The following is a 144,179-nucleotide window of genomic DNA, read 5'->3' as shown; positions in this document are numbered from 1 at the left end:
ATTTTGCAATCTGTGTCATAAATTTAGAAAACTTGGCATAACCTGCACTGTTTCAAAATTAAGTACTTTTAACTCATTATATTTTCCAGTTAAGAGAAACTAAGCCATGTCTCCTGAATAAGCAGTGTAGAAAATGGATTGTAGCTTTGAGACATCTGATCTCAGCACAGCTAGCAATCTCAGGTTGGGATGAGTTGCACCTTAGAAACACTCATCTGTTTCTATACAAAGAGCCTAGATGACTAGCTTTCATTAACTACCAATTTTTAGACTAATGAAATCATGTGAGGTTGATCCTATCCCAAAAGATAAATGTGAACATTTTGGTTACCACCGATTGAATGACTCAGTTTGAATGACTCAGGTCTAACGTCACATCTTATTTTGCGGGGCTGAACACGGAGAGTAATGAAGTGTAAGAACCATCGTTCCACCTTTGCCCATATAGCCACTAGGATACACATCTTCTTAAGATACTTACTCTCAAATCCCATTTGAGTCCCTCCTGATAGTCTTAGCACCACAGGAGTCATTTAGCCCTGTGTCAAAGGGGCATTTTGATTTAACTAGAGATACAGGAAGATAAAACATAATTACTTCTTCCTGTTTAAAAAAAAAGATGTCCCAGAAATGATTTGAATAGAGTGGAAGAATAGGTGGTTTTGAAGAATCAAATACATTTGACTGAATTAATTGCTGATATGAAAAGTTCTGATTTAATCAATCAAGCAAAATGAAATCACTTTGAAAGTCAAATACTGTATTCAGAAATCAAGACATTCATTTATATACAAGCCACAAAATAAAGACAAAAGGCAAGTGGATCTGTGGGCATCCATCTTGATCATCACTTCAGTTTTCTTCTGTGTCTTTCAAATGATAAGGAGTTTCCATTTCTTCTGGGCTAAGACTTACATAAATGTCAGCTTTGCAGATCAGGACAGTAAAAATAAAACAGTAAGTCGGAATGCAAAGGAGGAATTCATTTGGTCTTCACAGCACTTTTATGACTGTCTGGAATAATGCTTTTCAAAATTATTTTCATTTCTCTTTCATTTTGGAAGTATTCATTCCTTACTGGCTTTTTCTTCTGGAAGAGTAGGTAAACTATTGACTTCAATAAGATCTATAGAGATTTGGCCGTCAATTTCATTAGATTTTCATTCTTTGGTGGTTTTCTTTTTGCACCAGGGCAATATTAATTTCTCACATTCTTAAATAAGGTCTACTTAAATCCACAAGCCAATGCAGTCTGTGAGAAAATAGTCACTGGATTTGACTGATTTGGTAGGTGTCTTAATATTCTAGTCCCACAGAGGGAAAAACGTATGCAAAACTGCTCTGTTCTTTCTCCAGTACTAGAAAACTCCACCTGGAGCTATTTTCTTCCAGGTGGTTGTTTTCTCCATGAGTCAAATCCAATGCTACAGCCATATCTATAACATCACTCTGGAGGTTCCCAAAGATTTCTGTGCTTCTTGCCAGCAGACCAAAGATGAAGTTTGACTCCACAATTTCAAATGTATCACTATCCCCAACAATATGAGTGCACCAATGCAGAGCAAAACCAATGTGTTTGTTTTATTCACTGTAGAGAGAGAAAGATATTCACAGAAAATGAAGATGCTCTAATACAGAACCGTTTAACGTAGGCTTGGAGAGGGCAAGGAGTCATCTGGTCCACTCCCTTGCTCCTCCCCAGTGCAGAAGGTGGTTTTCGTGAGCCTCGATGGGCATGAAATTATATCCATTTCCAAGGGAAATGTTGAAAGAGCCCATTCTGTGGTTATTCTAATCTTTCTTTATTCCTCTCTTAATTTAAACTGATTGAATTCATAGCTTTACCAAAAAAAAAAAAAAAAAAAAAAAAGTGAGAGGAAATAAAAAGCCTCCCCAAAATTTAAATCTTCTGTTCAGCCAAGTGTCCCAGTGGACTGACATTTTCTTACAAGTCACATACCTTGTTTAGCCCAAGTAACTCACAGGTGACACACTGCCAGATCTCTCCTCTTCCAAGGCTCATTAACTGACATAGGTGTCTTAATACAGGCTTGCGTTCGCTCTAATAAGGGCATAAGCAGAAAAAGCAATTTCAGAGCTCAGGCTGTGCTTGCTATCTAAAGGTCAGCTATATCTGGTTCATTGAATGGATTCCTTCATTTTCTGAGGAGAATGAACTTTTCTAGACCTTGTCTGCTTGCAGCAAGTGAAGGGAAAGATGGAGCATGTTGTGCTTGGAAGTAACCAGAAGATTAGTATGGGCTATTTTCAGAAATGTGTTTCTGAAAAGGTGGGCATGCCTTAGAGTTCCTGGTATTCAATCCAATTTCTTTGAAAAGTCCATGGGGAGGCCTATGTTAACTTCAGTAGGTTCTGAATTATGCCTCATTTCCCCACAGAATTGTGATGGAGGATCCAAAATGACTGCTGATGGATTTTATACATACTTCTTGCCATCTGCATAAATAAATGCCGGATTTCTACACACATACATAGATGTAAAATATTCCTAGGTAAGGTCCTCTAATGCACTATTTAGTAGTATAAGACATGTAAAGTACATTTCCAGACACATAAAGAGGTAATAAAACTTTCTTTCAAAAATTACAAGGTACCTGGTTATGTAAACAGATTATGATGGAGTAATGTGAGCAGAAAGGAAGAGAAGGAGGAACTAAGAGTGTTTCACATAAAGAGGATGGGAAATCTAAGTAGGTGTCTTGGAGCGAGATACGGGATAAAGTGCTAGCAGGAGCCCATCTTTGACCCAACAGCCAGAGAGGAATCAATGAACCAGATATAGCTGACCTTTAGATAGCAAGCACAGCCTTATAGAGAGGTCCTAGAGAGGAGTAGCTGAACCCCTCTTTTCCAAGAAAGGAAGAAATAGGATTTTCACTTTGGATTTTTCAAGTGAAAAAAAATATTTCATTTTATTTTCATTTCATTGCCTCCTCTTGGAGTTGATTTTCTTCCTTCTACCTCAAAAACAAGCAAAAAAAGGAGTCATCCAAATTAATGGATGAGTTTTACCATGAACAACACAAGGCTGTGAACTCAGAGGAAAAAGTAAATTTCACAAATTTTTGCAGCCTGATGAATGCCAGATACTGTTGACTAAAAGAAAGTGAGATGTAAGAAAGTTGCTGCTGGGAGGGAGGTTTTACCGGCATTCTGTCCTCACTGAATTCTCAGTGTTGGAAAATGATGAGCTCCTGTGTCAATGGAGACACAAGGGGATTAATTTGGTCTTTCTTGTTGCTTTATAATGTCAAATACAGTGGATGTTACATGATACAGTCTAAAGTATGCAGTTTTATTGAGATTCATACAATTACCTGCTGCCTCACACAGCCTGCACACACAAGGCTGGTCCGGTGTGCACTTGCATAGGAGGACCTCTGCTTCCTTCTTCCACAAGCTCATGTGTCAGGGGCAGTATGCTGAACCCTCGTGGAGAGAGGATCTTCATCTCTTTCCAGCCTCATTTATACTGATCCATTGCGGTGAGATGGCTCGTTTTGGCCGAGGTACTGTGGCTGCCCTCCTAAGACCTATCCCAGGCCTCAGCAGAGACAGGGTACTGAGGGGCCAAGAGTCACATTAAATGCAGCTATGGTGGATTGAACCTCTGGATCCTGTGTGGCCTTTGGCTCAGTGTAGAGGAGGCTGTCTTAAAAGTCAGCTTTCCTAATCTAAACTAGATCAAGAAACCCAAACCAGGGAAATATTGCTATATTATTCTATGGAAACTATTTGAATATGAGTGAGAGAACCACCGTACAAACATCCATCTAGCACATTTCTTCCAGGAGCCAGTGGCTGATGCTTAGAAAATAATGTCTCAGGGAAACAGCAGGGGATACTTCCCTCAGTATTGCACTTCCAGCCTCCAGAAATGAGCATTTGGGGGACTTGCAGTGAGAAGCTGGAACTGAACTTTCATGTTAAGTGGCTTCCGCTTTATCGGTCCCATTACAAATTCCTTCTGACCTTTCTTTGAATACTTTCATATATTTTGTGTCCATAAAACCCTAAGGCAAAGCGCTCACAGCTTGATTTGCTATAGTGTGAATAAATGCTTTCTTTGGCTCATTTGAAAATGCTATCGGATACAATTACAAAGGAAAACTCTACATATTTGAAATTAGGTGAGATGAATCCCACAGAAAAGGTAGAATAAGAGATAATAGACATAGGCAGACTGGTTGGGACATGCCAGACAACAATAAAACAGTACCAACCAGCAGGTAAAGCAACAGTCCCATGAGATGCGTATTGTAATCTACGGCAAATGTGCTGTAGCAAAGGAGCAGTTTAAGGAGGGCGCTGAAGGAGAAAAGTGAGTTAGCTCTAGAGTTGATGATCAATTCTCCAACCCTGGGGAACGTAGCACAGGAGAAAACATAAATGTGCTGCCAGTGATGGAGACCAGAATGGTAGTCCTGTGGAAGGTGGAAGTCCAGCTCTCCACATGGGACTGAGGCGGAGAGAGACTTGGGTGCAGATAGGGTCCTTCCTTGAAACCAATTATTAACTTAATTTTGGCCCCTTTTCTACCACACAAGGGCTTGAGAAATAGATTTTAACTTTGTTCCCTACACCTTGTGTGTTCTCCAAAAGCACCAAAGCCCTGCTATAGTTATTGATTCAACTCCTTAGCAGTTGCTGGTTATGCAAGGTTAGATGTGTAAGCAGACATTGGTAACCAACACAAAAGCTGACAGACACCTAACAGCCCTGTGCACAGGCATGCATCTGGCAGTCACTACACACATGCCCTAATCTGGAATACAGGTCCTCCTGGGGACTACCACAAGCCGACACAGCCCCTTTGATTCTAAGTTTATAAATGTGAATATATTTTGTCCAGGTGAATGGACACCTGGTGGATGTATCATCAGTCCACCCTCCTCAGGGGCTAAATGGAAGATTTTCTTTTTCAGTCGTCCCACATGTCAAGCTAGTTACGCTTTATATTTGTGTGTATCAGCATAACCGGTAGGTTTAGTTTGCTTTTGTACGGTCCTTGCCACCCACCGATTCTTCACATCTTTACATGAACCGTCATTGGATGAAAAAAATCATACATCATTCTGGGAGCAGCGTTAAAGTCCTTCTGGCTAAGGACCTTAACCATGAGGTACCTTATAGCCCCTGTATTTTGGTTTCCTGGTCACAAAGCAACCATCATCTACAGGCCATTTGCTGATATGCTAAGTCATTTTTACCATCTACCTTATGTACCACAAATATATGGGCCTGTAAGTTTTTCTGCAAAGATGGCAATACAAGGTCAAATGTTATGGATCCTTCCAGCTCCTGCTCATTAATGGAAGAATTATAAGAGGCACTATCTGGGCTCATCTAGTCTGTTAATTTCTAAGTAGAATTCCACATTGAAAGGATGGTTATTGGTGTTTTAAAATAGTGGCATTTTAATAGCCTACATTTTAACAAATGTCCTTTGTAGACTTACTGAATTGCTGCTCCTAAGATGGCTGGATAACATAAGAGAAAGCTTGGACCTGTCTCACACTAAGGACGTGTACGCAGCAGAGGAGGTGCTCAGTCGTGTGTTGCTGATTCCTCCTGGGCTTCGTCAGCACAACAGTCACAGGGGAAATACGCGGTGATTCTGAGAAAGTCGAGATGCATGTCTTTTTGTGAGAAAGAAAAAACGAAGATCATTTCTTTCTTTTTCTCAGAAATAATCACTCCAAAGATATGTCTGGGAAGATCCTATGTGGAGATGATTAAACCCAATCAAAGCCTATTTTGGTGAGCGATATTAGAGGAATATGTAAATGGATGCTCATGAAAATGATATAGTTTCTTGTTTGGGGGAAAAATTGAAGATGCAACTTTTTCCTAACACTAGATGAGTCTATCTTTTTTATAGTGTCGCCAATCCTCATTTCCTTGTGTTTTTTACTGCCTAGTGTTTTTCATCTCACATAATTGATAAAGCTTTTAGAGATCTGCTTTGTATTCTTGTGTTACTCCTGTTATATGCAAAATTCTGCAGAGATTTTTAGAAAGCTTGTCCCTCTCCAGATATGGCTATCTTGCATGAAACGATCACTTTATATGATTTCACTGCCTGATGGGGCTGTTACACCAGGATTCATCATCCCACTTTGATGAAATGAAAGGAGTTGCATTAGAACATTCTTTTATCCTGCTGCTATATCTTCTTGAGAAAATTGTGTGTATAACCCCAGTCAGGTCCATACACACATCAGTAGAACTGGTCATTTCCCTTATGTGTGTTTTCTTCTTTATGATAATGTAACTCTCTCTCTCTCTCTTTTTTTTTTTTTTTAATAGAGCATTATTGAAAATAAGCATTAACCGAAGGATTCCCAGTATATCCAAACTAAGTTTACAACATTGCAGTTGTAGGTATCTTATGTGATCAAGGCTGAGTGCTAGAGTATCCTCCAGAGCAGGCTTCTTTCTCTGGCAGAAAGAAGTACCACTTTCTTTCTCTGGAAGAAGAAAGTATCACTATTCTGTAGTACTGCAATAACAGCAGTGCCTGGAGTTATGTTCTGTGCTCAGGATCCCCTCTATGTGTGTACGTGCTCCTATGTACACGCGGTCATACCCTCCGAACAGCAGCACATGTGGGCCTGCACTTTGTGCCAGCAGATCTTTGCAATACCAGACTTGAGAATTAAGTGGGGACAATCTCAGCTATCATAAGCATCATCAGTCATGATCCCGTCAAAATATGGCTTTGGATTAAAGTTTAGGAGTTTACAGGCACAAAGTTACAGTTACTATATGAAAACTCACTTTCTGTTTTTCCTTCAAGTGATAGTTCACATATGTGAACACATATTAATTTTACAGAACTAGCAACCCGTTATTGCCTGCCTGGGTGTGGGAAGAAAGATTCTACTTAAAGAGTGATTATATAGCAAGCTTATCAAATTTAATATGTGGTCTAGACACTTTTATGAGTAGGAAACGGGACATAAACGAATTACTAAAAGTCCAGATTATAGCCTTTTGGATTTCAGGTATTTATCTGTCATCAAAATAAGCAGAAAAGGCTACCTGAGCCCTGGGGGAACTAACATATGCTAGAACATCTTTTCTAACGAAATGATAAAAAGCAAGGTGGAACTAATGTGACAAGGTTTAGGCAGCTGCCTTAGGATCAGATAAAATTGTACCCCTGAACAGATGCATTATGTCAGCTCCAAGAGAGGCCTGGTAGGCCTCATAGGTAGGCACCTATGTTTGTGGACATTTGTATTTAGTCACCTCAACCCAGCCACAAGCCTTAAGGCACCTAGCAAGCTGAGTGGGCAACCTCTGGGGATGTCCCTGCAGGATGTCCCTGCAGGATGTTCCAGAGAAATATGATGTGATATCCAACACAATATCATTCAGAAGCAGTGAAAGGTCTTTGTGCCCAAATGCTTACAGTCATGAAATGGAAGCAGCGCTGCTGTATTTTGCTGTTAGCTAGTTCACAAGAGCAGAGCCACTAGTGCCGAAGCTGTCTGTGCCACATGGACCTTCCCAACATCTGATGCAGAAGGAGCTGTCAATGCTTATTTGATTTTCTTGGCCAACCTGAAGGTGGAGATTTCTCCTGGAATACAGAGTGAAAGACATCTCTTACTGGAGAAACTGGATCCGCTTTGAGCACTGGGGGGATCCTTCCTTGCATTCCTATGGCTAAGAGAAGACGATCTGCCTGCAACCTTGACCAGGGAGCCCTGAGCAAGCAGTGAGGGGCAAGGACTTTCGACCTGTAAACTTACTGGAACCAATGCTCACCCTTTCCCACACGCTGATTAATGCAGGGAGCATTTTCCCCTGTGGACACACATGTCATTTCACTTAGATGCATTAACAGAACTTAATTAACTATCTCAAGCTAATAAAAAAAGAAAAAAAATTTTAAACTAAAGTGAAAATTTCAGCTGTGATGAGTCCCCAAGCAAACACAAGTGGTGTCAGACTGAGTCTCCCTGGAATGCTAGAAGCACTTCAAAAGTCAGTGAAAATTTATGCTGTGGACTCACTCAGGTTGATAGAACATATCACAATGAGACTTACGGTGTGCATGTTCTCAGAGCCTTTAATTTAGAGGAATTCTGCACTGGTCATATGGCTTATTCCAACAACATGCTGCAATCAAGGATGAAAGATAGGCCTGAGCAGATTATGGGTGTGTAGAAAGGTGTTATTGACAGCAAAATTTGCCTTATATGCTCTGAGTTGGAGTCTAAGTAAGACCTGAAAAAATTCTGTGGTGGGATGACTTGGGGAAGTTGCAGAGATCCTCTCGTTTTCCTTGGCATATTTTTGTGCTGTTGAAGAAATTATTTTCTAAGGCTGATTTTCCACCTACACAGGAGGTTCCTAAAAGCTGAGTCACTGGTGAGAAAAATGCTTGATTACATTTTGTTTCTTAGTATATAATCTCAACTTTATACGTGAAATCACATTCAGCCAGGAAGTCCTTCGCATTTGAGAATGTGTCCCACTAATAGCACGCAGTTTTCCCTGAGCACTTGAGACCTCCAGGCAGCTTTGAGAGTGAGGTCAGATCCTTCTCCAGCGATATATTTCAAATAGAAGCTTTGGTCCATTTGCCAGCTGTCAAGGGTTTACAACAAGGCTATTTGAAGCTAACAGGCCAGTCTGAGCGCACTGATGGTCCCTTAGCCCTGGGAAGCCTTTGAAGGATGCAATACAGCAATGGACGGGGAGACAGAAATCTCAGCAGCACCAATAACCTTGTAATGACTCTCAGTTGATAAACGGAGTGCAGTTTCCAGGGCTGGCAACCAGCTCTGGTTCTGAATGAAGGGCTAGGAAACAGTCCCAGTCTGATCTCCTTACCATGCCTTTCAGAGGAGCACTGTGCAGGTGCGTGGGCTACGTGATCGTCTTGCTTCTGTGGCCATTAAAATACTTCTCCTCACTGAGTGTATAGCAATTACATCCAAGCCTACAGTGGATTTTTTTGGAAATGCCTTCAGAGAGATGTATTATCTTAAATCCAATTAATTAGGATCCCTCTCCTGGAGACAGAATAATTTTTTTAGTGACAAAGACATGTATAACTGTTATATAGTAGTTGATTCTTGGCCAACTTGACAAAAGTAGCTTAAAGAGGCTGCCTTTAGCACAGCCCTTGGTAGGCAGAGCCGGAGTCAGCGATCTTGGCTTTGTGGTGATGTTATCTCAAGTGCTTGCAGCGAGGTTGTGCCTGATTTAGGGCGGGGGAGTGGTACCTGAGATATGCCTATACAAAGTCATGCCTTTTTGCTGACTGAAGAAGAACATTTCATGGAAATGCTTTCAGGTTATGGCTCTGATATTCAATAAAGCCTGGCTCAATAATACAAGTTTCAGAATACCAAATGATGCCAATAATTACAAACCTACTTGAAGCCTTGCTTTAGCTGATCATTTGTGTAAATACAACAATCATTATTCAAATATCCTTTTAATCTGACAAAAGCACTGTGCCTCCCAGGGAATATTCTTATTCCTAAATAGTGTATACAACATCTCTCAATCCCTAGTTTAAAGGTTTTCTATTTTACATAATGTAAATAAGTAATCACTGAACTTGTTATACCATGGTTTTAGTTGGACAGGCAGTGATAACAAGGAAAAGGCCAGAATCTTGTCATAGAGGTTACTTTAACTTTTTGTCAAATTAAATAAAACAGATTAAAAAACAGTGTATTGTATGCAGTGGATGTACTTTCTTGCTTATGAACTCACTGGCCAAGTCTTTAGCCGCAAGATAAGGCTAATTCTGCAACATGCTTGATGATTTGTTAGTCTCCAGATCCCAGCCTCTCTTTTTACTGGCTTTTGCCTCTGGTTTAAATATTATTAACATCCAGTTAGTAATATTTAAAAGTCTTGTCATAGATGAATGACAAGAATGCTGGTATAGTTCTACAGGCTTTATAGCTGATTTACCTTGGATAAAATAAGAATAACAGTAGAATTTTAAATGATTCAGCAGCCTCTTAAATATTTTTGAGCTAGAATTATTCAGTTTAACTAAGTCCTTCATTTCTTTCTATTTACTGCTATATGGATACCTGAATTACTGCCTTCTATTGCACCAGAAGAGGGATCATAAAATAATTGATAGTACTAATCGCTCTTCTGAATAATCCGTCAGCAGTAATCCACTATTGACAAAAATGAGAGACTGAGCTTGCTTTAGAGACAGCCCTTTAGGAATACTGTTATGTGGTCTATTTTATGTCTGATCTACAGAGATCACCTAATAATTGCAATCTGATCTGAGGTCACCGTAAGACACAGAATTTAGATGACATGCAAATAAGCCATATGCCTCCCTTTTCTTGCTTTTTGGAGGGTCTATGTTCCCTCTGAATCCGTACAGGAACTTTTCTCTTGCCACCACTTCTGCTCAGATTCTGCCTATTAAGTCCACTCTGAATATAACGATACAGTGAAATAAACAAGATTTTAAAATTACCTGATACAATGAGGTTATCTTCCACGACTCAGCATGCCATGCACACATGTTCTTATCCTCTCTAAACACCTTTCACCTGAAAGGTTTTAAGGACAGCATTATAGATCCGCTGAGATTAATGCTGGGGAAAACAGTGTTCTTTGACCATTTCCTTCTTTCTCTTCTGTGGCATATGCCTCAGAAATACAGAAAACAGAGTGGCTGGACCTGCTTGATCCCACCTCTGCCTTTTGCAAAGCATTAAAGCCTGGGATGGTCACACCAGGCTAATTATTAAGGTGACTTTTGTTATTAGCATTTGAGACTCCTGAGGTTTCCCTGCTGCTCTGTTCAGCTAGAATATGTGAATCCATTCAGAAACATGAAAACAGTCTTCAAATACACATCAGGTTGCTGTGAGAAAGAAGGGAATAGCCCCCCATTTATATCCCATGATGGAGAGGATAAGAAGTACATCGAAGCAGGTACAGATTGGAGAGCAGGAAACACTTTCTATGAAAGCATCAAATAACTGGTATAGACTCAAGGTTGCAAGTGTCTCCACCAGTAGATGTCTTTAAGTAAGTTACACAAGCACATGGAGAATCATCTTACCTGCCTGCTTTGAAGATGAGATCCCTTCCAACACTCCAATTTGCTTTGTAAGAATCTGTCTCTCATCGCTGTAATTTTACCCAGTTATAACTGTTTGGGCTAAAATCTCTCAGCCTGGGGGATCTCCCTGGGCCTGAGTTTTAGGGAAAATTTTCAGTTTCCATCACTCCTCTTTTTTTTCTGTTGCTTGTTGACTTGGACTGGAAGGACTTGAGCTTTGGAAAACTGCAATCTTTACAGTCATTGATCATCCAATCCCAAGTGGAACAACTAATAAAAAAAAAAAGAAAAGAAAAAAGCAACTCAATCCATTCATACCTAATAGAGATATTTACATTTTGTGCTTATTAAGCAGGAAGACTCTAGATTGAGGGAAACAACCTGAGCCCCTCACAGCTCTTGAAACAAGCGATATTCAATCAACAGTTGGAGAGATTCTTTGTATTCATAGAATTGGTAAGGTTGGAAGGGACCTCTGGAGATCATCTAGTCCAACCTCCAAACAAAGGGCCCATATGGGGATTGAACCCACGAGCTTGGCATTATTAGCACCACCCTCTAACCAGCTGAGCTAAAACTAACCCCAAATTGCTACTTTTTGTTGGATATGGAAGTCACATAAGATGCCTTTAATGTTTCACTTGAAACTTCTTTTCCCTCTAAAATGAGTGAAGAAGTGAGACAAATGTGACTCCCTCTCTAAGGATTAAAGTAGGACCTCTCTCAATTGATTATTTCTGCTACCTTTAAATGCCCTCCTTGAATTTGGAAACTGAGGTGACACACAAGTCTTTGGCGTCCATTTGATGTCAGTCTGCCAGTGTCACTGGATCAGCTACTCCTGTTGCTGTAGTGCAGTACAAAGCTCCCACATCTTCATCTCTGCCCTGCTGATGCTTTTGGAAGAGACACCATTCAGATCCTATTAGTCCTTCTAAACAGGGTCTGCTCTCTGCTGCCATTCATGGGACCAGCATCCAGCTTCTGGGTTAGTTTCATGATAAAACAGGCTCTACTTCAGTCAAACACTTATTTGCAGCACAGTTTAATTCCACAGCTAGTTAGCTTTAATAATAGTAGTTAGTAGATGGTAATAGTGCACTTCATCTCTGAAGCCTCTGCATTGATTTTCCTGCTGATTACTTGAAGAACAGCAATGCCCTGAAATCCAAGTAGGAGTAGAAAAAACTTCTGTATAAGAACAATTATGAAAATGAGGCAATGGCATCATCATTAGTAGAAAAATAAATGGATATCTCTTTTTATCCAAAAGTGATTGATGGATAAAAGCTTTGGTGTTTGAAGGATGATGATATTTTCACTTGGGCAACTATAGAGGTGAGATAAATCCTCCTTTCTTCACAGTTATCTGAGATAGGTCATTGACTGGCATGAGGCAAGATAGTCTGTGTGAGGAAAAGGAGATACCTACTGGGGCAATCATGCTGGGTCTGGACCTTGATTTCAGCAGGATCACATCAGAGAAAACCAGCTCTGAGGTATGAAAGGCCCAGGGCTTTTTTATTTTATTTATTTATTTTTGTAGACTGTCTTGCACAAAACTTTCCTTTCCTTCAAACAAGGAAGACAGGTGTTAAGAGAGCAAGTATAGAGAGAAGGGTGGCTAGAGCTGGAAGCTGTTCCTCAGAAGTGGCCTGAAAGGAACTTTTGTGTGGGAGCTTGCACCAGGAAAAAACACCTTGTATGTGGGCCTTTGAAGCTTTGGAGGAGGCATGCCATCCCTTCCGAGATCTCCAAACTCATCCTGGGTAGCAAGTCTCAGTGGTTCTACTTACGCACATCTCTAATTCTCCCTGTTACCACGGAAGAAGCATCCCCAGCTTTCAACACCAGGCAAGGCAGGGACACGAGCATGACAGGATTATTTTAACAAAGCCAAAGGAGCTTCAAGTGGAAGAATAGATTACGGAAGAGAAAGGCAGAATAAAGCAACCCAACCTCAGATCATTCCTCACATGAAACATTCCTGCCTGGTTGTCACCAGGAAGTCCCAGATATGTCTCAGCTGCCAGAGGGAACAGAAAGAGCAGTGCAGATATCACCACTCACCTCCCTTCATACTGCTGTTCAGTATTAAATCCTAAAGCTAACCTTACAACCTAGACCTGGCCAAACACATTCCCTATCCCTCTCAGAGCAGCTGTGACTGAACTTTCTCTTGCTCCTTTTATCTGTGATGGACCTTCTCTCCCAGTCATATTTGAATTCCACTTGCTGGTTCTTCCCTGTAGTAGGGAGGCAGTCTCAGTGACTCAGACCGTTGCTACATGTGGCCATCTGCTCTAACATCTTCCTTGGCTGTGTCTTCTGGAGACAGGCATAAATGTAACAGGAGCTCCCTTGTCCTCCCAGGCCATCTGTCAGAGCTAGTGTCTTCTTTATCTGTGACATTCATTTTTCTTTAATAAATCACATTGTAAGGCATACTCATTGTACATACATTGTAGGCAACCTACAGTCCTATGGGGCTTTATCTGTCCACAGAGACTGGGAACTAAATCACTAATGCAGAAGACAGAGGTTTCCAAACAATTCATTCCCGTTCCTGCCTGCATACATACCACAGCGTGCTCCCTGGGAAGCTAGTACTTATTTACCGGGCAGTGGGGTTTGTGGAAAGAAGCTGAAGTTATTTCATTAATTTGGTCACTGCCTGAGAGCAAAACGTTTTTCCTTGTTATAAATAACTATGAAGGGCTCTACTGTCAAAATTTCCAAGTGCCTCATGCTCTTGAAAGAGGTTTAGGTTCTCCTCACCCCTGTGATACAGTGTCACTCCTCTGATTTTACAGTTGGAAGCTAAGTGTTAAGTATTACAGAGGCCAGCAGGTCTAGGGAAGGTGATTCTTCCTCTCTGCTCAGCCCTGGTGAAACACATCTGGAGTGCTGGGTCCAGGGCTGGACATCTCCGTACAAGAGAGACATGGACAGACTGGAGCAAGTCTAGCAAAAGGCTATAAAGATATTGAAGGGACTGGAGCATCTCTCTAATGAAGAGAGGCTAAGAGAGATGAACTCTTCAGCCTGGAGAAGGAAAGGCTCAGGAAGATCTTGTCAATGTGAATAAATACCTGGGGGCGGGGTAGGGGGGATAAAGAAGACACAGCCAGACTCTGCTCAGCAGTGCTCAGTGATGGACTGAGAAGCAATAGGCACCAACTGAAATACAGGAATTCAATTCACAGAATGGCTGAGGTTGGAAGGGACCTCTGGAGATCATCCAGTCCAGCCTCCCTGCTCAAGCAGGGTCACCTAGAGCATGTTAGACAGGATTGCGTCCTCCATTCAGACATAATAAAGAGGCTTTTTACTATGAAAGTGGTCAAACACTGTAATAGATTGCCCAGATGGGTCGTGCATTTAGGGGAAATGCATACGATGGGCACTAAATTTCACACCTGGTCTACAAAGAAAGGGTGCATTTGTAGCTGCAACAGGTTCTGGGAAGGTCACACATTGGGTGTTAATCTGGAGTAACGCTCACTTTTCAAAGCAAATGGCACCTTTGCATTTTGCAGGCAGTTATGGGAGCTTGTTTGAGGTTGGAGAAAGAAATCGGGTTCTGAATGTCCTGGTCCTTACAAGTCCTTTCGCCCCCCCTATTAATTGCACAGCATGAGTGTATGCTCCACTTATGAGTGTGCCATGCACGCTAATCCTCTGATCAGTAACACTCTCTTTCTTCATGCAGGACAGGGGCTGGTTGTATCAGCATTTTGTGGTAACTATAAAAGTCAAATCTTTATTTAAAGTTTCTTGGGGGTGTTTTATTTTAATTGCAGCAGGAGTAGGTGAGCTTAGCTTCTCAGCTGAGTAGCAGAGCACAGCTGTTCAATCATTTTTATCTAATTAACTTACACTGTGATTAATTGAACTAAGTCAGTTGCACATCATCCCTCACTAATCCACCTTCTTTTTTTCTCCTGCCTGTTGTGCCAATGGCAAAGTGTCAAACTCAGCGTTGCTAGTTAATCCCCATTAAATTCATGCAACTGGTCTAGAGTGAAAGTTGGACCAAAATGGGGCTCAGTACGGTATGTGTCTGCGTTGGTGAAGGGAGACCAGGACTCTCAGGAGGCTGTAGTAAGTGAAGTACAACACCAAAACTGAAAAGTCCAACAGTGTCTCTTACCTGCTGAGAACGGTTCCCCAGTGAGCACATTTAATGAGGACTGTTTCCTTACTTTACAAGATCCCCCGAACACCATGAGCAGCAAAAAGACTGTTTGCTTCTACTTCCTCATAAGAAGAAATACTTTGAAAAAGACAATGCAAAGCCAGAGCCGTGTACCTGCTCTGTGACAGCAGCCCCGGTATCCTGCAGGGAGCAGTGTGTCATTCTGCAAATCATTAACTGGCTGTTCAGTGCAAAGGGGAACAGCTGTGTGCCGCTCTGCATTATTTTTTTTCTTAATAAAGTGCTGGAATCCAGTCTCCTGCATTAATTACCTAAGCCCTAAGTGAAGGGGAATGATACAGACATTTGGAAAAAGCACATAGTGGTCAAGGAGAGAAAACAACCCTCAGATTAAATCTGAGATCCAACCATGCTAGCACCCATTCAGGAGATGAACATATGGTGATTTTGTGGCAATGCAAAAACAACGAAGAAAAGCTGCACATTTTTCAGAAAAGCAATGGTCCTTGGAGAGGTTTGCAGCTGCAGTAGCTTGGCTGCAAAGATTTGTTATTTAAAAATGTTAATTTGCAGACTCTTCTAAGGACAAGTAACTTTCAATTGTAATTGTATATTTTGAAAATAGTGAAGTAATTCCCAAAGCCAGCACAATATCATAGAATCATAGAACCAGTAAGGTTGGAAGGGACCTCTGGAGATCAGCTAGTCCAACCACCCGGCTCAGCTGGGTCACCTACAGCATGTTAGACATGGTTGCATCCAGGCGGGCCTTGAATATCTCCAGAAAAGGACACTCCACAACCTCTCTGGGCAACCTGTGCCAGGGCTCCATCACTCTCACAGGGAAGAAATTCCCCCTCACGGTCAGGCAGAACTTCCTGTGCTTCAATTTCTGCCCATTGCCTCTTGTCCTGTCACATGGGACAACTGAAAAGAGTTCGTCCCCATCCCCTTGACACCCTCCCTTCAGGTACTTATCCACATTGATAAGATCCCCCCTCAGTCTTCTCTTCCCCAGGCTAAAGGTAGTTAGTATAACTATAGCCTGGTTCAAAACTCCTATTGCTTTACTGAACTTTTGGTGGACTTGGTACAGAAGGGCCCTTATTATTTCTGCTGCTGGACAGATAAGAATTTTCTGAGCTGGAAGAGGCTACAATGCTACACTTGGTAGCACTGTAGCAATCTTTGATACAGATGATGTAGGAAAATCCAGCTGCATGCACTGTGCAGACAGCTCAGTGCAGTGAGGGGATGCTCAGGAGCTCCTGAGGATGATATTCACCAAGTCTATTAAAATCATATTAGCAGCAGGGTAGTCTAAAACCACTGAGGTTACCTATCTCTAATTTGGACAATACAGCATGTGATCTTTTCACAGCCCCTTCTACTCTCCACTGAAACTGAGATTTGGCAGCTCTTCAGGAGTGGTGATCCGATGTGTTTGGTGCTCTCCCAAAAGTATTTAACGAATGGGGAGCGGATGGGATGCTAATTCTACCCCTACGCCCCTATGCATCTTTACTTCAGTACCTCTCCCCCTCAAAGTGACATAGCATATCACTTTTGATTAATAAAAATGGAAAATTGCTCTTTTTCCCTTGTCAAAAAGAAAAGTTCACTCCCTTTTCTACCCCAAAATCTGCTATGCCTTTTTCCTTGAAGGAAAATGAAAAGCAAGCTTGCAGCTTGGAAGGATCAGCATAGCTATGGGAAAACTCTCAGAAGTCTTCAGGTTTTACGGATCATTTAAAAGAGTGCCAGGTTTTACAGCTGTTTCTTTCTTCCAGACAGCATGTTCACCAAGCCCCCACCTACAACCCCTTTCACTGGTACAGCTGGAAAAGGGTGTGAGTCAAATGAAAGCATCTGAGTCACTAAAGATGGTAAATTTATCTGTGCTGTTATGTTTTATTCTTTCCCAAGAGACAGCCTTTTACAAGCCAGCCACAGAAGGGCTTGGGTACCCCCTGCCTCAGCTACTACAATTTTTTCAAAGTTGCCTTTGTGCTCAGCTACAAATCATATCTGAGTGCCCAATTTCACAGCATTCAGCCTCTCTTCAGGATGCTGCAAAGCTGCCCAAATTTTCTTAGAAAATTAAATCCTATATAACAGCACCATTCTTAAAACTTTGAAAAACAGAAAAAGAAAAGAAAAATGAACCTGCTGTAGACTAAAGGAGGCTTAGTCCTTGCTGTTCTATAGGAAGATAATTCATATGGGACTCAGTATATCTTTGCTGCCTCTTAAAAGTCAGATGTGTCTGCCCATGCCTCCCCTCTTCTCCTGGTGGCTTGGGGAGAAGAGCACTCCCTGTGCTTGGCAGCCCTCACACCTCCTCTGAGTGCTCTGTGCTATCTGAGACTCTTTTAAATACTATAAAAATAGGTTTATACCAGGCTTATTTTCATTTGAGGTTTAGGAAAAAGGCAGATATTTGCCTCTGAATGAGTCCATTACCATACAAACAAGTTGGGAGCTGTTTTTATTTCTGGGAGGCAGTGTATCTTAATGGCAGCCTGCCAAGGGTTTGAATTCATTTTCTCAGAAAGCTTCCTATTTGTCTGTTTATTAGAGAAGGCATCAGTAGCAATGTTGAATCCAGACCAGTTCTAAAATCCCATTTCCACCCTGTTTAGTCTTGATTACAGCAAATAGTTGAATAAATGGGAATGCTGAGAAGAGAGAATGAAGTGAGCATCTTCTGCATAGCTGGAAAGTACCCGGTCTGAACTCTGGTGGCTCTTTCCGACGCTAACTGCTCATTGCAGCATGCAGTTGGTTCCCTCGCAGCCATCATTTGGTTATTTTGTAGCTTTAAGAAATGCAAGGGTCAGTGTTAACACAAGGGAAAGCTACAGGACCTTAGCTGTAGGACAAGCAGTTGAGAGTGTTCTGGATTCTCTTTGCCTGAGTCTCTCTCAACTAGTAAATGATTTATTTTCCCCTGCTGTAAGTGCTAAGAGTAAATTGCAATGACTTTTTCCCTGCTCTTTCTTGTTCTCAGTGCAACTTTCTGCTGAATTGCAGGCTATGGTTGTCTTTGTGTAAGGGTTCAGAAATAACTAGATAAAGAAAAGCTCAGTACAACCTCAGGCAGTTTCCCAGAATGGAGATGTTAGTCACAGTTTCAAGTCCACTTCAAAGGGCACACATCAAACCACTGCTTAATGAGGACACGTAGAGCCCACGGTGAACATAGCGAGTAATGTGAGCAGGAAGGACATGAAACTCCCTCTGCACAGAGCCGTTCCTCCTGTTCCTGGGAACAGCTCTTTTCTGTGTACTCATTAGAAAATGTCTCTCCTCTAAAAATCTGCTCCATCATCAAATTTATCCTTTCTCCTCACAAATTAGTTCCCAGTAAGTGAATTTCTACACAGTAAGGATGCTCCCTCTGTCATCCCTCAAATTATTTTCCACCCAAAAACCCTATGTCTATCTCCTGCCCCCCACCTTGGGCAGGCAGCTCTCCTGACAAGCCCCGGCTTTGCAGAAGCCTTTTGTCACTGTTGCACAGTGAGACAAGGATGGAGAAGGATCTGAGAAGTGAAATCTTCCAAGGGAATGGTGGGCAAGGGATATGTAATGCTCTGCTTGCAGTTTGTCCTGCTTTCTGCCTCCACTCAGCTTTCAGGAGGCAGGCAAGCCCAGCAAAGAGAGTCTGAAGCTGAGAAGAAAGGGGACAAGTTCTTCCTTTCTGATTACTCATGTTGTTCTAGCAAGGTTACCCATGCCCAGCCACAGAAATTGCAGCCCCTGAAGAGTCTTGGAGAGATCCTACAGAACTGATATATTTTTAATCTGGTCCCACCAACATTAAAACAGCCACTTCTGCTTCCAGTAATCACATGGGGCAAATATTGTCTGCTTCCAGTAATCACATGGGGCAAATATTGCACAAAGCACTGAATGGGCAGTGCAACACACTCTACTTGCTAAGTCCTTTTCACCCTGCTCCACAAAGGTGACGGAAAGTAGCCATGTTCCAGGCTTTCTAAACTATCTTGTTTTCTCTTCCCCTAGGAAATATCTATGTCACGACTTTTTTCTCCTTCCTATTAATATCTTTCCACTTGAGAGATACCTACTACCTTTTCTTTGGAGATATGTAGCTAGTCAAGCTATGACAACTTTTCTCTGCTTGTATTAGCTTTGAAATCTGCTGCTTCTGTTGAAGATCTGAAGAAACGCTTATGTGCTCAAAAACTTGACTGATTTTTTATTTTGTGCTGATTGATCTAATAAAAGATGGTGTTTTTACTTACATAGCCTGTCTTGCATTAATAATTTGAATACTCTTTATTTTTAAAATAAATATTTGCATGAGGATTTGCCTCAGGAGGCCAGAATGTCTGGGCTTGGTGCTGCAGTTTATCTGCAGTATATGGAGTGACACAGTTTGCACTACCAGCTTCCTCATTAGCCTAGGTGGATTTACAGGCCCCTGCAGCCTGGTAACTACACTTTAATAACAGTTTTTCTTCTAAAGGATTTACTCCAAAAGTACAACTGCATATAACTATGAATTACTTATTCTACAAGCAGGAAAATGCAGAAAAAGGAATAGATGGTAATGCTCTGGGTAGATGACTCAAGTTTTGTCCTTCTAACGGAACCAGTCACTTCATGCTTAATAAACTGAGTCACAGTACATCACTAAATAAACTGTCTGAGAGTGATGATGAGGTAATGCACTTCTGGCATGAGGCTGCTCCATTTCCTTCAACAAGTGATCAGTGAAAGCACAGCACAGATTATGGACAAAAATTGACATTCCAATAAAAATGTAATGAAAATGATAGATGTGGCTGAAAATCACAAATGACCTGGTAGAATTTTCTCTATCTCATTCATTTGGTCTTATTGTTTATTTTTACTCATTTTTGAACTGAAATACTACTCTTTAGCAAATGCTGAGACATGATTTATTTTTTAGAATTTACATAGACTGCTTTTCAGCTTTTGCAATAAAAGGATTGATCAGTAAATTGGATGAAGTAAGTTTCTCTATTGCTCTAGTTTTGCCCACCATACCCACCATTTCCTTGGAAGATTTCACTGAAAACTCTAGCTGTTAATTCAGTGCTGTGTGATACCCATGATGGTTTGATTCTTATGTCTATTGAAATTACTTGTTCTGGGTCTCCAATGCAAACACTCTGAACTCAATAGATCCCTCTCCACCATCACTCGGAAGGACCGTCGCAGGTGCTATATGTTCCTCTTATCTGGCACTGAGATGCTTTTGACTAAGAGGGTTCAATTCTGCAGTCACTTTCCACTAAAAAGGCTTTCTGGGATCACTGGTCCCATCTCAATACGGCCTTTTAGGTGTTACAGCAGCAACAGCTCATTTATAAGCTTGGAGCAGCATCTGCAGGTGCAGAGAACACAAACCCACCGGTGAAGATGTCGAGGTGTTCCCCCACTAGTGCCCCCAGGGCACTAAAATGGGGGTGGTGAGGTAAGTGTGAGTGACTGCCTCATTTCCTCCAATACTAGAGGGGTGTCCCTGGCAGACCCTCCAGCGACACCCTTGCATGCTACCCACCCCCCAAGAGCTGCACCCTGTGATTCTGGGTGAGCCTAATCAGTACCTGGGGCTGTGATCTAACTGCAGTGGGTTTTCAGTCTGGAGAGGCCTTTTCTTTCAGTCTTCATGTTGAGTCCTACACTACAAAATACAAATCCTGAACCCACTACAAGCTTTTTTTATAGTGGTACATTTGATCACAGAGGCTTCTTTTTACTGTGTTTTTAGTTTCCTCCAACCTATAAACTATCATAAGCATGTATTTTGGATGAGAGGCAGCAGAGGCTTCTCCTAGACGTTCAGCAGGGAGCTTGCTTGCTCTCGATCTGATGACTTATTGAATTCAATCAGTCTCACGCTCTACGTATATCAGATGCAAAAACTCCCACTGTTTTCAGTGACAGCAGAATTAGTTCCCCATGTGATGCTTTGCTAAACCAGAGGCTGAAAGCTTGTAGAGAGTTATTTCAGATTAATGCTTAAGCTATGCCTGGGATGATTGACTGCATAAAGGCCCGCCTGGATGCAACCCTGGCTAACATGCTCTAGGTGACCCTACTGAGCAGGGAGGTCGGACTAGATGATCTGCAGAGGTCCCTTCCCACCTCACCGATTCTATGATTCTATGATAACCCATATTGTCTATCCCATAATTAGTTTCATGCATACTTTGGCAAGCATTATATATACCTGCATATACCTATATCTACATATATATTATTTTGTATATATGTATTCTTTAATTACGTATACATTATATGTGTTAACTCTGAGTTAATGTAATTATAAGCAATACAATCAAAGAGCTCTCAAACTGTCCCAGGTTAAAGTAACATTTTTCATTGACAAAATTGCCTTGCCTTCTCAAAAGCACTGGCAAAAAATACTGCCTGGATTTCTGAGACTAAGATCATGATTTATTCAACACAAATACAAGAGAATCTGCCAGTGGTTTTGAATTAGCCAAGGCCTGTGAGAAACTTGCGCAGAGCAAAGATCAGTAAAAATGTCATCAGGGGCACAGAGCTGGGATTAGACTGAGTCACCTGGGGAGGGGGGGCTGGTGCTGTCAAATGCTGACCCAATCAGTGCTGAAGTGCTTCTGCAGCATCCGAGTCAGCCTCTGGCACAGGTCCCACAAGGCTCCTAATCCAGCTGCTAAATCTGTTCCTGTCAGACTCAAGCTGCTCTAAAACCTGGAGCTAGCATGGGCAGCTGTGAAATTTGGAGCTGGTTCCAGATCTAAGTTGCTCCTGTGGGTTAGAGATGCTCAGGAGTTTGATTCAAGTTCTGGCCTCAATTTGTGCTTTCAGCTCTTGCAAAATACTCTCTTTGTGGCTCATTTTCACTTATTTCCAAGCAGGGTGCATGTTTGCCAATCTAAATGACTGTAGAGATGTGATACACCTGCTTTTATCCTTCAGTTTGCAGCCAATTACTAAGGCAAAGATAAAAATACAGGTTCAGTAAGGAACGTGCTCTGAGCACTTTGTGCTATGAGCCAAAGCAGCTATGAGCCCAGATAAATCAATTATGCATCTACGGAGAGATGAGAATTGCTGGTAGGACATGAGCTAGCAGGATCAGCTTTTAAAATGAAACAGGCACTAAAAAGCTGTAAGGCTACTTTCTTTCAAAGAGGAGGAAATTACTCGTCCTTGCAGCACAGGGACTGGGTCGCATCCGGCAATAGAAACAGAGTTTTTAGCAAATCGCTTGACAGTGGTGAATGTCTAATTTTAGTGGTGAGTGAAAGCTGGTTTAGAAACCATGTTGTCCTGAGAGCAGGTACTTCAGGGAAGGTCTTGTAACCTCAAAGCATGCAAGTGAGTAGTCTGAAAGCTGGAAGTGATCAAGATAATCAGCTGACAGGGTGAAAGCAAGCGTTACCATTCGTATTGCATGATCTGTTCAGTCTTAAGCTCTGTCAGATGGGATCAGTTAGCAAAGGCGGGATCAGCAAGGCATGTTTAGTATCGTAACTCTTCCAGGAGCAGACCCAAAGTATGAATCAGTATTTCTCTTCCCACGTATTCATCCCCCAGTCTGTCTAGGAGGGCCTCAGGCTGCTCTCCAGATCAGTCAGAAGGAACTTCCTCACAGTGAGAGTAAAACCAATCGCAGTAAATTCAGAATCAAGCCCTTTGCTTTTCGTGAAGCTATTGTTATGAAAATGACGGCAGCAGTTAGTCTTTAGCTTTGTCTGCAGCAGGATAATTCTCTCACAATGAATACATTAGCATATCTGAATACTAACCAAGTGGAACAACCTTTCAAGCAGATGTTAGAACTTTTTCATTCTGTTTCTAAAAAAACGTTTTTGCTCTGGTAAAAGCATTTGAATGTCTGAGGTCTGACACACCTCTAGATGCCATTCAGCACCCCAGAAATTACTGTTTTGCAGGTACAACTTACCTTTTTGTCCAATTGGAAAAAACTCCTCAGAAATAATTAGTCCAACATAGTCAGGCAAGGCTTTGGCAAAGAGCTATTCAACAATGCAAGATCTCACAGTCTCGAGTGGAAAGCTGGGCTGCAAAGCTGGAGCTGACATCTCACAGTCTTATCTGTTACAGTAATCCTATGTTTTAGTTAGTCTGCACTTTCCTTTTTCAAAATCTGCTAGATTTCTCAAACCACGAAATGGAAGAACTGAAACAAATCCACAAAATTCTAGTCTCAGAATCAGATGTAATTTGGGGAAAAGTAAAGTTCTCAAAAATAAAGAAGATACGGGACTTGAGGGGCTTAGGTGCTCTGCAATCACTGGAACTTGAGAAGGCTGAAATAGAATTTGGACCACATTTATTGGCAAACATAGGTATTTCTAAACTTGATGGTCATATTTCTTTTTAGTTGTATGCATAACCTTTGTTCTTGCAAACAAAAAGCCCCAACCAAAGCCCATGGAGTCGGTAGAAAAGTTTCAGTTCTTTCTATCTTTCCTCTCCTTGTCATATACGTGAAAACAACATTAAAAAACACTTACAAAGAATCCTAGTCTCACTTTTCAGAGTAGGAACATTTTAGGTATGCCCAAAGCTCAAACAACTGCAGGATTTAATAAATTCCTACTTCTCAAGCCCATGGGTGCTGATCCCACCCTCCAAGGGTGTTGATCCCTCCCTCCAAATGTCCATCCTGATTGGCAGTGAGCATCATTCATGAGAGATGCTGGCTATTGAGAATCACACAGATGACATTAGAAAAGGAAAATATTCATCTCTCTCAAGGATCTACCACATTCCTGGGAGGGCAGTCACAGTGGCTGGCTTTTGAATCCTGAATTCCACATTCTCATGTTTAAAGTATCCACTCCATAAGTGCTCCTCACAGATGCGTTACCTGCTCCAGCTCCTTGTGCCATGGTGTCAGCTGCTGTGCTTGAGCGGGAAGACTTGACCCTGCTATGTGAAAATCAGCGTAGGCTCACAGAGCAGTGCGTGGGCCCCCCTTGTGGTCGCACATGCTGAAGGAGATGCTGAATCCTTTGCTGATTCAGTCACAGCCAAGACTGGGAAAGCCACCGCAAATAAAGATATCTAGGGAAGGAAATGTGTGAATAAGGTGAATCCCATTAATCATCTGATTAATAGTTTGCTTTTTTAATATATTGACTTTATTGTACAATATTTATTCTTGTGGTGTTGAAAAGCTCAAGATAGCCTTTATAGGCTGTATAAGTGCTATAGGGTAGCATTTTCAGGCAAGCTGTGACCAGCCATCTGCCCTTATGGTACCAGCTCTGGAGATCTGTTGCTTTAAGGTATTCACATGCCAAAAGACAAATAAAACCATGATGATGTCAGAGACTTTTGAAAAGTGCTTTCTTTAATATTTCAGCAAGACCTTATTGTAATGGTAAATTGAAAGTTTATCAGATGCATCGAATGCAGTTAAATTTCCTCTGCCATACGGTAATATTGACAAGCAAACGCTTTGTCAGTGTATTAGAATCGTGTGCCTGTTTCTAGTGGATTAATAATTGCTTATCTGTCAGGAAAAAAATATCATCACTAATGATTAAGTAAATAAATAAATACATCCTTATTGTTATGATATGCAGGCAGTCTTTGAGTCCTGGCTTTTGGCACTTTTTCTAAAGTTTTCCTGAAATTTGGCGTGTTGCCTGCAGCGTACAACTCTGAGGTCTGGACCAGTGTGCACTGGGCACAAAAGATCCGTCTGGATTTCACTGTGTTGGAGAGCACAGCTCTCCGTTAGCACAGCAGGGCCTTGCAGGTGCAATGGCTGCTTCATGGATGCAGGTACTTTGATCCGTGGGGAAGGCCAGAAAGACAGAGGGTCCAGAGGAGGTACTGTCCAGAGGTGGCTACTGTCTGTAGCCACCTAGGCTGCAGGAAGCAAAAGTGAGTGAAGGAATCCAGTCTGAGGTGTGATATCCTAGAGTGATAGACTGCCCAGATTTGAGAAGCAAGAGCACAGAGACCCTTCAGGATAAGGATTTAACTGAAGCAAAGTGTGGAGAATAACAAAGAAGTAGAGCAAAAGGAAACCACTGGAGGAAGGCAAAAGCAATTTAAATATTCTGTTAAACCAGCAATGTGCCCTTGTGGCCAAGAAGGCCAATGGTCTCCTGGGGTGCATTAGGAAGAGTGTTGCCAGCAGGTGGAGGGAGGTGATCCTGCCCCTCTGCTCAGCCCTGGGGAGGCCTCATCTCGAGTCCTGTGTCCAGTTCTGGGCTCCCCAGGACAAGAGAGACATGGAGTTACTGGAGAGAGTCCAGTGTAGGGCTATGAGAATGATCAGAGGGCTGGAGCACCTGCCCTATGAGGAACGGCTGCGAGAGCTGGGCCTGTTCAGCCTGGGGAAGAGAAGACTGAGGGGGGATCTGATCAATGTGTACAAGTACCTGAAGGAAGGGTTTCAGAGGGACAGAGACAAACTCTTTTCAGCTGTCCCAGGTGACAGGACAAGAGGCAATGGGCAGAAATTGAGGCACAGGAAGTTCTGCCTGACTGTGAGGGGGAATTTCTTCCCTGTGAGAGTGACAGAGCACTGGCACAGGTTGCCCAGAGAGGTTATGGAGTGTCCTTTTCTGGAGATATTCAAGGCCTGCCTGGATGCAACCATGTCTAACATGCTGTAGGTGACCCTGCTGAGCAGGGTGGTTGGACTAGCTGATCTCCAGAGGTCCCTTCCAACCTTACTGATTCTATGTGGACATCCAAAGTGTTCTGTATTGCTAATATATCAGTAGTTTCCCATCTCCAGTGACTATATTGCCTACTAATGGATTCCAAATTTCTACATACGTATTTCGTATAAGTCATTTGAGGCAGAAGTTCTAATACCTGCAGATGAGAGGGGAAGGATCATGTGCCTTGACCTGCTGGCAGTGCTCTGCCTAATGCAGCCAGGAGGCTGTTAGCCTTCTTTTCTGCAAGGACACACTGCAGGCTCATATTTGACTTACTGTTTGCCAGCACCCACTGATCCTTCTCTGCAAAGCTACTCTCCAGCTGGGTTACATGCAGCGCAATTGCACTTTTCCACTTTGCAAACCAGGATGACCCAGGTGCTTGCAGTAAGAGCATCAGTCATCAGTGCAGCAAAAGCGGGAGGCATTGCTGATAACAGCATCTCCCCACACAGGCAAGTCAAGCACTGCCCTTTCAAAGAGCTGAAACGTGAAAAAGTTTAGTGGTATGATGGGAAGGTTACTTTGAAATACCAGGATACTGGAATTAGCATGCTAATTAGCTGTCAATGTCATCAGAGAGAGTTCAGCTGGGGTCACTCATCTGTCCACAGGAGAGAAGGCAACAGCTAGAGATCTTTCCAGTTTGCTAGTAATGAAAGTGGACCTCTGTTACTGCCAAGGAGTCATGGAGCCTTGACAGAGGGGCATCTTGGAAGCAAATGCACAGTCTCTGCTAATTAATGTAGCTCTGATTGGTCTCTATACCTGCTTGGAGAAATCCTTAGAAGACATACAATCTTGAAGATTTTTATAAATGATCATTTCTCTATTAGGAAGAGGTGAAAAGTTGTTTGTTTGCTTGCTTTTAGAAAAAGAAGAAAGGAGAGATGTTTGTCATATACCCAGTGTCTGGGAGTAGGAACTAGCTCTTGGGTTGAGCTTTTCCCCCGCCACAAATAATAGATAGAAAATGTATAAATTTGTCTGGAAAGAGACAGCACTCCACACTTGGGAGCTGAAGGCGAGCAGGGTGTACAGCCAATCTCATAAATATCCCTTCTGGAGCTCAGAGCACAACGAGGAGCTTCTCCTGGTAATCAGAAGCCATTTCTGTGACTAACATGGGGAGGAAACAAATTCTTATATCATCTCATCAGGTGGCTTGTTTCTTCAAAATGTAGAAGTCATTTTAATGTAGGTATTAGTCACTACAGAGATAAACGTGCCAGGTGCAGTGTACTTCCCAGGATGGTAGCAAAGTACAAAATATTCTGCAGAAAGCAGAGCCAGGCAAACCCGCAGTCTCCCTCTGATCCTTTCGGCTTTTACAGTCCCAGATGAATCACCACCCCAGCAAACTCTTATTGTCACATCTCCGAAGCAGCAGCTACTGCGATGTTACAAGGTATTTCTAGGTTTTGTGGAACCGTCTGAGGCTACAGAGCGTGTTCTGGGATTTAAGTCTGATTTATAATATTCCAGGTAGTATGTGTACAGCTGTCTCTTACCTAGATGGGCAGCAAAGTGGTGACAGTTAAACATCAAAAGGTACCTTTAAGCATGGGAAAAGACTCAAAGGTCTGGGTAACACCTTCTTTTTTTCCAGTATGTCCTTGGTATGTCATGAAAGGTGGTGACCACCTTTCTCCCTTAGTGAAATCAGGGTGGAAGTGGAGGACACCTTGCCCTTACTAATACAGGCCATGCAAAATCATGGGACACTGGTGTAATGGCAGGGAGACCCCAGGTGCTTCGGATAAAGTAACCTCTTGAGCTATGATCATATGAACATCAATCATAGTGCCTTCAAACCTTTTCTGAGTAACAAAGAAATCTCTTAGCAGAAGAAAATCACTTCAACATTCCCAGAATTTTAACTTTTAAGAAAGTTCAGGCAATCCCCCCTAAGCAAACAATCCCCCCCCCCCACCCCCAAAACCTGAAATCCAGGCCGTCTTGAGATCTCAGGCAATTTCATATTAGCCTTCAAAACAATGCAGCAGCACAATGCTTTCAAATTTATTGTCTCAAAAGAATGGTAACTACAGAATAAATATGCATCCAGTCTGTTTTGTATTGTAGTTTTTCTTGCTTGCTTTGTTTTGTAGGATAAATTGCTCTGTGAGCCCGTTAATTCAGGATTCAGTACAACATTAATGCAGTTTAGCTATGAAAGGCTAACCTCAGAATAATAATTCCACTAAAATGAATTGAGTGAGCTATCCACAATTTCTACCAAATATATTGTTATCTTCATTTTTAAAATGGTTGCAAGAACCTAAAGAAAATAAAAAGACTAGACTTTCAGAAACACCTAAGCATTTCCTTATACACTGAAAACTGGAAGATACATTTCTAAAACTTTACTTTTTTCACTATTTGGTCCCTAGTTAGGGATAATGGATATGGGAACTTATTCAGATTTAATCATTTCCTGATGCTTTTCACACTTCATGTGAAAACCTGACTTGCTGTGCCTTGTTAAAAGGCAAAGAGGGAGTCCATGGCAGAGCCATGAAATGGTGTCAAATCTCCCCCTTTAAGGGGCTTTCCTGCATGGAGAAACAAAGGGATGTGCCATTGCTAAGGGGTTTGTACCACGTCCAAAAGTCCACATGACAGAGAGGAAAACAGGTCTCCAGAGCAGATTATTCAAGAGAGTGTTAAGCTGTAGACATCAGTGTTGTCCCTCTCAACAGCTGGTGTACCAGCCAGGTCCAGGGCTCTGCTGAGACAGGAGCTCATGGTATGAGACGTATAGATTAGCTCCACAAAATACAGAAGCTGAAGAGGAACCAGTGAGTATTCCAGAAATGTCTTTGCAGATGAAGGTGAGCACATCCTAGCTGACCCAGCGTGAAGCTGGGTGTGAAACCTCATCCCCTGGTATAGCCTCAGAGCTGTGCCTTGCCAGGTGCTGGGCTTGCTTGGGGACACTGTGGTTGTCACGCACTGCTGGGTATCTCAGCCTCCATGGGGGTTTGGTGGGAACTTGGCTCACAACGAAATCGAGCACAGATTGTTTCTGTCTCACCCAGTGGGCAGCAAGGGGGAGTCAGAAAGACGGGGAAAAGAAATTATAGTTTTCCTCTGATTCACTTTTAATCTCATGATAGTTTAAGCTCCTGAATTATGAGGGAATAATTCAGACAATGGGGAAACCTATACTTGAGCTTTTCTGAGGGTTTTCTGAGGGCCTGTGGCTTTATGAATTGTGAATGCTGCTAGTGGGTGCTGCATGTGGCCCCATCCTTAACTCCCTGTGCATCCAGTTATCATTTCACAAGACGGTATTTTCCAGAGCAACAAACATAAACAGTTGGTCTTCAACAGACCTTTGAACTGGGATAGCTTTTGCTTACACAGGTAAATACTGTTTGGTGTTGAATATTATCCTAGCAAGGGTCAGGAACAGCATGTTTGTTATCTGGAATTTGCTGCATTATGAAATGTGTGTGGTTAAGATAGTTTTTTGTCCTCATAAGTTACATGGTAATACAAAATTTTCAAAATATATCGGTGCAGTAAGGTACCTTCACCATTGCCTAGTTAGTATACTGCAGCCAGATCAGTGGTAACAGCTCTTCTCTGCTCTTAAAGACGGAAATGAAATGAGACTATGGTGACCCCACCATCATAGGATTACCAGTAACTGTCTGACTTTATTGGACAAGAGTGTAAAGGTCAAATCCCATCTTTCACTCCGTGGGTCCAGGTCAAAACATCTGCTGCTGCTTAATATTTCATGCTTTTGCTTGTCTGTACTGTTAACGTGTCAGTGTACGTTCCACAACTGAGCCAATAGAAGTGACAAAGGTATAAATAAATAGTTATTTTCCTTGAGGCCTTACAGTTCTGTAATCTGTTGAGTTTATTTGATACTGGTCCCTTTTATGGGAGGCCCTGCTGGCAAAGATCTGATAGTGTTTTTCTATCACTTTCATCCTGCTCTGTTAAAGTGAGTGTTTTTTCACATCTCTACTCCGCAATGGCAGTAATGCTCCTTGCTTCTGACACATGTAATAACATATCATAAAGATTTCATTTCATATGCCTATGAATATGTCTGGACCTGAGCTTTTTTCTGTAGAGGACCATTCCTCTTTTACTAGTTCACTTTATGCCTTGATTATATCTTGTTTTTCCTCTTTAAAAGTAAACTTTCCATTTCCATTTCCTTTCCTCAGTTTTTTTCAGCTATGTCGTCAGAACAAGGCAAAGGTCCATCTTCCCCTGTTGAGCTGTCTCTGCCACTGTGCTGTTGGACATCTGCTGGGAGGATTTATAAACTAAGCCACTTAGTTTGAAGCAAAAGTAATTACTATTGACTGAAAATGCTATACATTCACTTAAAAGCAATGGCTGCACGTGTAGGTGATGTCTGACTACTGTTTGTTCTTCCCATTCTCCTGACTGCAAGCTGAGAACTGTTTTTGCTTGTTGTTGTGTCCTGATATGCCCAGATGAAAGCATTTTCATGTTTCCTTGTTTCCAGACTAGAACTGGCTTCAGTCTGGTCAGCACAACCCTCTGGCATGTCTGTCCTCAACCATTCATCTGGATGTGCCCATAGTTTCAGAAAGGTCTAATCGTCTGAAGACTTGAGGCTAGAGAATGAAGAACCGATCAGGGTCCTCTTGCTCCACAGCTGCTAAATGACAGGGCTCCTTAGATGCCACCAGGAGGTGGATTTGCATCTAAAATTTAGACTGAAGGTATCTGAAATTGAGGACTCAGAAGTAAATACACCCTAAACGTGAATTCGTCTCAACAGTTACAGCAGAGGTCTCTCTGTCTTTTAGGTTTGGCCCACAGAAGGATAATGTCTGCTCCCAACTGAGAAGCAATTTTGAAGCACAAAGTAGTATTTATTGTTGCAAGCCATATGACTCAAAGCAGGACATGCCTCTTTGGATTAGCTGTGGTAGGCTATTATTTTCCAAATATTTTTTAGATGCTTCCTATTCTGAGAGCACAGCCTTACATCCACAAATCCTATGTTTGCCAGTGGCAGCACTCAGCAATTTAATGAGCTATTTGTGGTCAGAAATCAGTTGATAAAAGTCCAAGTTGTACCAGCTGGCCACAAAATTGAGCCAGCATAAATTGCAAACTAGTGTTGAAATAACTGCTCAGAACAAGGATCTCTTCCTTCTTTTTGCAATGGGTATCAGCACTTGACACTAACAACAGTCCTCTGTTTATACCTCATTCCCTATTAGCCACAAAGCCCATGTCAACACAAACCCACTTAAGATGCTAAACCGTAACATCTGGCATCTACCTAAGCAGCCCAACATTCAGAGATGATATATTATGTCTCTCTGATATGTACTGACAGCTCTACCTCTCCAGCTACTTTGCAGCCAGCTGGAAGACCAAAAAAAAAAAAAAAAAGAAAAAGAAAAAGTATTCAATTTAGCTTTGCCCCAAGGGACAATGTGCCATGAACGGCTTAAGACTTCTGGATGATTAAGCTTGCCTACCCTTTTAAGCCCAGGCTGCTGGGTTGTCCAGAGACTCAGGCACCCCAGGGCTCAGCAATAGGAGAAGTTCAGGAATGTCTGTGCTGTGGAAATTGAAGACCTCAAGGACAACAGGGCTGAAGGGGGTGGCTATTTGCCCTGGGATACAAGGGAATTAGCGAGACAGTGTCAATGCAAAGTTGTGGCTCATCCAGACTCTGATCAGGACTCGAGTGCCTCAGGCTTTTCGTAATGGTGCTGCCACTGTGTGTTTGCTGCTGTGGTCCAGAGTCAAGGCTTGGTACCTGGAGCCGGGCGAGGGAGTGAATGCCAGCCCACGTAATGGGGTACTTTGCCACACATCTAATTGTAGTGGAGTTATTCATATGCCTAAATAATTCAACCACATTTATCAAATACTTAAAACATGAAAGCCTGAAGAAATATTAAGTGCCATCACATGCTGGATGGGGTGCTTTCAACTTACTTACCTTCATCCGTCTTCCTCTGTCAGCAGCAGAAAGAAGAGGCACTTTCAGAGGACAATTCACCCCATCCAAAGAAAAGCCTCTAAAATGCTTTTAAAAGGTAAAGCATTTTCTCTGCAGGAGTTTCCCTGCCACCCATTTTTCAGAACACTTCAAGAACCTGTTTTCTTGGCCAGATGGGACAACAGAGCTGCTCTGCACGGCCTTGAAACAAGCCGCGTACAAACTGAAGCCATGGCAGCATCCCATGGAATGACCTCTGAGATTGATGCTGTGTTTAAATCTTCATTCCTGCACCCTGAGCCTGGCAGTGTTCTCAGCATTTCTAGGATTTCTTTTTTCTTCTTCTCCTTTGATGCTTCAAAATTTGCAAAGGGTGAAGAGAGGCTCAGTCCTGCATAAGAGCTCAGACTCTCCACTGTCTGTATGGCAGGAGCATGATGAAGGCTTTTTCTCACAGGTTACCTTATGCCACATCTAACCACAGAGGAGGCCAAAGGAGATTTTTATAGCTACTACAAATTCACTCATTTTAAGGCCAGTGGGACCATTAAGTTATCGAGCCTCACTTGCGTATGACGTAGGCGGCAATATTTTCTGTATTCTCAAACAGGATGAGGATTTTGACTCTGATGATTGTGCAAGGTTTCATTAATTGTTTTCTTTAATCTGCCATGTCTTGTTCCACTCTGCATCCTTTCTCTTCTTCATTCTCCTTTTCTCCTTTTCATCTAGCAACAGGAGTTTCCCTATTTCTTTTCCTTCACAAGGATCATTTGTTGCTGCAAAGCCTGCAGCTGAGTCCATCATCCGTCCAGCAACCTCCTGCTCTTTTGAACTACAGCTGGAAAAAGGTCTTTTGATCTCTGCCCCTTCTTCCTCCCTTCACTGCCACTTTTATCATTTACACATATGCAAGATCTGTGTTTATAGAGCAAAGAGCTCCTATTGTGAGACGTGGGAAAAAATCTGCATGTGACACCAAGTGAAATAATTTAAATTTTGATTTTTTTAAAAATAAATTGTTTATCCCAAAACAATAGTACCCTTATAAAGTCAATGAAAACAGCTAAAATAATTGATTACAAAATTATACAAGGACTGAACTGTAGATCCAACTCTGTGTACAGATTTTGCTCTCAGTATTTATTCACTTACATAATAATAAAAAAATAAATACTTGATTTGTCAAGTTTTTGCATGGTATTAATTAATTTACTTTCAAACTCAGTCTTAGATGCAGAATCAGACTTTGTCACTAAATCTACAGTGGCATCTTTATGATAATGCACATTAAGGTTGAGTCTGAATGAGTAGCCAAAGAATAAAAATTTTCAACTATTCTAAGACAGCTCTAGTTTGTGATAGGACTAGTTACATTTTCTATTTACAAGGAATGAGATATGTTTCAGGCTCATTAATTCTGTATGCTTGACTTTTATTTTTAACTGAAGCATTTGTGTACGATTAGTTACAGTGAGAGCCATAATCCTATGATGATCCTACAACTATCCTACGACTGATGGCACCTGGCAGTGTGTAGATGAAAAGCACCAAGAAGACAACGATAATAAGCAGAATTATGCCGATGATAATGTACTTCTTGTAATTTCTCCAGATCAGGTGATACAAACACTTGAAAGGATTTACAAACCAAGAAAAGGATGTATCTGGTCGGCTAAAAGGGAAGAGAGTAGAAAAGAAAGAAAAACTTTGTTAAAGGCAGATTTGGATATTTCCAAAGTGAACGCACTGCAAAACTGAGTCTAAAAAGCATCTTTAACTCCGAGGAGCTCACTGAAGGGCTTATAAACTCCCCAGAGGGGATTTCTATGAGTTTTACCTGCTCTTGGGTCACTCTTCTTCCATCAGTCCCTGAGTGCATGCTCCACACACCACTGGAAATGAAATTCCAGTTCACATTTCATAACTATTCCCATTTGAGACAAGATATGGAGTTCAAGATTACAGACAAGACAGCCATAAATCCTGAAGGAGAGATGCAGTTGTCCTGAGCTTCTTGAGTATGAAGCTTTTTATTCACAGCAGTGTCGTGTCAGGCACAGCCGCAGCACAGGCCTGCTGTACAGCCCAAAATATCATACTGCCAGAAGGAGTTTTAAAACAGTTCTTTTTACAACAAGAGGTGGACCCCCAAAAACCTGCTTCGTTTGTCTGACTACACAACGGCAAGAAGAGCCACCTTTTTCTGCACGCTACCATCCTGGTTTTTTTCCAAATGTTGTCTCATGCCATATTCTTGTCCTAAAAAGCAGCCTCATATAACCTGAAGTCGCTTTACACTGTGCGACAAAGCTGGCTGAGTGCGGAGAGGAAGACCACAATCGCCTTAGGAAAAATGTTAGCTTAATCTCCTCTCTGCCATGCCACGCAGCCTCGGCGGTAATTATGCCTCTGACTTTAGTAGCTTTACCCCTGCAACGAGCTGAGACAACATCTGTCAGCTGTGTATGATGGGATGACCTGCAGCGTACACTGAGGCTGAGCAACATTACCAGCAGCATAATTGGGTGCATATTGCTTTTCCCTATCAAATATTGCTGTAATTGTGCCGACGGTATAGTAAGGAGAATAAAATTAAGACCAGACATCACAAAGAGCAACGACTGTGTCTTACTTCAGAAAGCTGTTAAAGAGTATGAGCAATGTTTCAGTCATCTTGAGTATTCACCAGGAATGTGAAAGTGAACTCCAATCTGACAGAAAGTCAGGAAATTGGAAAGGTCAATGGAACATCATTTAATTAAAAGCATTTTACACTGAGGGTGGACATGGCTCAGAAGTAAATTGACAAATAAGCCCTCCAGATATAAAGGAATTCTTAAAAAAATGGATAAATAGTAAAATTGATTTATTGAACAATAGACTTGAGTAAGAAAATCATTATTGCATGTGTTCCAGCTACTCAAGGGCTTTTCATAACTTTTACAGACAGAAAAAAAACAAACTCTGTCTTATTTAACTAGTTTCCTGTGCAACACAGGTAATATAATCTCCACTGCTCAGGCTTTGAAGTTGAAATCGTTTTTAGGGGTATTGGCAATTCTGCCTTTATGCTCTTTCATTCTTTTTGATGTTTATCCCAAGATACGTAACAGGCAAACAAAAAAAATGGAATATGCTACCATTACTATTATCATTTTCAATTGATTCCAGAAGAAAAATTCTTCTTTAGCAAGAAATCTCATTTCAGTGTATTTGCTTTTCTTTTTTTTTTTATTTAGCTCATTATGATATACACAATTTATGAGCTGAAATATGAGCTTTTTTCCTGAATACAGGAAATACAGTCACTTCTAGTGTGGCAAATATTGAAAGATCAAGTGCTCCTTCCAGATCACCTGCCATTTTAAAATATCCTCATTAGAAAGTCTTATGTTGAAAAATAAGTGGCTTCATTCTCTGATTATGACGTACAGTAAAATCAGAGGAGTTACAGTGGTGTGATTCCCATATGCTTCGATTTTCACGGCTTATACGCCTTTATTTGCACATGCTCAGTTTATGCAAAAAGCACTAGACTTACACAGAGGTCAGTTTTCTGCCGGTATGTAGCAACTAAGACACTCATATGTGTGCAAATAATTCTTGTTTCCTAATACTAGAAGTCTGGCTCCTAATGGGCAGATTAATAAAAAAAATGGTCCTAGTGAATGCTGAATACAATCATTTCAAAGCACTTAAACATTAACCGCTTATACTTATCCCCTTAAGGGAATGAACATCTCTGATATTACTACATGCTCAAACTGAGGTGTTGATTTATGAATAAATTACGATGGTGCCAGGTCAGCTGTGAAATTGGCCCACATGTGAACTCTAGCTGGGGCCAGATGGAAGGTAACATGATTTATTTTGGCTTTATTTTGGCTGAAAGACATTTCAGCTCACCTGGAACATGCTGCCGGCTATGAATGCCGCCAGCCCGCCCTGTCACACGGGCACACTGGGACTCAGAAGCAGGCCAAACGGCTTTCTCAAGGTTACAGCACGAAAGGAGAGAAAAGCCACGATCAGCAAAAGGAGACCTGAGCTTCCCTGCCTCCTACTGCATGCCTCTGCCCCCAGCTTATTTAACAAATATAGTCCTACTCACTTGGGTTTCTCCAAGGGCTCAGGCTCTTTTCGAGCTTTGCCTACAGGATTCTTCTCAGCTTCTTCTGCTGTGACTAAGTGAAATTCAGCTTCCACCTTGCCCTACATCAGAGAGATCATACATAAACATCCAATCCTGAGTTATTACAAATAAATCACGGCAGAGTTTGGCTTGTGGAGAAATAAGGGAAGCAGCCAAGGGTGAAGGAAAATGATTAAAGAAAATAAAAGAAAGACTTTGTAGTTAAAAAGAAAGCACAAAGGAGAAATGCAGGCATCAAATTCCTAACATACACTCAGAGACCATGAGGAAATGAAGTAGGATGTTTTCATCTGGACCCATAAAAACTTTTTCTGCTTCCTAAATTACAAAGGAATTGATCTGAAAAAACCTATTGCAAAACCTAATTCTGTTCACCTCAACTATCATGTGTCTCTGCAGAGCTGAATGATTGAGCTGGGAGCTAGGAGGCTGGAGAGAACAAGGTGCATTGCAGCAGTGGGGGGAAATTTGGCCAGCTTTATAGCTGGAGTAGTTGGGCTGGTCTGTGGAATCTCAGCTCTCAAAAAGAAGATGGCTAGAAACAGGATCTGTGTGCAGAAATATCATGCAATGCTAAAGCAAGAAGCAGTGTTTGAGCTATATTCAGGTAATAAAAAGGCTAAAATAATATGGGTCTGACAGGTAGATCCAAAGTCCATTTGAGGTCCTCCAGATGGAGTCAAAGCTGGGATCTGGGAGGAGAGTCCCTTCATTAAACCTGTGGAAAGTAGGCAGTCACGTTCAGTTTGAAAGAGCAATGAACTTGAGGATGATACCTTTTCTAAAAACATTCTTTTTCCTAGAAGAGACAGAAAGATGAAAATAGGTGAGGTTATAGGAAAGCAGATGCAAGAACCCTTGAAGAATCAATGAAAGTCTAGAGGGGGAGGAAGGTCCCCTAAAATGAGACCACAGCAGGTGAATTCGGAGAAGAGAGTTATTTTATAGGAATCTAGCTTGTAGCTCATGGTCTCTGTCCTTGTACGGATGGAGCTGAAAACACATTGCCCATGCTAACCCCAGAACCGAAAGTGTGGGGACAGGGTACAGAGAGGCCCAGGTCCAGCTCTAAGCTTCCAGAGTGCTCTATGGCCACATGAGCTCACCAGCTCAGGTTTTCCTTCACGAGCTTATGCAGCTCTGCTTCATGCTTGGTTTCATGATAGACATGCCCCAAAAAACATGCGCAGAGTTAACTATCAGGATGTACTTCGTAGCTAGATACTGGCACTGTACTTAGGAAACAGAGGAGTAGAGCTGTTTCATTTACACTGAGGACTCCTGTGCTGCTGTAACAGTACAAAGGAACCTTAAAGAGAGGTAAAAGGGGGAAGTTTTTTTTGAACATTGTATTCACAATGTTAATGTTAATCGTGCTGAGTGAGACTTACACCCTGCTGCAAGCACTCTTGCTTTGGGCTGGTGAAAGTTAATGTGGCTACACTTCTAACCTTCTTAGGAGGATATTTCTTACATAATGAGATTTGTAGGGCTTTGGGGAAGTTGTAATTCCCCTTTGCATTCTATTTTGCCAATGAAACAAAGAAGTAATTGGCTTATTCTTCAAGAGGAAGAGCAGACCACATACTTTCCACTTGAGATGTGTCACTAGCAAGGAGAGTGATGGTAGGCTCCAAAATCAGGTCCTTTGCCCTGCTTAAAGTGTGAAATAAGTAGAAAAGAAATGAATAAGCAGATGAAATTTGTCCCATGCTCAAGCTGACATGATGATGGCTGGAAACATCTGCTTCTCCACTCTACTCATCCAGTGTGCTGGGAGATGAGCAGTAGAAGGAAGCAAAGGAAAAATATAAAGTGCTCTCCTTGCTTGGGATCATCTGAACCCAATCTACAGGGGACCATTGAAGTATTTAGAGAAGTCCTATGGATTGCCAGTGCTGGTTGTTCTTCATGCAACCTGTGTAAAATTAGCATCTGTCTCTTTTTCGGATCTCAGTAAAGTATATCAATCCAAAAGAAAAGCTTCTATAACTCTCTAGAGGGCTTCTTACCGTGAGTTCCCCAGCCTTGACAAAAGGCCACCAGCCTCTGACACGCTTCTGCTGAAATATAGAGATCTTGTTTTCTTCACTTACTGCCACAACCATGTTTAGGTCACAGCTCTTGGCTGTCTTGGCTGCTCGAGGGAACCCATTCAGGTTCATTTCAAGCGTGCCTGGAGGGAGAAATAATGCAACAACATTCAGAGACTGGACAGACGTGAAAATACTCAAAACAGCAGTTTCCAGCTAAGATATGCAGAGCAACACAGCAGCTTGGGCCCAAGCTGCTGGCTGTGAAGCTTTCTGCATCATCAGCCATTCCTTAATATTACATTAGCTTTGTCTCATCTGAGTTCCTAGTTATTCTGTTTCCAAGAAATGGTATAAGGCTGCAGTTTGGTACTTCAGAGACATACAAGCAAACTTTGGGTCCCAGACACCTCCTTGTATGTACCTCTATAAAATAAGGGTCTGGGGAAACCTCTGATGAAGTTCCAACAGTTTCTTTGCATACTTACCCAAGAAATCATCTGAAGACAGTCTTTCGAAGTCCCATACCTGAAGCACCAGCTCAGCGGGTATTTTGCGCTCTGTCTTTTCCAAGGAAAATATGTTTTCTCTTTTACTAACCACCATTTGTTTCTCTGCTGGGAGATAGCGGAAAGGGAACACAAAGCGCCAGTTGAAGTTCCCCTCTCCCGTCAAGGAGTTGTAATGTACATCTGTCTCCTGCTTGTCCTCTTCCAGGCCCTTTATCCACCTACAATAAGCACATAGTTGAATACATGGCAGTCACCAGAGGAGCTTGAATTGTGGTTTTTAGCATTCAGTTACAAGAATGATCTTTTCCTAGCTCTTCCCCAAACAGTAGGAAGTAACAGTGCAGTTCAGGGCTGGGGCAGTGCAGTGATGGCCATAGCTCAGGGGTCTCAGCAGCCTCGCAGTTGTGGCACAGAATGTAACCATGGCCGGCGATGATCAAAACTTGAGAGTCAGAACATGAATTTTATTTAGATCGGACAGGAAAAATTCCACTTGGCCATTTACTATTGGCCAGGAGGTCTGTCTTGTTTTGGACAGGCAATAAGAGTACTATTTTTATATCCTTCACTAACCACACTCTGTTCACGTTGTGCCACGCTAATAAATCTTGTGACAGTGTTTCAGAACTGATTTAAGTGCTTGGTGTTAGCATCCAAATTGTTTGCACTTGCAGTTTAAGGGCGTAAACATTGAGTAAACATAGCTGGAGAAGTCTCTGAAGTTTTTCTTCTGTTTTTCTCTTGTTTTCTGATACAGTGTGAACAACCCCTGATGTGCAATGATACATTACAAAAGGACAGTGCTTCCCTAAGCATATATTATCTTCTCTTTCAAAATTAATGATCCAGTTATGTATGCTTCAGGTCTGAGGATGATTTATTACAGCTTGAATACAGATTACATTTTTTTGCAGTATGGCCAAAAAAAAGGGGCCACCTTCCTGCAAGCCCCATTATTTCAAAAAGAAATGGTGAAAAACAAGAACTATCCCAAGCACACCAGGTTCCCTAGGGCATATCTATGCCTGGTAACAGATTCTGGTATCTGGGCTGCTAAGTGCACTACCTGAACATAATAAGATTTATGTCTTAATAATTAGGGCACAGAAGCACAGAAGTTCTCTGCTCCTGGCTTTCCTTGTCAGCCCGCTCTGGTGCAGACAGCTATGCCATCATGCTACGAGGCAGCTCAGCCCAAAGGGACTGCCTCGTTATTTCCTCACTTTCTAACCTACACCAAGTTTTGTGCAGTCAGAGCTGCTCTGCTACTGCACTGAATGCATTAATTTAATGCTACGGTGGGTATATCCGTGTGAGCGCAAGTAATTTCAAATTAAACTCCTCTAAAGGAACTGCCAGGGAGGTTTTGCTCGGCTGGTCTGTGCAGTAACCACGCTTGCTGCGTCCCGGGAGCCGTGTGGCTGTGTTAGTCCACTTCGCCCGGGCTAGTAGCTCCTGCTCCAAAGGACTGGCACCACTCCTGGTGCCCCACATAGCTTGGCCAGAGCTTGCTCAGGTTTCTCTGGCAAAATGCGTGTAGGTATACCTTGCAAAGGAATAAGAGCTGCCACCAGACTGCTCTGTCTTTATGCTTATTTTGGCTTTGTCGTTATGTTCATTTGACTCTCAGGATGGGCAAAATGGAAAACACTTCCCCTGCTCCCCCCTAGTCAGTCCTAGTGCCCCTCCTGCACCTCTCTGTGTCTGATCATCTGCAGTGCAGGAGGTGGTAGGCAGGAGATTCACTTTTCCATGTACCTAACATCCTGGAAATTCATATTGATACAATCATTTCACTCTCTAATATTGGAAATATAGCAAGAAATCTAAGATCAGTCTCTCACCAGAGATTTCCAGTACTTTGTGCTTCTACTTACACCATAATTTCTCCCTTCTCCCTAGCTAATACCTTCATTCAAGTCCTGATCAGAAGCAGAAAGTGCAAAGGAAAGTAATTTTAAGCAGTAATGTGCTGCAATATCAGGAAAGAGCTTATTCAGGAGTCAAGCTCCACTTTCACTCTTTCTTCATTTTATATAAGTGAATTCCTTCCGTTTTACTGATCATCATGGTAATTGCTCTGAAGCTGACACAGGCTTTAAGATTGTGGCAGCATCAAGAAGGAGAGCAGTAGGTGCCAGTGTAACGTTCTTCCCACCGTGTTCACAGTCACTCACTCACATAAGGAGTGACTAGTTAGAAAGAATTTCCCGTAGGAATATCTTGGGATACACCTACTTTCTTGTTTTAATATGGTCAGAATTCTTTTTCTCTAATTATTTCTACCCCTCTGCATCTGTGTAAGCCCTTATGGTTCAAATTCTGTGTTTGAGCTCTGTCTGCTAAACCACGAGCTTGGTTCTCTTACGCCATCTCTGCCTGAGCAGGAAGTAAGGACTAGTGGCATTTTATGTTATTTGATTTAAGAGAAAAAAGATGATGAAGCAGTATCTAAAATAGATGACTAATTTGAACAGGCTTCAGAGCAAAGGACCAAGGTCACGAAAAAAGTTCATGACATATTCTCACAGTGTAATTTTTGTGGCTGATTTTGACTCAGATATTATTTGCCCTTTCAAGGAGCAAGCAGTATTCGTATGAGGATGGCATCCTGAAAAACTTACCCTTTTACATAGATATCACTTGACTTTTGCCCTGTAAAGATATTTTCATCTTCTAGAATCACATCGTCTGTATTCCAGATTATTACCCTCAGTTCATAGCTGGAAAAGAAAAGAAACAGCATTTTTGCATAGATGAGTTTAAGATCACGCTAGCAAAAGATCTCTTTCTTTTTTTTTTTTTTTTTTTTTTAGCAGACGTGTATCACCGAGCTGTGGTCAGATACAGGTGAAAACCTGTGTCAAACTATATCATTTTTTTATAAAGTAAGAAATGTTGTAGCTGTGCAAATCTCTCAAAGCAGGATCATCCTCAGGCCCCATCTGTTTATTAGAGAGTCTAGTGATAGAGGAGAGATGATGGCTCCTCTCAGCTCACTGGACATGCAGAATGACAGAAGGTATCACTGCCAGCTTTGGGAGAGGAGAAGAGTCCTTGCTTTTTTACCTGCCATTTTCAGTTCTATTCACAAAAATACTGCAGTGAAACAGGGCTAGGTTGGTCTGAACGACATCAAGGGAAGAGCCTCCAAAACAGTGAGCTAATAAAAAACACAACTCCCTGGGAGGTGCTTTTCTAAAGAAATGACTAAAAAATATGGTATTCAGTGCAATCCAGTTCATTAAAAGGTAAGTGAGGTACTGTTCAGAAAACTTTCAGTAAGCAAGTTCAACCCTCTTTAGGAACAACAATAAAAGGAATTAAGCTTTTTCATCCTTTGTATGTATAAATATTTATAGTGGTCATTCAGTGGTCTGGAAGCTTAAACTGAAATACAGGTGTTGCAGGTCACAGAAAAATTTAGTATTTGAAAATCTAGGTATGCCTTGAGTCATTATGTGAAGTGCAAAATAAAAGATATGTTTGGAAACAATGATATTATGATTTTTCTGAAATGTCATGTACTATGTTGGAAATCGCCCCACCCTCAGGTGTGAAACTGGTAGACAGATCCGTTTGCCTCAGATATCTTCACTCAGCAGCTGCAGTCAGTCCTGCCATGAAGACTGCATCAGAGAGGCATCCTGGGTTCTTGCATCCCAGGTTCTTGCAGGCCAACTAGAGGCCAGTCTCAAGGCCCTTTACTGGGAAACCAGGCAGCATGAGCAACCAGTGGGTCCAGGAGGTCCAGGAGCTCATGGTTGTACAAGGAGCTCTTCAGCAGTTGTGAACCATGAAAACCAGATCTCTACCCTAAACAAGAAAGATTTCTGTTTGCAGGGCTCTAACAGACTCTGGTTCAGTCTTAGCCTGTCAACCAGAAATGTTTTCACAAAGCATCCTATGGAGTCTGGAACCTGTTTTGCTGCAGCAAATCTGTACTTCTCTGCAAAGCATGTAGGCCATGTTTGCGTGTTTATCTTCTTCCTGATAATTGATGGTTTAGCAATATTCTTCCCTGTTTTTTCCTTTTTTTTTTTTTTTTTTTTTTCTCTTGTGGGTATTACTAATTTTAATTTTTTTTGGCTTGGCAAATGTCTGCTGTCAAGGTCCTTTACGAAAGTTCTAGTCTGAAGAAAGTAATTGTTACATAGACTCTTGTTTTTGTCAAAGTGATGTATCTGCTGCTGCTTCAGATATGAGCTTTCCAAGAAAGACCTTGTTAAAATATAGGAATAAAACTGATATGGAAAGAGCCGAGAACTCTGGTAGTCATTTTTTATCACTCACAAACATTTAATTAGTCTGAAGAACTCTGTATAAAATTGCATATAAATCTGGAGAAGTACAGATTGCTGTAGTCAGACACTGGTGAAAAACTGTATCTAATTGTACAATGTTTTCATTCATCTTTCATCTGAAATGAGAGCAACTGCTATTCCAAATGCATCTCAGTCTGCTGCTGCTTTATGTATTTCTTACGTTTATCTTTGAAATTCAATAGGTACAAAACTGTTACATCAGATTAAAGATCTCAAACAGTGGTCAAGTACACTATCTAGCTGGGAGAGGTAATGAAAATAGAATTACTACTTTCAGCTCAGAAAATGGATGAAAATATCAGAATTATTAAGGGACTCTTGCCTCTAGCCACTTGAACTCTTATATGAAAAAGGGATATCTTCCTAAAAGATATGTGATAGTCCTTGATGCAAAAATTGCCAACTGTTCTTTAACTTGTTTAATGGAGGTGACTGAACTCAATGTTCTCTTTCAGTTTGAAATTGTGTACATCAAGAGAAAGTTTTCTCAGGGTCACAGAAATTTGTGATGGTAGTTCTTTTAATAGTTCTTTCCAGACACTTAAAAAACTCAGTCTTTGAAGATTTATGCCGTTGTGTTGGGAGGAATGCATAGGTTATTACCCTTTTGGTTTTCTTGGTGAAATGTCCACTGGAGGTCCTGGCAGAGGCATGTCTTTAGGAAACATGTCCACCCACATCTGTATGCGACCCTTGAAGAAAAGAAATAAACGTCTTTTTTATCCTTATGTCTTGGGCAATATAGAATTCTCCTACTTTTTACAGATACCCACACTGCTGAGCTAACCCAGGTCTTTGCATACCAATCATACCATGCGTGGCTATCGTGTGTCTCGGTAGCTCACTGTGTGCCTGTGTCTGTGACAGGTTCCAGGCTGATATTGTGTGCAGTCTCCCCTGTGATACAACACCTGCAAGCTGTCTCTGCAAGACTGCAGATGCTAACAGAAACCAGAGTAAGTGGATGAAGACTGCTCTTGGTCTAGTGATACCACCATCTCTGAGCGGTCCCACCTGTTCCATGCCTGGTTTATCCTTGTGAAAGAGAGGCCGAGTCTCAATATGCTCTGGAACCAGTTTGCATCCAACTCCAGGGATTTCTTCCCAAGCATTTAAAACCTTTAAGGAGAGATGCTCATATGATTCAACTTGCTCCTCTATGGGAAAGAGCAAAACAAAAAGAACAACCAGAGCTGAATTAGCATTTAAAATCCCTGAGTAATATGTTCCATTAATTATTAAAGGTAGTCATTAAAAATTTCCTTGAGTTAAAAATAAGTTTCTATGTATCCCATTAAGAAGGAAGAAGTCTTAAAACACATTTAATTCCTGTAAATAAGGGTATCCGCTGGAGTAACTAGAAGATTAGCACTTACGTGGTAGTTAATCTATAAAACACAGTGAATCATTTCACTATTACAGCAACTGCTTCTAACAGGAAGATGAAAGTACTCTGGTTAACTTCCCTTCTTCTTGCAGATGATAACTGCAGATGTGAGACTTTTTTATGGCTCTTGAAAGACAGTGAGACTTGGACTTTGATGGAGCTGTCAGAAATTAAGCACTAAGGGTTACAGTTGTACCTCATTTTGCCTTGTGATGACAACAGCAAATATGCCCCTGGAGAAGCAAACCACATCTCAAGGGAGGAGCAATGATATGAGGGCTGAACACTGTGGCAAGTACATGTCTCCTCCAGAGAAGCAGTGTGCACTACTTGGCCACTGTAGGAACAGGAGACCCAGGTGAAGGGCATCTCCATGAAGGAACAGTCCAAACAGTGAAGACAAGGTGGATATTGAAAAACAGAGAAAGCCTTTGAGACCTTGAGCCTCTCTTTCCTCTCTGTTGTACTACACAAAACGAACCTAGAGATCTGAAGAGGGGATGTCTCCTGGACTAGAAGATAAGTACCCAAGTGAGAAGAAAGCTAGGATCTCTTTGTTTTAGCAAAACAGCTTTCACTTTTCGTAGAGTGTTGATAACAAAGGGCTTGTTTCAGATAGAAATAGTAGGTATTAAGCATTTCCTAATAGCTCAGAGATGGAGCAAGGAGGATCCTACGGTTATGAAAGCCCACTCTCTTTTGAATATTGACATGCATTTGAAATGTGATGCATTTCATCTAATTTTAGTCAGCTAAAACAAGATTTTTAGACAGAGCTACTGAGCCAGGCAGCTTTCAATGGCAAGTAGGATAGATTGTCCCTTGATAACCCATCCTCTTTGTCTTAAAACACCTTTTTAAGAACAGTTTTCACCCTCTCAAGATAGCTATTTCTTTCCACTGGCTACAGATAGACAAGCCTTTCTAGACCAGATCAGGACCAGGATGGACATGTCAGAACAGCAGTCTGGATGAAGAGAATGTTGTATCTTTTTTTTAAAAAAAAACATGTTGAAAAAAAATTGTGTACACAAGCTTTTCAGGGGGTAGGCTTTGCCATCTGTCTCTGCATTTCCTTGCTGTTGGTTTTCATCATCTTGTCTGATGTTGATTGGGCTGAAGTTCATTTTAGTGAACCAAAAATTTCCCCTAAAGATCCTGTTGCCAGCAGTCGCATTCCCTTCTTTGCAAGAGAAGAGAACTGGTAGGCATAGTGGAGTCATAAAACACCTGGCCAACAAACTAAAAATGGATCAACTCCTCTCCCTCCAACAGTGCTACTTAAGTGAGGTGTGAACTGTGCTTTGCATCTATCAAAAGGAGTTTGATTAAAGAATACATGCAAAGGAGTATGAAGTCGAGGTTGCCCTACACTGCCATAATATCCACTACTGTATCCAGCTCCTTTTGTTCCCACTTTAAAGTCTCCATCCTCACATATCTTTTATTTACTGTAAGTAAGTACCTAAATCACTGATGGCTCTGTCCCACTCCACTCATGTATGATATGGACACTCAACTTTCTGGCAGCTTTGCCCTCCTTTTAATCTGGGAGCTCTGAAAGCAACTTCTGTTCTGCACTCTGGATTCATAGACCCCCAGATACCTGGATTTACATAGCATCACATTAGCACTTAAAAAGAGCAGTCAGAATAGTAATAATCAAGAGGAGGAGAATAACAACCAAGAGGAGAAAAGCCAAGTAGGTAAGGTAGGATCAGCAGATAAGTGGCCTGGAAATGAATGATGCACCAAACTTCTCTGATCTTGAACAACTCACTTTACCTCCGGACTTGCTTTCCCCCTTTTTCTCACTGCTCAGGTATGTTTACACTAAAGCTAGTTCAGATAGGGAGTACGTTTTGAAGAGACTCCACCAGTTATCCTGACTTCCTCTGCTTTTCTTTGTTGTGTGGAGCAGTCTCAGAGCCTTCAAGCTGCACTCCTTTCAGATGAAGATAAACGTGAAGACACGTCCCAAGAGCATCCCATGTCCTCCAACTGCTCCTGGGCACTCCATCCTCGGGACCAGCAGGAGCTAGTTCAGAATACACCCCCTACCCCTGACATGTGGATGTCAGTTCCTCTCCCAAAACTATGTCACTCTACAGATTCTCTCCCCCCTAGGCCACAATACTAGCTAACATAGACATTGCATTTATCATCACAGTTATAGAAGTGTTTCAGAGCAGAGGTTGGCTCCAGTAACCAGACTTCAGAGTATCCAGCACAACAGGGCCCCAGTTGCTGCTGGGGCAGCCTCTAGGTACTGCAGTAATGCAGCCAAAGAACAATGAACTATTTCATTACCATTCTCATCTTCAGTGAAGACCGTCTGTCCCTTAAAGACTTTTGTTCCTACTTGTATCTCTCCAGGCCTCATGAAGGGCCCACTTATTCTGTAGTCCTTACACAGCTTAGATAGGATCTCGCTTGGCTTGGTTGCATCTCGCCACGCATTGTATCCTTCTCTGCAGGGATGGAGGGGATAATGGAGAGAAACAGGTAAGATTTTCCTTCTGTAAAGTGCTCTGACAGTTCCCAGATGGAGATCTACTTTGTGGACACTGGTCCTGCTATCTGCTCAGGCAAGCTTTTTCTCTGGATTGTCCAGTGCTACTTCTTACCTCAGATACATCACTGTCTGCTCAGGCCTTTAAGTCAATACTTTTTTGTCTTTCCTGTTCCAAGACTGAGCAGGGCTCACTTTTTCCTCTTAAAACACATAAGAAGTTGGTGCAGCCTTTATCCCCAGCTCAGACAAAACGTCCCTGTCATTGGCATGCTCCAATTATAGGAGAAGAGCCCCAAACCCTCACCTCCTAGGGAAATAACTCTCAGGTACCTGGCGTTATTTTAGTTTGATTTTCTCTGCATTAATCAACCTACCGTGCACAATGGCACTGCAAGAGCCAGCAGCCCAGTGCGGCTCCTGCTCACCCACACGTGCATGCCAAGATGCACAGGCTTTGCTGCAGCTGCTCCAGTTGCAGCTGAATAATGGGGAGCAGAGTTGAGCCCTTTCACAGTTTCTCTGACTGATTAATTTTCACTTGTCCTTTCAGCCCATTGAAAGGCAATTTGTCAAGCAGAGAAGTTATACATAGACCATTTGCCACCTCGAACACTTTGTGAACAGTGGTATTAATTTTAAAATACCTACTTCGTGCTCAGGTTGGCAGCTACCCAAAGCCACAGGCTGAGCTTTGTGGTGAGATTCAATTAAAATATCTCCTGTGGCTTTTGTGCTGGGGAAAGCACAATATTTGGCCACACCTGGAAATTCTTCTTCAAGTATCTCATTCGCTCTGTACTGCTCTCTGTGGCAGTCTGAAGGACTTACATTTCATATTGGCTTTGTAACCCACAGGTTGCTCGATGCCTGCTGTAGAAACGATTTTCCAAGTCGATTTTAGTTTCTCCAATGAGGTCATCTGTTCCCACCAAGTCGTGGTCATAGATCAGGACTGTGAGCAAGGAATCCCTGGGGAAAGTAGCCTGGATTTCAAATGATCTACGGTGAAAATTGATAAGTACTTGTTAGTCAAATTCATTTTAAAGCCTAAAAGACTAAGGTAATGAATATTGTGCAAACAACATATGGACATTACATGTACCCTGCAAACTATCTCATCTATGTTTTTGTGGGTCATGCTTTTTTTAAAAATAAAATATCTGAACATACTGGAAACACGCAGGGTAAAAATAATTTATTTCTCCTGCTTTTTACCATGTCCTTTTACAGTTCTAAGCTTGTTCCCCGCTATGGCAATCAGAGCAATCGGAGGTCAGCTGCACTGGCTTATCCTGAAGGGGTCATATCCTTCCAATGGCGGTGAAAGCTTGAAGATTATGAGGGTAAAGAAGCTGTCTGTATGAGGTTGTTGCACATTTTTCAGAACAAAAAAAAAGGCAATGAGTCTTTTCCAGCTTCTTCCAAATGCTCCAGATTATATTTTGATTATAGGATTTTGGGGGCAACCAGTAAAATGACCAGGGAAAAGTTGCAAAACAAGTTTCAAAAAGCAAAGAATAGAACCCCCTTTTCATTCAGTATATATTTCAGTGCTGGCAATTTGTTATGAGAAGTATAGGGAAAGCTGAAAATATAAAGAAAACTTAAAAGGGATTTGATAAATTCATGGAAGACAGGGCCATCAGCACAATGTTTGCTCCAGGCTTCTCCATGGCACAGGAAAAACTGAGTTTTGTTTCCTGAAGGAGGAGTTCAGTCCTTCTTCTCAGAGCGGCCAAAGTCAAATTTGCAGCAGCAGCAGAGCAGGTTGTGGAGGGGAAAGTGGTGTAGGAAGGCTCTGGGGTGACTATGGGACCATGCTGATCAGTCCCAGGGCTGCTAGGGCAGCGAGCGCTCATTGCTGTTACTGGTATTACTTCTGGGAAGGGGTTGCTGGTCCAGTCTCCATAATGCTTCCATTGACAGCAGCAGTAAGAGCAAGGACTATCCAAGTTAACAGGCAATTTCTATCTTGTCTGGAACAAATAAAGCAGGCAATTTCCCATTCCATCTGTATGCCTAGTAATGGCCATGCATTAAGGTTTATCAGCCATGATGGCTCAGTTGCAGTATCTACTAAGGAACAGCTTAAATCACAGAAACTGAGAGTTTTTATGATATGGAAGGACTGCTCTGTTCTTGTCTTTTCTTCTTACACTTTTTTCTTTAAGCTTCTGCTATTGCATAGAGGACACTGGGACAGGGACATTTCAATCTAACCTAGTATAGTTTCCATATCCTAATATTCTGATAGAATAACTCCATACTGATTCCAAACACTTTCATTCTTCTTAAAACAGGCAGACTTACTGAGAAAAAAAAATCATGGGTAGTAGAATTAACAGCATGAAAGAAGCATGGACCATTTGATAATACAGTGTGGATGTTTATTGAGAGCCTTCCCCTGGCTCTCACACTTGGAACACTGGGGTTTTCAAAAGCCTCATGTTTTTGGCACAATCCCAAATTTATGAGAATTACTTGTCACTCTATTCAACTTGAAATGTCAATAAATATTTTGAAATTACACTTTGCAGTACTGATATTTATTTCACCCCAAACTTAACAGTTGCATTAATTTGAGCAGACAACATTATTTGTTGCTTTGTTTCCTCTTATGCATTAGTTTACAAAAACTGTCACAGATTGCATTTCAGGATGTGTTTTGACTGTTATGAAAATGGAATAATTTATAATCATAAAAGGTGACGCTAGTTCTCAACATTTTAATCAGTACCATTATAAAACATTCAAGTGGGCAGACCTCAGCATGTAATGACCACCCAGTGCTTGCAATAGCAGCAGCAGTAGTAGTAGCAAGTGGCAAAGCAGAAATCATCCCTGAAAATGAAATGAAACCATCACTGACCTTCCAAATACTGGGTTTAGCTGCTTGGGAATATAGTTTTCCCTGTCTTTAATTTCTGTTTTGCCCAGTCTCAGCACAATGTAGGGATCTGACTTGCCATCCGGGTCAGCTGGGCTGAGGTTAAATGCCTGTTAGGAAGAAAGACCATGCTGTCAAGAGGCTGAAGGCAGTATGGTGATTGCGCAGGACTGTGGTTTTCCCCACAGATCCTGGGGTGTCCTGAAAGTGCAGGGTAAAGCCCAGCTTGTCTGGTGTCATACAAATTATGGCATTTGGGTTTTGAGGCTACTGGGGAAAGATGATCTGGAGAAGGAGAGGGTTTCCAAGGGTGGAGCAGATGCGAGTCCCATTCCCCAAGACCACCACTGATAAGAGAAAAAAGGCAAGAGGGAGAAGCAACACTGAGGAAGAAGCTGGCTGCACTCATGTATGTGGGATCTAGGAATGGTTTTCCATAAAGAGTGGATCAGATGTTTGAACAGTGTAAAACACCACTTCCCTGACTGGCCCACTGTATTTAAGAGATAGCGTGGATGTCTTTACACTCAGGAAACAAAGTAACCTCTTCCTGTTCTTCTCATTTGTTGTTTGTTATCTTCTCCTTACCCACCATTCTACCCTCCTCTTAGATTGTCTGAATCTCTCCTGTTCCTCTGAAATATCAATCTCCTTCCATTTTTCATGTTCCGCTCCTTCAATATTTGGTTCTCTATATTTCCACCTATTTCCCCTCCCAGCGCTTTATCTACAACACCTACCATTTTGGTTTCTCCCATTTCACAGCCCTCACAGCATATTCTCTCACTGCTCCATTATGGAGAATGTTGTATTTACATGTGTGCGAGTTCAAAACCACTCTCCTGATTAACACTAGTTGCATTTACATAATGTGACTGGAACAAGTTGTCCATACTACATTAATTATAGCTCTAGCCTCTTCAGTCTGAAGAAGCAAAGCACTTCTACAGTCTGAGCCAGCATCCTTGCGATTTATTGTGCATAATATTTTCTGTTCTAAACATCCATTCCTAAAATATGAAATAGTGTCTGAAATACAACAAACAAATTCTGCCACATGGATGAGGTTTTTCAGAAGCTCCACTGCAAAGACACAGGAGATAAACAGAGTTGAAAAGCAGCCCTTAAGTTGCCTCAAGGTTAAAAGAGCATCTGCCTACTTACTGCCACAATGTAGACCCTGATGAGGACGTTGACGGAGTGGTTTGGTGGAATCCCTTGCAGAACGCGGGGCTGCCCTCCCTCCAGCACACTGGAGTCCTCAGGGCTTGGGTATATGCACAGGCAGCCCTGGGAACACACTGTGTTTTATTTCTATTGAAAATGTACCAAGCACAATGCAAAAAACAATTTGAAGGGAACATAGGTTCAATGTTCTAAGCCTGATCATTTTAAATATTTCTCTTCTACAATATGTTATTCTTTATTATTGCATCTAGATCACTGCAAGAAATACCTGCAAGCTCCTAACTCTCCATTTTATTAAATGAATATAACAGCTGCATGTGTTTTAAGTCTATTTTTCTAAGTATCGATATTCTAAAGAAAACATTTTGCTCTTAACTGAGTGTCTGTAAATTGGTAATTCCACTGAGTTAGATTCAGTCTGATCGGAACGCAGCTTGCCCTATATTTTTGCAGCCACTATACAAACCATGTAAATCAATATTGACTCAGGCTGCTGAGTAGATCATACTGCCTGAAAGCAACTGGCAAGACATTTGAAGAGAAATTTACATTGCAAACTAGCTGAGGTATTAATGAGTTTAAGATACCCATTCCTCTGAATTATGAAGTGCTTGAAGTCCTACCAACATTATTTATGCTTTGAACTACATTTGCATGTTGCTTAATGATGTGCTGGATTAGGCTGTGCAATTGCCTCCAAATGGAACAGCTATAAGAGCCTTTATATAAATTAATCAAAATTACATACAAAGAACTATAACTGACAATGTAGAAATAAAGTTGCATTAGTGGAAACTGGACTACATAATATGTCCCTTTTCCATCTTCTGTAATTTAAAACTTTTTTGCAATTCCTTATTTCAAAACAACAGTGAACACCTGGATTTGGATGCTGCTTTCATCTACAGGGTAATGGGAAAGGAAACATGATTCTAGATTCAATAAAAGAGGTAACTATTTATAACAGACTGTCAATGTCTTTGTTTTTCACCTTCAGTATACCTGAAACACACATGAAAATATACAGTCTCTAAATTATCCCCTGTCTAATCACCAGTTGAGCTCACCTTAAATTTTCCTATTATTCTGTCCTCAGATTCAGCATGAACTTCATCATTAGATTTTCCTCTTAAGAGCTGGAAAGTTTTCACCCAGTCTTCAAAGTTATTAAATTCACTCTCTAGATCTCCTTCATAAATCTTTGAAAATAAGAGAATGGGATTTTTTTGATGATGTGGTGAATGTATTTATAGCAACTGTTTTATTACAGAATTACTTGAAATCCAATTTTGACACAAAATATAGGTTTTAATAAAACTAAAGTTATACAGAATTCCTTGAGGAATAGTCGTCCACTCGCCACTTAAAACAGGAAGACTCTTTCTTAATCCATGTCCTGCCTGATGTCTGGAACAGTGCGTTAATGTAGCAGATAAAAGTGGCCCTAGAAGGTCCAGAATTAATATTTAGAAGCACTGGTTTTGGGGAAAAGCAATGTAGATGGCCACTCTTTCCTTCTTGAGAAGGCTCTGCGACATGCCTGTGATGTACTTACCCTTTTTGATTTTATGTTAATGTATCACAGCAAGACAGCAAAGGAGACAATGATTAAGTGCTGTGGGGACAGAGCTTCAGCACAGGCAAAAAGACTAAATAGCCTCTGTAAGGACAACTTTATCCTTCCCCACTACCTGTCATTTAGGAAGTGTTATTTAGTGTAAAGGTGAGGGATCTAGTTTAATCTCGTCTCTTGAAAAATGGAAACAGTATTGACAGCTGTTTCAAACCCTCCTTTATTTAGCCGCTGTCTAATCCAGGCTGTCCTCATCTTTTCAAACCTCTACATCTCGCTAGTCATTTTCCATGACCCATAACATTTTCTTTGAACGTCTTCTGTTGCTCTTCAAGTTTATCTCACATGAGCTGAATATTACCTCACCATCAGGGGGGATGCACCAGCAGTAGTGTTTTCCATACTCTTTTTAAGCTTTCCTTAACACGCTGCACCTTTCCAAAATGACATGGCCCAGCAACTACATTTCAGTGCTGGCATCATTCCAGAGAAGATATTTTTAAGCCAAAATATTAAAACAATTAAGTGAATTGGCTAGGTAAAGTGCTCTCATGATGCAGAGACACATTTGATTAATTATATTCCAAACATCACTACAACAGAGAAGAGAAAAGGGAAGAGGAGCCTGATGTTCATAGTGAATTAATTCAGGTAACAATTCAGCATTTTACAGAAGGAGAGCACCAAAACTGAATTTTGCCTGAGTCTCACCAGCTACTTCTGTATTGGTAAATTCAAAGCCAAGTGGGCCTACATGGCCTTGGCTCTTCCCTGGGCCCCATGTGCTGTTGTGCACTACCACTATTATTTTGAGTGTTTTATTCATTTCAAAGTGTCTGAAGTAAATGTAAGAGGGGTGTTATTTAACTTGGTCCCTGAGGACAAGCTCTGGGGAGACGGTGACTAGCATCCTTACCTGTTACCTTCTTTCTTACCTTCAGTGTTGCTAGGCTGGGAGCCTCTTTCAGTTTCTTTTTGAATATCTTATCCTTCTTCTTTTTGTCTAGCTCCTCTTCTACATTCAATGCAATGTGGTCACAAGTCTGCTTATCTGCAGAGATTTCATGTCATCATTTAGCTTTTTAGTGACCGATGCCAATCAAATGTTTCAGATAAGAATCGGAAAGGTGAAAGAAAATGGAAAACACACCTTGAGGATTTCCTGTCTCTCCTCCTCCACTCACTCCGGTGCTGCCAAGCAGCAGGTCCTCTCTTTGCCCACCACTCCTCCCAGACAGAAAGGTGGCACTTTTACCTGTCTGTGGCTCACTCGGTCTTCATGACGAGCTTGGTGTATCAAGCCCGATGTTGTCCCATCTCATTTCTTCCCTGCTGGCTACCTCCCACAGTGCTCTGTTCCTGCCTCTCTCTGTCCTCCCAGACATGAACTAATACATCTTAGTGTCTTTCATGTTAAATTTAAGGTTTATTTAAAAGCAGATGTCACTTTCAGGCTGACTGATTTCAGATTTCCCAGTCACCAAAGCCTTTCTCTGCTCAAAGGCACCACAAAACAGAGCTTATCTCACCTTGGGAATGCCCAACACTATGAGAAATGGGAGGAAGCATCTGATGGAGCCAGATTCCAAATATTGAGGGAGGCTTCCCAGTAAAAACAGGACGAGCCCTCAGAGATGGTTTGGTTCTTGGGCTGAGGGCTGGATTTTCAGTTCACTTCACTTTTGTCTTTGAGTAGCTTATATATCTTTGACTTCAATACCAGCAAATATTTAGAATGATATATATGTATCTCAGTGCTTTCATGCATACATAATACTTACAATCATAGGTTAAACTAGTTAGCAAGAACTACTAGAAGAGAGTTTACAAGGTCTTACATTATCAGTCAAAAAAAAGTCACAACTGCCTGAATAGCATGTGGGTGGATGTCACATTATCAAGCAAAAATCTAATTGCAACTGAACCTCACACCTTTGTAAAATGTTTTCTATCCAAATATTTCCCCTGTGTGGACAAGTGAGCTCTACTCAGACACTGATCTCTGCCTTGTCTTTCAGCAGACCTGATGATCACTGAAACACTGTCAGCTACCATTTTATCAGAATGATAAAATCTGACATTTAGATTGAGCCTTCCATCCAGAGCAATCTCCACGTCTTCTTTAAAATAGAAATCATCTCAATCTCTAGTGATGTGCAGGCAGCCCTGGCACAGGAAGATGCTGCAGCTTAACTCCAAATGACATCTCTGTGCAAACAACGAGCGTTTGTTTTCTTTCTCAGTCTGCTCAAACGGTTGCATTAGTCAACACAATTTGCTAGAGCTCTGCTTCACTGTGAGGGAACCTGTCAAGCCGTGCAATATTTCATTCTTACTGTATATATATATATCTGTACACACACAAACATATATATATATACAGTCACATGTATGGGTACATATGTACACATACACACACAAACACACATATATAGACAGGTAAATTTTTTTAGGTTCTTGTGTAAAGAACCTTTTCTACTTGACCCTAAGATAGACACAAAACATAGCAGCTATCGAAGTGATGCTCTTGGACTCTTCTAGTAGAATCTGTTTCCCTGTCCTTGATCCTAGATCAGATTCAAAATGGAGAGAATCACTTTTTCTTAACCTGTTACAAATGCAACCTTCAGTTACAATAATTTCCACTTTCCATCATTTAGGATGTGAAATCTGCAAATCTTTGTGCATGAGGTTTGAATGTTAACCCAATATTGCCTGTGAAGTTTTAACGTATCCACCATCTGACCAGCTATAGAGGAAAGTCTTACTGGCATAACTCTGTTATCAGACATTTATTGTGAACTATAACATAGTATAGAAGCAAAGTATTAGTAATACAAAATTCAAATAATTCACTCACTGTTTTCAGGTTTTCCCTCATTGGAAAAAAGTCTTTTTGCCTTTCAAAAGAAAAAGATGATGGACAAACTCCTTAGTATGAATGTAATAGCAAAAAAAAAGATTTATTTAGTTGTAAATCTAGTTTTATAACATCCATGTGAGTTTTGAGCTGCTGGGTGACTTACTTTTTGCATTTTGAGCACAGAAGCATAGTATTTTGACCACCAGTCAATAACATTTTCGGCTGATTCGTCTGCAATTGTTCTTCTTTTCCTCTTTGTTGATCGTCGAGTGGATTTTTTAAAGTCCTAACAAAGAAAATATTGTTGAACTGTAGGACTGGTTAAAAATCACTTGAACCATGACATCAAGCTTGAATACATGTATACAGAGAATATTTTGACCTCCAAGACCTAATTAATATGTATAAGTTTCTCTGTCTTTTATTCCAAGACACTTCATCATGATCATCACATTATTAAAGCAATTTCTTTTTATCTTTTGCTTATAACAAAACTTTGAGCATTTGAAATATTGTTACAGGAGCAACCCACACAAAAAGCATATCTACTCAGAGAAATCATAATGATATTTTAAGCATCCTGATCCACCAACGTTAATTGGTTTCTCCCACCTTGAGATCTTTAAGTTTGCAAGTATTATAAGAACTCCCATTATTCCTCTATTGCCCTTTCGAAGTAGAAAGATTCCCAGTAGCTGCTACAATTCAACCATTTTCTCCTTATAAAAAAGCTAAAAACTCTGATCCTAAAAGTCACCTGCTAGTGCAGCAAATCATACTAGCTTCATTCTTGTTTAAGAAGATTTGCCCTTGTTAAATAGAGCGTTTCATTTAATACCCTCACCAAGAGTTTGTCAGTTTGGCTGTGGAGATAGGAGTGTAGACAGAAAAGTGGCAATGATAATTAATATGACACAAATGGTTAAATCACTGGGTTCTGTTTAGGAATCTTTTCTTACTATTCTTTGCCCTTGCACGTAAAAGTTGTTTGGTAACAGATGAAAGGTCCAGATTGTGCAGCAGCCATGCAGCTTCCTTGACCTTCCAATTATTAAGGATGCTGGAAACACCTGACCATCAATAAACCAGGGGCTAAAGGAAGAAGTGGATGCTTTATGCTGCTGCAGAAACATCTTTTGAAATGAAATTCAGACCAATTTCCTCTGCTTGTATTGTTGTCAGTGAAAGAGTGATTGTATAGGAGAAACTAGAGAAACCAAGAGCTATAGCACATGAATCTGAACACAAAAACGCATACAAGCTAGAACATATACTGTGCTGCAGCTGTCATGCTGACCAGAACTGCCTGATTTCCCTGAGCTTTCCTGTCTGCTTGTACCCACCGACTGACCCCAGTTTTATACTTTGACTGTAAGCTCTGGGATGCAGACTCTTTCTGCTCCATGTTTGCACAGCATCTAACACAGTGGGGCGCTCATGCTGCCTAAACACCACAGACATAGACGCTGCCATTCATAGTGACAGTCTTTCAATTAAGGAGATTGTTTAAGGTCAGGAAAGGCAAAAAATTCCACTATTCTGGTAGTGCTCATCTGTGGGATGAACTTCTGGCACAAAAGGAAAGGGAGACAACATCTACTAATGGAATTAGAAAGAAATTATGTAGAGTTAAAGCAGCTTTGCTAACTAGTTCTCTCAAGGGCCAGCAAGATACTGTGGTTGTTCCCAACCATACCCAGAATCTCCAGCATGTTGTTATCTGGAAAACAGTTCTATTATTGCTACGGCATCTGAGGATGTCATAGCTAATCCTGAATTTAAGATGAGAGATTACCATTTTATAGAGAAGGGTTCCAGTCTATAAGACTGCAACAGAAATAATAACATTTCTAAGTGCAAGTTAGCTGGCAACTTTAGCTATGCCCACCTTCTGTTTTCTGTCTTTCCTTGACTGAGAGCCAGAGCGTTCTGGCAGAGGAGCAGGAAGTGGTGCAGGATCTGCTTCTGGCTCTACTACTGCAGATTCATCATGCGCCACCTCAACATAGACGTGATCAGCTGAAGATGCTTCTGCTAGGGATAACTCAGCAGCCTGGGAGGACTCAGGTGAAGCTGAAACTGAAACTTTGCAAGTTAGGTAAGATTTGATCCTACACTCAACCCCAAAACAGCATGTCTTCTAAACACATGCCTAGTGTTAAACCTCTGAGCAGGCTTTTCACTGTTTTCAGGAAACTGCTTTGTCCTTTCGTTCGAGGTCAGGATTGGACATTCACCTTTGTTGGTTTCTACAATGTCTAGTCTATCATCTGATGTGTTCTGAGGACCCGGCTGGTCCTTATACAGGAACTGCTTAAGGCAGTTTATGGTGTGTGTTCCAACAAGGGTGCTCCTCCCAAATGCTCTCCAGTCGACTACACAGATACTCAGTGGTGGATGCAAGAGCTCATTTTCAGGCAGTTCCTAGAGGAGGAGGACATAGCAACATGAGAACTGAAAGAATAGAGATCATACTATAGGATACATATCATGCACAGCAATGAGGCTAATACTCATCTCTACATTCTCCTCCCCAGCTATTACTATTCTCAAAATGCAAAATGCATACCACCTAGACTGCTACTGAGTCCAGTCTCATGCTGTCATACAGAAGTATGTCATATCAGCCCTCTAGGAGAATCAGGAACATTCAGAGGGAATGAACATGGGTTGGAGGTTGTATTAATGCCCCTGCTTCAATATCCAGGAACTACTGTTGGGGTTTTGACATCCTTGTGCCTTTTAGATATACTTTTACCTCTGGGTATGATGCCAGTTAGAGTAAATCAAATGACTTCTTTTTCTCATATTGACCTTTGTCCAGTGAAACTACTAGCTCTTATAACACAAATAACATAAAAATAATTAAAATCCTAGTCTGTAGCAGCAAGGGTTACCGTGAGAAAAGGTCCAGAGCTCATAAGCCAGATATGATCCATCCACTTAAAAGCCCAGTAAGACACAAGGGAAAATTAAGAGGACTGAAAGCAAATATAGGAAATTGAGCTCTATCTTGCAAAATAGGAGAGGAGGAGGAGAAGAGAAGTACTAAAAATATCCCTGTTATCTGGCAACAAGTCCCAACCTATCAGTAAAAGCTTGATTGCAACATATTTCCTTGCCTTCTTGAGACATGATTAGGAATATCATCTTTTGTCATGTATTTCTTGCAGAGGTCTTTTAAAGCATATTTGAATCATTAGCTTTTTACATAAGAACTGATGTTCCTTAATATTTAATCAAGACACAGAGGAAATGACTTGACAGGAAAGAATGGAAATCAATAATTAACACTTTGCCTACCCAGAAAATGGACAAGGAAGGAGCAGCATGTTGTACGCACCACTTCAAACCAGTCTGCAAGGACACTGAAATTGGGATTTTTCTTGTAGCTCTGGATGACAGAGGATTTCACCCCTTTCCCTGCACATTCGATGAGAACCTGGGGGCGATCTACAGAGAGGAGCTGGACTTTCTTCAGTTCTCGGACACCCCAGAACAGAACCTGTCTCAGGCAAAGAGAAATGATTAGAAGCACAGAGGGACCCCCAAGTACGCATGATGCCTGTGCTGTGAACCTGTCGCCTCAGATCCCTTCAGGAATGCAGGATTGGCAGGAAAAAAACACACTGAATCTGGTATCAATAATCATCAGGATTATGGTGGAAATTAAAGTAGTTAATAACATCAGCCTGTTGGCAAGGAAGTTGTTGTCATCAGCAAGCAATAATAACCACATATGCAAAAGTTTTCTTTTCAGCAGGTCAAAGGAACCATCAATCTGAACAGCAAAGCCTCAGTGGTATAAGCAGCAGGGCTCTTGAAGTTATTGATCTGCACATGAGCAGAGATGGTCAACAACATTCAGTTAGCTGTCAGGTCTGCAATCGATGGGGGAGGTCTCCAAGCAGTTTTCTTTCAAAGGACCATTCTCCTGGTTGTGCAGGAGGAGATTGGTTCTGTAAACTAGGGACATGTAAGAAAAACAGGGCTTTACATGGGGTATGTTGGAGGGTCTTGAAGGAGAGGATTGGGGTCATAAAGAATGGACAATTGTGGTTGGAGTTTTCTGGAAAGTGGTAAAATTAAAGGTTAATGAGTGAAGCTATGAGTCTCATGAATCTGAAAAGAAGATTGGAACTGAAAGCGAGTGTGAGGGGCTCTGTGACTGACTTGCACACTAGGAGGACACAAGACTGATGCGAGTGGGATGCAGCAAGTCACACAAGGTCCCCAAAGTCCCCTTGGTGGCAGAGGGCCTTGGAGCAGCACAGGGGCCTATGAGGTCGTGCTCTTCTGCCAGGGATTCCTGGCTGAAAAAGGAGCACACTCCCAGAGTTACAGTGGCTCCGTGGCAATTTCTGTTGGTATGGAATATTCTTCATAGTATCTTGACAAAAACAGTCGTGTTATCTTTACCCTGTTGTATCATTTACTTGCTGGAAACTCTCCAGAACCCATACTTCACTGTATAAACAAGCATTTCAATTATAAACCTGTTCTCATGGCAATTAAAATATCCCACTCTGGATGCAATTTACCTGATTTTAATGTGCCTGAGATATCGCACTGAGGAATGGAGTTGTCCTGGGCTCCCTCCACAATCAAGGGACACAGAGAAGCACTTTCAAAGCCTAGTTTAACCTATTAAAACCTGAACCACCCTGGGAGGGTAGCTGCTCTGCTCAGCTGTCCAAACGAGATGCCTGCAGCGAGAGTGTTTCTAGGCTGGGTGCCGCAGAAATAGACAGGATGCAATTCAGAGCAGTGTCAAATGGGCAACGTTCAAGCAGCAAAAAGCTATTGCAGGGGCAGCAGGAAGCCATCAGCATAATATATACAGAAACATCTATGTTTTAGGATTTAAGTTGTCCCTTTAGCATCAGTGCAGTAGCTCATGGCCTCATTTACCTCACAGGCTTGAGTGTAAAAGAGATACCGCTAAAAAACCCTCTTTCCTGCATACAGAGAGCGGTAGTTAGCTAAAGGATGCAGCAGAGCTAACTCTCCTTTCCACAGCTCTATTGTTTGATCTTTGAAGGCAAAGCAGGAACAGCTTCTGAGCTCCTGCACAGCTGTTTCTCGGGAAGTGCCATCAGGTTGCACAAGCAGAGTCTGATTTGGCACAGTAGAGTGGGCAAATAGGCCGCTCATGCGAAGGCTGCAGGATTAGTGACAGGGAGTGGCAAGGTTGGGCAGAATCCAGGTATTGTCCCAACCGATGAAAAGGTGCCACTTTTCCCTGCTTTTTAACATAATGGGACAGCAGGCTCAAATGGTAGCTACTGAGAAGAACAGACAGAAGATGCAAACACTCATAGACAGGCAGGAGACATCGTTGACTGAAAACTGGGACCCGGAAAAGCTTGGGAGCTGGCTGACGACAAACTTCACTGCCAGTGAGGTCAGTTGCCAGGGGATGGTCTCAGCTGCCCACAAACATTTCCCATGGCCCCACAGTGGGTGGAAGAGGAGAGGCAAGACCAGCAGGCATGCGCTACGGCATCAGCTGTCACTCCCCTGCCAGCAGTGACTGTCATCTAGCCTCGACTGTTTGCAGGAAGAAGCACTGCATTGCATGCTCTGCACTGGGGAATCAATCTGATCTGACCTTATCCCATGTACCTTGCAAGCGATATGCTATTTTTGTATTATGAGTTTCCCACTGATTATAATTTAAACATCATCATCACTATGTAATTAGAGCTTTACAGTTCAGTAAGGGAATGTAAGGATCTGAGATTCTGAAACAGTCAGAAGTATTCCAACTCACCTCCACTCTATATTTGCTTAAAACAGGCCGGATGCTAGCTGGAACTGGGTAGATCTGGCTAACATCAGGTGGATCCAATGGGGGAAGACTGTCTGGGTCTGACTCAGGAATCTGAAAAAATCAAGAGTCAAGGCTCAGGCTGCTTTGTGGAAGAATAAAACAATATCAGAAATATCTGTCAATGGTACTTTAAACATCAATTTAATGCAGTTTTTCAAGACACATTGCAGAGCAGACAGGTTATGCTGTGAGAATAATGTGACCTGGATTGCTATTTGTCCTGCTGTGATGCTAAAACACTTGGCAGGAAGTGTGTTCAATAGACTGAGTTAAAGCACCTTTCCAAAAGAAGATTCTTTTTTCCTAGCAGGACATAGTCTGCCCTACAGACATGCATGTGCTGACAAAGCATGGTAATTCTATTTAATAAAAAAACTGAGTAAAAGGTGACGAGAAGACTTATAGGAAAATTCTAGATCCAATTCTAGCTACAAAAAGTCTTGTAAGTTTAGTACAGATGAGCAGAACCACACATTTGCTAGATGGACAGAATGCCTTTTCAGCCATGTTACACTTTAGAACCGAAGTCCTGCTTTCTTCTGAAGATATTATTTTAGCTATTTAACTATATGTGCTACCATTTGCACCTAGCACAGATCAGGAGACCTCCCAACCTGGAAAACACACTGTCATAGTATCTGAGAACATACCAGTTCCCTTTCCACTGTTAAGACTGGACCCTCTATTTGTAACAGCAATAATCTTGCTGCAGGGGTGCTAACGTTCTTCATGTGCGATTGCACACAAGCTGTTCCACATTCAGGAGGGTATTCAGCTGCACACGATGGCCCTGCCTTAGGTGAATGGAGGGGCACATATGCCACTGTGGGTCTGGGGCTTGAGGATCTCACACTGCTCGGTGCTTCTTGCCTACTCCAAGCTCTTCTCCCCGCTTGAGCTGCCTGCTGTGGGAAAGCTCTCTGGCTTCATTTCCCAATCCCTTGCTAATTTTCAACAGCATATTGCTGACTCCTACTGATGGAGCAGCTAATTCTGGACACCATTTCTAAGTGCATTAGGTACAAGAAAGTGATTAGGAGTAGTCAGCATGGATTCACAAAGGGGAAATCATTATTTAACCAACCTGATAGCCTTCTGCAATGTGATGACTGTCTGGGTATATGAGGGAAGAGCAGTGAATGTTGTCTACCTTGATGACTTTTTACACTGTCTCTCATAACATCCTCATAGGCAAGCTGATGAAGTGCAGGGTATATGAGCAGTGAAGTGGCTTGAGAACTGGATGAAAGGCAGAGCTCAGAGGATTGTAGTCAGTAGTGCAAAGCCTAGTTGGAGGCCAGTAACTAATGGTGTCCCCCAGGGATCAATGCTGAGTACAGTCCTGCTCAATTTATTTATCAGTGACCTAGATGAAGGGACAGAGAGCACTCAGTGCGTCTTTGCTGATGACAAAGAATTGGGAGAAGTAGCTGATACACCATATGATTTTGCTGCCACTCAAGGGACCTCAACAGGCTGCAGAAATAGGCAGAGAGGAACTTCATGAAGTTCAATAAAGAGAAGTGCAAAGTCCTGCACCAAGGGAGGAATAACCCCAGGCACCAGTACAGGGTGGGGGCTGACCTGCTGGAAAGCAGCTCTGCCGAGAAGGACCTGGGAGTCCTGGTGGACAACAAGTTGACTATGAGCCAGCAATGTGCCATTGTGGATAATGGCCAATGGTCTCCTGGGGTGCATTAGGAAGAGCATTGCCAATAGGTCAAGGGGGGTGATCCTCCCCCTCTACTCTATCCAAGTGAGGCCACATCTGTAGTGCTGTCTCCAGTGTTGCACTCCCCAGTATAAGAGAGATATGGCACTACTGGAGCCAGTCCAGCAAAGTGCCATTAAGATGATGAAGGGACTGGAGCATCTCTCCTACGAGGAAAGGCTGAGAGAGCTAGACATGTTTAGCCTGGAGGGCAGAAGATTCATGGGGATCTTATCAATGTGTACAAGTATCTGAAGGGAGATTTTAAAGAGGATGGGGCCAGACTTCTCAGAGGCACCCAGCGATAGGATGAAACACAGGCGGTTCTATCTAAACTTATGGAGAAGTGTTGTTTACTGCGAGAGTCACAGACCACTGGAACAGGCTGCCCAGAGAGGGCAGAGAGAGCTCCTGCTCCATCCTGTTCAAAAGTCATCTGGACAGGGTCCTGTGCAATGTGCCATAGATGACCCTGCTTGAGCAGGAGTGTTGGACTAGAGGATCTCCAGAGGTTCCTTCCAACTTCAACCATCCTGTGATTCTGTGATCTCTTTAGCCCATGTAAGGCAGATCTGAAGCCTAGCCTAGTCTAGCAGATCTCTATAAAGAACAGTGAAACCCATGATGTGATGATACTCCTACCAGAGACTCAGGCTGTGATAGTACATAAAAGCAGGAGCACTGCTTTAACAGGTGAGCTGACAGCCTGCAGGTGTAACTCTGGCTTCCTTGTGAAATATGGTATGGAAAGACTACTGAATACATACAGAAAAACATAGCAAAGGAGATGGAAGCAAAATATCTTCAGATGAATTTAAAGTAAAATGGATGAGCCATGCCGGGATGTGGACCAAACATCTTTGAAAAAGTCTGGATTCTGGGAAAAAAAGAAGCACAACTTTTGGAATGCTTCATAGTTATTAAGCTAAATTGTTGCTGTTGAAAGGTAAAGCATCTGAGATACAGCTCTAAAGAGACATTTAAAGTTGAAGTCTTCTGCTTCTTTTAACTGGGCCATCTGTCTGTTATATACAGCTATATACTGCTGTGTGGGATTTTAATTAGTATAAAGAAAAAAGGATATGTTCTTTAGTACCTTGTAGGTGATGGAGATTTGTGGAAAACACATTTCTTAGCGCCTAGGATTTCTTAGCACTTGCAGCATGTGCTAGTAATAACATAATCAACAGCCATAATTCACATGCACTTGCTTACTGCTTTTTATCTGTAAGAATTCAAAACAATTCATTTAATAGATCTCACAGAATTCAAGATCAGAGAAAACCTTTCTCTGACCAGGTCAGTGGCTCCCAGCACATTTCCTTAAGGGCCATCACGGAGCAGTAGGGCCTTGAGGAAGGTCTAGTATGTGCTATAGAATATGTATAGCACTTGGGATATGCAATGACTATCTCAAAACTGCATGTGGGGCCAGGGAAGATATAATCAACTGAGGTCTTTTTGAACCTGAAGTTTGGTAGACGTGTCAGGGTGGCAGTAGAGTACCTACCATTTTCCCAAAGATGATTTGGAGACCATCTTTAAGGAGCTAGTCTTTAGCCATTAAATTTCACTCAGAAATTCTGACACTGAGCCCAAAGTCATTGCCCCATTTTCTTTTAATTTGTGGAACCATACAAAATTATAAATTAAAAATAAACCTTTTTAGAAATTTCACATGTAGAAATTTCTGTATAGTGTAGATGAACTTAACTTTCTTAATCACCTTCCTAAAACCCCTTTAGAAGTACAGGTATCTACAGATCTCAGGTTGAATATCATCAACATCTTCGATAATAAAAGTATCTCCACTAACATCTTAGCACGAGCTCATTATCCAGTTGTTAGTAGGATCATGTATATGGCCCTGCTCACAGTTAGCTCTTGCCTTTGAGCTCTGGTAATGAAGCATTTCAATCTATTTCAAGCTTTACCTATTTCAAGCTTTACCTTACATCTGGTGCATATTTCTAATCAAAAATAAATGTGCTTCTAAGGAAAATGATTAGAATAGATCTAGTTTTGTTGTACCAGTGTGTCTGGTTTCTATGAATAAACAGAAACACACAACTTTGGGAACCCTACCTGTCTGTCTAGAAATCCATCTGTCTGGCTTTAATTTTATTAACTCCTTTTAAATTCTGCATTAATAGACATTGATACTCAGAAATTTATCCCATAACAGATTAACTTATCCTTTGAAAAAAAAAGAATAAAGGGATAAGAGTCAAAGACCATCTGAGCTAGATCTCATGGCAGATGTTGTATCTTAATTCCCCCTCAGGGTTCTCAATTTCATTGCATTATCTGACTTAGATGATGCTGACAGGCGATCAAGAAAACTATGCTCATCTACATGATAAAGTGACTTACGCACATTTAATTCCTAAACAGGTACATTTATCATATCTTTTTTAAAACTAGAAAACAAATGGCTATCTATTTCTTTTCTTACAGCCTGGGACTGTAAGGGACTGTTAAGAGAGGAAGGCTGGAGAAATCTCATGTCTGAGGACAAAACAGCCACATAAAGGAGTACTTTTTAAACTACTGGAACAGCCCCTGGAACAGCCCCCTGAACTCCAGGACTGCGAACCCTGTCCATTGACATCCAAATGGTCATGCAAGACTGATATCAAATCTAGATTCCCTGGATTTTCGGTAAATCTTGATCCCCTCTGAGCAAAAATCAAGGTGTCTAGTATCCATTAATTGGTCTTGTCTTAGTCTATTATTCTTATAAATGACAGATGGCTTTGTTATATACAGCAATTTAACTTCTAGCACTGACCCAACATTCTAGCATTATTTCGATAAAGAAGGGTGCAGCTCTTACACACTGCTTCTTTAACTGGACCAAACAGTATCTGCAGATCACAACTGTCAAGTGCATAAAGAGTTATGGCAGAAGCAGTTAAGGGGTTAAAAGAAGAGGAGAATGAATTAGAGATTAGAGATTTTCATTTCCATCCTCACACAGATTGTCCTCAGGAATCCCCCGATACTGGAAGGAGTGACTGGCACAACAGCTCCGAGTGCTTGGAAACTTTGCAGACGTTTTAATGCGCCTTTTCCTGAAGATCCCTTTACGTCTATGTTGCTATTAGCTGTTGTGAGAGGTGCTCTAGAGTGCTGTCACTGAGAAGAATGATACAGAGCATGAGAATGAAGACTGCAAGGTCTGTGCTTGCAGTTATTTTCAACTGTCTACTGCAGACTTAGGGATATATTTGGATGTATTCCACAAGTCATTCTGCTTCCTTTGTCTCATAAGACAGCATAACAAAACAGGAAGTTTTCTTTGTTCACTAGAAAGGTGGATTTCAATAATACAGAAGGGGAAATAATGGCTAAGATAATAGACTATCTCTAGGTATAGGCCTCTAAGGGGATAGGCTCCGCACGGTGTCATATTTCCAACTTTCATCAAGTACATAGTTAGTCCGTGGTGCTAAAAAGCCCATTTTGCCTCAGGAATATCTTGCAAATGGTATCATAGAGCTGCATATTTTTCTCATTTCAGATTTCAGAGTAAACTTATGCAGGTTTCCAGTAGAAAGAAGTTTCTTATAACTGACAACCCTGCAAATTCCATGTATTCATCCGCCAAGCTAGCCCCAGAGGCACGCGGAATTTGCCTTGCAGTTGGCAAACGGTGTGACATTTCTCTAAATATGTTAGGTGTAACTGAAAATCCAGTATCCCTAATCCAATTCTTATTATCCACTGCTCCCTTTTGTGAAGAGAGAAATCAGTAGTACGAGAGTTTTGAGGTTGCTGAAACCGGCGCTATGCATTACAGCACAGAGCAAGTCGTTGCAGTAGCAGTGGGGTTTTCACAGCTGCCCGAAGGGCCAGAGTCCCACATAAGGTGTAGTCACTGGAAGGACAACAGGCAAGTGGAGAGAAAACGGAGGACAGAGCGTGCAGAGGGTTGGCAGGGCTATGTTATGGGCAGTGATCCGCGCTGCCCCAGCACAATGGGAAGAGCGACACTCAGAGAGTGCAATGGCAAAACGATGCTGCTCCGGTTGCAGTTCTGACCAATCCGGGAAGGTGGTGTGCTCAATACCACGGCTAGTTTTAGGAGCCCATTAGGTAAGAGTCCTAACAGAGAGAGCTAACAGTCCAGAAAATCTAGTTTACCTCCAGAAGCTCAAATGTAGCAAGAAGGTCTCCTCCAGAAAGGTTTCCGCAGTACACTGGGTGGTAAGAAAGTTTAGGTGGTTCATACTTCTGATTAGCCAGTCTCACCACAGGGGCAGCCACTGTAGACCCAATATATTCTGCTTTACCCTAAATAAAGGAGAATACACGTCAAGTGTCTCTGAATTTAACAGCTCTCTCAGGAGCCAAGATGATGCAGAGTTTAGTATTTGTGATAGAAAACCTTCTCTTGAGGTAAATGGCAACATTAGAGGCAATGGCAGTTATGAAAATGGAGCAGCTGAGTCCATTCTATCTTTTCAGGCATCCAAAGCTTCTGAGTGCTACAATAAACCGATGAGATTGTGTCAGAGCTTGCATGGCCAGAAATAAATCAAGGTCTCCCCAGACATAGATACAATATTTACAGCTGTAAATAGGAAGGGAGGAAGACACTTCTAATTTCTTTAAGCCAGTCTTTAGATGGAAGATTCACTCGGGAAAAACAAGGCCACAGCTTTGCAAGGATATTAAGCGAGTCTCGGGGCTATACACAGCTGCAAACTGTTGTAACATTGAGCTCCATTCAGGAAGGTCATCCAGATTATCTGATAGCTTTTTTTAATGCCTACTCAGTGATACAACTTTGTCTTTATGCTGTTGCTAAGACATAACAGCTCATGATTTTTATTAAGAAGGATTTCAAGTTTACCAGTGCATCGTCATCATACAGCTCTATGACAATCTCTGGGGGAAACTGAGAGATTTCTTCTGCGTCACCATAAAGCACAATGTTGTTGAAGAGCAGCATCTGGTTCCAGGTGGGGGATAACGTCTGAGGAATAATCTAATGAAAAACAGGAAATGTTTAATATGCTATAAATTGGTTGCCTGGAAGGGGTTCAGCAGGACATGCTGACACACTGGTGACATCCTTTCCCATGGCCTGAACAACTCTGAGCCACTGCATTTTTCAGCAGCTATTCCCACCCAAAAGAATATGATCAATTTGCCTTGACGCCTGTATCTCCTGTTCCTCCTGAAGTTTTTTTTTTTTTTTTTTTTTTTTTCCTGTTCCCTGTTTGCCTCTCATGGACTCATCACAAACATTTCACTATGTGACCTCCGCTCTTTGTGTGGACAAGATCTCAGAATTAAATTAGAGGAAAGCTGTTGGTTTAGGAAAATGGGGTCAGGTCCAATGCCCAGTAGAGCCCAGTGCAGTGCTAAATAATGTTTTCTGTTTTGTTTTTTTCTTCAATATAATAACACATATACTTTCATAAAATCAAGATATTTTTATAAATCATTCATAATAAGTCACTAGTTTTTCATTTGTTATACTTTAACTTAAAAGGATGCTTAGGGAATTTAATCACAGGTAATGTTTTAACTGGCTTGGCAGGAAATATATTTAATAAAGATAACATTTAAAAGGGAAGAAATATGTGAACTGCAAAATGACTCATAACCTGCTATCATTTTTTTCAATAGAAATAAGGCTTTTGACTGCAGTTTATTGTCACTTGGCTGACAATCTTCTAAAAACACGCAAGTTACCTCCTGCAATATTTTATTCAGGCAGTGAATAAACTTTACACTTCTGTGCCTATAAAATGCTGCTTTCCTGGACAACATTCTACTTTCCTGAATCTGGTGCATCTAAACACTAACTTCATTGGATTTATTCACCCCCTTATATTAGAAGTTAGAATCACATTGGAAGAAAAGCATCAGTTCATCCTCTGAAGACAAAAGCAGCACAATCAGGCACCTACAGCTTCCAGCAGAGGAAGTTTTTGCTTCTCCCTCCCCTAATACGTCCAGCAGAACTTTCTGCCAGACAGAAGGTGTCAGAGATCATTTTAGAAGGACAATGAGGACAGCCCAGAAAATACGGCTGGGCTATGTTCTAGGTCAGCTCTTTCTATCTTGTACGTGATCAGCAAATTCAAGGTACCACAGAGCTAATAGATGTCTTTTCACACTCTGTAAGTCTGGCCTCTGATGATGAGCTCCTTAGCACGTAGCAGACATTGCCGTGCATTCAATAGGAGTATTCAAGAATAAAAACCTGCTAATTAAATTTAGACAGTCTTCTGTGGAGGTTTTTTTGGGGGTGAGGGTTTGGATGAGAACTTTTGTATTTACTTTTTTTCCCAAGGGAGACCATATTTGGCCCACCACATTTGTTCATGGTCTAATCTTCAGAGCTCCAAACTCCATTTGATACTCTAGGATAGTTGTAGGGGGCTCAGGACCTCAGAAAAGCAGTCCTCCTGCTGAGAAGAACTAGCTTCCTGTTCGGGGCTGTATTTCAACTCCTCTTGCAGGAGCTGTGTGGAAGTTCCTCCATTGTCTCTAGAGGCTCCATTGAATGCCCACACACTGACCATTCACCCCCTAGAAATGCCTGAGAGTGAGGTGAGACCACTCCCTATGGCCATACTTCTGCAGCATTTAAGGGATGTAGGTCTCACACATTACTACACCTTCAGCTCATTTCAACTTTGCCAGCCTGAAACCATCCTTGCGCACTGCTGACTTCCATTGCCAAGACCAACACTGACTTCCTGTTTTGCCTACAGAAGCCATGTAAAGCTCTTCTTCTTCCTTTCCTCTATCACCGCACATATAGACAACAGTAAAAGAGAACCATGGGGATCACCTCACACCAAGCAATGACAATGGCTTAAAACTCAAAATAAAGAGGTAGAGAGAAAGGCAATTCACTTGCTGCAGAGACCTGATAGACTCAGGGAGCCTGACATCTAAAGGAGCTGAGATAAACAATACTACTGCACCTCATATTAGAGCAGCTGGCTATACTTACACATTTGCCTTCATCACAGTGGACTGTCAGGAGTTGTTCTTTACCAGCAGGCATCTAACTTTTCTTGCTGGGTATCATCTCCTTGCAAAACCAAGATTTTTCCTTTTCACAGCTTGACTGAGAAAACTGTTTTCATTTACTGAAAGGGACTTTGCAACTTACCTTTGTGGTCTGGCAGTGTGATGTAAAGGTAACTTTCGCAAAGGGGTCGGAAAGGCCAGTGCTGTCAGCAGCAATGAGCCCCCTCGCCTGATACATGTGGGCTCTCAGCTGGAAGAGGTGTGGGGCTATGTCATTACAATGAAAACAGTAATGTTAGCTTCATGGAAATGATACAGCACATACATAGGAGGGGAAGCTCAACCACCCGCTGTCCAACCAGGGGCCTGACAAGGGGAATTGTTGCTAGCACCTCTTCTCTAATGAAACACTTGATATACTCAGAAAAAGACTCCTGTGTTCACTCAAAATCAGTGCCTGAGAGAAGTCTTTACTGCAAGATTGTTAATTGCCAGTTTATATTTCCCTTTACTTGTTTATCTACTAGATATTCAACATGGTAGCTCCATCAGGAGGCCGGAGGGATGTTTCCTCTTGGTGAGAAAACAGAACCATGGAACAGGGAACAGAAAATATAGGATAACAATTCATTTCTCTCTTTGTCAGTGGTAGGACTGAGGACTCAGCAATGAAACTAGTCTTTTGTGATCATAAGATGCTAAACAATGATCATTTTAAAACAGTTACTTTAAGCAAAAGTGTTACAGCCCTTGAAATTAGAGGTATTTAGGCCATGTGTTTCTTATGACCCTGCCTACATTGCTACTGTACAGAAGAAACAGTGTCTTACTTTCATACTTCAGGCAGGCAGGTGGATGCACCATGTGGTGCCCTGGGCTGGTGTTGGATGGTGTTTCTGTCTGATATCCTACAGGCAAGTTCTCCATGATGCTCTGAGCATATCTGGCAGGTCCAAGCCACAGGTAGGTGTCTACTTTTGCTTGCACATTCCAGCCTGGTGGGCGTTTGCCTGGTAACTGAGGAAAAATACCCATCACCAGCAAGCTCAAGATAGAGGTATGACTGAATGCTGAGTCCTGCCAAGACAAAGTAGGAGCATTCATGGAGCTGATAAACTGATAAATGACACGTCTCCACAGTGGTTGGCCCTGAGACCCATTTAGCACAAGGAACCTCTGTGATTCTTGTGGAGGTAATGACTCATTGACTCAGTTAAAACCTGCATAAATGGCACAGTGGCTAATATGCACAGGTTTGTGCAAACTAGTTAACAGCTGCAAGCACGGCAATGCTATTTACTATCTTACTTTCCTCAGACTTTGGTCCACTTTATGCTTCATGTAGTTTTGCTGGTATCTGACAGCTGGTCCTGTGCACTACTAAAAAATATTAATTCATAGGGCAGGTCAAAAAATATATTCCAGTATAAAATATTACCAGTATTGACAAAAAATAGCAATAATATTTCTTTCTTCTCCCTTCTAAATTCATCCAGGTCTGCTTAACTCACTGTTGGTAATTCTTGATATTGATGTGACTGGAAAATGAATTATAGTTTTTTTTTGGTTATGCAGGCAAAGAGTACCATGCTTAACAAATATCTATGACAATTTTGAAGAGGTTAGGTATTTCTACCTGCTCTTTAGCACTATATGAAGTTACTATTGCCTACTATGTTCAGGCTTTTCCTTCTGGTCATAGTAACAATTCCACTGCATAATATTCCACTGCTGGGGCTGCAGGTCATGTTGCCTTTGTAGGAGTATGATGTCCACTAAAACTTTCCTTCCAAATAAGTAATATTATGCAATATTGTGGACAGGTACTACAAGCTTCTAGACACATATCAAGTAGCAGGCATAAACTGCTATAGTACATTTGAACATCCACGTTTCTTTGCTATTTGAGCTGAGTACATGCTTAGCTTTTACCAGGCTCCTCCTGGGCTTCATGTGCTGCTTTCTGATGTCTTTGTCAGGAAAGAGGCTGAGCTTTTTCTATTTGTTTATGTATATATATCTAGAGACAAACCACAGATCTTGCTATAACAAGCAGCAAGGGAATGAATCACTGAGACACTAAGAGCCTTTGCGTGATACCATGGTTAAAAGAGGATGAGCATAAACGGAAGAAGTAAGCAATAATAAATGACAGATATAAGCACACATACATTTTTAGTACACTACAAAGGCTAATATGTGCAATAAAATCCCTAGCTGAAATAATGAATACTAACTTTTCCCACAGTTACCTATGTTCAGAGGAAGTCCCAGACTTACTTTCAGGAAATGGGTTTTAATCTTCCCACAGTCCTTGCCTCTTTGCTCTTTTGCTGGGGAATAGAGTATGGTTTTCGCCGGGACTCTTGCATACGCGACTCTTTTGTTGTTGCTGAGCATCCAGACGAACACGTCGGGCACTGTATTCTGTGGCTATTAAATGATGAGGAATATTGAACTAGCAAAACAGATTTTTTCTGCAAGCCACCACCATCACTTTTTGTGAAAACACTAGCTACCTAAAGAGCCGATTCCTTCGCCTCTCCCACGGAGCAGCACATGTGCGCTCTGAACAGCAGAGGCTGTGAGTTCACGAGCTGCAGTCCAACCTCCATTCCTAAGCAGAGCCAAAGGTAAGTGCTTTGTGTGGGTACTTAAGGAGTATTTGCTCTGCAGAACAAAATTTCAAGGGGAATTAAAAATAAAAAAATAAAAATCTGCATGTGATCCTGGTTCAGGAAGTCCCTTAGCCACAGGAAGCTGGAAGTACCTGATGGGGAAGTATCACCAGCTTCATTTATATCAGCAAAGCAAAAAGGAACCAGGGACAAACTCAGGTGCTGGCACACAATCACCTATTCTGCTTGGCTTTGCCTTGCTCCAAATTTCCCCAAGCAAAGCCTGAGTGTGGTCCAAAGCAAAGAACAGGCTGAGGGCTGTTCCCAGGAGGCTCTGTGAATGAGGTCACTCTTGGGAAGGAAAAGAGTTTGGCCGCAGGATGCAAACCATGCCACTTGCTCTCTAAGCCAGGGAATAGCCATCGCCTTGTCTAGTTTACCAGCACAGACACAGCCCTTAGATTTGCCTGCAGACCACTCTCACGGAGTGAACACTTGACTAGTTGGATTTTGATCTGACCAAATATGTTCTTACATTTTTCCAAGGCTTAGTAATATATCTATATAGTGTCTGCACAGTGAAGGATAGTGCAGAGACTCCTGAGCTCAGACCAGCCCCAATCAGTGTGTCCATACAAGCAGAGACATGAATTCAGATCAGAAAGCTGGCTGTCTCCAAACTACCAGAGTAGACATGGGATGGCTTTTTTAAAAAAAACAAACAAACAGCAAGACACGTAAAAGCCCTGGCTATACAGCCTAGCCTGCTGTTTCCTACCAGTACATTAAGAGCTCCATGAACTGCAAAACAGGATTGGGGCCAGATATCCAAAGATAACTCTTTGGATAACTAGGTCAGGACTTATTATTCACACGAGATTATGAAAACAAAAGTCTAGTCCTGTATTTTAAACTTATTTGATTAATCTGTGTGATTTACCTCATCAACTAAGAATCGAATTTTATCTATAAAGATCTGAGTCTCACGCATCATTTCCTCCAGTGACACCTTCTTTTTCTGCTCCTGAACTATTTCCTTGGCATCACTGGACATTGCTTCCTGCAATGGGAAAGACAACACATATTTCAAACGCATTATCATGTAGTTTGAACTATATACAGAAGGAGAAAAGAGTTTTATATTCAAGCTAAAAAAGAGAGAGATTTGGTTCAAGGTAATGATTATCTTCTTTGTCACAACAGAAAGGAATTAACTGTTGGGAGCTGAAGCCCCCCCCAGTTTCTTTCTGTCTGTACACATATTGGATTTATGTAAATCCCAAGAGATCTGTGATTGCTACCTAGAATGACAGGACCTCAGACCAGGGAGAAGGCACCACTGAATGCTGTGCTGCAAACAGAAAACAAAGCTAATACATTTGCAGAAGACCTGTGTCCAGTTTGGTTTCTTCTCGCCAGTTTCCTTGAGAAGGTGACTAGGCCCTCACTGTCCATAACGGAGTTAGGTGCTTAAGCCCAACTGTTTCCTACATACATCCAGTGTCTTGGCATTCCTCACCAGGAGCGGGTCTCATCCCTCCTAATTTTAGACCACAGCAATGTAGGAACTCAGAGCTTGCTGGATATACAACGGGGAGAAATTGATACCTTTAGGCAGTGACTCATCTGGCATATTTCAGACACCCACTTTAATGGAAGATGCTGATAAACGTGGCTTGACAGGTAATAGGCAGACAGACATAAACTTAAAAAATAAGACACGTAGTGCAGATAATTCCTCCTTTGCTTGGCTTAGCCTAATCCAAATCCTCACTTAGGCTTACGTCCCTCTAGTACTTAAGGGAGGGAAAATGTGCTAGAGCACCGTAATACTGAAGTTTAATAATGTATAAATAAAGAACAGACCCAAACTAGAGCACACAAAAACACACTGAAATCTATGCATATATTTGTATATGTCCAGGAATATCAAATGTCAGATTCTACCAGTCTTGGAGTTTAGCTCCACCACAGTAATTAAATGCCTAACAGTGTTAATTGGGTGTTATTCCATTGAACCCATTATCTCTTTATAAGATATATCCAAAAAAATCAGCTCATTGTTGTATTTTTTTTATTTGGATTAAAGAAGAAAAAGTTCTGAACTATTTCATGGTGTCTTAAAACTCTTCATCACACACAGCAGACTTTATTAAAAGAGAAGTGCTCTTGGATACTATATTCATCCTAATTACAAAGCATTCCAGTACAGTGAAGTCAAATACAAATTAACATGTATACAGCCAACGAGCTTTCAGTTATCATTGCATCAATATTTAATGAAAAAAAAATTTCATACCAGCTCTTGCTTGAACAGCATGAGTCTCTTTTTATCCAAAGCAGTGTAGTTCAACCCTTTGGGCTTCTTTTCAGCATTGCTAATGAAGGCCCTAGGACACAACAACAACAGATTCTTTGTGTGAGTTATTTCTGCTAAGATACATTGGAATGAAATGTTCTCTATCTGCTGCAGCGCATGAACCAGAAGACAAATACGCTGAAAACTTCTGGTTAAAATAAATATTGAGCACCTATCTAAGAGTCAAAGAAAAGAGCAAAAAAAGCCTCTATACTGTATTCCATAAATCAGGGTTAATATCTATAAATTAAAATTTATACTTATTTTGAGCCCAGTCATGACATCTGGCACAGAGCCCACAGAGGGGTTATCACAACATGTGAAATCCTTTTTTTAATTTTAACTCTGCATATTTTTACGGTATGTCTTTCACACAATTTATTACTTCCAACTTATTCACGTATACATTCTAGTTTTAAAATACAGTAAGCCAAAATAATGAGGAAATGATTGGCAGTTTTCTATTGTCAATGCTGAATATTGAAAATAACAGTAAAATATTTTCCCTGTGGAAATAGATATTGCAATTTGGGAAGACCTTTGCTTTTAGTAGAATAAAAAAAAAATACATCTCAATTAGCTCACTGTGGATTTTTTTTTTTTTTTTTTTTTTTTTACTATCACCAGCTTTCTAGTCTAACCTGGAAACCTGGAATTCGTAAGCAACATATAAAGTTGATTTTCTGTGTGCCTCTGGTAAATGAAGTTACCTGCTTTGATTGATAAAATCACTTATGGTCTTCCTCATTTTTTCCTCAGGTGCAATCTCTGAAACTTTGATCAAGTCTTTTACTTGTTCTAATGACTCTTCCTGTGAAAAAGACGTGAAAAAGCTGTTATGTGAAGGAGAGCACTTTGTCATTCTGCCAGTGTTATAATACCATTATTCACTGTATGACTTGCAAGAATGCTGTGCAAGTCTCAAATCTGGTACAGTGCTACAGGTGCAAGTTACATTTTTATCTAAATGATAGCTGATTACAAGTTCAGACATCTAGAATGGAGATACATTTGCGGATAAGTATTGTTTTAGCTCTTTTAGCCTCTCTCTAGTACTGCTAAAATGCTGTCACACCTCATGATTATCTCTGTAATGTGAGGCCAAAAGCAGCTGCAAGTTGGTTCAGAACTAAAATGTTGATTTTTTCCTAAAAAGGGAAAGAAAAACAAGTGAAGGAAAGAAGGAAAAGAAAAAAAGAAGAAGAAATAGTATCAAGGTCAAGTAAGCAGAAAAAAATACTTTTTTAATGCTACGTTTTAGAAGATGATATGCTGAATACTAAAACTATACAGATAAAAGTTACCATAAAAATTTCTAGACAAGTAATTACAGGCTATTACAGTTGTTACCCTCCTGTGAGTATAGACTGAAATGTCTGAAATTTGCTCAGAATAACATTGTTTAAGAAACAAGATAACCCAAGGACAAGAAAAACTTCTGATGGACAGATAATATTTTCTGTTAAACCCTTGATGAACAAGCTACATCAACAGGGAGAATAATGAGATCTTTTTCCATTTCTAGATTTCATAGACCAAATCTTAAAATACTTTTTTGGTTTTGTACTAATCCCTTACAAAGATACTTCTCATTAATTTTAAACAGTGCAGTGACTTCAATGAGAGCTTGTTTAAGCGTTTGTCTTGGATATAAAGTTATGAAATAGTTATGAAAGTTATGACCTAGATGAGGGGACAGAGTGCCTCCTCAGCAAGTTTGCTGATGATACCAAGCTGGGAGGAGTGGCTGACACACCTGAGCGCTGTGCTGCCATTCAGAGAAACCTGGACAGGCTGGAGAGCTGGGTGGAGAGGAACCTCCTGAGGTTCAACAACGCCTGTGCAGGGTCCTGCACCTAGGGAAAAATACCCCTAGGCACCAGTACAAGGTGGGGGCTGACCTGCTGGAGAGCAGCTCTGCAGAGAAGGACCTGGGAGTGCTGGTGGCTGACAAGTTGACCATGCGCCAGCAATGTGCCCTGTGGCCAAGAAAGCAAATGGTCTCTTGGGGTGCATTGGGAAGACTGTTGCCAGCAGGTGGAGGGAGGTGATCCTGCCCCTCTACTCAGCCCTGGGGAGGCCTCATCTCGAGTCCTGTGTCCAGTTCTGGGCTCCCCAGCACAAGAGAGACATGGAGCTACTGGAGGGAGTCCAACGTAGGGCTACGAAGGTGATCAGAGGACTGGAGCACCTGCCCTATGAGGAACGGCTGTGAGAGCTGGGCCTGTTCAGCCTGGGGAAGAGAAGACTGAGGGGGGATCTGATCAATGTGTACAAGTACCTGAAGGAAGGGTGTCAAGGAGATGGGGACAACCTCTTTTCAGTTGTCCCATGTGACCGGACAAGAGGCAATGGGCAGAAATTGAAGCACAGGAAGTTCCGCCTGACCGTGAGGGGGAATTTCTTCCCTGTGAGAGTGACGGAGCCCTGGCACAGGTTGCCCAGAGAGGTTGTGGAGAAGAGAAAGAGAAGACTCCAATTGCATGATTTATTTTGACCTTTGCTGAGGCTGCCCAGGTATTGCTTGGAGCAGGCTTGGTTTTTCACTTGTTTCAAGAAGATCAGTGGGTGGGAAACATTCTCCGGCAGTGAGATGGAAAACTGTAGTTCTCTTAGGTTTTGTTTACAGTCCTGCTGCTTGCTTTAGCAAGTTTCTTGTTTAACTTCTCAAAACTTAGTGGGCACGTGAATCCATACACAGGTTTATCCTGAGACTTGCTATCATCATTGAGACTTGGAGTCCAGTCTCATATACTTAAATAGATGGCTGGATTTCCAGCAGGACATGTAGGTATTCCCATACACTGACACATATATGTCTCTATATATTCAGGTGCTTAATTTTCAGTCACTCTGGTTTGAAAATGTTGGCCAATAAGCCACTCTCTTTTCATGATACAAGCTTGCATCAGTATTACTTCAGTACTGTGGTTCATGAGACTGTATGGCATTTGGTATCTATTAATGTTTTTAGGAAAATTAAAAACAAAAGCATCCTTGAAAGTGTCTCCAGCCTAAGCATGTGTTAAATCATATGGACTGGGTCAGCAGATGCCGGAAGAAGAGCCATAGGAAACAAAACAATTCTAAATGCCATATTTAAAATGTTTGGCTGTTCTGACAAAAAATAAAATATTTTTAAGGAAAGAAGACAGCTCTATAGCAAAAAAACAAAAAAAGAAAACAAAAAAAAACTTTCCCTCAAAAAATATGGTCAGGAATATTTGACTAGTTCTGACAGATGAAAGCAATTCGGTAAAAAGGAAGGGATGGATATCTACTGCTCTTTCATAAGCTGAATAATAGAATATAGCTGAGGGAAGTTTTGAAGGTATGTTTTAGGGACCATGACCTCTCACTGGCATACTCTGCTGAGTACCTGAGCCTCAGAAAATGGTTGCAACTTACCAAGTAATCAGCCATTTTCTCAAGAGCATTGGAAGAGTACAAACGAAAGGTCTGGTCTCCCCAGCAGCTCTTGATGCAGATGCAGGGCTTCCGCTCATCATATGGCAGGTACTGATAGTTCCTGCAAAAATAAAGTACAGAGTAGAACATAGAAGTGAGTAAGAAGTTTGGGAGAGGCACTGGAAGGAAAAACGCTTTGATGTTCTCTCAAAGCACAGAAACTGAAGACACCGCAGGATGTGTTCATACATGCTGCCCAGTAAATACATGAGAAGAATGAATACAAGTATCAGTTACACTACCTGTGAGATAGTGTAACTTCTTCTTCCTGAAGAGAAGAAGCTGGAAGCCAGTGGATCTAATGTTAGTGCTTTCCAAGGTGAGGGAAAAGCCAAGTAAAGAGGCATGCAGAGAAGCAGAGAAGGTCTGAAATGTGGTGTTGCAGCTAGGAAGCGATGCAGGTACAATGCACAGCAAAGAAGGCAATGTGGTCACCTCCTCAGAGCATACTATTCACTGTTCACTGGAGGCCCCATCATCTTCCCTCTCCCTTATGGGACAATGGAGAACATCTTAATAGAAATGGAAGTCTATCAGCTGCTCTTTGCTCTTCTGGGAATTGCTCCAGTGCTATGCCACCACTACACGATCTGCAGCACTGAAAAGGCTGTACAACAGAGATATTTTCTGGTATGTATTCTTCCTGTGATCTTTCAGTATTTCCCCACAGAAAACAAAGAATAAAATTTCCTGAGGGTCCTACTCTTCACTATCAGGACCTTGTTCAACAGCCAGCAGAAAGAATAGTTGCAAGGAGGTGCTGGAAGAAGCTGTGCTATCCATAAAGGGCAAAAGTGCTCAGTATGGAGAGGAAACTTGACTTCTTACATCTATCTATCTGAGCAGAGGCAAATTTTTAGAAAGAGCCTCAGAGGCTGATTTGCCTAAATGTTGGCATCCACTCATGGGCCCCAAAGGGCTGGTCTCTCAACAGTCCTGTGTCATACCTATCATAGAGGTGCCTCAGATACCCTAGGTCATTCCAAATAAAACTGAGCATATTTGTTTTATCACTGAACAAAGCCCAGGGAGACCAAATCACTTGTCACTCAACAATCCTTGCTGTAACTTCTAGCTTCCATGCACCCCTAATAGGTTTCTACAGGAGTTTTTCTGTTCAAAAAAGCTGAAGATATTCACTACAACCTCATTGGATTCTCCTACTTGATACGAAAGGAGAAATAGAATTTCCTATCTACTCTCTCCTCAATAACGCACAGCAAGGTGAGTATTATTCATTAAATTCAGTAAGCAGTAGCACTACACAGGGCTTGGGCAATCATATGTTCGGTGGTTTCACGGTAGGGAAGAACAATCCAACTATTGCTCACTGCCAGGACTTCACCGAGCTCGTAAGTCTTTTCATGGAATTTGTTACCGAGGAAATAATCTGGCCATGAAATAGCTCACCAGGATTGAGTTTTCCTGTCTATTATTCCTTTTCTGAGGTTTAGGAAGGACCATTGCTATATATTTTCACATAAATGGGAAAAATCCCTAGCAATTTCACTGTCATTTTGGTAGTCTTATTGTTCTGCCTGTTCTTTTAATTAGCTAGTGGCTTTAATCTCCAAAAAGGGTTTTTGTTACTGTTTTCTACTGTTCATTTATGATTGCAAAATGTAGTCTTTATATAATCCCATTAAATACCAATTAATGCTAAAAATATCTAGTGGTGAGACTAGTAAGATTCCAATATGAGGTAATAATCATAAAGTCACTCTGTGGCATCTGCGGCTGGCCAAACAAACAGCACAAGAGGGGAAAGAAAAGACACAATATTTTACATCTCCATAAATCTGAGGAAAAAGGGTCCTTCATGAGGGAAAGCTTTGTTAATATTGCAGTGAGCCAAGAAGCAAATTGCACATTTGAAGAATGATTCATTCTTTTACAACAGTTCTTTAAATCTAAATTCTGGTAATGGAAAAAACTAAAAATCCCATAGTCTGCCCTGGAGGATAATAAACCAGCGTGTACCCAAATCTGCAGTATTGTTAATGAGGAGACACAACAATTTGGTGCAGAAGTGAAAATTTCTACCATGGTATTTTTATTCTTGTTTTGTTTCACTAATTCTTATTTAATTTGATTGAACCGCTGGTTGCAAGAAAGGATGAAAATATGTTTTAACTTTGTGGATGTTCAGAATATAAGCATAAATCCATGTTTGAGTTTCCCAGAGTCCTGCACAGTGAAGCTTCGAAACACAGCTCCTCACCTGTTGCCATCTGTGACTAGTGGCTTCTCGGGGTGTGTGGTGGATATCAGCGGTACTCCAAGGTCACAAGAAATTTCATCCTCCCTCTCATGGAGCAGAGTGGCACTTTCTTCCACTTCTCCGTCATCACGTGCCTTCTTTTTCCCTCCAGCTCCTCCTGCTGCTCCCTCAGTAATATTTCCAAAGTTGCCTAGAGGCACAGGGCAACCAAAGAAGGGATGAATGAATAGGAGATTACAAACTTCCATGAGGCTTAAAAAAGGGAAAGAACAGTGATACCAGGTGAAAATCTTAGTCACCTCCTGTTCATTACCTGCTCTGGCCCTACCACAGTGTGTAAAGGTCTGGCAGGGTATGTCGGTCCTGCTCTCTGTTCAGACTCCACAGTAGAGCAATGCTTCCTCACCCACCCTACCTGGCAGTACTCAGAGACATACCACCCCTGACTAAGTCATGACTTCTACTCCCCTGGCTGGGGGAAGTGATCCTCTTGTTGCTGACCCCAGGAAGACCATGGGATCTTCTGCTGCTTGCTGGAGAAATTCCTGTTTCTTCTAGAACCAGGAGCTTCTATGTGTGTTTGATTTAAATAGCAGTTGTGTCTCTTTTTTACGACATTACAAAGTCTGATCTCAGAAGTGCTAAAGCTTGCTTGCAGCCAAGCAAATTTAGCACAATAGGGTTGCAGAGGAGCCATTACTAATAACCACACTTTGAGGACCCAGCTTCATGCCTGAGGCTGGTTAGTTCTGCTAACCATATAGCCATCTTCTCTGATAGCAATCTACCTTAAAAGGCACTAGGAAAGTGCATCCATCAGACTGGCAATTACAGCTTTTATTAGAATTAGACAGAAAACACTCACTGGGGGAGAGGGATGTGCTGAATCACCCCACACAACAACCTGATCTCAGTTTTATTTCAGCCCTTTGTGTAAATGATCATTTGCTGATTTTGGACCCAAAATCCAACTGAAGAGGAAGCTGGCAGATGTTCTGGTCCAGAGTTCAGAGCCAGACTCATCTTCGGTATTAATTCCAATAGTATAATTTCTTGCCCAAGTATACAAATGAGTTTCTTGTTACTCCAGCCTTACTTCTCACTAAAGTTTCAGTATGAAGCAGTATCACACATCATTGGCTTGTATTTGTCATGGAGATCTCTCCATGCACAGCCTCCCACAGCTGAATGCACCCAGGTACACAGACAGCAAGTGCTAGAAGGCTACTGCGCACTTGGGCTCCAATGGGCCCAAGATGAGCAAATCCCTGCAAAGGAAATAAGCTTCTCTCTCCAGGGAAATTTCCTCTGCTTTGAAAATACTCAGTCAATGCTGATAGAAATGCCTTCATTTTCTCTTTAGTGTGCTCTCAGGGACAGCCCATCATGGGAAGGACCCTTCACCGTACAGTTTTGCTGTACACAGAAAGAGAATAGGATTTACCAGGAGGATTTTAGAGGACATGCTGGTACGTACATTTTCAGGCTTGGCTGTACATCACCCCTGTGCTGTATCTATGTCTATACATTAACAGGATTGGGCAAGAGGGTCCTCCCTGCTGAGGGGCTCCATCAGCACTAGGGGCAAGCCGCAATGGGCTTTGCTGGATGACCTCCACTCTGAGAAAAAAATTGTTCAAGTTGTGTCTCCCAGGAGATTACAAGGCTAAATACTAGGTGGGTAGCTATGCATTGGGTGAGATGGTATATATTAATCAGGGGCACCTGGGAGTAAAGACAGCTAAACCAGACTGACTGGAAGAAGCATGGTACTATCCAGAAAAGTAATGTTCACAGTTTAATTCAAATGTGTAAGTCTTCATCTGAAGCTGACTCCTGAGCTCTGAGACACTGCTGTCAATATTACGCAGTGTCCCCTTGCTGCTGAGATTCCTTCTCTGCTTCAGAGAAGAGCTTAAAACACTTACCGACAGAAACCTCGAAAATTATTGGTTTGTCCCCAATCTTCCTATCAATCATTGTGGCTTCAAAAAATGTCCCAAAGAGGAGAAATTCCTCAAGTTTCTCTTCATAGATCTGTTGGAGAGGCATGAGGCAGAAAATGACATTTATTTTACCTTCTGATCTTTTTTCCAGTACAGAGACGCTTTTAGAAACCACTAGTAGCTGTGTTATTGCTGTAAATCTGTTGGTCTGAGGCTGTCAGTGAGACAAAATCCATAGGGAGAAATAATAAGTAATACCTCTTCCCTGAGAAACTTCTATGATTGGAAAAAGAGATTAGCCTGTGTGCCTTTTGTTTTGTGAGTACTATCCAACTATATCAGCCGGTCAAACAAAAATCATCATCTCCCACTTCAAACTCTGTTTCACCAGTAGTCTCTACTAAAGGATTTCAGTATCTTCACATACTATTACACCATCATCCAAACTCTGTATCTATAGCAGTTCGAGGGCACAACAGCAACAAAGTGTCACCATCCTGATATAAGTCATTTTACAGCGAGGGTGGCAATACCCTTTCTTTGCATTGCCCTGGTAAATGCTGATATTGTCATGCAACCAGGCAGGGGAACGTTGTCGCGGCTCTGCTTTGGGGGTGAGATGATTTTAACCTACTGGCCATAAGTTTGGACCATCAAGACTTCAACCTTGCTCAGGAACGCTCAGCTCCTGGTGAAACCAATAGGACTTGAATATCTCTGGCATCCACGTTTAATTAGAGCTCAGGCTCAGGGTAAAAGCCTACTGCAACCAAACAGATTTATGCTGCGTGCTCTGACCAACAGGCACAAAGATGGGCTTGCCTTGGTGCCATCTCTGTGGTTTGCTTTCCCTGGCATCACTGCACAGAAACTGGTAACTCAGTCGTCAGCTTTTCACAAAATTTGGAAGCAGAGGAACCAAAGGATCCTGACACAGCAGCACATCCTGGGAAGTGTAATGATTTCCCATGGGGTTTTGAGACTCCATTTGGCTTTGCATAAACCTCTCGGAAACCCATCATCCACTTACCCGTGGCACACACTTTCATTCAAGGAAGGCTAGCTAAACTTCCAGTGCTCTTGAGTCATTAATTAAACAAGTTTTTATCCCCAAACCAAGATCAGGCTCAGTAGAGCTCTGTTATGTGGTTCGAGTTCTCCCCAGTTTACACCCTGGCTGCCTCAGTCTCCCCAGAGCAACCCACTGATTTCACTGCAGGAATACCAGTGTCCTGAGCCCTACCGGCAAGACCAGAACTAGCCGCTTTTGCAACAGAGAAGAGAGCAAGGCAATAGACAAGACACTAAGACTGTTTTTTTCTAAGCTTTTTGCAGAGCAGGGAACAGCTTTTGACACAGCCCATGGTCTCTTCATTTTGAAGCACCTCTGCCAAACACAGCAAAGGAGCATAGATCTTCAGCAGCACCATTAGCAGCATCTCTTAGCAAAGCTAGTACCAAAACAGGCTGCAGCTGCAGAGCAGCTTCACCTCCTCTGGCCTGGATTATTTTCAGCATGAACACACAGCACAGTGAGCCTAGTAAAGCTGAGGCTCAGAGACTTTGAGACACACATCTACCTCCTTTTATAAAGAAAGTAAATTGCTGGTATTTTATGTCTTCTTGCTATTGGACTCGGTCAATAACGATGGGCTGCAGGGCCACATAATTTGCCTTTCTTGTCTCAGAGGCTTGATGAAACATTTTTAACCTTATTTCTAATGTCTTCTGTTCTTACTTTTCCTTTTAGAAAGTCATAATGCAATTACTGTGTCTACTGTAGCATGAAATATTATTGAATGTCAAAAACAAAAGGATATCAAGCAGTGCCATATTATGTTGTTGCCTCTTACTCATTCTGTGTTTGAAATTCAGACATAGTTGACATAAAAACAATCCCTATTATTACTATTAACATTTATTGGTGCTACAACAGGGTTTTTTCATCTGCATAAACTATTTAGCTAGCACCTATGATTAAGGTATTTGAGTCTCTCACAGTAATGCATTTCCTCTATATAGAGAAAAATAGAAATAGATTTCTTCTCATGTTACCTCTAGTGCAATCTTCAGAGAAGAACTCAGGCACAGAGGTAGTTTAAATTTATATAACTATGTAAAACTAGACAAGGATGCAGGTTTACACACTGGCTTGCAATCACCCATACTGTTTCATTCTTAGCACACTCCCTGGTGCAGTTTTGACCTGTCCCAGCTAGCACTCATGCAGGCAGTGCTGAGGCACAGCCCAAGGACGAGCACTTGTCAAGGATTTCTCCCAGAAAGGTGTTCTAGGTATTTTCATTCACTTTAGGGAGGAAGAGAGTTGAGGTACACAAACGCAAGCAGGGTCATGCTGCCTAGTCTCAGGGCCAGAGAACAATCTCTCTGGTTTTATTCACTAGGTGAGACGCAGTCCAAAGACTACAAATCAGATCCAATACAAGACTTAAATGTTTTTTAGGCAGTGAAACAGGACTCCCAGTATAAACACCAAAGTTATGGTCACTAAAGTGCAAAGAAATTTGGGTATAGGGCTGTTTTTCTTCTCACATATTGGGTAAAAAAAATGAAGTTTGTAGATGTAGCAATCTGCTGTTGCTCCCAGACACAGTGGTGTGGTGGAGCAGAAAATCGAAGTTGTGGTTGTCGGGTATTTGCTCAGCACCTGACTCATGTCTTCCCACAACCGGGCAACCTTCCCAAAGTATTATAGCACAATTGTAGCACAGGTTCTCCTGTGGTGTAAATCAGTACAACAGACAAAGTTAGTAAAGTTACATCAGTTAACATCAGTTGAGGCTGACAACATAATTTGTATCCCCTCTCCTAAAGAGATTAGCAATTTAAGAGATGATTAATTATCTAAAACTACTAGTACCATGAGGGATTAAAGGAGGAATAAAACATGCAGCCAGCTAGGCTATATTGTACTTGCACCGATTTTACATCAGTGAGCCCCTACTGACTTCAACTGACAGCTTCCAATTTTCTCAAATAAAAGCAAGAAATCAGACTTTAAAATTACCAACTGTCCTCCTTGACTCTCTATCACTTAGCACACACTATGTCACTCGAGTTCCTAGTAGAAACATATAGATGCAGCTAGTACAGAAGGGGTAAGAGGATAAGAGACTAAGTTTTATGGAAACAGAGTAATGTGGAAAAACCTTACCTTAACACAATACTCATGGCTATAGTAATTACCATCCTACTCAGGCTATTCTGACTTACAAGTATACACTAATGCTCCATTTGTGTTTGCATTATTACGGAAAGGTCCCAAGACTATGGAAACATGAAGAAACTAATAGAAGGCACATAAAAGCAGTATTCTACAGCTTGAACCCAAATAGCCAAATTAGCATCTACCTCAGAGGTTTAGGGATGCATGTCAATCAGTCTCTTAATCTCATACTGACCTCTGATGGCACATCGAATGGCTCAACCTCCACTTCAGTTGAGTTTGTCTTATCTGAAGGAGAAGCTGACTTTCCATCTTCTCCTGCTTTGTCAGTTTTGTCTTTTCCTTTAGCTGCTTTAGAGTCTTTATCTTTAGATGGTAATTTGATATCTTTGACAATCCTTGAAAACTTTGACTCACGGGCTCCTCCTGAAAGTATCTCCACAGCGATCTCAATGAGGAGACGTCCCCTGAAGGAGACCCCTTCTCCAAAGCCTTCGTTAAGCTCCTGGTGGTCATCCATGAGGCTGTGATTCCTGGGTGAGCCGTAGAGATTGATCCAGGAAGGCCCAAAGGTAGGCAAGAACCCTGGAGATAAAGTACACCTTCAGCCATTCCCTTAGACTTCAGCAGGCTCTTTCTCACAGTCTACCCGAAGAAAGCCTCCCTCCAGCACACTAAAAGCCAAACCTAGACCATTTCTACACAGGCAGGGACCATTTCATACAGAGCACTATTTTGCAGAAGATACTTAGGTACTGAAGGGAGATAAGGTGAACCAGAGACTCTGCCAATATGAAGCTCTTTCTCAGGAGGAGGGTACTAGCACTACACGCGTTGGAGGCACGAGGCCAATGACAGTTCTTGAGGAAAGGGGCTTGCTTCTGCAGACTGAGCACTGGGTCATGGTGGGAGAGGAATGAAAGTTTTCTCACCTAGTACAGCTTGTTCCCAAGCCTATGTCACTACTCCCCTTAAATTATTTATTTTTTATTTTCTGATTAGGGGCTCAGACAAACATTTGAGTTGCCAGGTTTAAGGAGTGATCGTGCCTTTGCTGACCATGTTCCACACTGAGATAACACAGCATAAATAAGGTTACACACACAGGCTCAAACATCAGGGAAAGATTTCAGGTAGTGAACTTTACCTCACCTATACAACAAGCCAATGCACTAGTCTATGATAACTCCTCAAGCTGTGATAACACTCAGCCAAGCCCTAACTAAATGCTTAGCTCTTACCAGTTAGATCAGAAACACAAACCTGCTTGGCCCAAATTTGCACTTTGTACTTTCATTGCCAGACAGAAACTGGCACAATCCGTGAGCTTACATCAGTCACCTCTAACATATTAGAACAAATTTTTTCCACAGCCACAAAAAAGATCTCAAATCACATAAGCCGATAGGCTTATGTAGGCTGTAGGCAAGGCAGTGGCAGACCATCACACACCAAAAAAAGCACAACGCGATTTAACTTCACTTTAGGCTCCCACAGCCAACAAAAGGTCTAGATGTTCACATGAGCTTTGTGCATCCTTTAGGTGGAATTAGTCAGCACCTAGATCTCACACAAGTAGATTTTACTCTAAGGGCACATTTCAGAACAGACATTTCCCCCTTCACCTTTGTCACCGTCTTGCTCATTTGATATTTTCTTCAAGTCAATGAAGTGGGTGGCTAAAGCCACATCATTCATACTGCCTTCATCCCAGACCTGGATTTTGACTCTTCGGCAGAGTGGAGGGAACATTTCCTTGAAGACAATCTGTTCATGCCATATAGGATCTGCACAATTTTTCTGCACTGTTGTCCGACCCTGAAATAAAAGTCCAGCAACTTTAACCCTAGCATTTAGGACATGATGATGAATTTAGCTAAAATTCCATTTGAGAGCATTTCTTCCATGAACTTTCAAGCAAAAAGATCCTGTCTAGCACAGGTGAAACCTGAAAGTACCTCTGTTTTTGCATTAGCTAGACTTAGCGTAGGGCATAACGTTGTGCTATCATAACCAATGCAGGTGACATTCTTGTTTATTTCCCTCTGTATCTAATAAAAAAAAAACATTATGGCTTGAAAATCCCCACTTGCACACAGCAAGCTGGGAATAAAGTCTAATTCTTTGGAGCCCTTATGCACAAAATATTTGTGCAGTCAGGCCTTGGCATTTGTGTTACAAACTACACATCTTTAAATGGCCATTGAACTACCTGAATAGGAGTAATCCAGCACCGCTGTAGAAGAGGGAATGCATTACAACTGCCAGGCTACGTGTACCAATGGAATTACCTTAATTGAGGCAATTTATCTAGTATAACATACAGTTATGGTGGCTCAGATCCTAGGTAAATGCCTGCATACTAGGGATCTAGAGGCTGGAGCTATCCCGCTAGGCCTGAAGGAGATGGCAGGGCTGTGCTGAAGATGTCAGTGAAGCTACAAGCTGTAGCAGGTCTTTTGCATTCATATTCCACGAGAGAACTGAGTCAGGAATCTCACGAACATCTCTAAGTCCCCATGTTACATGCCAGCAGACAAACTCACAGCAGTGACTCATTCTTACATCTTCTTCAGGTTTCTTTTAAAACTGAAGTACATGCATCTGACTGTACATTTTAACTCATGCTAGTTCCAGATACAATACTTCTCAGTTTAGCTTCACAATGAAACGTATTTGGTAGCACAGGCCTCATTTGCGTACCCAAAACTTCTGCAGAGAACAAACTGGATTTCTCCCCAAAGTCTCATTGCACGCAGAAAGCGTTGCTGGCTTAAAAATGCATTCAGCTTGATTCTTTCCTTATTTAGATCAGTAATCAACACAAGCTCCTTCTCACAACGTTATATGGGTTTAAGACAAGAACTAGACCCTGAAGCATCACCTGCAAACCCCCTAGTCAGAAGGACCCTCTCAGCTGGTCTCTACAGCATTGCATTAGGTATTGCAGTAGCTACAGGACCAAAAATGCCAGTAACACTGAGGCAGCATCTACTCAAATGTTTCCTCTTCTGCTCCCAGAAAATGTTCACTGGTCCTGAATTACAGCAATATAATTCTCTAGTAAATACAAAGCCCTAAAATCCAGGCTGAACCCACTTTACTGAGCTCAGTCCTGTTTCTTTTTTCACTTTAAGGAGACAAGAATATAGGACTGATGTAGTATCACAGAATGCAAATCACTGTCTCATAACTTGATGTTTTAGTAACAAACTTACAGAATTATATTCCCTACTGCCATCTGATTCTAACCTACTGCTATGCTGCTAATATTGATTCTTCAGCTGGCAATAGATCTTTCCTTTACTTTTTTCCTGCATAAATTAGGAAGTGAGTGTGTATTGTTGGTGAAAGAAAACTATGTTTTCCCTAGTGTACATCAAAGTAAGTGAAAGTACATCAGCTGTTGCCTGCCCCTAACACATCTAATAGGAAAGAAGGCCTACATTTGTGATTAAGAAGATCCCAATTACCATTTGACCTGCAAACATGACCACCACATAGGGATCCACAAGGTCCTTGCTGTCGCCTATGAATGCTTTGGTGACATTGGCCATGATGCTAGAGTTCATCTTTGGAAGTCCTTCTGCTTTGTAAATTCGCACGTAAAATCTGGCCCATGGTCTTTCAGATGGAAATCCTTCGGGGATCAAGAGGTTCCTGAAAGGAAAAAGAAGCCATTTCCTTAAATTGGAAAATACAGACAATGAAATGATATTTTCTTCCTACAAAATTGTAATTTCAAGTTAGCAAGGCAGGGACTGAAGGGAGAGTGGAGTAGAAAAGGTGGTAGGAAGAAAGAAAATATTGCAGTACTTTTCAATCTGTTCCTCAGTATCAGTTGTTTTCTGAGTGGCTTGTATTGTGTCCCCTTTCCCAATCACACAAATGTCACACTTCAGGTATCCCTTGGCTCCCGTCCTAATGTCAGCAGGGTCTGTGAGAAGAGCCCACTTGTCACAAAACTGATGACCTGTAAAAATACAAAAAGTCAGATGATGCAAACAATACAAACTCTTCTCCTCTTCATCCAAAGAAGGTCACTTCTACAGCCAGAAAGCTGTAAAAAGTTTTGTGCTCTCAGTTTACCAGATACATTCACAAGGTCCAAAATATTATGTGACCAGAAAGACAAATGAGAGGATTGATCTAGAACTCATCAGGAATAAGCTTATTTTCATCAAAGGTACCTATTGGGGACCCCCATACACCCTTCCTGGGAAACCTGCAGGCATGACCACCTCTTCGAAATGCCTGTACACCAATGCACGCAGCGTGGAGAACAAACAGGAGGAGCTGGAGATCTGTGTGCAGTCGCAGGGCCATGATCTCATTGCAGTCACAGACATGGTGGGATAGCTCTCATGACTGGAATGCTGCCATGGATGGACATGTGCTTTTTAGGACAGACAGGCCAGAGAGGCGAGGTGGTGGAGTTGCTCTTTATGTGAGAGAGCAACTGGACTGCATCGAGCTCTGCCTAGGAGGAGGAGGAGGCAGTCGAGAGTTTATGGGTAAAGATCAAAGGGCAGGCCAACATGGGGGACACTGTTGTGGGTGTCTGCTACAGGCCACCTGACCAGGAAGAGAAAGTTGAGGAGGCCTTCTATAGACAGCTGGAGGTAGCCTCAATATCACAGGCCCTGGTTCTCATGGGGGACTTCAACCACTCTGACATCTGCTGGAAGGACCACACAGCAAGGCACAAACAGTCCAGGAGGCTCCTGCAATGCATTGATGATAACTTCTTGTCACAAATGGTGGAGGAGCCTACAAGGAAGGGTGTCCTGCTGGACCTTGCCCTTACCAACAGAGAGGGACTGGTTAGAGATGTGAAGGTTGAGGGCAGCCTTGGCTGCAGTGACCACAAGATGGTGGAGTTCAGGATCCTGCAGGAAAGAAGTAAGGCAACAAGCAGGATTGCAACCGTGGACTTCAGGAGAGCAGACTTTGGGCTCTTCAGAGAGCTAACTGGTGGAATCTCATGGGTTAAGGCCCTAGAAGGAAGGGGGGTCCAGGAGATCTGGCTGGTATTCAAACATCACTTCCTCCAAGCTCAAGAGCAGTGCATCCCTATGAGTAAGAAGTGCAGCAAAAGGGGCAGGAGGACTGCATGGGTGAGCAAGGAGCTCTTGGCCAAATTCAGACAGAAGAAGAAAGTACATGGAATGTGGAAGAGGGGACAGGCTACTTGGGAGGATCGTAGGAATGCAGTCAGAGTGTGTAGAGATGCTGCGAGTAAGGCCAAGGCCCTGCTGGAATTGAGTCTGGCAAGGGATGTTAAGGACAACAGGAAGGGCTTCTTCAGATACATCAGCAGCAAGAGGAGGACTTGGGAAAATGTGGGCCCGCTACTGAATGGGGCAGGGGCCCTGGTGACAAGGGATACAGAGAAGGCAGAATTACTGAATGCCTTCTTGGCTTCAGTCTTCACTGCTAAGGGCAGCCCCCAGGAATCTGGCAGCCTGGACATGAGGGAGAAAGTCTGGAGAAAGAAAGACTTTCCTTTGGTTGAGGAGGAAGGGATTAGAGACCCTCTGGGCAGGCTAGACATCCACAAATCTATGGGCCCAGATGGGATGCACCCATGAGTACTGAGGAAGCTGGTGGATGTTGTTGCCAGGCTGCTCTCCATCATCTTTGAAAGGTCCTGGAGAGCTGGAGAGGTGCCTGGGGACTGCAAGAAAGCCAGTGTCACTCCAGTCTTCAAGAAGGGCAAGAAGGAGGACCCAGGCAACTACAGGCCGGTCAGCCTCACCTCCATCCCTGGAAAGGTGATGGAACAGCTCATTCTGGATGTCATCTCCAGACATATGGAGGAAAAGAAGGTGATCAGGAGTAGCCAGCGTGGATTCACCAAGGGGAAATCCTGCTTAACCAATCTGATAGCTTTCTATGATGGAGTGACTGGCTGGGTAGATGAGGGGAATGCAGTGGACGTTGTGTCCCTTGACTTCAGCAAGGCTTTTGACACTGTCTCCCATAACATCCTTCTAGAGAAGCTCAGGAAGTGTGGGTTAGGCGAGTGGACAGTGAGGTGGATTGAGAACTGGCTGAAAGGCAGAGCTCAGAGGGTCGTCCATCAGTGGCGTGGAGTCTAGCTGGAGGCCTATGGCTAGTGGCGTCCCCCAGGGCTCAGTACTGGGTCCCATCCTGTTCAACTTCTTCATCAATGACCTAGATGAGGGGACAGAGTGCCTCCTCAGCAAGTTTGCTGATGATGCCAAGCTGGGAGGAGTGGCTGACACACCAGAGGGCTGTGCTGCCATTCAGAGAGACCTGGACAGGCTGGAGAGTTGGGCAGAGAGGAACCTCCTGAGGTTCAACAAGGGCAAGTGCAGGGTCCTGCACCTAGGGAAAAATAACCCTAGGCACCAGTACAAGTTGGGGGCTGACCTTGTGGAGAGTAGCTCTGCAGAGAAGGACCTGGGAGTGCTGGTGGATGACAAGTTGACCATGAGCCAGCAATGTGCCCTTGTGGCCAAGAAAGCAAATGGTCTCCTGTGGTGCATTGGGAAGACTGTTGCCAGTACATCGAGGGAGATGATCCTGCCCCTCCACTCAGCCCTGCGGAGGCCTCGTCTCGAGTACTGTGTCCAGTTCTGGGCTCCCCAGGACAAGAGAGACATGGAGCTACTGGAGAGAGTTCAGTGTAGGGCTACGAAGATGATCAGAGGACTGGAGCACCGGCCCTATGAGGAACGGCTGCGAGAGCTGGGCCTCTTCAGCCTGGGGAAGAGAAGACTGAGGGGGGGGATCTTATCAATGTGTATGAGTACCTGAAGGGAGGGTGTCAAGGGGACGGGGACAAACTCTTCAGTTGTCCCATGTGACCGGACAAGAGGCAATGGGCAGAAATTGAAGCACAGGAAGTTCTGCCTGAACATGAGGGGGAATTTCTTCCCTGTGAGAGTGACGGAGCACTGGCACAGGTTGCCCAGAGAGGTTGTGGAGTCTCCTTCTCTGGAGATCTTCAAGGCCCACCTGGATGCAATCGTGTCTGACATGCTGTAGGTGACCCTGCTGAGCAGGGAGGTTGGACTAGCTGATCTCCACAGGTCCCTTCCAACCTTACTGATACTGATTCTACGAACTGAAGAGCAGTGGAGGTTTGGGTGAGATTTCAGTGACCAAATTAAGGCTACAGTTTTATGAGAAAAGGCCATCTTTTTTGATGAGAAATGTTTGAAGATCTTAATACTCTTTCATAGCAAAACCCTAGCTGGGAACTGTGAGAACAGGCATCAGAACAAGAAGCCAGAAGCAGCCTCACTTGTGCTACCCTTCTTGAGGAAGGTCCCAAAACCTTTCCTGGTGATAGGTATGGACAAGGATGAGACTCACTCGGCCAGCTGGGCTTAGGAATATCAGAAGTAGCTGAGCAGTTTCACTGTGCAGCACAGTCACAGGGGGTGAGGGCAGCTCCTATGTTGCTGGGGCTGGTGTGGGGTAAGGAAACATAGTCCCCAGCCTCATCTCGGCTCTCCTCTCCTTTTCCTCATTCACACCTACTGATCTGTTTTCCCATCGCCTCTTAGTTCCCAATACACTTGCATTCAGACATTTACATTAAAACCTTGGCCATTAGCTTGGGTGGGTAAAGGGGAGGGAAGGAGAGACTGGAGTGAACTAGGCTGCTCTGGGATCCCAGGGTTATGAGCTCAAGATCTTTCCTCAGACCGAGCCTTCCTATAAAACCATACGCAAAGAAATATAGGGTAGAATTCAGAGACTAAAGCAATAGCTTACTCACTTCAGTCACACTGTTTCTCTCTATTCACTATTTCCAGAACCCCGAGAAGAGAGTAGTCTGAATTTGTTCTTGATTTTAGATGCCATGACTGGTTGACATCTATAGCAACTGTGATAAATACAACCATTCCTAAAGACTGAGAAGAGACCTTGAGTAATTAGGGAAGCGAAAAAATCAGGTGTTTTGTGGGTGGCTGCAAAAGCAGGCAGGGGCCCCAATGGGTTCTGTGAGCTTTTCTTAGTTTAAAATTTCAGAAAGCGCTGGCCAGCTCTGAAGATGGCAAGTCAAGTGGAACCACACTCGCCTCTTTGCTGTGTCCTTTTTCTCTCTCCCTTCCTGGTTTCTCCTCTCATTTCCCAGTTCCTTCCTCCCTCCTACACCAACATACGTGGCAGATTTTCAGCCACTCCATCATGACCAAGCAGAACCAGGCTTTCTAAGCATTCAGCTCCCTCCTCTAACTCCCTAAACAAAAGTCAGCTTTGTCAAGTGGCCCCAGATCCACAGTTCCCACCAATGGGCAGATTTTCAAGGTATTTTCACTGCTGAATTCTCTTTCAACATTGTGGCTGGTACTCTGGCATCTAAGTAGGAAAACAGCTCTTCTGAAAATCTCACTTAGCTTGCCACATGGCATAAACTCTAATCTAAAGGGAAAAGCAGTGTAGTTTCCTCTCCCCTTCCTCTCCTGCACACTTATTTGACAGAAAAGAAGGCAGAAAAGGTAATGCGTACCTGGCTGGCCATATACTGTCCCCAGATCTACTTTAAAGGAGCCAATCAGCACACTCCCAATCAGTTTGTTATGCATAACCTGTTAGAAAAATGTGCATTAAAGATTGTTGTTTTCCCTCTTTCCAATCAGCATAGGAAATAACAATACAAACAATGATCATATTATCTCAAAGAGAGTAAGCATCTGTGTCCAGCAGCAGCCAGAGACAAATACACATATCCAGGAACACCGCAGGTATTTGAAAGATGATCTTCCTCAACTCTTATGTCAATTTAGAAATCAGTACAGCTATATTGGGTGGAATTGCTCAGGTTCATCGTAGGTCTGAGGATCAGATGGATGTGTCTTCAGAGCAGATGCAGTTATATTATTTATACTTACTCTTTTAAATAAATCATAATGCATATAAACACATGGGGTATAATTGGTTCCCCACAGGCTGCATGAATTATATCATTTTTCTACACAGTAGCTAAATTTCCATATAAACTGAGTACACCCACAGGAGAGAGAATTAAAGTGTTCCTTTCAAATGTTTCAGTGTGCACATAAATCCAGAGACTCAATTCTGATTTGTCATCACACAAATGTAATGAAATCAAAGTAGTGATGTAGATGTAAATGAGTACAAATGAGATGGCAAGCAGGCCTAAATGAGTCCATCTCATTATCCTTCTTGTAAGCAAAGGAGTTTAATGTAATTTAATATAATTCAATTCAATTAATAATGTTACTTTATTAAATAATTCCTGGATCTGTATAGTTTTGTGTCTGGCTTTCAAATACATGCTTTCAGATTGCTGTGAGTAAATGTGTGCTTTAGTTCATAGACAAGGCAGAAGCTAGCAACATATCCTAAGGGAAGATTGGCTCTAGAACCATAATTTTCAAACAATAGACATCTCATCTGGTTTGAGATTGGTTTAAAAGGCTGAAATCTAGCCTTCACTCATGGAAAAGCTACTGAAAGTGGGCTGAATCTTCTGACAAACCTTGGCCAAAGTGCAAAGATAAACCAAACCCCTGGGATCCAAAGTCACAGGGGCTAAATCCAAATCCTGGAGCCAAACATCCCAGCCTCTGGAGCATTTCAGGAATCTGGAAGGATTCATGTCCTGGCCTTGGACTTGCATGTCCTAGATACAGGACTTTTCTGGATTTAGCTTTGAATTTGTCACGATTCACTCTGTGCATTTTTCTCCAAGAACAGGAAATCTATGCTCTAAATTAAAGACCACAGCCACCATCACCAGCATACACTAGAAACTCGGGAGGTTGCCAGTTGCAATGTTGTGTCCTTTCCAGTTAAAGACCTGGGGTCACTGTGCCCCTATGATTTAAGGATCATTCTCACTTGTCACCTCCTTACTTCTGTGTAGAAAGGGCTTCTGGGACTGAAAAAAAATCAAGAGCAGACAAAGGAACAGTTTTATTTGACCCTACTATTGAAGATAAAACTTAAGTGGCCTTTTTCTGGGAGAGGAGGCAGTGTGACAGCAAATGTCTCATGCACTAGTGCTGCTCTCCTGAAGCTCTGATCTGGCCAGGCCCTATCATGGCACCAGCCTCCTTCTGACCACCCTGCACTGGAGCCCTTGGGAGAGGGGACCACAAAACCTGATGAGTCCCATCCTAAAGCCAAACAAAATTACAGCTTTGGAGGAACTGTATGGGAGTAGGAGTTTGCCCTAACCAACTGTTTCCAACAGGAAAAAAAAAAAAAAAAAAAAAAAAAAAAAAGTAGCCTTAAAATGGTGCTAAGGGAATACCTCACTGCTTTTGTTAGTGTTCTGTATCTTTCCTGGTACTCCTTTTCAAGTATATTTTTTCTAAGGTAACAAAGTAGGTAAGCATTGCTATAAGACTGCTGGAATGCACTGGAAGATATTAATTACAAAAAAAAAAAATCTACTCATTAGCAGGTGTTGAGAAATGGATAAACTTACTTTACCTCCAAATGCAGGATTTGAATGTAGCTAGATGAACTGCTGAACTGATAAACAACAGGTTGATACTTTTTTTGTTTTCCTTGAGCTTCCAAATGCAGATTTTTTTCATTTACAGATTCCAGATACAGGGCTTGTTTTCCAAGATTAAGTGAATTCAATGCATGAATGATTACTAATATTGGAAGCTGTCAGTGTTTGTATCTCCTTAAGTGAAACTGAGGCTGAGCAACTGCCAGGAAACTTTCATTCCCCAGAGTTTCCTTCCATAGGAGCACACATTTCCTCACTCATTTGTTTTTATTCTTCTTATACATTGTTTTCTCCAAGACTGTGTTCCAAGGTCTAGAACTTCTGTTTTCAGTAGTACATATGAGCATTGCCCTGGGTTACCATTTCCTTTAAAAATGTCATTTTCCTCTTGGAGACCTTTTTTTAATCCTTGGTGTTACATCTTCGCCTGATATAAATCAAATCCTTTCTCTGAGACTGATGAAACTATGCTGATTTATACCAGATAAAACTGGCATATTCCCATCTACAGCACACTTGAACCAGTGTTTTCCCTTTTATCACTAGACACATGTAAGCACTATCAGAAGAATTCAAGATCCAACGAACTGGCCATATCTTGGAGAAAAGGGACTCTACAGCCCAAAGCAGCAGCAGTTCACAAAAGATTTAGTGCCCCTGGGACATTAAATCCTGGCCCTAACCGTGTCAGAAGCTTGGGACTGTATGCTATGATAACAGCCATAACTGTGAGGTGACATCCCCTCCCACGCAAAAAGAGGAACCCAGTTCAAGCAACAGCATCAGAACTTTGTCCTCAGGGAGAAGCGAAGGTTAGATGTGCAGATACCCTACCTAGGTACAAATTTTATTTCTGTGTATTTGAACTGTGCATGTGGCACAGTGGATCTGAGCTAGACTTTAGGACACAGACTATTAGCTTACTAATGGAATTAAACATCTAATTGCCCAACTGGGCATGTAAATGAAGGGTTTTGATTTGCGTAGCAGAGCAGTCATTAAACTAGATGCTCAGCAGAGCAGTTATATGGTGAGTGCCTCTGAGGAAGTTTCACACAGACGCCTTCCTACAGCTCCTGTACATCGCCTGGCTCTGCCAGGTTGGCATAGACCCTTTTCTGGTGTACAGATTTCCTGGAAATGGACAAAGCCCTTCAGGGAAAAAAAAAGGACCTTCCCTGGGGCAGCAACTCACTGGTCATTTCTCTAGACAAATGATGGCACCTTTGGCATGGCTCCACATGAAGGGCTTAGCATACGATATTTGTAACTAATCCAAATATGGCACGTGAGCTCTTACTGTACTCATCTCCTTGTTCAAGGTAGGTATTCAGTTTGCTAAACATGGTGATATACCCTCAGAGCCTCAGCTAAGACAATCAGCATGACTTCCTAGACTCAGCCTCTTAGACTATAAATCAGTACATAATTCCCCATATCTGCATTTCTTTTAGACATTCTGACCGGGGGCAGGTGCAGCTCGGAGCTGGTTGTCAGGTGGGGGCTGAGGTGACACACAGAGCCACACGGCAAGGGGACATTTGTTTCACAGGCCACAGTAGACTGCAACTCTGTGTCCCTTTAATGTCCCTGTGTGACCCCCTGAAATGGGTCCCTTTAATCCCAGCTGGTGAATTCACACTCTCTTGTCACTTTGAAGGAACTGAGCTTGAGAAATGCTTTGCCTTCACTGGTTTTACACCTGAAGCCTGTCAGTGCTGCAGGAACCCAATACAAACTTCACAGCAGTTTTTAGGGGCTTATTTAGCCAATAGACTGACAAAAGGAGTGTGTGTGTCTTCCATCGAGGCTGCTCTGAGATGCCTCAATGCTCCTCTGGGATTTGACTTGCTGCGAGCACTGGGAACAGCACTGAAGACTCAGATCCCCCCTTCCAAACTAACACCACTGAAAGTCCCAGACAGCGCGAGAGCCACTATTGAGGATAAGGTACCTGGATATTTCTAGTCAGGAACCATATTGTATCTGAGGAACTGAGATAAGCCAGAAGTTTCAGCTCAGTAATTCGAAATAAATGGCAGCTTGAAAATAAGGAGATGGAGGCAATGCTTATTAAACAAGGTGAAGTTTTTCCTTCTGCTTTGCAGGTTGACAAGCTAACAGCAAAAAAATGCTCCTGAAAAAACACGCTTAATCCTCTTGAGGGTTACATCCCTTCAAACTCGTCAGCTGCCTTTCCTCTTTTTCTCTCCTCTGTCCTTTCCTGTTCTTCAATACACTTCATGCTTTCTAGCACCCTTTGCACCCAAAATTATTCCTCTTTTTTAATTACAGCAAGAAGAATCATTTAGAGCCAGTGTGACACAAACAACAATTGCTCTTTACTTACAGTGCTGAGCTTTCCTACATACTTACAGAGATGTTGATAATTTTGTCAAACAGAAACACTTGCGGTCCAACGAAGTCAAACACGAAGTACTGTGGAAAAATGGGACAGTGGATCAGAATTATAGAATCACAGAATCAGTAAGGTTGGAAGGGACCTCTGGAGATCAGCTAGTCCAACCACCCTGCTCAGCAGGGTCACCTACAGCATGTCAGACACGGTTGCATCCAGGCGGACCCTGAAGATCTCCAGAGAAGGAGACTCCACAGCCTCTCTGGGCAACCTGTGCCAGGGCTCCATCACTCTCACGGCGAAGAAATTCCCCCTCACGTTCAGGCAGAACTTCCTGTGCTTCGATTTCTGCCCATTGCCTCTTGTCCTGTCACACAGGACAACTGAAAAGAGTTTGTCCCCGTCCCCTTGACACCCTCCCTGAAGGTACTTGTACACATTGATAAGATCCCCCCTCAGTCTTCTCTTCCCCAGGCTGAAGAGGCCCAGCTCTCACAGCCGTTCCTCATAGGGCAGGTGCTCCAGTCCTCTGATCATCTTTGTAGCCCTCTGCTGGACTCTCTCCAGTAGTTCCATGTCTCTCTTCTACTGGGCAGACCCTTCTGCTGTTAGCCAGCACTGCTAGCAACCTGATTTGGCCTTCTGGGTTATCGCACACAGCCCTAGTGAGCTGCTGAGGCAATGGTGGGCACAGCAAGCCCTTTTCCCTGCTCTCTGCTCGTCACTGCAGTGGCCCAGACCTGTTTGCCACCGTTCAGCCTCTCTCCTGCTCCTCCTGTTGCACAGCGCTGCCACTTGCATATGCCCCGATGCTCACTCAGCATCAGGAGATAGAGTCAAAAGGGATGGAAGGTATACAGAAGCCCAGAGTTTTTTTTGTTTTGTTTTGTTTTGGTTTTTTTTGTTTGTTTTAGGAGCTGTTTTGGTGTTTTGGTCTCGTTTATCACCAGCTGGGAAAAGCAAGCCTCAAGGGAAGGTTTAAGTGGAGAAACAGTAGAGGAGGGAGTTTAGGGGTCAGTTTAGAAAGACCTCCCAAATGGGTCATTTGGAAAATGCAGAAAGACAGCAGTAGCAGAGGAGGATGTGATGGAGAATCAGGATGGACAGACGTTGAGAAGACAAAGGGTGAAGAGAGAGCTAAATCCAATGGAGCTTTTACCTGTGCTTTGCCAGGCTTGAAACTTAAGCAGCTCCTAGACAAACCTCACTGCTCAGATACATAGGTGTTGCCAACTTAGTCCATCTCTGTTCAAGCTACCAGAACCATCACCACCAGACCCAAAGGAAACACCTTCTCCAAGGCAAAGCACCCACCTCATTGTAAAAAGGGGCATTTGTGCCTTCCTTTACTGTTGTTTGCTTCTTCTCATCACCGATCTCTATGATCACCACAGGATCGATGTTCTCACCCACCAACTGCCTGGCCTCGATGATGGTGATAGCAATCTGTGGGGAACAAGGACACGACACCATGCACATTCCTGGCCTCTGATCCAGCCCACCCACAGGTTGCAGAAGCACATAAAGGCCCTCACCCCACACTCACCTGGTAGTTCTGGGTTTTTATCTCCTCCTCATGAATTCTGGGCACCAGCTTTGCCCTGTTTAAATCACAGATCAGATTATTGGGCATCTCTGGGAAAGAGATAGTGCTTTGATACACATTGAAAAGACTTTATGTCACTAAGCCTGCGTTGTCTATGACAGGTAGCTTTGTTGTGGAGGTTAGGCTTCATTTCACCAGCAGTCACTCTGACACCATCATTGGGACACGCATTTTGGACAACAGTAGTCCAAGGACTCAGATCCATGGTTAGATGACAGCTGCACAGCAAGCTGAGCCACAGTAGCTGCCCATGGACAAGACCAATGCAAATGGAAAGCAATGCAAAAGAGCTTCCTCCTCTTTGATTTGAAGCTGGCTACACTGTGTTTGTTCCTGTCTCTCAGGGGCTCAGAACACATGCAAGGACACTTACTGTAACTCAGCTCTGAAACCAGCAACTTGGCAGGCACCACAGTGGGTGGTCGAGCAATTCCACCTTTCTCCCAGAACAGCACCCAGTGTGTCTTTAACCTTTTCTTATTGCTTATTACGAAACATAAAAAGAAGATGGGAGGTTCTTATCCATTTCAGATAGATACTTAACACGGAAGAATTTGGTATCACTCTTTGAGAACTAAAAGATTTCATACCTGGATTTGCATGACACATCACTCCAGATCTCTGTCTCCATCTCTCATATATTTGGTAATGGGGAAACACTTTCCATCTGCACAGCCTAGTGCTGCATCCTGTATGGGAATGATTTCACCTGCTGATCTCATTAAACTTGTCTCTATTTCTTCCCCCTATGAACAACCCTATGAACAACTATATCAACAACATATTGGCTCCTGCCCCCTTTGGTTCATTTTCATTAGCAGCACAGTTCAGGCTCTCTCAGCATCCATTTCAATCTCTCTCTGCAGTGGATAGCATCTGGTGACAATCTGTCTTGAGCACATAATATTTTGCTGACAAGTACATGCCACTCTGACATGCGGAAATACAGGGGTGGAGAGATCAGTGCTGTCAGCAAACATTTTCTGTCAGAAGATGTATTGCTCTGTGGTAATACCATTCCAGAGAAGGACAGAAAACATGTATGGGGGAATGTGAGGTAATATATGCCAAGCAGCACCTTTTCCTCTTTGGGCTTAAGGACGCAAAAACGTTGGACGATGCATCATTGCTCATCAGGTCTTCCTTTCCCTCTCCTTGTCTTCTGAGAGTTTCTTGTTGAAGATTTTCATTTTCATTGTGATCATCTGGTGAACAAAGCAATCAGGAGAATAAATTCCCCTTTGATTTCTGCTTGCAAAACGTTAGCCTGGAGCAGAGCGAATTCAGCAGCATGAACTATTTTATTTATTTGGTTGCCACAATTAGAGATACAGAAGTGGTTTGTGCTGTGCAACATTGACGACAGCAGTAATCCCCCTTCTGTGCAAAGACATATATTCTGTATATACAGTACCTGCATCCCCTCTCTTAACCCCATGTGCACCCACATCAAGCACAAGCACACCAGAAGCACCCAACTACTCCACTTCTCATCTGGTAGAAAGATGGTGGGACAGGTTATTGCTGTTTTTTTTTCATATACTACTTAATAGTAGCTAGTCTACATTTGTGGTTTCTCTGTTCCAAATGTCCAAAGTGGAGCCTAGCCTGGAAATCATTTCTTACCTTTCCCTTTTGCAGAGATAAAGGACTAGAAGACTAAGCACAGAAAAAGAGAACATGATTCAGGTGATCTCTTGTAGAAAGCTATAGTGAGATGACATGAATTACTTCCAGAAGTGCCTATTTTTTTTCTGACTAAAGAGAATCTCAGCAACTAGCTCGTATGTAGGCATCCACATTTGGCCAGAGGAGCCATCCCCACGCTACTCTGTTTTGTCCTCCTGGTCCAGCAGAAATCCTGCCAGTGTCTCTGCCCCTTGCCTAGTGTGCCTGTGTTCAGTGCCTGTCTTAGGAAGGGAGCTGTGTGTTATGGGTAAAGGTTCACTTGTAATTCACTTGTAATTCATTTTGATATTGATATTTATAAGTAGGAAGCATTTAGTGATTCTGGACATGAACAGTCTCTGGTCTGAAGGTTATCAAATGGTAACCACAACAGTAAGGTTGACTTGGTCAGAAATACCCAGTGGCTTGGGTGACCTTCTGGAGACATCCCTGCCTTAAATGAGAGGAAACACATCCAAGTGCATTTTCTGTAAGTACCCTATGACATTGTGCTCCAATCACAAACCTAGAGAAAGGGTTGTAATGGTGCTTCCCCACCTCTTTGCAAAGGTATGGTCACTCGCGGGACACTTAGAAATTGTAGTGATGATGGCAAAGGACCATAAATGGTACAGGAAGCCTCGCTTGGATTTCTTAATTACAGCTCTCATGCCTGAATGCATCTGTGCCTTTTTTGGCCTGCCTTCCATAAGCCCCTACATGGAAGGGCTCGTTGCAGGCAGGTACAGACAGGTGTGACTTTTGCCTGTGCTCCAAGGTAGAAGGCACGAGCCAGCTCCAGCCAAGGCGTCCTGTAGCCCCATTAGTGCGCAGTTCTGTGTCAGAGCTGATACACACAACTTCTCAAAAAAGATCACTACACTAGCAATCTCATACACCATACAGTTCTCCAATGGCCCCTTTGGAGACAAGACAAGAGTCCAGCCTTCCCAGGACATAGGGAGAGTGTCTCCTCATGCATGTAAGCGTTGCCTGCTTTTCACCCCTTGAGGGCATAGTGCCTGCCCACAGATTTGCTCTGCATCTGTAGCAGCATGTTCCCATGACTACCTCCCACATCCTATTTACTCTAGAGCAGGCTGTTTGATTATAGTCTTGCAATACCCTGTATTATTTGCTTTGTAGGCTGAATTAGATATAATTTCCGACTCAGCTGGGACCAGGCATGTGTCAGTGCGATGTGCTGCCTGGACCAATCTTTGTAAGTTCCACTTCGTTTCCATTAAGATGCAATGTCTTCTCGAAGATTTCTTCCCTTTAAAGTTGCATTTTTCTAACATTTTAGCTGCTGAGTAGGTATCTTTTTTTCCTCAATAATGTTGTGCCTGTTGTGCATAACTAATCAGCAGGAATTATCCCCCTCTGTTGACCCAATGACAGAAAATGAAAAGGGTGCAGTGAGCAACCATGTTCCCCCACTGCACATAGCCCTGGTAGGTGAACTAAGCCCAAAACCTCAATCAAGACAAAAGAGAACCAGTAATTTCTGTATCTTTGCTAGTTCAGACCCTCAGGCAATAAAGACACTAGTGAAATACATGAAGATACAGCATTAAGACATCAATCTATCAGATGATTCAAAGACAGAAACATTTGAAATAAAAGGTTGCAGAGATGTGGATGACGACTGAAGCAAATTAGAGTACAGTGTACCTTATAGAACATGATACATCCTATCGAGTGTAAGATAAAAAAAAATAAAATATCTGTAATTACTAGGAAGCTTAATGGTATTTGGTTTTCTCTGCTGCAAAAGCCCAAAGCGCTTGCTATAAAGTAGCATCCTCCAGTTAAATAGTGCTTATGACACAAAATAAATATTTCTGTTTCTGTCAAATAGTAGTACAAGATACAGATGACTTGTTTATTGCAGTACATGCAGTTCATGGGTTGCCCCAAACACACGGGAGTCCATGTTTTAAAAGACACCATGAAATCTGAGGCAAGAGACTACAACATAGAACTACAGAAGAGGAATTATTTGCTTGGCTGAAATACTAGTTGCGGTGAAGGTGAAAGGGAGAACTGTTTGGATAGGGAGGAGCAGCAGCAATGGGAGGGTATGCAGGAGAACATCTTGTTAGCTTGGAAACTAGCAGTGAATTCGGAAGAAGAAAAAGGAACCTCTGTGTGTCTTGTGGACCAGCTGGATAAAGATAACAAGCAAACCTTTGCACACACTTAAGAGGAGGAACTGCTGCTAGATAAAGCTCTCAGCCATCGCTCACAACTCAGGTCGTGGCCTTGTGGTTTCTAGCAGAAACAGATCTTCTGGATGGAAGTACATACCTGCAATGACTTATCTATCACTAGAGTAGGGAAAAGTCTTTCAAAACCTGTAACCTTTCTATGGGAAGATCCAGGCTAACTTTTCAATTTTGCTCTATCATCAGATGCATCAGTCTGGTCTCACAGGATCTGAAGGCAGCTGTAACGAAACAGCCAGTGCAGAAGGAATGCGCTCTCTGTTTGCTTGAGAGTGATAAGGATTTTACTGCCCATTTTATCAGTTACTAAGCCAATAGCCCTAAGACAATTCAAATGTGTTCACTGTGAAATTATATGTAATTTAGTCCCTATCCTGCTCTCACCAGCTGCAGTATTGATTTATGAGGCCTTACCCAGTGCATCTTTGTTTGCAATAGTTAAACCTTTTTCGCCTTTTTTCTTCTTCTTTAGCTTCATACCAGCAAACAGCCCCTTTCTGAAAAAAAGTAAAGAAAAAACATCATTGCAATACCTTCCAGGCCTTTTATGCGCTGAATCTAGTTTAATTCAAGGACCTGTTGAGCAGGAGTTTTAATTTCCCAGTAAGATCATTTTACTCTTTTTTCCTTTTATAGAAAGCAAACAAGGAACACTCTGGTCTTGTGCTTCACCTAATTTAGTTTCACTTTAAAACTGGGCAGCACACGGGGGGACTGAAACTTCTTTGCAAACCAAGAGGCAAAGAAAGGAAAGTCCCAACAAGCCTTCAGGCCTGTTGACTTCCCCCCACCACAATTCTTCTGCCTCTGAAGAGACCAGAGATAAAAGCATCTAACAAATAATTGGTTCCAGTCAAAAACAGTTTTCCCATGAATTAAGATCAGCATTAAAGCATTTATTTAAGCTTCCTTTGTGATGAGACCCACTGTGCCAGCGGCACTTACACCGTAACAGCTTTTGCAGTCTATTTATTTATTTATTACTATTTACTTATTCTTACTTTTGGAGTTGGACAAGGGCTTTCTCCTCAAGCTGTATTACAGGGCTGCTTCAGTCCAGCATTAGTTACAGGTACCACCAAATGCAGCCCTTGCCTGCCTCTAGTCACCTCTCCCTAAGCTTGATTAGGGGAATAATCCAGCTGAAAACTAACCCAGTTAAAGCTCTGGTGGGGATTTAGCTGGATCATTTCTTAGCTCATGCCTGATTAAAGTGACTTTATACTCACAGTCTCATTAAGGCTTCCTTAGTTCTTATATTCACTCAGTTTTAGTCTCAACTATCAGGCTCCTGCCTATCAGGCCTGTGCAGGAGCAGGGAGCTTTCATATGCCTGGCCACAAGCATGCAGTGATAATAAACTCTCAGCACATGTTTTTCTCCTGTCACTAGAGGAATTATATGCCTAGATTGCTGTAGGAATGAAAAAGAACTTTTCTGGAAAAGTATGTAGCCCTGCTAGCCCAAAGCAGCAGATACCTGTGACTTAAGCAAACCTGAGAGCAATCAAAGCTCAAACATCCAAAACCACATGCAAACTCCAGGATTGTTTAGCTTTTAAAGAAAAAGTTATTAAAAAATGGAAAGGGAATCTGATAAGGTTTAAATGCCCTATTCAGAGTAAGCAAATTCAGCTGAGCTGCCTGTTCCAAGAGGAATATCACCAATGCTTGACTCTATAGCAGAGAATGGACAACTTCCATATGGGTTTTGGCAAAAAGAAAAAAAAAAAGTTCATTACACACACAGGATTTGCTGGAGAGAATCTCCTCTATACAGATCTAAGCTAAGTAAATGGTATTTTCAGGGAATTGAAGGAATTATCCTTCACAATAGGGACAATCCATCACCTTGAGACATAAGCTACTTGTCATCCAGTGATAACATATGTGCTCCACAGATTGTGCCAGAGCACAGGGGCAACACGCCTGACATGCTTAGGAAAGTCATTAAAACCTTTTGAGACTGTTCTAACAATATTACTTTCTTGACAGAAATAATGTTCTTTTGGAAAGAAAAAAAAAAGAGTAGGTTTTCTCTGAATTTCCAAAAAGGGTGTTTTTTCACCTCAGTGCCAGCATATCAATTTAATCAGCTGCTGAAAACTGGAAAATTACTCTTTCTTTCCTCCTCTCAATAAAACTGTGAAAATATCACCAAGAAGAGAAAGTTCCAGGTTTCCATACATTTTCACCAAATTTGATTATGTCCCATATATGGGTTACTCGCACCCGTCTGTTATCCCTAAAACAGGCACACAGCTGTGCTTGCCACAGAATCACAGAATGGTTGAGGTTGGAAGGGACCTCTGGAGATCATCTAGTCCAACCCTGCCCTGCTCAAGCAGGGTCACCTACAGCATGTTAGACAGGATCACATCCTGGCAGGTTTTTAATAGCTCCAGGGAAGGAAACTCTACAACCTCTCTGGGCAACCTGTGCCAGTGCTCTGTCAGGTGAAACTTCCTGTATTTGTGCCCGTTGCCTCTTGTCCTGTCACAAGGCACTACTGAAAGGAGTTTGTCCCCATCCACTTGACACCCTCCCTGAAGGTACTTATCCACATTGATAAGATCCCCCCTCAGTCTTCTCTTCCCCAGGCTGAAGAGGCCCAGCTCTCACAGCTGTTCCTCATAGGGCAGGTGCTCCAGTCCTCTAACCATCTTTGTAGCCCTCTGCTGGACTCTCTCCAGTAGCTCCATGTCTCTCTTGTCCTGGGGAGCCCAGAACTGGATGCAGTACTGGAGATGGGGAGGATCATCTCCCTCAGCCTCCTTGGAACACTCTTCCTAATGCACCCCAGGAGACCATTGGCCTTCCTGGCCACAACGGTACACTCATACGCACAACGGTACACTCATACGCTCATAGTCAACTTGTTATCCACCAGCACTCCCAGGTCCTTCTCTGCAAAGCTGCTTTCCAGCAGGTCAGCCCCCAGCCTGTACTGGTGCATGGGATTATTTTTCCCTTGCCCTTGTTGAACCTCAGGTTTCTCTTCGTCCAACTCTCCATCCTGTCCAGGTCTCTCTGAAAGGTCTCTTCACCACCATCTCTAGGAAGATGCAAAGGTGTCGTGAGGAGAGGTGTCTCCAATGCTCCTTGTGTAACCCCTAAGGCCTGGCAAAGTGCTGTTGACATTACACCAAGGGTGATGGACCAAATGGAGCTGTCTCACTTCATTCATGTTCACTCCACCACCTCTGCAGCCCAGTGCTGGAGCCTGTCATCCCATGTCTTGCAATGCAATGGCACTGCCATGTCCTTGAACATGGACATGAACATGGCCCCATGGACCTCAGCATCCTAGCAGCTTGCCTTCTCCCAGCAGCCTGCCACAGCACTTCTGGAGCAGAATAATCGTTCTTATTCCTTTAAATTGTGTTGCCCAATTAATCAAAAGCCTGCTGGTGGGGGAAAGGGGATAAGGGATTCTGCAGACACAAGATGAAGCTTCAGGAATTTGCCAACCGCTGAAGTATAGTACTTGTCACAGGCAATGCCCAGCAGCAGTAATATTTGGTATTTATTTTCCACCTAACAGTGGTTCAGCTGTTACACAGAGCTGCTGGCTTGTTCCCAAGCCAGTGCCATCACATGTGATGTGCAGGTATTCTTTACTGGTGGGACTGCAAGTCATCAGATCCCTTTGACCAGGGTGCAAGAATGAGGACAAATCAGTGTGATACTCCCAATGCCTTCTCCTTCTCCACAGCCACGTGGCTGCCACCACCTTACTGCTGTTGACCATATCTCTATGCATAGTTCACACTACAGATATCTTCACCACAGTGAAAAGAAGACTGAGAATTAGCAGGATCTCCTGACTGTCCTCAAGGAAGAAATATGACACTGGAAAAAACTGGGATGTCAGGAGAGACTTGATCTTGTGAGGTGCAGGAAAGTTCATTCATCTCTCTTTGACCCGTGGTGAGGTTATTGCTGTCGGGGTAGCACAGTAGCACTGACAAGATTTAGTGAAGATTCAGTCCCCATATTCTACATGATACGCAAATATGAATAATGATTTTGTTCCTGTCTAGAACCAACAAGCTAATTTAAGATATAATAAAGGAAATTCGTGGCCAAAGAGAAGATGGTAGAAAAGTTCCTATAGGCTACTGTTAAGCTTATCTTGGAGGTTTCCTATTGAAAATGCTTGATTAGAAGCAATTTAAAATCAATAATCTCAGCTAATCAGGAACATTGCTTAATACAAATGAGACTGAGTCTCTCAACTCATTTCATATTGGAACAGTTTCTTAGATTGTAAAAAGTCTGGAGGAGAAGGGCAACTTAATTCTTTTGCATATGTATAGTGTCAATATGGGGCCTAGTTTGTGACTGTGATTCGTTGATCTTTACATGATACAAACAGTAAACAAGAGCGAGGCACCAGCCATACACCAGCTTTTGACTATACTCGGACTGTGTTGGATTTGAAGCAGGGATCTAGAAGAGCAAGGGTCCATTTCCCATTATCAATGCCACCGGCCTACTAGTACTCTGAGTTCACTCATTTTCATACTCCTCTCTCATCAGTACTTATCCATGGCAGCTTTCATCTCTCCTGCTTGTTAGCATTCCAAAGAAATCCTTTCATGTCCTTTTATTTTCATTTAAGCAGTCCGTTCACAAGGCCTTCATGATCAAATCTTGTTCTGCATAATGTTCTCTCAGCTATCATTTAATTGCAATTTGTGATCTAATTTAAAGGAAAACTATCAAAAAAGCACTTCTGACTTGCCAGAAGGAGAATAAGAGTGATCTTACAAAACACTGAATCTACTTGGAGTTTTCCCTCATTGTTTAAACTTAGTTTCTTCTTCCAGAAAAATGTTCCCAGTGCTCCATGTCCTATGAAAATTATCACAGGAGAATACCTTTTTACCTCAGGAAAAGTCACACATAATACGTTCAACCTTCAATTCAGGACAAGCACGATAGATTTCCTCCCCCTACCGTCAGGGGAGCAATTCATCTCATCTGAGCTAGAAGTCTACCTCTGCCATCCTAGGTGCCTTCACAGTTGGAGGAGACAGATGGACACTTCTAGAGTGTGGGTTATCTAACTCATTTTAGACATTTACTCTAGGATTACAGGAAATACGTTTCTCTCCATTGGACATAAAGGCAGAAGAACAACCTGAGCTATCTAAATTCAGGCATGTAGTCTAACCTCATCTTGTAACTCAAGGAGGGACCTCAATTCCCTTCTACAAGGCCTTCTTCTTTACACAGTGTTCTACCTCCTGTGCCATTCAGGCAAAACCAACTCCTGGGCTTAACCTTGCATTAGACCAAGATGCTTGTCAAGGCCCATTTTTGTAGGCATGAGCCTTGTGATGGCCTTCTGGCACGTGGACCACACTTGCAGTGACCACAGAGGAATGAAAGCAGGAAGGCAGGATCTTCCTGGCTAGGATAGTGGACAGGTAACTACCACATGATTGTGCTGCCACTCAGAGGAACCTCGACAGGCTGCAGAAATGGGCAGAGAGGAACCTCATGAAGTTCAATAAAGGGAAGAGTCCTGCAGCCAGGAAGAGATAACTCCATGCACCATACAGGCTGGGAGCAAACCGGCTTGAAAACAGTCTTGCAAAGAGGACCTGGAGTCCTAGTGGACGCAAAGTTGACCATAAGTCAGAAGTTTGCCCTTGTGGTAAAGAAGGCCAAGAATCTTCTGGACTCGAGGGTATCTTATCAACATGTAAAAATATCTGAAGGGAGGGCATAATGAAGACCAGGCCAGACTCTTCTAAGTGGTGCCTAGTGACAGGATGAGAGGAAATGAGCACAAACTGAAACACTGAAAGTTCTGTCTGAACCTAAGAAAACACATTTTTTTTTTCCTCTGAAGGTAGTCAAACACTGGAAAAGGTTGCTCAAAGCAGGCTGTGGAGTCTCTGTCCTTGATATTCAAAACCCATCTGGATATATTCAAAGCCCACCTGGATGCAACCCTGTCTAACGTGCTCTGGGTGACCCTGCTGAGCAAGGAGGTTGGACTAGATGATCTCCAGAGGTCCCTTCCAACCTTACTGATTCTATGATTCTATGTAGCCTGGGCAACCTGCTTGTTGACCCTACTTTGAGTAGGGAGGTTGGACCAGAGACCCCCAGAGGTCTCTTCCAACCCCAACTGTTCTGTGATTTTATGGTTCTGGGATCCTTGAAACCACAGAGGCCAGTCATGGAAACAATTTTATCTTGGCCAAGAGCACCTCCGGAGACCATTCAGAAGTCTCGTAGAGTCAGTGTGAGTGAGCTACCACCATGTTCCTGGCAGCAGACAATCCGAGACAGATGCCCCACTTTCCCACAGAGTCCCTTCCTCACTGGAAGCAGCAGTTTCGGTAAACTTTTGGGTATCATAAAAATGATTTAGTTCTAGGGATGGTCAGATGCTTGTGCAGCTCAGATCTGAGCCAGCTCCTAAGGACTGTAAACCTATGAGCACCATGACAGCCTTGATACCTGAGAAAATATTGGAAATCAAAGAAATAAGAAAAATATGCTTCCGCATTCTCACACATGAATGTAAAATTTGTTAGAAGGGTCTGCATTTTTGCATGTAGTTTTGTGCCTCCTTAAAATTCTGCTTCTTTCAATAAAATTTATTTTTCCACAGAATTTTGTAGTAAATCAAACACTATTTCATTGGGGAATTATTAACTCCACATGATTAGTTCCCATTTTCATTGAATAAACCCAGACGAAAAGAACCTAATTCTTTTGTTTTTTTTATGTAAAAAGAAAGAAAGATGCTTGGCTCCTTTTATCACGTCTAGAATATATAAAAGTCAAGGAAATTGAAAGGAAAAGTAAATTATCCCATCATTTAAACTGATCATTTCAAATAATAAGACATAATTAAAATATGAAGATGGGCTTCAGAGTAAAAAACTTAATTAGTCTAAAACTGTACTGTAAGCAAAATTAGTTAATTCAGAAACAGTTTTTATTCAGCTAGTATCTCATTTATATTTATAAATGAAGTCTCATGGAAAAAATTTATTGCATTAAATTTAATTGTTGCAAAAGGCTGAACAAAACAGCCATTATATACTTGGTCAAGTGGAAAGCAGGAAGCACATTAATGAACGATAAACAAAGTACTCATTTCATGCATTCTTTTCTCAGGATTATAGAAGTCAAAGGAATATTTTGGCTGTTTATTCATTTAATTTATCTCCCTTGCCAGTGCGGGACTGCTTCGCACAGCATACTGTCAGGTACTTTATCCTGATTCAGTAACCAGACTCCCCAAAACCTATTCAGCACAGTGCTGAATCACCTAGCAGTCATGCTGGATCTGACTCGGGAATGAGCTCATAACCACATTTTGGTCAAAATGATCAGAACATGAAATACACGTTTGCATCTAACCCAGTATAAAGCCTCACACTGCAAAATTAATCCTGTCTTGAAACACATTGGAGGTGGAAAGTGAGTTATGCCCAATTAGCCCTGCCTCATGTGACTATCATACTCCAGATTAGGTACGAGGCTTTACTGTATCGTCTAACTGGAGCTGAAGGAGAGTTTGGAATGGGGTTACAAGACAACAAATGACATGGAGAAGATGAACAAGTATTTGCAGTTTCTCAGTCCTGAGGCCTCAAAGCAGGAGCAGTGCATGAAATTATCAAGCAACAAGCTTGAAACTAAAGAATGGAAATGTTTTCCTGTAAGTCACAACACACATTGCCAGGAATGTTATTGAGACCAAACAATTCAAAAATGTTTCAGGTCAATGTATGGAGATTGCTGACAGGGTTGCTGAATGTCCACCTGGCTCAGAAACTCTTTGCACGAAACTCCTAAGATCAGGATTCCCACTCTGTTTCACAGACTCTTTCCCCAGGTATCCAGCCGTGGCACCTCTAGGGAGGCAGAAAGTGGGGTTGAAGAGACCTTACCCCAGTTGCTCCCACATTCTTAGCACTTTAATTCAAAAGTACTATTTCCCTAGATGCTTTTATACACTGACTAACTAAAAGATAATCTGAAAGAGGAAATATCAGGTTTGTTCAAGCACACCCTGCACAACTTGTAATTTGAACCTTTTGAAGTGTGCACACTTCTTTTGCAAACGCCTCCAACATGGCTTACAAGACAACGGAGAAGCAGCAGAAGCCCTTTGCAAATGTGGACCTTTTACCTGAGGACATATAGCCCTGGTTCTTTCAAACTCTGCCCCTTCTGCAGAAAAACAACAGCTTTTTACTGATACATTTAGCATTCTTATATATTATAAGTCATGATAGCAAATGGTCACTTTCTGTGACCAGGGCTGTGCTCCATAACTATTCTTATGTCAGGGCACAAGAGCTGGGTAATGGACCTACTAAATATGAACACATACATCCACAAAATAAAAACAGGAGAGGTTCATTTCTCTTGTCCCTGCACCTCTTACAGTCATTCCCCCCTTTCCAAAGGGGGCCTGAGCCATCACACAGAGGTGTGATGAGACCATCAGGTGGTCTGAGAAAATCTTGCCTTGACTTTCTACAGATAGAGATGATTATATAAAGCACCAGGCAGTATGGAATAGATAAATACAAGCAACAGTAATTGTTTCTGCTACCAAAAAGTAAGTATTAAAGGTCTTGTTTATTTTCCTTTCCTTCAAGAAGTCTTTAAGTATGATTAGCTGAATATAAAATCAGAGCTTGGAAGGATCCCTTATGAGCATTATATGTACCTGTGAGATGGCGGTGTCATCGCTGAGGGGTCCATCCTGCTCAGGAACGGTTCTCCTCCAGGTTTTCTTCCCTATTACACCATGAACAGACTCTCCAAGCTCATATTTGTATTTAAGATTCATCTACTTGCATGTAGCAAATGTAGTGCCCGGTTGGGCAAGTCGGTAAACATTGAACCACACCAGAATTTCTCCCTGGGCAAACATTAACACCTCTCATGTCTTGCGGTGATCTGCAGGAGCATGCCAGCGAGCCGCGTGCTGTTTACCAGCAGCATCTCTAGCTAAAAGGACATTGAGATCCTCGTGCCTACCAAGACACCTTAAAGGGAGTGACTTTTAGGTAGACTGTGCAATCACTCCCTGGAAAATCAGGTCTTCCAGTGTTTAAAACTGAGTGATCCCCTGCAAAAATGGTGGCATCTAACGGAAGTTTTGCTTTTCTGCTTTTTGTGTCCCGGACATTTCAAACTATCATTCTGGAACTCAATAGGAAGCATTGATTTCAAGTAAATATATCAGTACTTCCAGATATTATGATTTGCATTTATGTATGCATATTCAGTTATTATTTAATAAGAACATCTTTAATTTTGTCTATTTTCTCCCTTTTTCCGCTCATAACTCAGCTACTACTACAGCCCTTGCAGAGAACAGGTTACAGAAGCAAAAGACCTTCCCAAAAGACTATTTTCCTATCTTCTTAATCTTTTGAGATACAATTAAGAAGGAAGTCACCCACTGAAAGGGCAATCTATTAGCATTAGGCTAAACACCTTTTTAAGGATACCTTTGGAATTATGCACTCAAATCCCAGCAGGGTGAATTCATCCTTCCCGGTATATATCATCAAGTTCACTGCAGTACTGAGGTTCACAGATTATGTGAAGCATCTGCAATTTTACTCAAATAAGAAATGTAGCAGATAAAAACACTTAATGCTGTTTTGTTTAACTCGAGTGATCAGCCAAGTCCAAAATTCTGTATACTTTCTCTCACCTTCCCACTGTTTCTCACACAAAAAAGCCATTGTAAAGATTAAATCAACAGTAACAATGAAAATTGGCACCAGCACATGCCTCAGTTAGGGATTATGACGTGCATATGCTCTGGGTGGTGGCCACCATTGCTTTAGCTGTCTAGCTCCCTCAAAATACTTCGTAATTTCTTCAGTACAAAGTATCAGCTGCACCAACGCTGGTAGGAAAAAACAAAGTATATGATAGCACTTCAAGTCCAGGGTAGCTTGGCTGACACCAGAACAGTGGCCCTCTCTGGGACATACCATATAGTGCTGCTACTTTAAAATTAATTCACCAAATTTGGTTTTAAAGCACTGTTTCCAAATGCAATCCTAAACATTGTGAGTAGCTCACAAAAACTCTCAGGGGGAGGTTGCTCACAGCCTGAAACCGTCCAAAAAAGTGCAGTATCAAACTTTTAAATTTCAGAACTTCCAACCATGTTTCTCCTGTGGGGCTGAATTCAGAAATGATTCATTACCAATATAGGATGGTTTCACTGCATTGCCCGGAAATTTGCAACTAGATAAACTGAACTGGCAACTCTAGAGGAAAAAAGCTATCAGGGGAGAGGCAGTCCTGGACACCCAAAATCCCCCATCAGTAGCTAATGAGTTTTGCTCACTAATGTTCCTGGAGACAGTCAAAATTTCCTTGCTACAGATGAAAGCCTCCATGCTGGGCTGCCAGCCTGCAAAGCCATCTGGGTCTCAAATGGCTTCTTTCTTAATTGCACAAAATTTCCCAGAAGATCTGCAACAGGTCAGCAAGCATCTCCTTTGCTCAGCTGGAAACAGTGACTCTTCCTTCAGCACCCAATCAGTACTAGAGCAGCAAAATCTGAGCCAAATTTTTGGCTCACCTTTTGCTCTGTCCTAATCAAGACTTTTCTTTTTCTTTTTTTCTAAAGAGGGTAACAAATATTTTTGTCAACTCTTGATTAAAAGAGAAGATGTTTGGTTTGGAAGAAGGAGAAAGTGGAGATTAGGTGTGTTTTGATTGTTTCTTTTGCATAGGACATGTTTTCAAACATACTAGACTTCAACAGCCTAGGCTCAATGTGCAAATAGGAGCAAACCAACCACACTCAAATATTTTTATTGCATCTGCTTTGCTCAAGGGCTGTCCACTCAGATTAAAAGACAAGGTACAATCTTGAAAGGTATGGACATAAAAATGGACGCAACTTACCAGCCCACGTGCCTCCAGACTGGTTAGCAGTTGGCATGAGGAAGAAGTCCTACCAACAATTTTATAATTGAATAAAGTAACAGCAAGGAAAGGCCACGAGAGTGGTATCTTCTGTACTCATTGCCAGCAGGGATCACAGATCTGCTTTGTCCATTGCTATCCTTTCTACAGTAATACCTGTTCGTGTTTCCTGAGGTTTACATGTCCAGAGCTACCGTGCAACAAGTAGGGCAGTCGCAGACTGCCTATATGTGACTATACATGCACTGAATCAACCGATGTTTATAGAGCACTTGGATGCTCTTGCTGCCACACAGTCAAAGTGCCCTGAAGGGCATCATGCATACTCAGGACAGCAGTCTTTGAGGGGTCAGCCAAAAATGAAGACAAGTTGTGAGTTAAACATTAAAATCAGTATAAAATAAAGGGGACAGTTTGAACTATGGTGTTAACGCTGGGAAGTGGTACTGAGCAGCCACAAGGACATTGCCTTCACAAAATATTCATCATATATCACAAAACACTAGCTGGGGGGCCACGTTTCCCTGCATCATCCCTCTCTTCTCCACCCCCTAGTAAATCCCTGCCTGATAATGTTCAGTGAACTTGATTTTTCTGCAGTGCCTGGAGGCTAACCAAGCTCTTCAACTCTCATTGCTGTTGAAGAGAAATCCCCTCTCAAAGAGGAGCAGTGGGCAATGAGCCAGGCACCGGTGCTGCTTCTGCTTCGCAGGGCGATGCAGAGCGGTAATTAGCCTGCTCAACGATCTGCATCATGCCATGGGAACAGCTGAAAGCACCACTGCAAGCTGCAGAAGGGGAGTTTTTTTCATTTTACGAATCTGAGGCTGGACAGAAAACTCTCATATTTACAAAGGAGGCGTTTCCATAAGCTGTCTGATAAACTGGAATGGGAGTTGTGCCCAGCACCAAGTCATAAAACATTTAGTAGTGTAAAGGAACTGGAGAGCTTACATAAGGGGAGGTTTTCAATAGTCAATATGCTAAAAAAAATGACTCAGCCCATCTTCTCTCATCAAACAGCAGACCAAACCTGGGCTGAGCCAAGATTTACAGGGAAATAAATGGGTCTAGCAGCGTGGATGGGAAAAATCACAATATGGAGTTTATTGCCAGCCTCACTCCTGCCACATCCAGAAATGTTATGTAGCTTTGGATGGCCCATTCAGTTAATGGACTTAAAATATTTACCTGTCCCTTGGGAAGAGCACCAGGAGACTTCAGTGTTGTCAGAAAAGTGCTCTGATACAAACCACAGTATTTATAGACATGGTCTGTGCATCTAAATTAAAAGTCCCTTAAACAAAGTGCATCCTTGCAACTAGTACAGGCACTTAGAAATCAAGTATGTTTTGGTTCAGGTTTCTCAAAATGCTGCAAAATATTGTTCTCAATCATCTTTGAACTCCTGAAGGACCTGATGCCTTTTGCTGGACTGATCCCAGGCTGGGCACGCTGCTGCCAAATACAAGCAACTATAATCTGAAGAGTTAATTCTTGCTCTGATATGCTAGAACACCTGCGCTGTAAATCACCCCCTGCTGAGGAGGCCTGGAAGTGTTGGAACAATGTTATCTGAGAGCAAGTAATACTTTGGCAAAAAAAATGAGATGCTTAAATAGGCCATCTCCTCAGCAGGTATAAATTGATGCATTATTTCAGTGATAGCTTGGCCCTAAAAATGAGATTACTGTAATTTATGAGGGAGTGATCCACATGCCAAAATCTAGGCAGAGGCATCTAGCTAATGATCCAATTGAAAAAGAGTAAAGAAGTCTGATAGAGCCTCATTTAAAAAGCAGCATTTGACTTTTATAAGTGATGCTTCAGAGCGGATCATGAGCCGAGACGCGTGGATCCAAAAGTGCCTGTACCAGACCACGGCAGCCAAGGTGCCTGTTCCTGAGGCTGCCAGTAGCTCTGACGAATGTGTTAGAGGTTGATCAGCAAGGGACGGAGCCAGAGCCTGCCGACAGCCGCAGGTCCTGGCTGGCCCTCGAGAAAGTTGCCAAGGAGTGTGTTTCTTACTGAACATCAAACTGCCAGATGCTTTGATGCATTGAAAAAGATGTCAGATTTGAAAACCAAAATAAATGCATTATGAAAATGAATAATTATGTTCAATGTCCCACCCAGGGGGACCACAACTTTGTGCTTTGCCAAGCGATATCACCTTTAACTCAGTCTTTTTGCACTTGCTTTACTAGCAAGCAGCTCGACTATGCATCTTCTCTCTCCTCTAGGGGCTTGTTATTTTACTATGCTCCCAACATAGTTAATCTTCTATTTTCCAAAGAATTGTTGGCAAGAGTTGTCAGCAAAATACTGTGGAGCTAGAAGAGGAGAGGAATAATTAAGTCCCATCTGGATGGACTGAGTGCACAAAGAGAGGCAAAGTTGGGACGCAGTTGTGCTGAGCAGTCCTGTGTTAGACATTGGTCTTGTCAGGGTGTGGACTGGGCCACAGCGGCTGAATGCCTCTTCCTCTCTTCTCCCATCCATGTGTCCCCAGTCATCAAAGGCTGCCTGGGCTCTGAATGTGAAACATCCTTCAAGCTGCCCTATTTTATGCCAAACCTTGTCAGCCCAAATTGGATTCCAGGATTGATGCACCACCAGCCATTTGCTCATCATAGATAAGTAGAACCGTAAAAATATACCTGCAGAAGGAGAACCGTGGACTCTTGCATGCTCTGAAGGCTCTGCCTCCTGCTCAGTACAGAGCTTTGCATCTCACTGTTAGGAGAAGTGGCCCAAAACTGCAGCCCACTGATACAAACCACAACCTGCTGGCAGGGTCTCTGGAAATGCTCCTGTAATGCAGCGAAATATTCTGGGAATGACAGTCAAGCAAGGACATTTGCAAAGATGTTTTGGTTTTATCAGTTCTTTATTTGCACTGGAATGTAACCCTTGACTTTTCAGCAGAGATATATTAATATCAAATGAATCCTTTCTGACATAGGAATATAACCAAAAAAAATAAAGTTTGCCATAGGAAATGCTCAGCAGTTGAGCTTATTACCTATGTGGTAAGAGCCACTATCAAGTAGGTACAAAATTTAAACACTGTTCAGGAGAAGGAGCAGGTTGGTTTCCATAAACAAAAGTGTCTAAACACAAGTCTTCTCGAAAGTCACTCCACCCCACAGACAACCTTTCAGATAACCTTTTTCTTATTCTTTTCACTTTGACCTCAGAAAGGTTGTAGTTCACCTCACTGAGTCCTTGGCAAATACAAAGATCCAACATCAGGAAACCTGTCAGACACACACAGGGGCCCTGAGGAGCAGATGTACTGGTGGTGTAGGTTAGCCTCATGGAGTTTTGCCAAAAGCTACTGGCAATCTTGAACATGTGATGTAATTCCACTCACAGCTGCATATGTATGTGATCAAAGTCATATTTTTTGCACTGCCTATATGCTTGCAACACTCCCTGGCTTCCTATTTCCCTGCAATCTTACATCACCAACACTGGATCTTTTCTTTTTAAATCTACCTTTCCATCATAAGTCTATTCCGCATAAGCCACAAAACAGCTGTTAACCAGAGTGAAAGACACCAGTAGATAAAGAGGTTAGTTGCAGATATTTCTGGTATCTCTTCGAATGAGAATCTCTCTTTTCTTAGAGTGCTAAGTATTAATTTTTTATTCATGGTGTAGCTCAATGAGGTTATGAAATGCTAGCCCTTAGAAGTCATATTTTCCAGAATATCCTCTTGGATACCTGGAACATGATTAGTTGTAGAACATTAGGTTATTGCCCAAGCCAAATCTACAGGAACTTCTAGAGCCCTGTATGGGCCAAGGAACTGCTGCCACTGAGCACCAGGTGACCTTTTGGAGGTGCTAACCAAGGAGTAGTGGTGGTCAGCCACAGGCATGAGCTCCATGCTAACTCTCACAAACCTATTACATTGGAGGTGAAATCAGTCTCTTCATTGGTTTTACAGAACTTCAGTTTCCATTTGGTACCAGAAAATTGAAACTTATAAAAAGAAGGTGTGCAACCTGCCCAGGCTTTCCAAACAAAACCATTCAAAGCAGACTGTATCTTGCAGATAAGAAGGCCTGAAGGTTTTCCAGACAAACATCTCTCTACACTTTTGTCATAGCCATCAACATATTATCACCCATGGCTATCGCTCCTTTATTGTGCGGGGACTGCGGGGAAGCTGTTCAAACAAAGGCTGTATAAAACGACTACAGCACTACTACTGCCTCAGATAAACAGCTTTATGTCTCAGTATTTGCTTCTCATCAGTCTCCCCTGAAAGCAGCCTGCCTTAGCAGGGTGCAGCTCACCTGAGTTTGCTGTTCTGGAGTATGAATCACCCTTTGTCAATAATGAGTATATTAGGTTTACCCGTGCAAACACTTCCTGTCACTGTGGTACTGCTCAATAGCTGTTTAGAAGCTATTGACTTCCAAACACCAGCAGTCGCAACCAGTGTTGTTAGTATCACAGATGGGAATAGCCACTTAAAAATAGCTGCCTGTGTAGTCTGGTGAGGAGCCTGTCTCCTGCGTAAGAGTAAGCAGGAGCAACCCATACTACAAGCCCCCCCAGTTGCATTCAGATATAGCTCAGTGCTAAACTGGTGGGAAATAAAATGTTTTGGGATCGTGAAATGTATGTCAATATTTCAACGTTGTGACCCAATTCACTGTGAAAAGAAAACGCTGAAATATCAGAATTTTTTACAGGTTGAAAACTGTGGTCTTTTTCTCAGCTCAATGTCCTATTTTCAAATTAAAAAAAATGGAATTAGCCTTCTCAAAAAGGATCAGCTCTGCAAGCTTTGTACTTCATATTTCACTGATATTTTACTGGGTCATTTAATAAAGAGGAAAAGCAAGCAAACGTGAAATAAGATATAGATTATTATATGAAGAAAGATTGTTGGAGGAACGACTAAAGTGCCTGTTTCTGTATAAACACACAGAGAAATAATGTCCTATTCATATTACTCAGAAGGAAAGCAATTAATCACTGAAGACATTTACCATATCTATTATTTTGAAAATATATCTTCTCTAGTACAATTGATCCACTTCTCTGCGTGCAGCATTCCCTTACAGAACTGCCGAGTGGTAATAAATAAAGCTATCGCCCCAACCTTAAAATAAAAATCACCCGCTGTGTTTGCACTTGATCAGGTCAAGAAAGGGATGGTCCTGCTGCCCATCAGTAGTCAGGCTCCCTGATAGAGCAGGGAAGAGAAAGAGGCCCTTCCAGACACCGTTTCATAGCTTAGCCAGTATTATCTGAGTTGTTCCCAGGAGTAATCCTGCCCTGCTATGACAATACAAAGAGCTTGGCTCATATTTAATACTTAAAATTAAGCCATGCTAATAATCCCACCCAGCTTCCAAGAAACCTTATATAGTTATGAATCATTTGCAGAAGAAGACACTTCCTTTTTTTTTTCTTTTTCTGCACACTTTCCTCAGTAATGCGGCAGAAAGGGCTATCTGATAATAAGTGGTAATGCTTTTTTTCCGGAGGATTTCAAATGGATTTACAAGGGCAAGCATAAACTCATTTTCAAACACAGAAAAATCAAGGAACAGAGAAGCTGATGGCCGTGGAGAGGCTAGAATACAAACCACAGCTCACAATTCTTATCTGTTTGCTCTCAAAAGGCAGGCTTACTGAGGACATAGATAAAGCACGTGAATAAAACAAGGAGTGAAATCTGATCTAGGCTTTAGAAAGGATTGCTTATTTTTGTCACAAGCTATGCGTTGCAGAAATTCTCTTTTTTATCTTCTGTAATTCACCATGACCAATAAATCCCTAGTGTGAGTGGACATTTGCAAACGTTAGCAGGAACAGTGTGAAGAATGGACAGATGATACTGCTGTTAGCTCTCAGCGATGATATCCCAGAACATCCCTCTCGGAGGAAGACAGAGAAATTTCCGATACCTTCGCCGTCAGCAGAGACACAGCAAAGGTAGTTTTTCCTGCCTGGAGCTCTTTGCAGGAGACACGTGCCTTTGTCAGCCACTTCCACCAGAGCAGTTTTTCTGGCGGTAATGGCTAAATCCACCTGCCTGCAGGCCAGGGGTATCATTTTAGTGCCATCCACAGCTCCAGCCTGCAGATGCACTGGACGGTTTGGAAGAGGCACAGTCAAAGTGAAAAGGATTCAGACACACAGCTGAGTTGGCTTTTATCAGTACAGACCCATAGCTGCAGGGAATGACAACTAATTTGACTTAACTTGAGTGTCTGTCATTGCAGACTAAAATAAATCAAATTACTTTGTATTTTCTAAGAGTATACAAGACCAGAGTTATTACTGATGAGATAGAACATGTGTCTCAGCCTCAGGGTGCATGTACAGATTGAATAAAAGACTATTTTGATGGTGGTTTCAGACTTCATATGTGGCTCCAGCCTGCACAGCCAGAAACACCAAACTTTAAGATATCCATTGCCACTGAAAAGAGCAGATATTTCAGAATGTTTATAAAACACCCAGAAAATCTACCTCACCTCAGAAAGCAGCAATAGCAAAGACCTAGCATTGAAAATACACTTGGCTGCAATTTTGCCATTTACAAAGGTGCAGTTAAAAAAAAAAAAAAAATCCCAGGAAACAAGCCTGGTGACTTTGTAAAGTGGGAAATATGAATGCATATAGAAAAAGAAATCTAAGCCAAATGCTCAGCTGATGCGAAGAGCACAGCTCGCCGACAGCTCCACCGGTTTCCTCACTTACGCTAGCTGGATCCAACTCATTCCCCTGGCCGGCACTTCCGTCCGAAAGCGCGGGAGTGCTTTTGTTTGCCTCAGAGCCTTCCTTTCCTTATCCTTCTGTTGATGCCCCATAAAGCCAAAAGATGAGTTTTATCTGAGTGTGATCTGTTGCTGCAGACCTAGACGTTAGTGACAGATTCCTCTCATCTCACCTGAGACATCTACAGGGAGGCTGCTACCTCCCAGGTGATCGGCATCAGGTAGGAGGCAAAATGGAACAAATGATTCATGCTCCAGGACCGTCCATTTGTCTCTATCAGCTGCAAAGGGAGTCTAGATGCACGAGACGTCTACATTTGCCAGATGAATCCCACCCCCATGGAGCAAGTACAGCATAGGCAACAGGTCGTAAAAACACCAAACACATGAAACTTTGTAAAGCAACAGAAAGAGATTTCAAACAGAGAGAGATTGTGTAGAGTGCTTGTGTTTTGAGAAAAAAAAATTTGCTTTTTTTCTTTATCTGGGGGGGTTTCACTTGAAGAGCCCAGACGTAAGGGGTTCACTGCCCTTGCACTGACTCTCACATGAGTGCAATACATCTTTTATGAGCTTGATCAACTTAGCTGTACATCAAGGCTCTCCACCAAGCAACTCAGTGTCAGTTTTGCCCTGAGTTGATGAAGAAGGACACAAGCTGATGCAAAGCTCCACAGGAGCACCAGGGGTGAACTCTCACCCACTGCTCCCAGTAAAGCAGACTTCCCCTCTCCAGCATGGCAGCTGGGATTAGTAGTCAGTGTCCTGAGCGAGATGTCAATAGAAAATGCAAACCCTACCTCTGTCACCAGGGCTTTGTCCTCAAATGTCACCTGGTGGCCCCTCTCTGAAGTCCTGGCCTTTTATATCCACGTAGTGTCCAAGATCCCATGCTGGATCCCACGTACATCCTAACAGCTTACACTTGGGCTACCTCCAGGCAAAGTTTCAATGATACATCTAGTTGCTCCAGGAGAGCAACATGAATACCAGCCAAAAAAAAAAAAAAAAAAAAAAAAAAAGGAATAAAGTAACAAATGATCAGGAAGGAGAGGGATGACTCAGTTTTAACACCAGGAGTTTCACTGTTGCATTCCTCATAAAAATCTGTGCCCCCAAGGCTTCCCGCTGCCCGTTATATTCTGCCTTCATGGTCTGACCAGGATCTGCAGCTTTGGGCTTACCACAAATGCCAGATAGACAAAAATGGAGCAAACCAAACTCAGGAGAGATGAGGATATAAGTTATGAAAGCATGTAAATTATTCAACTCTTAATAAATGCAGAGAGCTGAGCAATGCTGCAATTCACAGGGGTTTGGCGAGTCAGTCCCATTAGTCCCTGCTCCCTGGGACCCAGGTCAGGAGGGTCCTGCTGGAGGGGCATGCTTGCTCTCATGTCCCTACGTCACTGCGAAGGAGAAGGAGGAAGGCTGCATTTTATGCATCCCTAAGGCAAAAAAATACCCCAGAACTATTTGTTTGAAGTGCTTCAGAAACCTACAGGGTTTTTTTGTTGTTGTTGTTGTTGTTTTTTGGGTTTTTTTTCTGTTTCTTGGCAGAGAGCACTGTCTGGGTCTCATAAGCCACCACGTTTTAGCTAGGTACATAACTAGCAGCAGGAAGTTTCCTGCTGGGTGAATGGGCTCTTTCTGTACAGACACACCATACAGCTCTTGAGCTCACTTTTGTCTTCTCCAAAAAGCAAAACCGTATCCATAGCTCACAGCTAACCATGAGTGAAGAGCACCTTGAGCACCAGCTCACACCCCTGCGAGCCCAGAGCTCTAAGTCAGAAATCTCAACCGTTACGTGTGCTGAAGACTTTCACACATGGGAGCAAGGTGTGTTAAGCGACAACTTGAATCTCCCATCAGTGGAGGTGATGACTGATAATCCACAGAGGGGAGCAGAAAAGGGGGACAGTTACAGTTCCCCGAGGGCTTACAGAGAAACCTGAAACCTTCTCCAAAGCAGTAAAAATGTCAATGCAGTCAAACACGTCCATGTAGCCTCACAGAATTAGCCAAAGGGGATTTGAGGAGGTCTAACTCCTTCCTTGGTGTGTTTTTGTGGTTCCTCTGACAAATTCCCCCTGCCTGCCTCAACCTGAAGCTGCCTTGGGATGTGGGTTTCTTTCAATTTAAATAAAAATCTATCATTTGCACCTTAATAAAGTTCACCATTTTTTCTTAGTGGATTAAATTCTGCTGCCAGGTACGCCAATGTAAATGCCAAAGCAATCCTCCTTTCTCTAGAGCTATCTCAGAACTGCAGCTGAGACAAAGTCAGAATCAGTATTGAGAAGGTCGGCACTAATTGATAATTAATATTATCAATATCTCCCTACCTATAGAAATAAGGTTAACTTCAGAAGCTATAGTAGTAGCGTGTAAGGAAACAAGATTGCATAACTGAATGAAATATGAAACACTCTTGGTATTTTGGTTGTACACAAATTCAGCATACTCAAAGTAAAAAATCTTTTGACGACAAAAAGAAAAACCTGAGCAAAGGATCCCCTGTTTTGCAGGAAACAAGAAACTGGCATTAATATTTCTTAGAGTGGATTCACATCATTGTGCTAGTTCCCATTTTCATGTGACAGGTACAAATTCCTAGGTATTTTGGCAGTGCCTGTTTATAGTGTTTTGGATTGTGTGCAGCTATGGTTTCTTAATAATAAACTGTATTAGCTGAAATAAAATATATCAAATCCGTGAAAGCAAACCCGTATTGCTTTTCAAAGCTAATAAACTGTTTAGAGTCAATTTTAAAGACTGTGAGGCTGGGAACTCTAACGCAGGGACTAACTCAACACCTTGAGCATCTGATGAGAAAGATTTCTGCTGTCTGCCGTAAGCACAGGATCAGACCCACAGAGCAGTAAATGACTCAGACTCCACGACTCGGCAGAACAAATCTGTTTCAATAGAAGGAGTAGAAAATTGATCTAAATCTTATCAGAGGCAATGCCAGATTCGTTTTAGGTACAGTTTCTTAACTGTTTCAACGAAGGACGCAAAATAGGGAAATAAAGATGCCTTTCCCTTCATACACAAAACCACATGCAGCAGTCCTAGAATTTAAGACAGGCCCAAATTAAAAATTGTCACTAAGTGAAACTTATGCAACTATTGCTATTAATTCACTATTTATACAAATTAATTTATGGCAAGTTCTCAGGCAAATCCTCTAAGCACTTTGGCCAAGCTTCAATCTCAGTTCCACGTTTGTGAGTCTACAGCTGCTCTATAAAACCCATAATCTCTTACAGGTAGAGCAGAATTTGTTTGTCAATACTGTACTCAGTTCTACTGCAAAAGAAGGTAGAAACAAGAAATACACTATAAGCAGGATATCCTACTTGAATCAGCTTATTGTGAATGGAAATACAAAAATATATAAATAAACATGTATATACACACACACACATACACACACTCATAGGCATGCACAAACACCCATACATTCTCTCTTCTCTTCCAGGAAAAAACCAGTATCTTTTCCTTGTGGAAAAAAAAAAAAAAAAAACAAAAAAAAAACACAAAACAAAAAAAACACTTCACAAATCAAGGAAGATCCTCAGTTCATGAACTGAACTGATTTTGGGAAGCTAAGATTATTTCCAGCTGCTGGAAGCACTGGAAAGATTTAAGCACTGACAGATTTAAGTGTCAAATTTTGCTCTTAGATGCCTCCTGCTGAAATCAAAAGAAGTTTTCAGTGGGCAAAGTCAAGTTTACATCCATCTAAGAAATGGCATGTTGTTTCTATGTACTTATTCAAGGCAGAATGAGAAATCTGCAGGGAGAAATACCGGTTATAGTCGACCAGTCGATAGAGCTGTAGAAATAGCTCTCATCCCTTTGAGCCCCAAGGCACTAGATCCAGGTGCTCCGGGTGATTTCTGTTGTCTTATTCAGCCCATGGTTGGGCTGGTACAAGTTCTCCTCCTTGCACTACTGGGATGATGCACACCAGGTATGAGCCAGGCTAATTCTCAATACATTATATTTCTAAATAACAGTGGACAAGAAAAGAAAATCCTGATGATACAACAAAATATGCTTGTCAAAAACAGTCATCTCCTCCAGTTTGCAGGTGAGTGGAATTAATGCTCTTGCCTTAAAGATTTTTAAAGAGTAAAAAAGTGCTAATACAAAACCTGTTGATATAAATGAAACTCTCACACAAGCACATCAATATTAAAATTTTAAGTCTGTAAGTATTTTTAAGCCTCATTTTTCTCACTCTAGAATGTCTTGCATTTTCACTCTCAGAAATAAAGGAAATATAGACATTACTTTGTCTTTTTTCCGTCCATCTCCTATGCTTCCTTGTTGCACAGTGTCAGACTGGCCTTCAGCAACTCATCCAGCACCTGAAAGACGTACCACCTTTCTCCTCTGGCTGCCGTAGGGATTTTGCCTGTGTTTATGATTAAACCACCAAGATACTCGCCACTCTAGGGTGAGGCTGTTTAAACACTTAATTATATTCATGACTTTTTCCTTACTCTAGATAACATTTCCCAATGCACTGAAGTGTACAAGAGTGGTTAACTATTTATTGAAGCCTCTCCAAACTTAGTGGTTTTGGCGCCCTGCACAGTCTTCATAGAAACACTCTTTTCCTCCCCCCACTGCAAGTGGGTTCTCACTGCAGCAGCAATCAAGTGGGACCGGCTTACGGCCAGGTGGCATTTCAGCTCATAAAACACCTGCAGAAACACAACAGCCTGATGTTGTGCAACTGTGCCAGAAAAAAGGTATGTGTTTCCTTTTGCAGTTTCATGCCATTCAGGTATTTGCTACTCTGATACTCCTTCTCCCTCTCCACACTTGCCAATCCAGCTTACTCTCCTTAGCGTACAAATACCCCAATGACATCAGTGGGAGATTGGCCAAGATAGTTGAAAATAGTGGAGTAGACAGGCTCAAAAAAAAAAAGCTTGGAATTTCAGTTCCCTTAGGGATTCAGAGATATTTCTCCCTATATGTCCTGGGTATAGGAAAAAAAAAAAAACTTTTCATGATGAAGACAGTCAAGGATCAGAACAAGTTGCCCAAGGAGGCTGTGCAGTCTCCACCCCTGGAGGTTCTCAAAACCCAGCAGGAAAAAGTCCTGAGTAACCTGCTCTGGTATCACAACTGACACTGTTCTGAGCTAGAGAGTTTGGGCTAGAGATCTCCTGAAGTCCCTTTCAGCTGGAGTTATCCGATGAGTCTATCCTCCGGTCCTGTATTCTGATCCTGATAATGGCATGTGCATGTATATCAGCACTCACAGCATGAGCTGAGAATGAAATCTGCTCCGGGTACTGATGCTGATGTTACGGTGACCACACAAGTTATTCCTCCTCTCTCAACTACAGTTCATCTCATGTGCAATATGGGAATAAGTCTAGTTCCTTATTTCCCTGTGGTATTTGTGAGAATAGTATGAAATTTTGAAATGATTCATATAGAAAATGATACTCCGCAGTATCATAACAATACATCAGATGTAGCATTTGCATTAGTCCTTAGACCAAAAAGAACGTAAACTTTGGCACAAAGCACAGATGTATTTGAGATGATAAGAAGTCTTGTCATCCTAGCTAAACCAACAGAACATCAACATGCTAACCAAATAAGAAGGCAGAGGGTAGTAAACAGCTGGTCATTTCATCTCCAAGTTCAAAAAATACGTACAGGTTTTCTTGTTCTGTAAAGTTCTTTGACAGTTACTCTACTTCATTTATTAAAAAATGTCATTAATACAAAAGGATAAATAATGTGATGCGATTAATACAACTAACACAGAAAGAGGAGACTTGGCTCATTGGTTCAGCAGCTTTGCAATTCACATTCAGGTGTTACCAAAAGGTATTGTTCTAATTGAACTAATGAGGAACTAATTGAACTAATGAGGAAGCAAAGCAAAGCCTGGGCTCTTGATAAAAGGAGTGTTTATTCCAGGAAAGTTAATTCTGGACTTTCCAAATAGAAACTCCTCTTCAGCTTGGTTAAAAACAGGTTGTGGCAGAGCAACACAATAAAGGATATCAGCATCTGTTAGTACGGGGTTTATTTTTTAGATTTGATTTTTCAGATTATATGGCTGTTTCAGCACTTGGCTAGCCAGCACAGATGTTCTGAGTTTTATGGAAAACACCTAGGGACTTGTTCATACGATCTAATTCAGACATTTATCATCGGGTGGGGTTTCACACAGCAGTTTCAGACAGTATAACAGCTTTCTGCTCCTGAAATTGGAGGGACGTATTACCTTCCTTTACTAACCTCTTCTTTTTCTCTCAACCATGTTTCTGCTGCTTGTATTATGCCAGCTAGAGCAGCACTGTTTGACTCACTAATCCAGCAGAGAAGACCAGACCCTTTTCTGCTGGGCTCGTGACCACAGCTGGCTTGCAGCAGGAGGGAGGGAGCATGGAGCTAGAAGAAAAGGATGGAGAGCAATCTCACATATGATCATGCAGCTGGGAGCAGGAAGGAGGACTCAGGTCATGGAGGCAATGCAACAAGCCATCAGATTTGCTGGGATGGTCATGAAACACCTATCTTAAGAGCTTGGTTTAGGTTTACAGGCTCCTAGCATGGCATATAAAGACACTGTGAATGCTGTTCCTTGCCTGCTTTGCCCCAAGAGACAGACTTGCAGCTGCCTCAGCAGGGTCAGCCAGAGCTATCTCTGATGCTTCATGATGTCCCTCATCGTCTCCATTCACTGCTCCAGAAACCTGTGGATGTCCCATAGATCCTGTGCTTTATCTGCCAGCCCTTGTAGATGTCATAACGTGGGATCACTGGCATCTCCAGTGGCACTAGATACCAGCCCATTTTGCTTGTGGTTCACCAGATGAGTGTGTGCTTGGGTGTGACCCTCTAGTTTTCATCTGGTGGCGCAGCGAGCTGAGCTCCTTTCATAGAGTTTCTGCTGGTGACCAAAAAGCCATGCCTCTGGTGTTTGCCCTTTACAGTGCTAAATGCTCTTACTTTATATTTGGGGCATTTTTCTGGAGCTCCATTAGCTCAGTGGATATGATCACTGGAGTAGTCATTACATGGCAGTGTTGATGTAGTTCCACTCATATTTAGGATACTGATACACCTACAAGGCCGGAGGATCATCTTGTGCAATGCTAGACACTCATTGCACAGCCACTGGTGTTGGGTTGCCCTTGATCAGTCACTTTTATAGCATAGCTCCAGGTGCTTCCTAATGCACTGGTCCAAAGGAGGCCAGCAGAGGTGACTGTACTGCTCTGCATGGAGCAGAAAGGGACATTATGAGACTAAGTGACATTAACCTCATCCTAGCTATTTTTTTTCCTCTAAGCACCTGGAAGTGCTCAGTCTGCTGGCTATGTAGGGAGGCCCCTGAAGGCTTTTCTGCACTGGGGCCGGGGGGGGGGGGGGAGGGGTGCAGGAGGATTAATCTGAAATAACTTTTAAAGTAGACAACTTCAACAGCATTAATCTCTACATAGAGATACATACTCAGAATTAATGTGACACTAATTTGATTTGGTTTGCTGAAGCTTGGAAGAAGTGAATTAAATGAAAATGAAATGAATGTCCTAGAGGAGTTCACCTAGGAGCTCTTCATGGTCCGTGTGATTTTCTTGAAGTCTCCAAGGTAGAGGAGGCTGCAAAATATTAACTGTGAGCTGAAAAAGGAAGGGCTATGGTGCTCATGTATTGCCAGAAGGGAGTAAAGGAAGAGGAAACTATGCGGATGCTCATCATTCACTCTGCCGCTAAGCATCTGCCAGTATCTTAGGGTTACTACATACTCAGAGGAATGCCAAGAACAGAGGGTATATTTATCACATAAGCAGATTTCACAGAGACAAAATAAGTACAAATCCATAGTGGGGCTTCTGCTGTCCTCTGACAGTGGGATTTGGTTTGATATTAACTGACACTAATTAAAGAACAGTAGAAGAACATTTTAAAAAAATGTATCCAGTAATTAAACACGGAAAACATTTTTGTGTTTCTATGCAGGAAAGAAAGACAAAAGCAGTTCTGTCTGGGCCAACCCACCTTCAGGGCTACAATGCTGATTAGAGAGAGCTGCTCATCTGGCCAAGGGATTACATGAGCCAGGTCCCAGGGCAGGTGGCTTCTAGAAATGCCTGTGACTCACTGATGTTTACTCACGAATATTTCCTCAATATTTGACCACGAGGTAACTCGACTAGAAAGTTTAGATGAGAGTAATAAAAAGGTGTGGCTAGTTTTCATTATATTGTTATTATTAGTAGTTTGAACAGTGTCATCATGCTTGCAAAGAAGAGTTTGAGTAGTGTAACACAGTTTGTCAAAATGCCGAGGAGCAGCACAGTCTGTGTAAAGCCCATTGCTGAGCAGAGGTGGGAAAAGAGGCAATGAGGAAAAGGGACCTCTTCAGGCAGATGCAAGGCTGGCAGATGCTTCCATATGCTTCAGAAAGAAGGGGTGGATGGCGGGACAAAGGCTGGTCTACTGTGAAAACTCATTCGGGGACTTTATTATAAGGATATTTCACTTACACTGTGGTCACATCTAAGAACCCCTGGTGTGGCTCAAGCATTCATTATTTGTTTGTTTTGCGATAAAAAGTAAATATTATGCCACTGTATATATATCCACACTAGCCTTGTACTTTTAATATTCTGTGTAGTATGCAATATTCTGCAAGATAAGATGGTAGAAGTGGGCAAGGTGGAGAAGACGATGACTAAGATGATCAAGGGTATGGAAAAGTGTCCAGGCAATCAACCACTGCAAAAATTAGGACACATAAACTCGGGCAAGAACAGTAGGTGGGATATGATGGGGGCTTCTGTAATCATTGGGGTCATGGCAAAGATAAACAGGAAATATTTGTTTGTTGTTTCTCAACATAGAATCATATTTGCATACAATATGCAGCTATGTTGTTGAAAAGATGACCTAGTTCAGGTGTCACTTCGTAGCACTGCACTAAATAAGGTTGAAACACCCAGAACCAAGTCAAGGTAAGACCACTCCATTCAGAGTAGTACAGTAGGTTTTTAAGCACAGTAGGTTTTTAAAGCAAGTTTTTCTTAAATTCACATTTAATATTGCAAATTTCATCCTTGGCTTCTCCAGCAGTTTCAGGCTTCTCAAAGAAAACTGCTGGATTTTCATGCATAAATTCAGGCATAAAAAGGAGGTTATTGATGCATGAGAATTGGAACAATTTTCACGTATAGCTACTATAAAAATGCTTTCCACATGCTGAAATGGAAGAAATGTCATGTAAATTAACTATCACCTGCCATAAAATTTTGATGGCACTTTTTCTCCACTTTCTGAACAGAACCCTCACCCCCACACCCCAAAGGCATGCTATTTAAGTTAGTGTGGAGTCTGGAAAGCTACCAGGGAGGCTGCAACTGCTTTCTCTACCCTTCTGTAGCTGTGGAAGGTGTAAGCATGGACCTACCCTCTCCAGGAAAAGGTTGTGCTCAAAGTCATTCAGGCATGAGGTCTCTTGGAGGTCCAAGCCTCCTAGAGAAAGCTCCTGGATGGTATGAGGGGAGGTAAGGGCATGGACCTTCTTCTTTTCTTTGGATTAGTTAGTAGAGCTGAGAATGGTTATGACTACAGAAATTTCTGATGGGAAATGCTGGTGGGGAACATCCTTGAAAAGTAGTGCTAAAGGGACACCAGCACAACCTAACCACAAGAGAATACTTCTCCATTTCTAAATGCACAGTAGAGGGACAGAGGTATTTATCATGCAGCTGCAGACTCTGAAATGCAGCTGGCACGGAAGAGTATGGCACAAATGAAGAGAGAATGAGGGGGCCTCCTGGATGCTTAGTTCCCCCATCACCATCACAGCTGCACCCAAGGAGGACATGCCACAGGCAACCTTGTGTGAGACTGGATGGGGCACCAGCACACACACTGCCTTGCTGCCCAATCTCAGGAGCACAAAGTCCTTCTATCCACCACAGGTCATTGTAAGCACCAAGTGGCAGCACAAGTTATGACAGGGTCAGGAGGAAAATGTGCAGAGTGTGAAATCTAAGGGCTCAAACACATGGGACACCACGCAGCTCCAGGCACAGGGCAGCAGGGTCTGTTCCCTTTGACTGCAGTGGGCTCACAGGCTCGGTAGGACACTAAGTACTCACAGATATGGGTGCCATGCAGCCACGGTGCTGCACTAGGCACGTATCTGTCTTTCTGACATAGCAGCCTCAAGTGTTCTATATTAGTCTGAGTTACTGTGTTTAAAGCACCAATAAACAAACACGACAAGGTCTGTTATTTCTGTAGTCTATGCTGTAATTCCTACAACTCTGATATTTCCCATCACCTAAAGCCACCCACACCATAATTTCCTTTGCAACAGCAATGTTTGCAATGCTGCTGAAAGCACATTTACATTATTAGTCTACAGGACAACACCAATTTTCCAGACAAAAAGGCCTTCTTTCAGTTCACTTTGCTCATCTCATAAGTGTATCTTCATTTTAACACAATCCACTTTCCTGTCTACCTGCAGATCTAACAAAAAAAAAAGCACAAAAATGAAGAAAGTCATGTACAAACCAATGTACATGTAAGAGGAATAACTTGAACCTGCAGCCAAATGTCATATTTCTTCTGCCGTTTTCTCTCCTCATTCCACTGATAGTGAACTTGCCACCTAATGTGGATCACAGAGGTGACATCCATTTCTCCTAACCTCGTATATCTGTAGAGTAAATGTTCACGCATGAATCAGTGATCTAGAGTCTCTTGGTCAATGGAGGGAAATAAGCATTTTGAGAGCTTGTCTGAGTTGACATCCCTCTAGACAACTAGCACAGGTTTGGACACCTACCAGGGGAACCCTCCCTGAACCCCCTGAGCAGTTTCTAGTTTAAGATTATTTGTGGCCATGACCAGAAGAGAAAATGATAGACCCAAAGGATCCTTTCCAACCCTGCAGTCCTATATTATATTTACTGATATAATGAGAAGACATGTTTAATAACGAATGCCATGAAGAGAGCAGGTCTTGTTCAAGCAGAAAGGACATCATGAGTATGCACCAGTGTGATCACTGGCACCTTATTAGTCTACTCCACAGGTGGTGGAGCTTCAGCTACATCCTTACAGGCTGATTCCATGTCTTCACCAAGTATTGCTTAACAAAATCAAATGCAGCTTACAGAGGCTTTTATCCAGACCCCTCACTGTTGTGAGTATATAACATTGTGAGAATAATGTTATATAAGCACTTCCCAATGGTCTGAAAGTATCACGTAGAGATTTGCCTGCTTCATGTGCATTCCTTACAGTCTAGAAGGAATAGATTTTACTCAGCCGAATTTCTCCTATTTGAATCAACTAAATTTGTCTTCATTGTTTGCATCCTTATGGCTCCCTATGCAACTCAGAGGTAGGTGTTTTGGTTTCTCTCTTCAAACAGCTGCATCTACACAACTGTAGTAAAAGCATGACAAAGTTTGTTTGCTTCCTTCCTCAGCTGTGTTGCATTAAGAAAGAGAAATAGGAAATTCTTAGCAACTGAACTTCTTGGTATCTCATATAGTTATGCTCTGATGTTGTATCAAATCCGTAATTTATTCATTTAAATTGAATCAGAAATGTTGCGGGTAACATTTTTGTGCTTATGTGTTAGCAGATGCCTGCTTTGCTTTTCTGCTTCAGCAGAAACAAACTTATACAGAATTTTCTCAGCAGTGTCTATAATACAGTCCCACCCCTATGCAAGCTTCCAAGCCTCAGCTGCTTGGTCATATGTATGAGGAAGTCATACCAAGTTTTGTACTTTAAAACCTCACACAACATTGCCCATAGTAATCTTTCATTCTCCTTTCCAAAAATCATCCCCTTATTCTCTAGTGATTTACAAAGACCTCTGATGTTCCTGAACCTACTCTTCTACAAACACGTTGCTTTAAAATAATATTGCTTGCAGAATTATTTTCCTACCTTCTTATTTTTTTGCATGACCAACTAGTTATTGTATCTATAATATCACATGTGTGTTCATGTGTTTAGATCCTATTCCACAGTATATGTTTGATAAGGAAAAGAGAACTACAGAATCACAGAATCAGTAAGGTTGGAAGGGACCTCTGGAGATCATCTAGTCCAACCTCCCTGCTCAGCGGAGTCACCTACAGCATGTTAGACAGGGTTGCATCCAGGTGGGCTTTGAATATCTCTAGAGAAGGAGACTCCACAACCTCTCTGGGCAACTTGTTCCAGTGCTCTGTCACTATACCTTTGAAGTACCTTTGATTTTGGTGTGAGTCAGACTGAGCCCTCAGTTGCACATAATGAATTGCCTCCTCTCTCCTTGATTCTACATTAACTAGATTAATTTCTTTTATAAACACTTGGGAAATAATCATTTCCCCTTCTTAAGTTGAATTGCCATTAATTCTGATTTTCCCAGCCTCATCTCTGTTTCTGTTTGTGTATAGTTATGGAAAATATTTAGCATCAGAGGCTTCTGCAGTTCCCCCCATTACTTTTCCTGTCACGGCTTCGCTAGCATTCCTTGGAGTATGCATTTTATCAGTTTATGGACAGCTGCCCACAAATTGCCATTTCCATTGGCCTCTAAGCACATTCACTGCTAATGGATGTGGAATTGCTCTGTTTATTTTATCTGTGTCACTTCTCCCTTGTAATACCTGTGAGATAATTTGAAGACCTTTTCTTTGTATTATCTTCATATTTAATTTTCTTCCAGTGATGTCTCAAAACCAGAATGAGACCAGAATGGTGATGTCTTCATGTGGCCCTACTTCAAAGCTGCATAAAGGACTTAAATAAGGAATTACAGGAGTAATAGGTCACATTCTCTCTTCTTGATGGCCTAATATTATTACAGACCAGCTCCAGAAATTGAAGTATAGCAGAGGGCCAGGTCCAGACAGCCTGTCTTCAGCATCCAACAGAGGTACTGCAACTCCTAAAACACCTGGTCCCTCAATCATCTCTGTGATTTGGTGCCCCCAAAATAACTCCATATACAGTTGATAAAGACTTCTCAAGAGTCCCATATACCAACACACGGGCCTCTCTCTTTCCCAGTTCACTTTATAGAGAGGCCAGGCTCTCCCCATGCAACAGCTCTCTGCTCCTTATGCTGACCGTGCAGCTGGAAAACACCAAGGCTGCATCTGAATTAGCAACTTTTAATTCAGGTGATTCAGGATTAAATTTTTAACCAAGCAAGCCTTCAAAATCAACGTATTAAATTTTAGGAATGGCAAACATCTCCACAAATAGACATACAAGCACATCCAATAACTTGGCCCCTGATCTAGGCATTCTGTATGGTGTTCAGTTCTCATTAGTTCTGGCAAACTAAGCCAGTAGTAGCTCAATTTACTTAAAGAAAATGATAGGCAAATATCTTGTTTATTAATGTCAAAGCAGCAAGTTAGAAGGGATTAGTCGTAGTGGAAAGAGCACAAACCCATTACTCTGACAGGATCAGTGCTATAGATTTTTCACAAGCACTTTCATGGCCAGGCTTATCTCAGGGTTCTAACTGTAATGATTTTATCATTAAAGTTTTTGCAAAGTACGTCGGGTCTGGGCTTATAACATGAGCTGTTGGAATGGGTCGCTCAAGAATCTCAACATTTCTTTAAAAAACCCTCTCCATTTCTACTATCCTTCAGCTGCAGAGAAACTCATCTACACATGAGGCAAAACCATCTACAAACTGAGAAATCTGGGAATAATTCAAGAGTCTTCTTATCTGTTGGAGCATTCTGCCACTTCGAGGTTTGCAGCTTTTAATGTTCCCACACATTGTGCAAATCAATCTTAAGAGATCAAAGAATGTGTTCAATTATTATGAATTACATATATGTAAGGGAGAGGAAATGAAATGGAAACTCACACCTGCAGTTCCGACAATGGGGCTCAGTTTTTCCCCTTGCAATAGCTGTTTTTCAGTTCTTGGCTTATTTTTGACCTAGATTGTCAGCTCATTGAGATTGTAACATGATGTAGTTTTTATGGAAAGTATCAGACGGTAGGCCGGGTAGAAATATAAAACTGGACTATAACATGGAGTGATTTTTGCTGAGCAGTCTGGTGCCTCAATGCCCCGTCCATCATGTGTTCAGACCAATTTAACTTGACGTCAAGAATGCAGTTTACTTTGAGGAAGTATCTTGAATACTATCTCCGTGAGAAATTTCCTTGTACTTTCAGCAAATGTTTATTTACTCAGTAATGACTTCAGACACCACTTTAGAGCTGAATATGCAAAGCCAGAACTGCGGTTTCCATTGTTCCGTTAACTCACTTTCTGTATCAGGACATGGAGGAGACAGAGAGGCTGGCAAACATGACCCGGTGGTGTCACGTTGGCAGATCTTGTTAGCTTTTCCCGAATGGGCACCTCCTGGCTCTATGTTTGTTCATCACACTTTTTCCCGTGGTCACTCACATCTCTTCTCAAGAAAGATGGTGGTGCTCTCCACAGCTCATCAAATGCCCCGAGCAACCACTGCGTGCTGGTGAGCGTCTCTGGTTCAGCAACAGCAATTACTCCCTAAGGTCCCCAGTCAGATCATCTGGGTCCCACAGTCTTAGGTCTCATTCAGATCCATGAAGAGGATAGCTTCTGTCCTAAAAAGCTTAAAAATCTGGGCAAACTTAGGTTGTATTTTCCTAAGTGCGCTGGCCTATAAATAGATCCTGTAACATGACCTTCTCTTTAGTGGCTTTGTTTTTCAAACCTCGTTCAAAACTTGTCTGTGTTACAAAATGACAAGGTAGAGAAGGAGCCTTATTTCATCAAAAAGAATGAGCTCAAGAAAATGTGAGTTCAGGAGGGTCACGCAGACCTCTCAGATCCCAGGTTATTGGATGAATGAGGCGACCCACAGATACACACCGAATTGTAGAATAGATCTACACTTGGCCAAGCTATATACTTAATTAAACTATACTGAAAGCATAGTAATCATTTTGTAAAAGCTGCTTCTTTACTCCTTTTATAACACTCTTCTAGACATTAAAACCAACCAGCACTGTCCGGACTCTCTCGGAGAAAGGAAAATGTAGCTGCTACCTCAAAGCACTCACTATTCAAACAGAAAAGAGTATATGAGAGATGAAATATTTCCCTAGGCTGCCTGTGATTTGTCTCACTGTTTTTTAGGAGAGTCTTGATTTGTAAATTGGAGAAAATATGCCTCCATTAAATTGTCTTCCCACACCAAACACTTGCTACAAAAATTATAGCCCCTATTATACAAGAAGGTGCAAAAGCACACAAAAAGCTTTATTGTTTTGTACCAATTATTCTGCACTAACTGAAATCAGCAATAACATTTGCATGGTCTATTTTGACCCATCATAAATCACTGTACAGCTGCATGTCTGATTACTGAGCACATCAACGCTCTCCCAGGGTCAGCACAGGAACAACTCACCTCCTTACAGCAGTGTTGCAGATTAGTGAACCTCAGAAGCCAAACACTTTTCTTTATGGTGCAGATGCACATTTGTTGGCCTGCACAGGATTTGTTTTCTTTTAAGTAATAAATATCCATGGCGTTATGGGTTAGAAAGCCAGATAAAAATAAGCATTGAGGAATGTAAGTATTGAATTTTTTTTTAAAAAAGAGAGAGAGAGAAGGACAGTGAGGTTCCTGCATCAGTTGTTGAGATAAAAGTGAATTAAAATAATTTTTTCAAGACATTTAGATTAGATTTGGAACAATATTATGTAGACTGCTAGCCATGGCTTTTCAATTTGAATTTAGTTTTAATTTAGTTTTTTAGAATTTAGTTTTAATTTTAAAAAAGATACTAACACAAAGTTCAGGCATGTTAAAATGCAATCAGTACAAGATTAACACCAAAGCAGCACTGTAATAATCACCATTCAGATTGGAAATCTAGCTGTCAGTCACTTGTGAAATACCTGATTTACGTCACTTCATCGTTTGAGCATGCATAATCTTTGCTTTTTTCAGAATCTTTTCCAAATGCAGAACTGGATTTTCTTCAGAGGAACAGGGTTTCAGATCCAGGGGTAGCTTATCAGATCACTTACACCCAAGAACTAGGATGATTTAAGGAAATTGTAGCTATCCCAGTCCCCACAAGCCTCTTTTTTCTATGCAGAACCTTTTAAAATAATTAGTTGACCTTTCAGGGAAAAAAAAATACTGGATTTGAAAATAGTGACATTTATGCCAAGTTTTTCCCCCATTTGGAAATACTTCCCTGGCTTAAGATGGAATTGAAGAAAATTCAGGATTGGCAGGATTTCACCCTCAAAAAGGCCACTTACAGGAATGCTTACGTGTAAGAACAAGCAAATGCAAGTAGGAATCGTAGACTTGCAGACCTCTGTATTTGTATGAATCTCCATGAGAAAGTCTTCAGGGAAAACGTTAGACTCCTAACTCCTCCACCTTCTTCACAGTTGATGTTTTATGCAAGATTTAACAAAGTTCATTTAACTATCGTTATGTGTTCAAGCAAACAGAGAACAGAACTTGAGGGAAGAAAGCTTGATACTTTTTGCAAAGGATAGCAAAAATCCTTTGTTACCTACTTGCTTTCTTTTTTCAGTGAAAGAAAGGAGCATTTGCATGCAGACTCTGGAGCCCTCCAGCTCTTCCGCAGCTCCCACGGATGCAGTGCGGCAGCCTGGGAGCTCCTGGCTAGTTTCTCTGAGATCCATTCCCACCCAGGCATCAGCAACAGCGCTCCGAGTGGGAACCTCAGCGTGGGAAGCGTGCACTGAGCTCTGCATGCATTAACCATATGCTGCAAACAATGGCACATCCTGGACTCTCAAATACAATGCCAGGAGCCAAATATCAGTGTACTGGAACCTGGAAAAAGCCAGCAAGGAATCTGGAGTGAGATTTATTTCCCAAAACTCTAAGCCTTATTCTTAAAGTAACTGTACAAAATGTGAAGTTTTATATCATAAAGTCTTGACACTGAACAACTGCTGAAGTATTTCTAGATGACATCGGAAGCTCCTGGTCCAGCCTTCAATGGAAACCAGAGTGGAAGGTGGGTCTTTCACATCCTGCCTCGGTGCTCTCCCCGTGACACCATGAATTGAGGAAAAAGGGCATGAAAAGAGGACGGAGTCTCTTTCAGTCTCTCCTGAGGAAGTTCTTCTGCTTTCTATAGCAGTGTACGTATAGGGCAGCCAGGCACATACCTCATGACTCTCTTGGCTGCAGTCACATTCTCCTGGTGGGGCTGAGATCGGGCTGCCTCCTGGGGCGCGGGGGCAGCGGGGCCATTCCTAGAGCAGGGATTTCTCTGCCTCAGCACCATAAGAAGGAAAACAGCAGTCCCAGGTAGCTCTTGAGAGGTGCTGAATACAGAGCAAACATAACCAGGAAGACTTTGAGCAGTGGCATCGATTTTTTCCGTATTATTTCTTGATCAGCTACTTCAAAAGCCAATTTGCATGCAAGATAGACTTCACCATTTTTTTCTTTCTCCCACAGTTCCCCGGAAGCTGAAGGTTCCTGTCACACTTTATTCCCTTTTGGGAAGACTCTTAAAGGCACCTTCACTAGCAATAGTCTCAAGATCGACTTGACTGCAAGTTGTCTGGCAAAGTGGGCTGGTGGCTCAGGAAACCTCAGGTCAGTCCCTGGTCGTGCCTCTTGTCCCAGAGGGGCTGTGGCTGTTCTGCTTCCAGAAAGAGAAAAACCAATAGTGATCTCCTTTGCAGAGCACAGAGGACATGTCTCAGTGAGGTCCAGAGTCACCCAATCTCTTCTGTTTTCAAAAGCTCCAGTGGATTTAAAGATAATGAGACATATTCAGCCTTGGATCTTGCCAGCAGTTGCCTGGGTCCCTAGATATTTGGGTTACTGCAGCTGAAGGCTACCAGAGTAGCTCAATAGCTAGCAGCCTCCAAGCTTGCTTATGCACAGAGATTTCAGATGGAGCGGCCAGAGGAGCAGCAGCTGCAGAAACCACAGCCATCAGAAGCACCTCAGCGAACCGTAGAGCACTCAGCGCTCATAGATGCAGCTCTCATTAATACATGTATGATAGCACAGCGATACTTCGGATACCGTCTGCAGAGGCAGGAAGGACTTTAGAGCCCTTTAAGTCTCCCTTCCCCAGCAACGGGCAATCCCCACTGCTCCTCTCATAACACATGCCTAAAGCCCAGCCTACAGCAGTCCCCCGCCACCTCTTCTCATGCCTTCTGGCCTTTCCAGGAGGAGGATTTACCTTAACCTGAGCTTTCTTGCTGGGATTTTTATTGTTTTGCTATAACACAACCTTACTGCTTTGCCTCCTGGATCATCCCCCAGCCATCCGGTTACAGTTTGTAACAGCTGCTTTGCCCGGCCCAGCCACTACAGAGATGCTGGTCAACTAGAGCCCAGCTGGATGCCCTTCCCTGCCATCTGGGAAAGCAGGCTCCCACAGCAGTATTTTCAGCCAGAAGGTTTGGAGATAGACCTCAAAACTTAATTCAGCTCCTCTTCCCTTAAAAGATAACATTATATTCATTGACTCTGGCTTGACTGCAGGTCCTGGTGTCAACACTAATCATCTATTCGTCCTCTGTTCCAGATGTTTATTCATAGCTATCCAAACCTGCCTCACAACAAAGATTTGCATCCTATCTGTCTGCAGCAGACTGTTTTTTCTTAAATTTTATTAGAATAATATGTACGGCCTCCCCCTGCTGTCATCTGTAGAGCACTCAGAAATGGTTTAACAGAGCTAGATGCAAAAGGCTAGCCAAAAGGGGTGCTGCCCTCATCCTCCTCCTCTGGTCCTCAAGGCAGCTTGCACTGCTCTACCCGCCAGTCCTCTGACCCACACTGTGGCACTCCAAAATGAGAGAGAGAGAGAGAGACTCTCCATGTCTCTCTTCTCAGAGCACAGTGGAAGCAAAAATAATAGTATAATCATTACTGGCAGAGGTTCACCTGAAACTCAGGTGAACACGTTCCCAAATTACCTGTTTCAATCACACAAGGAAGCTGTCAGCACAATTTGCAATTACAACAAAATAGATTTCTAAAAGTTCAATTTTTGCTTCTAACTAAAAATCACCATATGGACTTCTTTTTGCCCAAAATACAAAAACCGCATCACTCTTAAGTTTCTCATCTAATGTTGTTCGCTTTGGGGAAAAAACGAGTGTCACACTCCAATGATCTGCAACACCAGCAGCAGCTTTTCTGGTATCTAATTCAGTGACCTTTCAACCTCCTCAAAGCAGATAACCAAAATCCGTTTATAGAAACGCCAGCACTCTATAAAGCTTTTAAATTGTTTGTTAAGAACAGTGGCACCAGTGTCAGAGCAAAAGCTTTGTAGACTGCAAGTGCTAGAAAGGGATTAAAAACCCACAGGGAATGTAGTCACTTAAATATCCCTTTTTTGCAGGCGAATCCTAAAACCCCCCAATCCTTTCTGCGTTACTAGTCTCACTCTTAAAAATTCAAGTTCATCCAAAGCTTACTAAGGGATAAAAATCAGTTAATGTTCTTGTCCATAAAATTTATGTAAATCATATTAAGCCCCCCCACCTACAGCATTTTAATAGATTTTAAAGATTAAAATTTTAAACACCTATGCGTCATATCTTTGTTTTTGTGTTTTGTTTCAAACATGCAGAGCTTCATGCTTTGAGCATCTCCACTGCTGTTAAAGCCTGAAGAATTTCATCTCAATTTTGGTAACCACTTCCTTGCTGCTTTACCGAAGGCTTTCAAATCAAGTCCATGGAAAAGCTCCAAGGGCATCTTCCTTACCCACCATTTTAAAAATGTCACAGAGACTTCTTTGCATCTTTCCCTTCATTTCTTCCCATCTTGGTTTCTTTTGCATTTCATCAGCACAGAACCCATTGGTGGTCGGGCAGCATTTCCTCCAGAGGCATTTGAATGGAGAGGATGTATTTTAGAGCAAGGAAAGAGGGAGGAGAAAAAAAGGAAAACATACATGGTACTATATATGCACATACAAGATACATACAAACACACAATTCCCCTACCAGCTTCACACAAAATGATCAGTTTGGCCCCTACATATCACTGGCAGTACGTGACGCTGTACAGAGTCCTCCGTGGTGAACATGTGGGTGTCCTTACTGTGCACTGGGCACAGAGCAACCTCCAGTTGCTTTCTTGGCAATTAAGACAGCACAGACAATCAGGCTTGCAGATTACTGCAAATTGATTGCTCCAAGGCTCAATGTGTTTTAGACACAGCCCAGCAGAGGTAGCTGGAACGTCTCTGGAGGCATCTCCCTCACGTTTCCCTGCGTTTGTCCCTCTGTCAACCTGGGCAAAAGACAGAGGCTCAGCTCTGCTTACTCCTTGACCGCTTCTCAAGCTCTGGCGGTAGCCCAGGGAAATGGTAAGTCAAGGCAAAGAGGTCTCCATTCACTTCTAGAGCATCAAAGCATCAACGTTGTATTCTGCAGGTATCACTCAAACATCAGTGGAGACTGCAAAACCTTTCTGACCTTGTTCCAATGTCTTAGAAATAAGTTCTCAAGGAGTGAGATAACTTTTCCTTAATAATGATTAACTGATACTGCTTATAGAAAAGTTATTGGTGGTTCTTAGACAAATAAAAAGGCATTCACATTCCTCTCTGTCCCGGTTATGGCAAAGATAAGCCTGCAGCAAAATGACTTGATTGACGCAGAACAATTCTCTAATTTTCAGAGCTAGGAACTCTCTCTAATTTTAAACATTAATAAGGTGTCCCAAACCTCAGAAGACCTTTGTTCATTTTGCTCTTCATTCAATTAAACATTCTTTCCCTCCCCCGAACTGAGATCTTTCTTTACCTTGAACAATCCCCTCCATCACCTCCCCATATGCAGCTTCATGCATCCAGGGAAGCTGCTGTGCACTGAAGTCTCAAGCCCAAATGACACGATGTGCACAGCAATACGATAGGAATTAACTGAGGATGTCTGCGCTGTCACAGTAATGAAGCCTAGAACAGCTGCTATGATTAAATACAGATCTGCACCATAAAAACTCTTCCTGGATCTGACCTCCACCTCGGCTGTGCAGATGAGTTGCTGGCAGACATGACTAACCTCTCCCACAGCTGCAGTCAGCATCATGGACTCATCAGTTACAAGGAGATTTTGATTTGTTGGGGGGGAAGAGAGAAAAAGCCTCCTGGGATCCTGGCGACTGAATTCGTTACCCAAAGAAGTTTCAGCATCTATATCAGGGCTGGATATGGCCAGCGACGGGCTGCTTCTCCTGCTGTGCAAGTCAAGAGCATGCTTCTTGGTCTGTGAGTACGGGACGGGGAGCCTCCCTGGGACGCCCGCTGCATCTGCCCCTCCAGCACCACAGAAACCCTCCACTGCCCGTCACCCAAAGCCAAGTGTTCACCAGGTCTGCTCTTTCCCCTCGCTGTATCTCACGCTCAACAAGACAGACAGGCAGAAGGATTAGGGTTATGAATTCAATCTCAAGCGTCCACATCTCTGTATTTTCTTCCATAATCATATTAAAATGCAACGCAGTTCAGAGGTGGCAAACAAGACTGCTTCTACTGCTCTCCTCTCTGAAACCCAGGGTTTGTTATTTCCACAGTGCTGCGATGGGCGCATCGGAGTACGGCAATATAAGAAGCAGCTGAACAACAGGATGGGAGAGATCACTGTGGTCATCTGCCAGCTGTCCTCAGGCTGGAAACCTACCTATGTCCAGCAAGGCCTGATGAGCCTCATGTTACACACACTAGAGCAGCATATTAGATAGGTCAGGGCACTGGAGCATGTTGCTAAGCCTTCCAGCCCATGCTCCTGAAACGCCGTCTTGCTAAAGTCCTCTGAAGGGAGGCACAGAAGCTGAATCCACAGGGGAAATTACAAAGAGGTAAGATAAGCTTGTTTTAAGCTAGTAACTTTCAGTTCTTCTTGCAGCTTAACCAGGTACAAGGGAGCTCAGCACAGCTTGTCCATGCCAAAGTGCCCCCAGCAGACCAAGTACCCAGCTAGTTCAGGAGGCTTCCCTTTGCCACGGTCACAGCCACAGAAGCGCTCTTATGGTATGGACCACACGTCTCCTCGAGGCATGCTGCAGATGTGACGGTAATGGTCCTAATGGCACCTCAGGGAGGCTGGGGGGGTCATATCTGCATCTCATAAACCAGAAAACAGAGAAGCAACTTGCCAAGGCCACAGAGAGGCCAGCAGCAGAGCTAAAATTAGAACCCAAGCTCCTAACATCCAATTTAACTGTCATATCGTCATATGTGAACACAACAGGGAGTAAGGAGGTGACCACCTACCTCTCCTCCAGCACCCCGTGGTCAGAGCATTCGGACACAGCACCCAGCTCTGCCTTTCGCACAGGAGCCGAGTCTGACCCCTGGACAGCACCCAACAGACAGAATTAGCTCTCTGGAAGGAGGGCACTGCCTTTTCTAAAGCATCTTGCTCTGCTGAGATAAAA

The 144,179-nt window shown here is 42.3% G+C and overlaps 1 protein-coding gene across 1 annotated transcript; it reads right to left on the bottom strand.

Moving 5' to 3' along the window:
* Window positions 1–33,398: 33,398 nt before the first annotated feature.
* Window positions 33,399–112,752, bottom strand: FER1L6 (fer-1 like family member 6). The gene is made up of 41 exons (XM_062568564.1): window positions 112,733–112,752; window positions 104,435–104,517; window positions 101,203–101,329; window positions 100,065–100,119; window positions 99,833–99,964; window positions 98,536–98,598; window positions 94,180–94,258; window positions 89,508–89,664; window positions 89,165–89,351; window positions 87,317–87,509; window positions 85,927–86,276; window positions 82,487–82,595; window positions 80,559–80,748; window positions 78,278–78,398; window positions 75,580–75,680; window positions 74,810–74,900; window positions 73,451–73,570; window positions 72,173–72,325; window positions 70,723–70,909; window positions 70,035–70,159; window positions 67,752–67,886; window positions 67,040–67,189; window positions 61,123–61,233; window positions 58,693–58,854; window positions 57,587–57,773; window positions 57,238–57,422; window positions 55,513–55,635; window positions 55,347–55,386; window positions 53,422–53,537; window positions 51,981–52,112; window positions 50,890–51,015; window positions 49,708–49,835; window positions 47,667–47,837; window positions 46,634–46,794; window positions 43,951–44,093; window positions 43,540–43,628; window positions 41,236–41,334; window positions 38,588–38,829; window positions 38,079–38,242; window positions 36,025–36,125; window positions 33,399–33,585 (listed from the first exon to the last, which is right to left on the bottom strand). Exons 1-41 carry the CDS (start codon window positions 112,750–112,752, stop codon window positions 33,399–33,401), a joined length of 5,595 nt encoding a protein of 1,864 aa, XP_062424548.1.
* Window positions 112,753–144,179: the final 31,427 nt, after the last annotated feature.

The sequence above is a fragment of the Rhea pennata genome, chromosome 2, assembly GCF_028389875.1.
Source record: "Rhea pennata isolate bPtePen1 chromosome 2, bPtePen1.pri, whole genome shotgun sequence".
Lineage (NCBI taxonomy): Eukaryota > Metazoa > Chordata > Aves > Rheiformes > Rheidae > Rhea > Rhea pennata.
This window is presented reverse-complemented; position numbering and strand designations above follow the sequence as displayed.

Excerpts from the sequence above, each read along its gene's own strand:
- FER1L6 (XM_062568564.1), bottom strand. The coding sequence starts at position 112,752 with ATGACACCGCCATCTCACAG. Across the intron at positions 99,965-100,064 it reads TAAAAACCCAGAACTACCAG|ATTGCTATCACCATCATCGA; the intron begins GTGAGTGTGGGG and ends TGTTCCCCACAG. Across the intron at positions 52,113-53,421 it reads CCAGCCTAGCAACACTGAAG|ATTTATGAAGGAGATCTAGA; the intron begins GTAAGAAAGAAG and ends TTATTTTCAAAG.